This window comes from Lacerta agilis, chromosome Z (genome assembly GCF_009819535.1).
Source record: "Lacerta agilis isolate rLacAgi1 chromosome Z, rLacAgi1.pri, whole genome shotgun sequence".
Classification (NCBI taxonomy): domain Eukaryota; kingdom Metazoa; phylum Chordata; class Lepidosauria; order Squamata; family Lacertidae; genus Lacerta; species Lacerta agilis.
Window position 1 is genome coordinate 22,755,072 of NC_046331.1, and position 144,179 is coordinate 22,899,250.

The following is a 144,179-nucleotide window of genomic DNA, read 5'->3' on the forward strand; positions in this document are numbered from 1 at the left end:
CACTTCCGTACATTACTACTCTCCTGCAAATGAGTCAGGATGAATGCTCAATAAACCAGTCATCAGGAAGCACTCAGTATTGTAATATTGAGATCCCTTGTGGTATTTAGATCCAAGAAGCTCCAAAGAGGATGCTAAAACTTTATTTTATTCTCACTGGGCTGAGGGTGAAGGACTTGGAGAATATCATTCAGGTCTTTATGGTTCAAGAGGGATTTTTGAGCCTGAGCACCCCACTTCCAAACCAAACACATTAGCTCCCACACCCAGGGGCAAAAGAAGGCTAACCGGTACCTGGTGTGAGGTGTCGGGGGTGAGGCAAACTGACCGGCGGCGTCATGAAGCATCGAAAGCAACAAAGAGCAACAAAAAGAAAGCATAAATGTAAAGATTAGGGTGTCAGGGGTGTGTTTTAGGAATAACTGGCACCACGACTGGCTAGTCATGCACCATTTTCTTACACACATACTGTTCTAGTAGACATTGGAGTAGGATAGGAAGACACATTGCACCAACTCAGACCACAGGTCCATCTAGTTCAGTATTAACTCCACAGCCAGGAAAAACTTTATGATGAGAAAAGCTGTTCAACAGGGGAATGGACTCCTTCAGAAGGTGCTGGACACTCCTTCATTGGATATGTTTAAGCACAGGTTGAATGGACAACAGTCATGGATGCTTTAGTTGAAATTCCTGCATTCCAGGTGGTTGGAATAGGCAGGGTCCCTTCCAACTCTTCAATTCTAGGATTCTATGAACCTGGAGTTCATATGTTGTTGGACTATAACTTCCATCCTCCTTAACTATTGGCCCTGTTGGATGGGGCTAATGGGAATTGTAGTCCAGAGTTATCTGGGCTATAATTTCAGACACAGCTATGATTTTTCCAGCCCTGGAGATGCTGGAGATTGAACATGTAACCAATGGTTACATAGCTGTCAACCTTTCCCTTTTTTGCGGGAAATTCCCTTATTATAGCATTGGGAAACAGCAGGGAGGGTTGACAGCTATGGACCATTTACCTGCAATGCATGTGTTCTGCCACTGAGTTATGGAACTCCTGCTCCCCCTTGCCAAAATATGGAAAACAGGAACATACCTGAATACCTTTATAGCTAAAATAGCATAAATATGTGTACAGCTAGCTACTCCCATTGTCTACCAAAATTTGGCAGCACCTGCAACATCATTTCATTGACTTTTATAACTCACCTGTCTTCCAAGGAGCTCAATGTAGCATACATGGCTCTTCCCCTCTCTAGTTTATCCTCACAACACCCCTGTGGGGTAGATTAGGTGTCTGGCCCAAGGTCACCCAGTGAACTTCCTGACCAAGTGGGGATTTGAACTCTGGTTTTCCAGGTCCTAATTCAGCACCCTGACTGCTACACCACAGTGGCTCTCCACTACACCACAAGAATCTCAGACAGTAATCAGGATGCTTATAGACCAATTAAATGAGAGTGTTTGAGCTGTTCCACCTGGTACCATTTCAGTTTGCTGGAAATCTTTGTGAACCTGATACAGGCCACTGTACGTGTTGCATTAATGAAGGGGGGGGCATCTCAGGCCCATCCATGAAATTTGACCCTGTCGACAGGGTAAGCTCCCGTTGCTCGGTCCCAGCTCCTGCCAACCTAGCAGTTCAAAAGCACGCCAAAAAATGCAAGTAGATTAATAGGTACTGCTCTGGTGGGAAGGTAAACGGCTTTTCTGTGCGCAGCTCTGGTGTCTGTGTTCCGTTGTGCAAGAAGTGGCTTAGTCATGCTGGTCACATCACCCGGAAAAACTGTCTGTGGAACGGACAAACGCCAGCTCCCTCGGCCTGTAAAGCGAGATGAGCGCCAGACTTAACTGTCAGGGGTCGCTTTACCTTTACCTTTAGCAAATCTTCAGGACTCTTCCCCAGGCCACACCCTCTCTTCTTAGGCCACATCCCTCACCAGCCCTGCTTCATGCTTAACTCAAGTGCTTTTGGCTAGTGAAAGTGTGGTTTTGAACTGTGAAAATGCTGCTCTTATGAGCTAATTAGGCTGAGAGAGATTGGTCCAGGTCATGCAGTGAGCTTTATGGCCGAAGATGGGTCCCAACTCAGGTCTCTACAGTTCTAGTCTATCTCTCTGACTAATATACAGTCCCTTTGCCCATGTGCTCAGTTGTGAAATGTTGAAAGATATGCCTCAGTGGCACCTTCAAACCTGGAACCAGTCTTGATCCTCCCTCTTCCCTGCCCCTCTCTAACATGCAGCAGCAGACTCATATAGGGAGGGGACACAGTCTATTGGTATTTAAATTTTTTATTTGCAATACTTTAGGTCCAAGTTTCAAACTGCAATTTTTATTTTTATTTTATTTTTACACTCAAGACACTGTCATGCACAATCCATAATTTCAATGTTCTATTGCTTCAACCACAATTGAAAATAACTTAAAATATTGGAAACGAGGGGGGGGGAATCTTTATTTCATTTTATTAGAAAATGGATGCTGATGTCAGAAAGCTGAATCCATGCCATCAGCACATTTACAAAGGAAAGAATGCTTTATTCTTTTCTTTTTAAAAAAGTATCTCTTAATCCAAAGTTACAGAAGAATTTCACTACACAATTTTTCTTTTTTCCTTTAAAGAAATAATATGTTTAAAAGAAAAGAAAAGAATGTACAGCAAAATTTTAAACAGTGGAAATGTAGGTTATTTTCTGTTCATTTTGTTTGTTTGTTTGTTTTTTTGGAAACCCTGAAAATAAACCCCATAGGCAACACTTGTGTCTCTCACACACACAAAAGATCACTCCTGTCAAGCTTGCAATTTTCTTTTTAACCTCAATTTGCCCAGCACAGATTTTCTTTTCTTTTCTTTTTTGCAACCTCAACAGTACAGTCTGATCTAGCTAGGAATTTTTCATATAGACAGAAACAGACTTCCAACCTGGTACTTCACCATGGTAGGATGAACTTAACAGGTTGGTGCTACTATCACAACTCCTCAGCCTGAGCCAACGGACAAGGTTATGTTGTGTTACTTCGAAGTCCCACCAATCAAATGTGCTGTCACTGGATTCAATAGCTCGTCCCCCATACCACACCAAACATGGATTGGTGGGATTTCAGCCCTGCTATTTGTTTTTTTTTTAAGGCTATACATACGTAGCCCTGGACTTACCACTCATATTCTATTAGATCGGAACCATCATATTTCTAGCATGCTTTGTTTGGGTGATAAATAAACAAGTGTAAGTGCTTGATTTTTTTGGGGGGGCTTTAATGAAATCCACAAGTCCCACCCCCTGACCCCCCTTCTTTTACCCATATTATGGCCGCCCCTGTAAAATTCTAAAAACAATAGCTAAGGGAACCATCACAAAAAGCATTTTCATTTACCCTTGTAGAGCCTGACTGAAGAGGTGCTTCACACATTATGGGTTTCCCACATCGGGAAAGTGTGTTTCCTGACCATCTACAGGCTGTTGTTTTGCTTCCTTACATGGACTTATAGCCAAGTGTGCATGTTGCACATCACAATAATAGTTTCCTATGTACCGGTTTTTCCCCCTCTACATCAATGGGGCTTTATTGCAGGAAAAACAGTCCAGATATGTGAAACACCACTGTAAAGTCATGGAGTCACCATTTTAAAATATAGGCACATAACAATCATGCCATCTCTCTCTCTCTCTCTCTCTCTCTCTCTCTCTCTCTCTCTCTCACACACACACACACACACACAGCACAAATGCGCTTGAATGGTACCTCACACAAATTACAGAGTCTTGAACCTCAAGTGACCTTTGAAGTACTGTATTTCCCCTTCTGAAATCCTCTTTCCTGCCCCTGGAGCAGCTATCAGATATTTTAGTTGTTCACCTACCATCGGAATAATAATCTACTCCAGCTCCCAGATATGGGATTTGCAACATATGGTGGTCACTATTTGCCATTATTTCTAGTCTCATTTCACCAAAGTATCCATTCCATCCTCTACAGCTAAAATCAACCCTTATTATTCCACAAGTGTGTCCTTTTGATTTCACTTTTAATCGCTTAATGGTCAAAGCCACCATTGATTTTCACAGTGATGACTCAGATTCCTGTTTTGGCCTCAAACAGTGTGTGCAAGAAAGAGGTGGCCAGCCCTGCCCCTGAGACCTAAAATATATCCATACCAAAAGTTTTAACCAGTCTTACACCAATACATAACTGCCATTGCTTCCCCCAGGGATGCTTGGAATTCACTTTTGGTGTGGGCATTGAAAATTCTTCATTTGAGAGCAATCCCAGACTCCCTCAGATTTTCCCAGCGTTCTTTGTTGAATTAGGATGCAAATATTAAACTTGGCTTAAACATGCAGTGTAGACAATTAAGCTTGACCCTGAACTCCTCAAGCCAATGTCCCATATATAAACTATGGTCAAAGAATCCTGGGATCTGTACTTGTTAAGGGTAATTGGAATTGTAACTCTGTGAGGGGTAAACTACAGGTCCCAGGATTCTTTGGGTGAAGCCATGTACTTTAAGTGATCTACAATATTCTGCTTTGGCCCATTTGCTTGGTCTTCAACTACTGTATCTTGGAATGTGGCATAGCTTTGGAGAATTAGGCCTTCCTAACACCCACTTCCATGTCTTCTGCTGCCACCTGGTAAAATCACTGCTAAGCTTGTTGAGCAAGCTTATAGTCACAGCACCAATGGTTTGCCTGTAACTATAATAAATTCAGGCAAACCAAGCAGCAAATTTTCTGTCATATAAGTCATGTTTTCATTTTAAAAAGATCAGGCCAGTATAATTCTCCTCCGGTTTTCTACACAATGCCAGGATCATTTGCTTGGGAGAGATCTCAGCTCAGGGATTCTCAGAAAGTACAAATGATGGTCTACTGCAGAATTCTTGTGCACTTGAAAGATGGCAGTGATACCAAGCCACAGCTCAAAGGTGCAGCTTTTAAAGCAGACAGTCCAAAGAGAAAGAAAAGAGTAAGCTTGACCATTGTGTTACAGCTTGCTAGATGGTATGACGTTAGCAGCCACTGAGGACTGGGGGAGGAAAGGAGAGAGGCCAAAGGGCAGAAGCAAATCAGCTTAGGAAAGGCAATAAAGGTGAAGAGTTTAAACAAAATAAAATAAAAAAATCCTTCCAGTAGCACCTTAGAGACCAACTAAGTTTGTTCTTGGTATGAGCTTTCGTGTGCATGCACACTTCTTCAGAAGAAGAGTTTGTTCTTCACACAACCATCTTTGAAACTGGTCCACTGGCTGTTTTCTTAAGGTGGTAAAGACCTGAGAGCTACTCGGGGAACGTCAGAGGAGCTTCTCCTCACTCACATACCTTGTTAACAAAAGACCCTGACATCATATTACCTAGATGATTTGAATTAACTTAAAATAATTTATTCTATCCCCAAATGCAAAAACAAACAAGAAGTTGAAGACATTGGGTGGTATACAGTGTTGCGCTGAGCTAAAGTCACTTAGTGGTATACTTGTTCTACCGGTGAAATGTTTTGAGTCTGTGGAGCGTTGTTGCACAGCAGAATGCATAAGAAAGTTGCTGGTAACTTCATGGCACTATGGATTGCGCAATCTGTTGGCCAATGAGTTTTCGCAGCTGCAACATTAAAACTCATCCATCTACCAGAACAAGATCCCTTGCACCAGTGGACAGAGAGAGCTGTATGCAGACCGTTGCCCCTTGCTGCATCCTTCAATGTTCATGCTCACAAATCTTGGGAAATTAAAAACACATAAGAGGCAAAGAGCTGCCTTGAGCATGGCTGTGGGTGGAACGTTCCCCTTTAATTTATCTGCTTTGAAAAAAGCCAGTTTACAATGCTTGAAAGTAAATTCTCTTTCTCAGCTGATTTCCAATGCATTATTGCGCCTGGCCAGGTAAGCCTTGAATAAAACTTAACACAGAACACCAGCAGCTCTAAATGTGGACATTGCTGAAGAAGCAGAGGCAGTTGCATCTAGCACAAAGAGACACCACCAACAAGCAAGTTTAGTCACCCAGTAGTGTAGGATAATTGCGAAGAAAACATTCCTCTAGAAGTTGCAATAGTAATTTTCTGTGAAATCACAGTGACTGGGTACCAATGAGCTTTATGCAGTCCATGTTTTGTTTTCTTTGATGTCAAATTCTCCACCATGCAAAGGATTGCTGAACAGTAGGAAATGTCACAGGCAATGTTTAAATTTAATTGGATGTAAGGAGTATAGAAAGTTGCACTGCACCAGGCCAGCCAGGCCATTATTGCCCAGCCAACCTGGTTTTACTTTCTCTGACTAGCTCTTTCCAAATCCTTTGTGGCTAGAGATTCAACTTCTCTCTCTCTCTCTCTCTCTCTCTCTCTCTCTCTCTCTCTCTCTCTCTCTCTCTCTCTCTTACATTAACACCACAGCCCAGTTATTAATAAATTAAAGGTAGTCCTTCATGTCATTCATCAGTAGCAATAAGAAGATTTTGGCTTCAAGACCTCTGAAAATGTCAAGCTGGAGATTGGAAACTTGAGCAAAATACCAGGTTGGATTCTTATTAAGCATACATTGGCTGTCAAGCACAATCTTTTCTCCCACCTCTTGAACCGAATATGAATATCCCTGATCCAATCTCCTAAGAATGTGCTACTGCAAGAGAGGAGTTCTGCTCCTTTTAGTAAGCAACTTGCCCTCAACTGATTCCAAATCTAGCAAAGGGTAAAGGGACCCCTGACCATTAGGTCCAGTTGCGGACGACTCTGGAGTTGTGGGGCTCATCTTGCTTTACTGTTGAGCACAAATACTAGTTCCATGCAAAGATGCATTTAGCTAGTTATATGGGACCCAGATGAAGATCTCAACACAGCTGGAAACGTGCAGCTACATTGGCTGGGAATGCAGTCCAGTAGCTTTCTGGCCTCTGCAAATCTCCCTTGCTGGATTGGGGCAACCGTGCAAATCTCTTGAGAATACCCAGCAAATAATAAAAATAGTTCAATAGCTTTAGAAGTTATTTATCAGATTATTTTTGTTGTTGCAAAAAACAGTCTTTCTGTGAACAACACCCCCCCCCCAACCACATACACACCAGGGTGTAGGCTAGATTCAAGAAGGAAGGATAAGAGCTATCATTTGATCTCTTCAGAATTTGGAATGTGTTGTACTGTGAAGGGAAACAGAAGAAAATGACTAGGGCAGAGGCTCAATCACTTGTCTTGGAGAAACCCAATTTTATAGACAGGACAAACACTTGAGATCACCTGTATACAATGAGAAGCAGCCAACCGGTAGCCAAAGAGGGAAAATAAACACGTACATATTTACAAGAACAGACCAACACAAACAGGATGATAAGACAACCACAGTCTGACATTACCACCCACTCCTTTGAGCCTGTTGAGGTCCATCAGGCTTTTGCTCAGACATATGTAGGAGACTCAATAAGACACAAAGAGACTCCCCTCCTTTTGCCTTAAAGAATCTGTCCTATGTTTGTCAGAGTTTCCCTGATTATACTGCTAGCATTTTCCTGTACTGGGACCCCTTGAGGTCAAGGATAGATAATGTGCCATTTCCCCATCCCCATATTGTATCATCACAGGGGAGACTGGGCTAATTAGCAATTGTACAATATTAGCTATGCCTGAGTGCCACATAAGTGTTTATTGTTGGGTAATGGTTTGAGGTAATAAGAGCTAATGAGTAGCGGTGTCTCATTCCAGAATGGCTTCTTACAGGCTTGGCCTACACAAAAGAGCAGCTGACGTGGTGCAACTGCTCCTAGACTATGCCATTTGGGGAAGTTGAACTCCTCTGTCTGTCTGTCTGTCTGTCTGTCTCTCTTCACACACACAAAACACACACTCAGACAAAATCACAACTAAGCAAGTTCAGGGAAAAGTCTAGACTTTGGAAGCTGCATCAGAACCATAGAACTGTAGAGCTGGAGGTCAAGGGTCATCTGGTCCAACCCCCTGTCATGAAAGAATCTGAATGCACAAGTCTCTCATCCAATTTGAAACCATACTGGACCCTGCTTAGCTTTGCAAATGTGATAGCAGTTTTATTGCCTTATACTGAAATCAGGCTATTGGTCCATTCTATGACTGGCAGTGGCTCACCAATGTTTCAGGCAGGGGACATCCCTGGTCCTACCTAGAGATGGTGAGGATTGAACCTGGCACTTTCTGCATGCAAAGCAGATGCCACAGAGCTAGAGTCCTTCTCTGATGCCAGATTACCCCTGTTGCAGAGAGTCCTTACTATAGGGGACAATATTCAGTCATGATGATGCAGACCACCTTCAGCAAACTATAGTTGCGCAGTCCACAAACTTGGTGTTTGTGTAGTCCAGCCATCATCACAGAGTTTTCACAGGCTCTGTGTTATCATGTTAGGATTGACATTTCCTCAGGATTTACAAGTGAGGACAGCTTTGCCCATATAGAATGAGCTTCCTCTAAGGTATGATTTAATCACCCTGAGAGATGGTGGCTAAGAGACTGACCTGAGGTGATAGTCAACCAAAGTTTACTCAAAATAAACCCATTGAAATTAATTGTGTCATGTGAAACTGAGCTGAATACCATCCCTGGTTTTTATTCATACCTTCTGATCCTCTGGAATTAATGCCATACAAGAAGGATATCTCGTAACTCCAATGAGCTAGAGGGCCCCAAACGCAGTGGTGCTGACCTACCACATTTTGAGTAATACATGCTATCATCTGAACGGTAGTGGTGGGGGTGGTGCTTTAAGGTGGGTGGTAACAAAGGAGAGGTCTTTCTCTATCAGCCTCACATCTATGGAACACCATAGATGTTTTTTTTTGTTTTGAAGGCTATGGAGACTTGTCTGTTTCAGCAAGTCTTCCAGGCCTGATGTTTGTCAGCTGGGTGATGGTCTGATTCGATTATATCCCCAGTTCTTTTTGGTTTAAATGTTGATTTGTAGCACTAAAAGTTTCAAAGCTGTATACTGTTTTATACTATGCACTGCTTTTCATCTTTTCTTTTTCTTTTTACATTAAGCAGTTTTGGATGGACATCAATCCAGAAAAAGTGACCTGTAAATACTTTAAATTAATCAAATAATAATAATTTTTAAAGTCCAGAGTCTAAGTGTGTCACCTGCATACGGCTATGTTGTCACCATTAAAAATTGTAGAAAATTGATAGCAAAAAAAAATGAAAGACACCACAGCCACTTTATGGAAATGAATAAATCACTCACAGGTTCAGTGCTGCTTGATGTGACAGAGGGAATTTATGTGGAGGTCAGATCACTGTTCCTTATGAGGAGGGGTTAAAGTCTAAGGGCACAATCCACCCTAAAGGTATCCTAGGCAACTTCCGCTTATGCAGGGCTTTCAGAGGTACATTTCATAGGCGCACAAGAAACTGCCTTATGCAGAGTCAGGCCATTGGTCCAGCTACCTCCGCACTGACTGGAAGGAGTTCTCCAGGGCTTCAAACAATAGTCTTTCCCAGCTTTACATGGGAAATGTCAAGGATTGAACCCGGGGCCTTCTGTGGGTATAGCTAATGCTCTACCACTGATCCATGACCCTTCCCCGTGGCTTGTGTCCACAGGGCTTAATTTAAAAATAGATGCTAAAAAGAATTGTGATGAATCACTTAGGGCCAACCCAATGCAGGGTTTGGAGTGCTGTGCTAGGATCAGGGAATGCATGATGATCAATCAATGGATGAACTTGTGCCAACCAAACCAAACAAGAGGGAAGGACCATGTGCATCAACTAGCAATTTGGTGTGGGAAATTTGAGGGGCTAATTTTGACCACTCCTATCCCTCCCCCCCCCCCGGAACAGCTGGATCCCAGTGTATTTTTCTTTTGTTTTTAAAAATGGGGCTACATACTTGTAGCCATGCCTGTTCTGAATGCAGCCTGCTGGATTAGAGAAAGAAGAGAGCTTGATCTGGACAGTTAGGGTAGCAGAATGAATATCTCTTAGAAAGTAAAATGAAATTTTAGGCCTACGAATTGAAACAGACATCTGAAAAGTCTGTGCTAATGCAATTTTGCATGTGCAGGTAATGTTGTTTTATTGGACTGTTTTGTTATCATCCACATTTAGGTGCATGAAGGAGAATGTGGAAAAAATGGACAGGAAAACGAAACATATGCAAATGTATGCAAAGCATTTTCTTTCAATATGGCTAAGAAGGGAGTGAAATCCACTTTGGAAAAAGGGGTGTGTATGTCATATTACTCCTGAAGCTTGAATTACTGGATGTTAGGGAAGCCTGAACTGTGCCATGTCACTGAGCATGCGGCTGATGTGAACTTTAAATGAGCTGCCATCTTCCAAACCACCTGGTTTGGAAAGCCTGAGCCCACTATGGGCTAAGCCAGACACATTTGGACATTTGGGCTTGGCCTAATGATAGGTTTGGCCTAGTGCCATTCCTTCCTGATGTAGCTTCTGCACTTCCCTTCCCCTTCCAAACTTACAAAGTGGCTGAAATATTGAAGACAACTCTCACTATTGCCTTGGCATTGTCTCGGATAGAAGAATTTATGGGATCTACATTTTGTGTGTATTCTGACATCCTAGTAGGAGTAATCAAGATCAATGGGAACTATATCTTCAATGGGTTGTTGCACTTGCAACGTTACTGCAAAAGCTCATGGGAGTGCCCTACCGGCAAGGATCTATGGGTAACATGGGTCTTGGCATCTTCCATGGGACACCATGAGACCTTATATTGAAATGGAACTTAATATAGGCCCAAGTCAAATAGAGCCTAATTTATTTGCAATGACCCCATTCCAAATCAAACCTTCGAGGTTGGGGGAATTGATCTATCATTGCTTGTGGGCTTTAGCGGGAACTCCTAGGTGGCCAGATCACCACAGGAGAACATAAGAAGAGGCCTTCAGATCCCATCTACGTCTAGTCCAGCATCCCATTCTCACAGGGGTCACCCATATGTCTATAGGAAGCCCACGAGCAAGACCCAAGTGCTACAGTATTCTCCCCACCTAGGATTCTTAGCAACTGGCACACTGCCCTCCTGCAACAGTGGAACTGGGTCACAGCCATCATGGCTCGTACCCATTTCTAGTGTGAATTTGACTAAGACCCCTTTTAAATCCATGCACATTGGTGGCTATCACTACATCTCGCAGGAGCACATGTCTATTATTAAATTTGTTATTAAATAATATATAATAAGCACATTCTGTAGTTTTAAGTGTGTGCTGTGTGAAGTACACCCTCTTTGCTTGCACTGAATCTATCAATATTCAGTGTGCCACAACGTGATGGCTATGTTATGCCTCCGAGGTTGGAAGCAGTAATGCTTCCCTGGAAAGTGCTTCTGTGCTTATAGGTATCCCACAGGCACCTGGTTGGCCATTGTGGGAACAGGACACTGCATGAGATGGACCACTGGCTTGATCCAGCTGGAACTCTCCTTATCTTCTTAACACCGAGTGTGACTCAACACTAAGTGTGACCCAATATTAGCTTCTTAAACACCGACCCATGACATTTTGCTGCATGAAGAAGACAAGATGGCAACCACCACCACTCATTCCATGTTCAGAGGCTGGGAGGTGAATTTTTATTCAGGACTGGCAATGGGATAGTGTGCTTGAGGGTAGCGGGCTCGCTTAAGGGACTCAGAAAAGACTGCATGGTAAGACTGCATGATGCAGCCGGCCCACTTTGTCTGCAGGTGGTGTATCATGTGGCCAGCTGCAAAAGAAGAGAAAGGCAGACACCTGGTACTAAGGCCTGCAGGCCAAATTAGGCTAAGAAAGTCTCCTTGTTTTGTCCAGGTGATGCTCACCTGCCCTACACCAGATATCTTACTTGTCAGGTATGGGCTAGCTTAAGAGGTGGCAGGGTTCAAAGAGGATTTACAGGCATTGTCAAACAACTGATCAGCACAGCACTATGGAAAAACAAGCCAGCAGGTGTTGTTGTGATGTCAGGTGATTGGCAGGGGTTGGCCCCACCCACCTGTCAGACTTGGCCCACGAGGTGTGGGGGAGATAAGGTTCCAGTCCTGTTCCCCCACTCCTGCTCTAAATCCAGTGGTATCCAAATATTTCATATTAGGGGGATTTAGATGTTGGTACACAAATATGAGCATGGAGAGTTTGCTTGTGGATACGCACGTGCGCACGCACGCGTGCACACACACGCTCCTTTTCATCCACAATGCATGGTATCTTCTAGACCCTCACAGAATATCATCTATAGGTTCTGGATTGTGGGAACTGAACTTTCCCTTCCTGGATCAACAATGGATTTGGTATTTCAAAAGTAATGCTGCCCTTTTGTTGGAGACTCTGGCAATGGACCCAGTTGGAGAACCTGGCAGGTCAGGGGAAAAGGAAGTTTCTGGAAGGTTTTGGGTAGGAACCAGGGAATAATCTAGATCAATCTTCATCAACCTGATACTTCCTACTACCATCCACACTATCCCCCAGCCAACAGAACTATACAGGCTGGGGTGGGTAGGAGCTGAAGTCATAGGTGGGAATTCAATGTAGTGATATGTCAAAGTCCCTTAGTGGTGCACTGGTTGCCCTAGTGGAATGGCTGTTGTGATAAAGATGGTGCAGGAAGCCAGTATGGTTCTCGTGGCTGATTGCACAACATATTCCTGTAGCCCTGACCCTACCTTTTGCACAAGAAGCTTCTGCTAGCACAACTGTTGTGCTCGTTTCATATTGTGCAACCATTATTCTTGCCCTTAAGCTATCACAACAGCCCTTGTGCTAGAGGTCAGAGACTATCAAACCTTTAACATTGTGGAGGATACCAGTTTGGCAGAGCCTGATCTAAAGAGTAATGTCAGCACCAGGGAGGAATCTTGAAGATGAGGGGTGGAGCCTGACAAAGACTGGAGCTCATGAGGTATTCAGACCTCAGTGCTAATTTGCTGGCAAAACAGTTTTTATTGGATAGATTAGTAAAATAGTGGGTGATTGACACTTTGGCCCATTTCCCAAATTACAGAGTGTCCTTAAGCAGCAATGCATCTTTCTACAGTCAAGTAAAATAAAAAATATATCTAGATATCTAGGCAGATTTAAAATAAAATAAAATAAAATCTACAAAGTTGCCACATTGTTTTCCAGAGGGACCCCGATCCCCAATAGAACAACATCTTAGCATCAGCAGAAAGAGGGTTACCTTCAAAAATGCAGCACTTCTTCAGCACAGTCCCCATGTAACAAAGACAGAAGGCGGCAGCCACTGTTGCTGCCACCAATGGGCAACATTAAGAACAGTTACAACATAGAGAGCGGCACTGAACTAGGACGGAGAATGGCTGAGATGGGATGAAATCCACCCAAAGATGGATACAGCATGTCAAATGGGGCACTGGGGAAATTTAACTTCCAAGAGATGATGACTGTCCCTGCCTCTGAAAAGCGTAAACCTCAAAAATGTAAACCTATTGCCCTCTTCCTCCTTCTCCACTCTTCCTCCTTGGACTGCAAGCAATCTCCCGTCTGCACACACTCCCAGAAACAGCTGGCTTAGCACTGCCCACAGCACTGTTCCTAAAATAAGGAACAAGTGGAAGTAGCTCGCTGTACAGTTACTCTTGCTAACTTCCCAGCAGGTGGATCACTGTTGCTGTTGCTCACTAGGAGGGAGAGATGGTGGGGAGGTCAGCATTGGCTCCACCAATGTGTTTGCACCATGCTGACTTCTCCACCGCCTCACTCCACCCTCTCCTGGAAAACAACAGTGACCCACTTGCAAAGCAGCTTCACCTCCCCCCACCCCCCCCCAGCAAGTCACTTCTGGCAACAAGTAGGACTATCCACAGCCTGGGAAATTCCTGTACTTTTAAGAGCAGCTTGATGCACAGGAATCAGGAGGTGAAGCTTCTCAGAGCACAGAGACAAGCACGATTATCCACTGCTAATTTCAGCAGATTGAGTTACTCTCAGAAATGCAGGGGTGGGGAGGAAAGGCAGTAAAATATCTGGCAACTCTAGAAATAAGGATTCCAAAATAACCTTCTTTCTTTCTTTCTTTTTTGAGAAAAGATAACTAGATCTGCCCAACTCAGGTTGGAGGAAACAGAAAAAACTAACTGTTTAAACAAAAGCTAATACGCTGCTTTAACAAATATTCACAGTCATAGCTAGACTGCAGGGAGTCTAGATGTTCAAGATTCAATCTTCTGCAATTCAGGTCACAGATCACAACAGGCTTGTGGGAAGAGAGAAGAAAGCAACCCTCCCACCAAGCTGTATACTGCTGCATTTCCTGTTCTCTTAACTACTTATATTCAGTCACATTTCCCATTCTGCATGGGCGGTAATGTTCAAGAAGGCCGAACCTTACAGTAGACACAATAGTCTTGTGGAATTCTTCGTTATTATTAGCCCCTTTCCAAAGCCTATTCAGTGGGATTGCTAGATATGCAGTCTGGTGGCTTTCAGTTTTCTAGGGAAAATGACAAATTCCATTAACAGCATCATAATGAGAATGGATTCCCCCTAGACTAGAGACAGGGAACCTGCAGCCCTCCAGATGCACTTGAGCTCCCACTGCCATCAGCCTCATGTCCATTGTGATCAACATGACCGCTGGTCATGAATGATGGGAGTTGTAGTCCAACAACATCTGGAGGCCCACAGATTCCCCATCTTCCTCCTAGATTCAATTACACTAACATTGTAAGAGATTCTTTCCTTCAAGGCAGCACCATCATGGATGGAAGTGATGGCCTGCCTTGTTGCTGTCCTGAAATCAAAGGAAATTTCTCCCAAGTTTGTGTGTGTGGTTAGCACTGGGGTGTTATCTTAAACTGGGGACAGTGAGTTCAGTTCCACCAATCTATGGAGCAGCCTTGGAGTAAGAAGCAGAAAGGTGGCCTTCTGTTCCAGTCCTTTGGAGAGGAGCTGCTCAGCATTATGGAGAAGCGAATGGACACCAGGCAGGAATGGTCCCACTGCCACATACTCACAGCTGCTGTGTTACATAAATCTGGTTTATATGCTTCTATTTATCTGTTTTGCTTTGGGAAGGGGAAACTCACCAACACAAAAGCACCAATATTCACGACACCCTCACCAGGCTGTCCAGGAATGCAATCGCTATCTGTATTCTGTATTTCGAAGCATAAACTCTCAGAGAGGATGCTGAGACTGACCTGCTTCTTGATTTAGTATTAATTTTTCTTTCTTTCTTTCTTTCTTAACCCTCAGGGCCCCTTATATTTCTATGATTCTATGATTCTTTCTTTTTCTTTTGGTTAAGTAAAACAAGCTTCTTCATGATTCTCCTCATCTCATGACAAGCAAACAGACCAGTGGTTTGCAAACAGTCTGGGTCTTTCCCAACAACCAGGGTGAAAAGAGGCCACAAATTCAGCCCCCCTTGCCCCACAAAAACAAAACAAAAATGGGGAGGGCAGGATGTTTGGGCCTATCACTTCTGCCTGGTTGGGTGCTGGTTGGGTTGTGCCATCAGTGCTCTGGAAATGGCCAAAAGAGCACAGAGGCTTCCAGTCCTGCCCCTCTCAATCAGGCTCCCATTCAGAAATAAATTGTGGAATTGTAGAGTGGGAAGAAGATACGTGATAGGTTTCTTTTCCAGGGGAAGGGGCAGAAGGCTGCTGCCTCCCTCCCTCCCACCGTAGACTGTGAGAGTGTCGGTTTCTGCCTGCCCATCCTCCGGCAGAAGAGTCTGAGGCTCTACTTAGTTTTTGTCCAGTCCTGCCGTGGAGGAATTGGGCACACACAACTCAGCGCACTAGCGACTACTGTTCTTTATGGCCTCCTTGGCTGCGATGATCAAGGGAGTCAGGCTGGAGAGCGGCTTGGCCAGTTTTAAAAATGGATGCTGAAAGGAAGAAGAAAACTGTTATTTATCTGACAGGCGGACAGACAGGTGGCTGGCTAGACAAGCAAAAGGTTTGCCGTGCAACCCTCTCTCCTAGGAGGAGTGCTCCTGTTCAGGGTTCTAGTCAGCAACTCCCTGCAAGCAGGACATTCTGCTCCTCTGCCATGCCCACGATGTTATTTTCTTTTCTTTTCCACCAGTCACCACATTCCATCATTACTGAGCATGCTCAGTCCTCACTGGGCTGTTTGGAATTGTTGTGGTGGTTGGGGGTGGTCCCCTTTGGGGTTTTTCTAAAAGTTTTTCTTTGTTTTTCTTCTGCAAACTTAATTATTTGTTTCTGTTTATGTATTGCTTCCTATGAAGTATCTCAAAGCGATTTAGCAGTAAAAAGCATAGGCAAAAAAAGCATATATAAAACCATTTCATAATAAATATATATAAATTTTTAAAACATTATCCACAGCCACCATATTGGTACTTAGCATAAAACAACTTCCCGTGTTCTTGGGTCAGATCATTGGTCCATCAAGCTCAGTACTGTCTATGCTGACTGGCAGCAGCTCTCCAGGGTTTCAGGCAGGCAGCCTCCACTAGGAGATGTCCGGGATTGAACCAGGAACCTTCTGCATGCAATGCAGATGCTCTAACCACTGAGATACAGCCCTTCCCTTTTGTTTCTAAGTGGGTGAGTTTTGGCTAGAATCCTGATGGCACTGTGTTTGTTTTTCATGGAAGTGATACTTCCTGTTGCTCTTTACCCTGCAACCACTTGTGGACTTCAGTGGTCTGCACTTGTCTGGAAAGATTTCATCCTACCAGGCATAATCCACACATGTGATAACTGGCACTTCAATGCATGTGTGAGTGAGGCACTAGAAATCTAACACCGTAAGCAGAACTTTCATATCACCCAGTGCATGCAACGGAACCAGCTACCACATTTAATACAGTATATTGAAGGCCAAATCAGCTAATATCCTTCCACATCTGTAATGGAGAGATGACAATATTTTGCCACTCTGCCCAGCTGATACACCGAGAAGGGGTCTTGTTATCTGGGCAACCCAGGAACTCCATATACACTGTCCAGGCTTGCGCACTGGAGAGGTCACTACATGGTTTGAATTCACCCCTGGAGGCACACTCCACTGTATCTCAAGACAGACAGATGCCAACCACAACGACTTCCAAAGTCACTGGATGTTCATGCATGAGTGTGATTTCTGAATAGGGTGGCTACACATAACACCCAGATGTTTATGCCCAGATAGTGTGGGTGATTGCCACTGCTAAAATTGTATTTTATGCTCTTTCGCCCTGTCAAATATAGGGGAGCAATAGGATATGGAGAGCAAGGGGCTCCTGCAAGCTAGGATCCAGTAAATGAGTGTAGAATAACCAAACAATATGTGTGAACCAGCATTCAGTGTCATCTAGAACCTAAAACCTTACACACACACACACACACCCCGAGGGCATGGCAACTGCTTAAGAACGTAAGAGCTGGATTCCCATTTATTCTAACATCCTGCTCTAATGGTGGCCAGGGCAGATGCCAATGCAAAGCCCAGTAGTAAAACCTGAGTGCAGCAGCACTCTCTCCACTTGTGGTTCCTGGCAACAGGTATTCAGAATGAGGCACACTGGCTCTGACAGTGGAGGTAAAACATAGCCATTGTGGCTGGTAGCCACGGATAGCCCGATGTCCTTTGAATTTGCTGAATCCTTCTTTAAAGCCATCCAAGTTGGTGACTATCACACTACATCTTGCGGGAGCAAATCCCATAATTTTGGTAGCATCCCCACACCGCTCTCATAATGCATGAAAAGTGGGTGTGGCATGTGGGAGGAGCAGAAATCATGCAGGAAGGCCCTGCACCTCCAAGTCAGCACAACACCTTCACAGTGAATACAGAGCTGATGTGGAAACCCACATACAATCCAACTATTTTGACATTTCTGTAGGGGACAGAAAAGAAAACAGAATGTGCCTTTTAATGCTCTCTCCATCCCATAACACATTACCTGCAAGAGCTCTTTCGCAGACCCTCGCCTGTCAACATCCATCTCCAGACAGCGGTTCAGAAAGTCACGGAAAACAGCAGAGAGTCTCTCGGGATTCTGGAGTTCTGGAGTCCCATTTGTAGCTATCAAATACAAGGCCTAAAGGGTAAAACGGTAAGTTGCATTGATTTATCTGAGGCGGCTTTTCTTGTTCCTTCCTTTAGGTATTTATTTGAGGATTTTTATCCCATCTTCCAAAAAACTTGAAACATTTTTCTTTTTCCCTAAACAGCTTTGCAATCACATAAAAAGAAAATGCAATGAAGAAAAAGATATGGGCAATAGAAAACTTTCCATTCTTGCATGTGGATGTGAGCACTACTGTTTAAGCATGATTACACAGTTCTCCAGATTTTGCAATGCAGTCTCAGTACACACAAAAATGCACACACACACACAAATTAACATTTTACATAAAACAGGCTTTAAAATGTGTATTTGTGGACGAATGCCTAGGGAAATGTGTATTTTACGTTAAAAGTGCATTGAAATTTTGTAGTTCAAGTGCAGACTTTTTGTGTTGTGCATTATTTCAACAACGATAAAAAAAACCACCATGCAAAATGGGATGGAAGGAACCTAAGAATAACTTCCACAAAACTGAAATGGAATGGAATTAACCTGCCAACCTCTCTGAGAACAATCCACAATTGAGGTGATACAACTGAGAAGGCTCCCTCTCTTTGTTGCCATCCACCTGGGACCTTAGATGCCTCCAGTGTGCAATCAGCCTGTGACACTTACGTGAGTCCCAATGCAGTCTACAATTTAGGATGGTTTTTTAAAAAAAACAAAAAGCATACTGGACTTTTGATCTTACCCTGAGAGGATTTTCATTGAGATATGGAGGTTCTCCTTCCACCATTTCTATGGCCATGATCCCTAAAGACCAGATGTCCACTTTGGGCCCATATGCCTTTCTTGTCACCACTTCAGGAGCCATCCAGTAGGGGGTACCCACCATTGTGCTCCGTTTACTCTGCTCGGGAGTGATCTGAGCACAGAAGCCGAAGTCAGCTGCAGCAAAGGAAAAGCAAAGATGGTGGGCTACAGAAGCGGTATGAAACCAGCAGAAGAAGCAGACGAAAGAGCAAGTGAGGAAGTTGAGGAAGAGAGGCTGAAGAACACGACAGATTGGAGAACAGAGAGGGAAACGATATAATAATTGTCAAACAAAGACAACATCCACACCGGAAAAAGAAGGATAAAGGAGAAACGCAGCAAAAATTAAGCAAGGATAGCAAGGTGCATTTCAACAAGTGGAACCAGCAGAATCTCCAGCTCATAAGTCAAATGAGGCTTGGCAGGCATCCTCCTTGGACCATGTGCCCCTGGATAGCTCAGTTGGTTAGAGCATGGTGCTAACAATGCCAAAGTTGCAGGTTCGATCACCGTATGAGACAGCTGCATATCCCTGCATTGCAGGGGGTTGGACTCAATGATCTTCAGGGTCCCTCCCAACAATTCTATGATCAGCGGTTGCTGCAAACCCTTCTTCCTTTGCTTACCTTACACTGTTTGAAAGCACTGTGATTGACCACTGGGAAGCCCCACCCACCTTTCAAATTGGCCCACAGCGGTTGGAGAAGATCTGGAGTTGCTCCAGTCCTTCCTGGAGATGCTGAGGAGTGAACCTGAGACCTTTTGCATGTGCTTTGCTGCTGAGCTGTGTCCCCATTTTCACACATGGAACTCAAACCGATATCAATGGAATAGGTAAGCACTGGTAAGCATTTCCCCCACTCAAGTGGATGGGACCTTAAAAATGCTTAATCTCAGTTTCATCGTGCAGCATGCATCTCCACATAAAACTAGGAAAGTAAATGGGTAAGTAATAGCATGGCTAAACAAAATAAAAAATAAAGAAATTCTTTCCAGTAGCACCTTAGAGACCAACTAAGTTTGTTATTGGTATGAGCTTTCATGTGCATGCACACTTCTTCAGATATATGTATCAGATACGTGCATGCACACAGAAGCTCATACCAATAACAAACTTAGTTGGTCTCTAAGGTGCTACTGGAAGGAATTTCTTTATTTTTTATTTTGTTTTTACTACGGCAGACCAACACGGCTACCTACCTGTAACTAGAATAATAGTATGGCTGTGTACCACTGCTGATACTACAATCTCGGGTGACTACAGGAGATTGCATTACAACCTGGGTACAAATCAGCAAAGTTTCACCATCACAACATGGGAAATATCACTTTGGAGCCTCTTCTCCAGCATCCTTTCCCCCACATTCTGATCCATCTTCTTATATTCTTAAGCATATCCAAGGCACATAGGGTTTTTGTCCTACTTGAAGCAGATTCATTGAAATGAATGAACCTAACTTAGTGATGCACATTAATTTCAGTGAGTCTACTCTGAACAGGATTCTGCCCTGTTATGTACTGAGATAAGTCTTAAGGGCTTTTCCACCGCAATCTTAAATGTTTAGTCCTGCGGCCATTTTTGGGGAGCCAAAAACAAAAAACAAAAACAAAAATCCAAATTCATAAGGATTCAGAGAGCAGCAGCATAGAATACAGATTATTTGAAAATTATGAAAAGGAAGAAAAAACTGAGGAGCAAAAAGTGTTACTGGGAGCACCATGCACACACATACACACATTTCTCGACCTAAGTGGGGTAGGAAGAACCCCCTCTTAGAATGTTTTAGAGAGGTTTCTCCCTAACACAATGAGAGAAGCACCAGTCAAATAAACTGTGCTGACATTTAGGGATGGAGGAGAAAACCATCAGACTTGCATTTAAAGCAAATCAACCTAATTTGCCAGTTCCCAGACTTGTGTATCAAAAATGTAGCTATCAATGGGTTCACATGCTCTCCAATTTTTTTGTGATGTGGTGTACTTTGTTGGGAAACTGCATGCAAAATGCACATTAAAATGCAATGTTAAGCATTCTAAACTGCATATCCTAAGTGCTTAAAATGTACATGCAATTCTAGCTGCTTTTTTAATTTTCAAAAAATACATAGGATTGAATGTGCATGTGACTAAGTACATGATTACCTATATAAGTGGCTACACATGGATAATTATGTGGAGATGGGGAGTTAAGCATAACTGGCTCTCCCTCTGATACCCAAACTGGCACCATTTCTCACCTGTTTTTGCACTATTTTTTATTGGAGGGGAGAGAGATATACCACCACTGCACCCTGATAACACACCACAATACCACACCACAATAACTACAGTGGCAAAAGCCTTACAGAGAATACCTACTGAGTTTGACAGATCCATCCATCCCAAGAAGAATGTTGTCACTCTTGATGTCTCTATGGATCACTTGGTTTGAATGCAAGAAATCCAGCGCTTGCAGGCACTGATATTTAGAAAATAGTAAATAAGATACTTTTAAAAGAACATGGTGCAAGTCAAGGATTATTGTCTGACTTTTTAGGAAATGGAGGAGGTGAAGTATATTGCCAAATCATTTGTTTTCATTTCTATAGGAATGGTAAGAGGACAGAGTTTACACTACAAACAGAGCAACTTGCTGCATGGGCACTCACACATTATTTCATCCCAAAGTAGCATATATGTGGTTTCCAGGTGGTCACCCACCCAGATGGGTGTCAAGACCCATACCTGCTTAGCTTCAGCAAGCTGGTGGCCTCTTGAAGCTTCAGACCATACCTTGGTACATTTAGCCCATTGCCCAGCACTGCCACCACTTCCTTCGCTGAATAGAGATCCACTCTTCAATGGCCAAATCATTCTCCCTTCCCAACAACTGTGGGCATATACTTTGGCACTGTCATCTGCTCTGACCCACCACAGTCATCAGGAAATTACAAACCATGGTTTTAAACTCCCCACAGTACCCTAGAGCAATGCTACTTTGGGTATGACTGGCTAGCTCCTCCTACCATTAACTAGCAGACAGGAGTGGAGGAAGCCGCTTCGCCACCTGGGGCGGCAAACCCGGGTGTAGCCACTCCATAGCACGCATGTGCTATGTTGCTACATTCGACACATGCAGAGGCGAGCCAGGGAGGGGCGTCAGCAGCCCAAGAGAAGCCCGTCCCTCCCCTCCACCTGCAGCCTGAGCGGGAAGGAATGAAGCAAAGCGCCGAGCAGCACCACTCGGCGCTTTGCTTAGTTCCTTCCCACTTGGGCTATGGGCAGAGGGGAGGGGCGGGGCTTGGCCCACAGCTCGCCTCTGCCCGCATCCCCAGCAGCAAAGCGTGCGCCGAGCAGGTTTGTGAGCCCTGCACTGCCGCCGAGTGTGTCTTTTTCCAGGCATCCACAGGGCTCGCCTGGGTGTCACGCGGGGGGGGGGGGCGCCCAGAGTGTCACCCCTCCAGCCTGGAACCCAGGGCGCCCTGCCCCCTTCGCCCCCCCTTCCTATGTCACTGCTAGCAGATATACTCATGCCAAAAGGTGGCAACAGCCTGGTTTGTATGTATATATCTCAGCTTAAAAGGTTGAGAAATGCATGGGCTTTGTGCCTTCACACTCCACTGCCCCTCTCCTCTTGGTATGATACAGTAAGAAGACTTCAGTTAACCATAGCTATAGTCAAACCTGGAAACAATGGGTTGTTGGTCCAGCATTTGCTCAGCTCAAGAGTAGGACCATGAACATGACTAACTTATAGCCACTTGTTTTAATAGGCTTACTCTGAGTAGAGCCAAGGTTGCACACAACAGTATGGTTTAAAAGGTTCAGAGCAAGTCAAGGACCTTAAACAGTGGTTCGAAGGAAGTGTAAAATTCTCGCTTGTTCCAAACCTTGTATGCATGGTTTCCTGGCTCAGATGTAATGGAAAGATATGGCTAAAGATTTCTGGATTAACCACAGTGCCTTGAGAATGGAAGAGGGGAGGGACAATGCACATAGGCATAAGGATAGCCCCAGTGCTTTTTGTTTCGGTGACAAACAAATAAATGAAGTGCCGGTACTCAAATCTTGATAAAAGTACCATAGGTCCAAGCACAAAATGGTTGTGACGGGCAGCAAAAAAACAGAGGTGATGGCATTCCATACTGGTGACACTTTGTCACACAGAAAAAGCACTGGATAGTATATATTTCAGCTTCATGAGCCAAGATATGTGCATCCAAAGCAGCCCAACGTGTAAACATAACCGTTGGTTGAAGACCACCATGCTGTCGCAGCATGAAATTACTTACCTCTCTACAGACAGCAGCTATCTGCCCTTCATCCATGCAGGTTTCTGTAACAACGTCAGTCAAAGAGCCACCAGCCAAGTACTCCATTACCACCCAAAGTTCATCACCAACAAGGTAACTGAGACATCAAATTCAAGAAGTCATTAGTAGATGTGGTCTGAATGCTGTGGTCCACAAACAACATTACACCAATAAACCAAAGAAACAGAAGATATGGATAGGTACCAGACAGGAGGGAATGCTTCACCCACTCCGCCCTAACAACTTATTTTTCTTATGGTCCCCACCTCTCCCTTGGGGTTCTGGATTTGGCATACTGGCCAAACTGCCGCATACTGGAAATCTGCCTTCCCTCTCCACTTTGCAGCTGTTCAGCAGAGGTTCAGGCTGCCACCTGCTTCTAATGAAGCACTTGTGGCCTAACAGTTCCCACAAATGTACGGTACTTACACCCAAGAAGCTAGCAAGTATCCTTTGATCACCAGTGATTGATTTACTCATTTGCTGTCTTTCCAAAATGAGCTGTGCCCAAAGTGGCTTACAGCAAACCTTCAAAACCAGTGGGGGCTGGTGCTCATTGGAACTGATAGGGCAGAAGACAGGGAGCAGAAACAGTAGGCAGACCAAGAGCCAATCATAGGTGGAGCCAGTGTGACCTCCTAGACTGGTTGTAAGCAAAGCAATAGGTTGGGGCTGGCCTAGGACAGACCAAGCTTGGTGGGTCAATGCCCCACTTGCCCTAGTGGCCCAGCCTCCTCCACTGATCACATTTTTATCCAAAGCTTCCTAGAAAACATTATCAGAAGGTTACTTGAAGATACTTACCTATCTAAGTAGTTAACTATGTTGGAATTCTTATTTTCCCTCATGACCAGGATTTCATTGATTATTAATTCCTTTTTGGGTTGTTGCTGGAGATTCATTTGCTTTATAGCCACCTGAAATGACATTTTCATGAAACTTAATTTTTGTTTTTGTGAACCCTCCCCTTCAGAAAAACAAACAAACATTTTTTAAAAAAACATGCACAAAATAAATGCAATAGACTGGAGGCAACTAGATAGGTAACTGCTGAGAACAGCACCAAGTTAATTAAGAGGGCAAATTAGGTAATAACTATAATACTTAGCATTTGCATAGCACTTCCTGGTCTCCAAAGTGCTTGACATGCATAATTTAGTTGCAGTTCCTGCAGCAACCTTGTAAGGTTAGCTGGCATTGCTGCAAATGGTGAGGAATCTAAAGTTACTTAGGAAGCTCATGGTAAAAGTGAGAATCAAACCAGGGATTTCATGGGTCACTATACCACCTCTCAGACTTATTGGTTTAAAGACGTTGTGGGGAACCTGTGGCCCTCCAGATGTTGCCAAAATGCAGCTCCCATCCTCCCCGGCCATTGGCTAAGCTTGCTGGGGCTGATAGGAGTTGTAGTTCAGCAACATCTGGATGGGCAAAGCTTTCCCACACCTGGTTTAAATCTAGGCCTGCCTCAGCCACGTACAACCCAGGGGACGAGGGGTGCTCTATATTTAGGTCATGTGAGTGAGGGGAGCCAAGCGCACTCTGCGCCCACCACTTACCTCCCTGTACATTCTGCGCCAAGTTTTTTTTCTCTTAGCCAAGCTGGTATTGAAGCTCAGCTGAGGAGAAAAGTATGGGGACAGTTTGCATGCAGATAATCTGTGAGTAAGAGGAGGGATTCACACACTCCTCAGCTGTGAACTTATCTGGATCTAAAACTTAAGCTTCCCACCACCAAGAATTCATTATAGTGCACAGTAAATGTTGTTGAATATATCTAAGTTGCATCAGTTCTATAATGACATCAAGCAGATTCACATTCTTAGGAAACAGTTATGGAGAGTTTGCTAACACACTTTGCTTCAGAAACCAGTATGCACAGTAAATGGGTTGCTCTGACAGAAGGAGACCTGCCCTGGGAGGAAGACTCTTTCCATAGGAGGGAGGAAGCCGTTGGATCCTACGCAATGGATAAAATGTACAGGAGGTGGAGAAGAATTTTCTGCTATATGGTGTGTATATTCGATTGCAGCACTGTGGTCACAATCGATAGGGTGAAAAGGGGAATTTTTAAAAAGCAAACATACCCATTGCTATCCATGAAATGCTGGGTGAAACAGTGTCTCAGCTGCACTCCCGGGGGTTCCATTTCTTTCTGAAATCACTGGCAATTGAGAGTCCACTATATATCTGGAGGTATCCTGCTCAACTTTATCTAGTGTTCCAGCACTGATAATGTCAATGCAATGTATATCTTGCTGATATCAACAGCCAAACTTGCATCAGTGTTAATGAATCTGGACTGCCCCTTAACCTCTCTTTCTTTCCAAGCTTAAAAACCCTGATCTTTCTACTGGGCTTCACCATAATTGTGAAAAAAGGTGCAAACATTACGCTGACAACTCAACATTAGTCAAACTCAAAGAAGTTCAGAGGCCTCCGCCATTTCTGTGCTTTGACCAATCATTGTATGGGTCACACTTCGGTCGACATGCAGAATGGTACAGAGTGTGACACAAGTGACTCATAACTGCATAGCTTAAGGTTAGACCTTTGACCTTCAGTTTGATTCCCCCTCCCTTAGCTTTAACTCTTGAGGTCAACTAACCTCCATGTTACCTAAATACAAATCCCAGGTATTTAACAGTGATCCTCCTTTAATTAATATTTATAGCAAACTTTGGAAATCAAAGAGTCTGTCCAAGTGTTAGGAACAATTAGCATCACTGGAACTAATATGTATAGAATCTCCATTATGAGACCACCCAGCACCTAAAAAGATAGGTGGGTATTATATTAACTATGACAGGCTTAGCAGCTGGATTTTAGCACCTGCTTCTACAGCAAATGAGCACTGAGGGCAAGTCACATCAACTGCTGCAACTACATATAGTCACAACCAACAGACTGTGTGCCATCACAGAGATTGCCAGATCCATTATGTCTCCTGCTACAGCTACCATAATCAGTACTAAGACCCATCAAGCTTAAGAACAGATGATAAGTCCCAGCTGGATCAGGGTAAAGGCCCATCTCGTCCAGCATCGTGTTTACACAGTTGCTAACCAGGTGCCTATGGGATACCTGCAGGTAGGACCCAAGTGCAGCTGTGGTCTCCATACTCATGATTCCCAAAAAGTGGTATTCAGAGCCATACCACCTCCGCTGCATTCCCCCTATACACAGATTTTGGAAAGCAGTTCTTCCTAACATAACACATTTATGTACGTTATTTTCCACTAATATATGCATTTTTGTACACATTGCTTGCCTGCAGTTCACATTGCTCAGCATTGCAAAATTCAGACTGTGAATATTTCAAAGGGTGCCTACACTTCAGTTCATATACTGTTTCAGAAAATGTGAATGAATTAGGTAAGTTTGCCTTTAAATGTGACCTGAACCCAATTTCTCCCCCATTCTTACTTACAAGTGATGCAGTTCTGCATCAGAGGCAGGCAATAACCCAAAAGTGTGTGCAAGTGTATTACAAACTATATGAGAAAACTGGGTAGAATTTTAAAAGCAGAGAAGAAACAGACACCAACATTGCACATACCTCCTGCCCTGTGGCAACGTCTATCGCTGTATAAACTGTACCTGAAGCTCTATAAGAAAATAGAATGTGTTGTCAAGATATGTGGAGGTGCCAAACAAGAAGAACACGAATAAAAAGGAGCACATACTTATGCCTGCTGGTCACTGCTACAAAGTGTGTTGCCCTGTTTTAGAAGGGATTCTGTCAATTAAGCAGCTGGTAAGTTATTAGATGTTTAACACTGACATTCACTGAACAGTCTTTCTACAATGCCAGAATTTGTTTGGAACTGTGGATATTAATTAGCAAGCAAAATTATTTTAAGAGCATTTCACTTTTTTTCTCCCACAGCCTGGATCCCTCGGTTTAATGCAATGTTTCCATTGGATATGCCATTCATCATTCCAATGTTAATGCTAATGTGCTTTCTGTGACTAATAGGGAAGTTTAATCCAATTTGTTTATTATTATTTTTAAAAAACCCTGTTTACTCATGGTTGTCAGTGCAGAACCAAAATTCAAGTGCAGAGGATTTTGATTTGAGCATTTTATTTAGATAACCTTCTACCTGCTTATATCTAGATGTCATTCTTCAAGCTACAGAAATAAGTCTGGCAGATGTCAGATGTATTTTGAGATTGAATATGAAACGTCAGCCTGATTCTCACACAATGCTAAATGCTGATTTATTAAACTATGATTTGTTAAACCATGAGTTAGCATTACATGTGAACCCTGCCCAGAAGCCCAATATGGGTTGTTTACTATCAACAAACCACAATCTAAAGCCATGGTTTGATGTTGGCTTATGAACCTTGATTTCTTTCAACTATAGCATGGAACTACATTTAAAAACAGCATCCTTCCTTAACCATGGTTTGCTTGCACCCTATCCCACATGCTCAAACTATAGATGCTCACCAGACTTCAAGAATGGCTGGGGGGGGGGGAGAGAGAGCTAATTTTAAAGAAACAAGTCACGCCTTCTTTGATTGTCTGTGGGCTAACTTGTATTAACTTGTGGTTTGTTGAACAAGCCTCGGCTTAAACAAACCTTGGGTTAGTGTTATTTGCAAACAAGTCCAGTTTCTGTGTGATACCTCCTGCGATAAAATATATTACTCATGATGCACACAACAGCAATATTTAATCTTTCCCATACTGTGGAATACTCAAAGATGTTGAGGTGAGATCTGAACCAGGGAATTACTGATGGTTGCTCACATTGGTAGCTCCAGGTGTAAAGATGAGGCAACCAAAATGTAGTCCCTGCCCTATAGAAAATATGCCAGTGATAACTTGTATAACCAAACATACATGAATAAATGGGGAGAAATACTATAATCAAAACTGAGCCCCTGTGCCTTGGCAATACTTACCCCTGGCCAATTTTTTCAAACCTTGTATATTTCTTTTTCGGGTCTCCAACACTTACAATGCTTCCTGAAAATAACCAAGGAAGGTAGTCATTACTGGAAGATAATACCTTTTAAGAGAGAGCGAAGAACGATAAAAGGATAATATAATGTGAAGTTCCTATTAGTGCTGAACTTATATTTTCAGTTGAGGTTGTGTTCAGTCATGTGGGAGAGACACTGGGGTGGGTGGGCAAAATTCACCAGACACTTCCATGGGAGGGCTTTCTTCTTCTTCTTCTTCAAAGGGCCTAAGGTTCCCTGTATCCATACTTTTAACTGACTGGGGCTGGTTGGAGTTGTATGTTAAAAAAAAATCAGAGGGCACCAGATTGTGGAAGTGTAGTCTAGAAGTATTTTTAAAGGGTTAGCAGCACCTGAAAGAAGATTATCTATGGCCACTTTCATTTCAAGGGGGGAGGGGAGCCTATCTGTGTACAAGTGGGGAAGAAGTTAGATAATCTCCAAGCAATGGAATTGGAGAAGGGAAACCCTTCAGATCAGGAAGAGCATGAGAGATTCTGAACTTGGTAACATGCTAATCACACCTTAAAATGCACAAAGCATATTGATTTCATTATTATTATTCAACAAGAAGAAAATGTAATTTCATTGAATAAATAATAATGCGCACAGTTAGTACAACTAATTTAAAGGAGCTGAGAATAAGGGCCGTTCCCCTGTTGCTGACTGCACTTGATGCCAAGTCATGCTAAATGGAAGCACACAGAGAGGAAACACACTGTATCCTTGGACAGGGTGCTGTGCATTGCAGGCGGCAACAGAGATTAACTGCTGCTGTTGACACCTCCACATGTCATAACACTGAAAACGACCTTGGCCATGATATTTAGGTGCTTCTAAAAGCAGAAATAAAAAACTGCCTGAATATTGCAGTAGACAGGGAAGGACAGCAGGTGGCAATTTAAGGAACCATGGAGTTACAACATGACGGGCTATGCTGAAGGAGAATTCATTGTGAAGGGAGAAGAAAGATGCTGAGATCCAGAGTCCTGCAGATAATATGCAATGCTATATACAAGACTGTGCAGTAGATCTGAAGATAATGTTCCTACAACCCAAATACTCTGTGATCAGTTACTAGAGCTGGGCAGAATATTTTGTTGCATTCACAAGGGGGAAAGGCCAGGCAGTTAATAATTATATCTGGTAAACTCTAAAGCTTCATACAGGTGTGTGGGGGGGGGGGTAACAAAGTTGGGTAGCGGTACTTCCCCCTTCCACCCATCCTTTCATGTTATTATTGATATCATCCATTCCAACTAATGTGCCAATTCAGTAGTGAATAGACTTTGCACACACCTGTCCTCTTCTGGTTCTGCTCAACGGCCCAAAGGGCAAGACTACTGGAACAGCTTCTAGCACCCTACTTTTTTCCAACAAGGACCATAGCTCAGTGGCAGAGCAGCCACTTTGCACCCATGAGGTCCCAGATTTAACCCCTGGCAGCATCTCCAGGTAGGGCTAGAAAATACTCCTGCTTGAGTTGCTGCCAGTTAGTGTAGGCAATACTGAGCTAGGTGGGATAATGGTTTTACTTCACATAAGGCAGATTCCTGTGTTCCCAGGAGCTGTGGGTAAGCAGAGGCCTCTTGAGCTTCTGCCTCCAGGAGTTCACTGCTTCAATGCTCAGATCCCCTTTGGAAAGCTAGAGGGTATTGGTACAATACACTGCATGGCAAGGTGGAATAAGGCCTTATACAATGGTACCTCTAGTTACGAGCTTAATTTGTTCCGGAGGTCCGTTCTTAACCTGAAGCTGTACTTAACCTGAGGTACCACTTTAGCCAATGGGGCCTCTTGCTGGTGCTGTGCCAGCGGCACACAATTTCCGTTCTCATCCTGGGGCAAAGTTCTCAACTTGAGGTAACTCTTCCAGGTTAGTGGAGTTTGTAACCTGAAGCGTTTGTAACCTGAGGCTTTTGTAACTCAAGGTACCACTGTATGTGCTACTGGTATCTATTTATTTTTTCCTTAAAAAATAAAGAAGAGTCAATCTGATTTAGAGATCAAACAAAGCCGTGTGGCATCTTTCTGAAGGTGGATGGAGGTCAATCCTGGAGACATTAAAGAAGGAAGAAAATTAGGGGGGGTGGATGCACCACCTGGGTTCCAAACATAAAGCTTCGTTAATTAATTCTTAATTATTTTCCTAATTAGCTCTCAGTCATACAGACAAATGCAGTACATCATGTTTCAGAAGACTGTTTGAAATTCCATTGGATTTTCAATCTCCAGCTCAAAGTTGGCTGGAAGGCAACTACTCAGACACCTTAATCAGGCATACATTACATTCTTGAGTGGGGGGGGGGGAACAGACAATCATGAAACAACCAAAAATCAATCAAGGAAGGAAAGGCTTGGAGATGTGGGGCAGGCAGGCAATTGTTGCTTTGCCTCATTAATAATGCTCATCCATAAGAGTTTTCATCTCATGAGAGATCTCATGTAAAAATAGCTTGCTTGCAAGTCTTGGCTTCAATGAGAGTGACCATTAGCATTTGGAATCAGAAACCTGGGAGGCTCATTCAGGTTATCTAGTCTGGTGGATGAGAAGAACAGAACAGCTATGCTTGATTTGACCCAAAACCCACCCAGTCAAGCATCCTGTCTTAGACAGCAGCCACCTAGATATATTTGGGAGAATAGCAAGGAGGTCATGATATCAATAGGTCATGATATCTCTAGATATGTGTCCTCCCACTAGCTGGTACTTTGAGGTACCCTACCTCTTAACGTGGTGGTTCCACTTGGTTATTATGGCTAGGTATCCATTGATAGATTTCTCCTTAATAAATTTGTGGTCAAGTACCAATAGTGTGAAACCAAGGGCGAAACACTCACTTAATTTCTCTAGGATCTCCTCATCAGTCATCTTGGATTTTTTCCGCTGCCGATCTGTATTTCTATACAAGGTGTTTGAGTTGGAATTCTCAGGTTGAGGGGTTGTAGGTTCTTTCACCGGGGCTGGAGCCGCAACAGGTTCAATGACAGAACGTGTGTAAATCTGAAAGAAACAATGGCGGGAAATACCTTAATTCCATTGTGAACTTGGGGAAATTGAACAATAATGAATTGTCAATGAGCTACATACAAGGAAACACTTTAATTGTCTCCTATGCTTTCACAAATATTATACTGCTTTCTCTCTAAAGGTTTAATTTAAGCTCCTGGCAGGCAGATAATGGATTTCAAGACTTCCATTACACTGTTCAATTTACACATTACACCCTGAACCAAGAGCTCTGCTATGCCTTTTCACACAATGCAGAAAAGCTTGGGATTAAGTGATAAATCTCAGAGCAGAGCTACCTGACTGCCATAGTTTCCTACAAAAGAAAATCCTAAAACTGGGTACTAAACTCAAAGTTGTTCCTCCAAAAGGAATTTTCCTCCATGGCTTGTAATAGCTACTGGCTTTGCCACAGGCAGTGTGTGCTCTGAGCAAAACCAGCTAAAGAGTTAGCACAGAGGCAATCCAATTTCTGTGCCAAGAGGGGTTAAACCTGGAAATTTGCATAGAGAGACTTCTCTGGGGATTGTTTAAAAAAAGCTGTTTCGGGCTATCCGGCTAACAAAATTTCACCAGGTCGCACTTGGTGTGTCTCTGCAGCCATAAGGGCTAGACATTCGTGGAAAGCAGAGATTCCCAAAAGCTTGCATTCTGCATCACCACCAGATTCTGTGCCCCTTTGCCACCCCCATCCCATGCACTCCTGCTGAACAAGGGCAAATACAGTGGTACCCCGGGTTACGTACTTAATCCGTTCCGGGTTACAGTACGTAACCTGAAAAGGACGTAAACTGAACAATTCAGACTGAAAACCTGCGAAAAACGCTCTGCGCATGTGCAAATCATGCGCGTGTCGGGTTGTGCTTCCAGGTTAGTGGAGTTCGTAACCCGAAAAGTACGCAACCCAGAGCATACGTAACCCGAGGTACGACTGTACGCAGACCTGGTCCTACCATACAGACAACAATTTAAACTAAAACTGTTAGCAGCTCACTGATTTTGTATGCTCTGGTCGTGGGGCAATAACAGGTGGCGGCTCATTGTCATCATCATCATCTTCTTCTTCCTCATCCTCCTCTTCAGAAACTGGGGGAGCCAGTGGAGGTTCTGATGCAGTCTTTGTGGTCTGTATGTGCAAAAGATGTATACATAAAATGAGGCTTCAGCTGTTTGCGGGATTACTATCAGAACATGAGGAGGTCTGGCTGTAGGACAAAGGCTGGGGGTCTGCGGTCCGCAAGCCTAATTAGGCCCACCTTATATTTTTATAAAAACAATGGCAAAGGCAAAAAGGAATTCTCATTTTATGAGATGCTTGCAGAATTCATTACAGGGAGCTCATTTTGGCCCGCCACTTCTTCTCAGAGACCGTGCAGCGGACACAATTTCTCTCTTTTTAAATTGTTTTTTTATTGATTTTCATACAATTTAAGAAATTTAATTCAGTTTCAATTCAATACAATATTCCTTAGCATTTCGACTTCCCATCCTTACTTCCATGATGTTTCTGTTTATATCCTCTGTTTACTGCTTTAAATGCAATACTTTTTTCTAAAAAAATATATATTGTACATTACATTCCTTTATCATTCTCATTCCTTTGCTTATATTTCAAGTCCTGCCTATGATTTCATTGGGCTATAGTGTTTCCTCAGATAATCTGAGAAGGGTATCTGCTCTTCTACCAGCATTTCCATACTATTTCTCGACTGCCCATTGCATGGCCTCTGTTGCGTAATTGAGTCCATAAAATTAGGTATCTCAGCATTAAAAAGAATAAGAAGAGGGAAGGCAAGTCCTAGTTCAACCATTCAGCATGGAAAATAAGACATTCATACTGAGAACTCAGTATTGATAGGGATTGCTTTAATTGAACTTTTTTTTGCTGTGATTCAATTTTCATTAAATACACACTGCTATTTCATCAAGCATTTCTATAAGCAAAAAGACATAAGAGAAGCCTGACTGTTGGATTAGTCCAAATGGGGACCATCTATTCCAACATCCTGTTCTTGCAGTGGCCAGCCAGAGGCCTCTATGGAAAACCTGCAAGTGGGACATGAGCACAATGGCATTCCCCTACATTTTTGATTCCCAGAAACTGGTATCCAGAGCCAGCTGCAAATCACATCAAGCCACAAATCTCAGCAGAGACACTATTCCCCCCCCTCAAAAAATGGAGATTCGTTTACGTTCAACAGCAGGTTTTTATACTCACCGAAGGATGGGCTGCGATATATCCATGGGCACTTTTATCTGAAATGTGCAAAAACAAAAGTTCTCAATAGCTTCATTGAGCCTAAATGGGTACATGGCAGTTAGGAGATGACACATGTGTGCCAATGTTGGGCAGGGTCAAGCCCTCCCCTATACTACTCATTTGCTTCCAATCACAACCTCCCTTGCTGCTGCTTAGTTTAAAAAAGAAAAAGGAAATCAAAAGCCTTTTGAGGTCTCTTTTGCATAACCACCCCCTTTCTTGCTTTGCTCTTGCTTCTGTTTTGTGTGTGCATGTGTTGTCTACTCTGGGTCAATGAGGAGATGGTACACACATGAAGGTGATCGATGGTTGGTGAAAGACCCTGTGTGAAAGGCTAGGAAAGGAAGATTTCCCAGGGTGGAAGGCTGGGAGAAGAGAGGGAAGCTCTCAGGTGAGAGCTGGGTGGGCGCACCCACCACTTTCTGTGTGGAACAAGGGTTAAGATCTATGTTTGAGGGAGGAATTTGCATTTTCTCTTTCTCTTTTTATTTTCATAGGACATCACCAAGGACATCACCATCCCATGTCACTTCCCTCTCCCAGATCATGAAAAAGCAAACACAACACTAGCTTTGCTTTTCCAAAGGATCTGGGGGAAAGCAATATCCTGTAGAATTAATTCTAGCCTTGAAAAGCACAGAGAGCTGCAAAAGAGTGTCACGCTTTCAACTTCCTGCTTCAGCTCTATGTACTGTGTGTGCTCAGAGGCTTTGTGGGCAGCAAAATAAGACCTCAAAGGCACCACTGCACCCACAACTGTACACTGGTGATCCCTGGGACACACCCTAGGGTTCTGTCTTGGCGTTAGGCTTCAAAGCTGTATTAAGACTTCTCTAGTGGCACACTCAGCTCCCTGTGCCAAAGTCCCTTAAGGCGACCAGGTGGAGCCATGTGCTGTGCTGTCTTTCTACACTGTCTTCCCTCTTGCTTCTCTGCCCCTCTAAGCTGTTAACATCTTGCTCCCCTTTTGCAGCCCACTTTGCTCCCCCTCTCTCTAGCTATTCTCCCCATTTCTCTCCTGTTTCGTACTGTTGTGTGTCTCTGAGTCCCCCTCTTCCTTCTCCATCCCCAATGGTCATCTCAAGTACAGTTTCATTGTGCTCCCTCTTTCCATGCTTTTCCTGAGGCACTCTTCACCTGCCACGAGGGCATACACACTTTCCCCCTCCTATGTCCTTGTCCTGTGTGTACCACACCAACCTTCCCAAACTGATCTGAAGAGGACTTCTAACTGAATTTGGACTGGTGTGCTTAGGAGATTATATGCCATCTAGAACCTCATCTAGAGAACTGGGAACACAATCCAGCAAATTATTTGACAAACTGTGGTTTGTCTTAACTATGGTTTACTGAAACAAACCGAATCCAAACTGTAGTTTATGAAACTAACTTGTTTTAATAAACCATACTGAAGCATAACCATGGTTTACAATTCAGGCACAACACTAATGAGGTTAATGGGAAGTCCAAGAGGAATGGGAAGGAGGCAGCGCATGAGCCTGAGTCTCACACACACAAAAAAGCATAGCTGAGATTTATATCCATATAAGGCGTGTGGGTCATTCTTCCCTTATCTAGTCTTTTTTATTTTTAAACTTTTTATTGATTTTTATTTTTTTATTTTTGGTTCTGATAGTGTCTTCTCTGCCATCATTGCCTCCTTACCTCCAGATGTAAAGCTCATATATTTCTGGTTGTTTACTGTCTCTTTGGAATCATAGAATTTGAGAACATCCAGAACAGCTTGAGGGTTCTTCTTCTGTTCCAGTTTTGTTATATTGGAGGTCTGCAGCAGCCTAGCCCACTGCTCCGGAATCCCCTGTGAAGAGCAAGTGGAAAGGATGACGATTCAGGGCATTTCATCAGTGTTTATATTCTGCCAGCACAGTTCCTTACCAAGAATCCCACGCTACCTGTAATATTACATTTGGAGCCTTTGATTGATGCCCAAGAGTTTAAAAAGCTAGACACTTTACAGCAGGTGCAATCATTCTCTCATCCTCTATTAAAACAAAGAGCTAAAACCTGGATCCAACTTAAAAAACAACAACACAAAAAGTTATGACTGTGACAGGAAAAAAAGGTGCATGAAGCTCATCGTTAATTCAACTCTTGCTGATCCATGGACCAATGGCGGCAAAGCTTATCTCATTTCCCTGGTGCTTCAGGGAAGAAGACGAAACACTACTCTACACTGGAGGACAACACCGGGTGCTTTAGGAAACTTACACTGGATAGCTCATGCATAACAAGATAAATGCTTTCTACTCAGATGATAACAGCAGGTGCTACCAAGGCCAAAGCTACCTCCTGATGCATTAAATGCCCACTCAAGGATATTTTCCCTAGTTCAAAGGAGGAGCTGCAATTTGGAATCAAAATGGTGGTGCTAAGTTATATAAGGTAGCTGGTACAGTACTTAAAATGCACCCTCTTTCCCCACTCCTTCCCTCTACTGTGTAATAATAATAATAATAATAATAATAATAATAATAATAATAATACTGCAGGAGTTAGGAGCAGTGGCTGCATCCACCGAAGTACAAAATCTAGAAGTTTGTATTGAGGTGTTTTGATTTCCGAGAAACTTGTCTTGGAACATCCAGCATAATTTCCTAAATTCAAGGAGCAACCGTCTCCCCCACCCCTTAACAGCACAATTAACATTGAAGCAGTAACTCACTCAAAGTGCATCAAAGCATCCCTTTATTTTGCCACCCCAGCTTACAGCTACATTCTAACAAAACTGGGTTTTTTTTCTCCCCTTCCTCCTACAAGGTTCTCTGCAAAAATGAGATGTGACATGGGCCTTTGGAGTTTGGGGTTAACGATGAAAAAGTTGGAATAAGCCAAGCAACGAAATCTACTGCACACACATGGAACCTGCCGCTGCAGTGCTATGACATCTCAAAGAAGCACTTGGATGCAAGCTTCTTTTGGGCCTGTGACGCACCTCTGGAAACTTCCCTGTGCACATCTGTGAGCCATAGAGATCTGGCTGCAATGGACGTAAATAAAGAAAGAAAAGAAAGTTAAAACAGAATGTGGGACAACTCAGACGGTGGGAAAGAGGTGAAATCCAATGGGTCGGAATGGGGCAGGGAAGGTCAAGGTTGTGTGTGTGTGGGTAACCCAGTCTAAAACGAGGGAAGTAGCAAACAAAGTAGTAGTCATTGACAGGCTACAGGAAGACAGACTATGAAAAACAGAAGGGGAGGAGGAAATAAATCACAATTAAGTCCAAAGTTTGGAAGCAGCTATTCCCCATTTTAACCAGGTTGTGGGATGTTTGTTGCTCACTGGAAAAATCATACTGCCAAGTGACTAGGTCAAATATTCAGTATTAAAACAGTTGTGGTGGGTACAAAGAGCCTTCTTCCAAGAATTATTTCATGCTTAAGCCCACCTTGGTAATTCTGAAAAGTCTTTGTGTAACATTTACAATGCAATCCCATGCAAACTTGTTTAAAAGTAAGGGCCAGCAAGTCCAGTGGGGTTTATATCCCATTGACAGTGCAATCGTAACCATGTCTACTCAGAAATAAGCCTTACTGAATTCAGTGGGGCTTACTCCCAGGCAAGTGGGATTAGAATTTCAGCCTAAAGTTGTTCAGGACTGCAGCCTCATATGACTTTCCTAGTCACGTTATTAAAAACTGTTTTTCAAAAATAGCCAGGGTACGAATGGACACAAAATGCTGCGAATGGAAAAACCAACCAATTCTGGATTTTTGTTTTGTTTTTGGAGTCTACAAACAGGGTCAAACCAAATTATGCCAAACATAATGCCAGAGAGAAAACTCTTGGCAACATACATATATGCCATATATATATATATATATATATATATATATATATATATATATATATATATATATGCCACTTGATTTTATACAACCTAAATCCATCATTTCCTTTTGGTTTTTAAAATTAGAACCTTTATGAGTTTGAGTTGCAGCCAGTTTTCCTTCTAGACGGGGAATGCAAATCTGTCTCATTAAAAGGCATGCTTTGCAGAATTCTCATTCAAAAATAGTGGAAAACAAAATTTCCCCACCTTATTAATGCACCAACTTTTCACCATAACTATCTATAGGCCTCAGAAGCATGCTTCTTTTGCCTAATCATTTTAAGTTGTTAAATTTAGCGCTCTGTGTCCCAATTTCTGCTATTTGTGGTGGCTCCAAGCGAAACAAAATGGGAATTCAGACATGCATTTGTGACAATCAACATCATGTCATTGGATGCTAATGACTGAAAGCCAGACTTCAAAGCCCATGCAGCAGGTATCCCCAGCTGTGATTTTGGATGCAGCAATGAGTAACACAGGGAATCCATCCAGAACACTGGCTGGCATTATGTATTGGAGTAAAACTGTGCACGCTGGACATTGCGCATGGCACATAACCAACAGATCAGGCACGGCAGCTACTGCAATCCTCTAAAATGAAGAAGGAACATTTGTGCAGATTTTGAACAATCCCCTGACACTTCCAAACTTTTGAGAGATAGAGAAAAAAATGTGAACACTGTGGAAATACTTTTGTTAAGAGGCCTGGTGATGTGGCAGAACCCTTGTCACAATATACTTACCAATATATAAAGGAAATAAGGAAAAGCTCAAGATGTCACAGACCCATAGCTAATTAACTGAACCAGCTGTGGTTATGGAGCTAAGAAGATCTGGTTCTTCAGGGAACAGAAACTCCCATGTGATTCCAAGGATACTTATGTTCCCTTGCTGTGCGAACTGGTCACCAAGAGGAACTAGCTTGATGATCACCATAACTTGGTGCAGTAACTATGACTCCTGAGGGCTATTACCCTCAATAAACAATTTTGTATCAAAAACCTCAACCACTCCCTCTCCCCCCCCCCCCGTTAAAATAAATCTCAATTTCAGGGAATCTTACAAGAAAGACCAGGGAACTAAAACAGACACAATTTAATGCATTGATGCTGTATCATGAAGGCAACTCTTGTTTCTGGATCCCACACTGTCACTCTGGTAAAATTTAGACTGCAGAATCATGGGATGGAAAAGCACATGGGGAACAATCCATAAAAATAGAGGGCCACACTGGGGGCTGGCAATGCTGACTCTGTTCCTTTCCATGTGATCTATCCACCCTACTCGATTTCTTCATCTAAATGTTAACCATAACACCATGGAATCAAGCCACAAGGAAATGTGTTCCCCAATACCACACCTACGTTTTATATGTTAGGGTCTGAGATCTATATCCCTTAGTGAAGCCTTGCCCAACCTGGTGCCTTCCAAGGTTTTAGACTACATCTCCCATCAGGCCCAACCTGCACAGTCATATTGGCCAGGGCTGATGGGAGCTGTGGTCCCAAACATCTCAAGTTAGAGAAGGTCACCTTAGGGCATCAGAAAATAATAGTTTCATTTCTCCTAGTCAAGTGAGAAAGAAAATAAATGCCTGAAGGAAGAAAGAGAATAACCACTCAGTTATGAGGATAAGTAGTTGAAGAAAGCATTGCAACACCCCCCCCCCCCCGTGTTTCCAGAATACCTACTCACAAAGAATATTTTCAATCACTAAGATTTCCTACAGGCTCAAAATGAGGCAAGGTTTTGACACGGATAAAATGGGTATTTCCCAAATCCAGTGACTCTTGAAATACATCTGAAGTGTGGTTTTTTAAAATCTCTTGAAAGATAGATTAATTATATGGGGGAGGAAATTAATTATATGGGAGAAGGGGGTTGGTCATCTACAGAGATCAGGCATTAAATCTAGGGATGGTTGGATCAATCTATTTCTGTTCCATATAAATTTCTCACATGTTTATTCATAACCCCTCTCCACCCTGCTTATTCATTAATCTGTGATTTTTTTAAAAAAAAAGACACACATATTCAGCATAAAATATATATTATTACAAAATATGTATTTTGCATCAATGTATGTATCTCTGAACAAATTTTATGCTAAAATTCACCTTTGTAACATGTTTTGTTTTGCTTGTTGGTTTGCTTTTTGATGTAAAAACTATGTCACAGATTTTGGAAAAGTGCAAAATCAGAAGGATAAGTAGTTGCAATCTACACATCAATCCCTTTGATGAGGATGAAGTCAGCTCACATCGGAATTCACAGAAATCAAATTCCTCAAGCACTCGTCATTAAATCCTTATCAAGTATCTTTCTTGGGATGTTCGAGAAATGTGCAAGAATGAAGTGAAGCTCCATTCCAGCTACAATTAAAAGGTCTCTGGGCTCCTGTGTCCTTCTCAAGTGCTTTAGGCAAAGGGCGAAAAGCCAGAGGATCAATGGGTACAACTGCAGCCTACTATCCCAGTCCAAGAATTAAACAATCCCACAATGCTATTTTGAGTGTTAGCAGAATTCTTTCCTTCTGTGAGGAAGAATGATTGATTAGTGGACAGCAAGGAAGGCATACTTAAGAGGTAAAGGAAGCACGTGGGGAAAGGCGAAATAATCCTACCCTGAAGAGCCATTATAAGGAGAGGTTGTGATGGCACCAAATCCTCTTCTAGCTCCATATATGAGTATTTAAGCTCACATCTTGTTTATCAGAACACCTGGAAGGCAACTACCGGGAGAACAGGCCGCAGCGCAGCATAGAGGGGCAGACCGCAGCGCAGCATAGAAGGGGCAGGCATAAGTGTGAGCCTGGCTCAATGCCGTACAGAGCCTTTCTGCTCATGTCCAGAAATGCCACAAACTCTTCTCTACCTGCAGCATGTTTGGACAGCATATTCAAATTGGCAATCTATGTCATATGCCACAGTTAGGTGGCAAAATGTTAACCAGGGTGCTAGTCTGCATGAAATGTGTGGTTTCTACACCAGCTCATAAGAGAGTTGGATATAAACCTAGAGGCAGTCTGTTGAGACCACAGGTCTGTGTTAAAAAGAGTAGTTATTTATTCCTAAAGTGCTATGGAACTCCTTGCCCATTGACATTGGGCTGGTTCCCCGATTAGGGACACCTGCTGAAAGGCTTGGTTATACATTTTTTAATTGGTTTCTGGGTTTTAGCTATGTTTTATTTGCACAATTGCATTTATAGCCAACTTGGAGAGCTCCTTGATCAACTGGTTTATAAATCATCTAAATAAATAAAACTGTCCCACAGAATACATCCATAGAGCATCTTCAGCTCTTTCCCCAGAGTTTCCATAGTTTGCAGTCCATAACAAGCAACCCATGGAGTCGGGAGAGTTAAGCAACAATTGTTTGCAGTAGAATACTCAAAAGTACACAAGTGTCACCCAAGGAAATCTAGCTACCTTCCTCCTGTGTGGGCAAGGGGATAGCCTAAGCAGACATTACTTGCGTGTAGAGTAAATGTGCACAGGAGGGGAGTGGGATCATGCTTGACAGCCCCCCAATTTCAGTCTGCATCTAGCATAATGTCAGCATAGAGCAGGGGTCTGGAACCCGTGGCCCTCTGGCTGCTGTTGGGGCTCCCAATTCTCAACAGCCCCAACAAAGCATAACCAATGGTCATGGATCATGGGAGTTGAAGCCCAGCAACATTTGGAGGGTTGTAGGTTTCCTGTCACTAGAGCTCATTTGCATCCAAAGTAAGATGTGTGTAAGCTCTGTGAGTGTGATTAGCAACCCTTGCAAGGTTGCCAGGTGCGATTCCACCACCTCCCATACACATGTTCACTCTGCACGCAAGTGAGGTCTGCACAGAACAAATGGCTGCAAAGAAAGCCAATTTAGCCAAGGAAGTTTGCATAAGTTTGCAATGAAGCAAACAGAGGACAAAAAGATGACTTACTGTGAATTCCCCAGTGACTGCATCAAACCCCACATGGATCGTGTGTTCGAAGTCTGAAGGGAGAGAGATTTCAGGACGTTCTTTCTCCTTCTTCTTATTGGCTAGAAGTAAAATGTTAACAAGCACTTATTTTCCTGCGTAATTATTTTTTATGCATTTTACAGTCAGGCTTATTCAAAGCAAAATATGGAAAGTGGGAGGATAGAATTTAATCCAGAAGGACCCTTGACTGCAAAATCTGGATAATGAAACAGCACCATAACAGTGCAATCCTATACCTGTTTGTTCAAAATTAAGTCCTAGGGGGGCTTGCTTTGGTAAATGTCCACAAAAATGCAACTTTACAGAACACTGCTCCTGTAAGCTAAGGGCATGTGCATTACTTGATAATGTATCATTTAAACCCAAAAGGTATGAACAGCCTCCATGGGGTTATCAGGGGCGATTGCCAGGAATATATCACATGAAGTACCGGTAAGTGAAGTTAACTCTTTATTAGAAGAAACAAGGTCAGCTCAAGAGTGCCAGGTCTAATGAGCACAGCAATTCTTCTTGGTACAGCTTGCCCCTATGAGGCACTTGTGGGGGCTGAAGGTACCTAAATCTCCTCCCCCGGGTCCTTCCCAAGCACCTGTGCACCACTCTCTGCTTCCCCTGCTTCATACCTCTTCTGGTCCTGGGAGACCAGGAGGGGGAGACACCCTGGCTTCTTCACCAGCCCACCAACTCATCCCTGCCTCTTGGCCTCCCTCTGCTCCTGCTTCCACCTTTGCTTCTGATTCTGGACTTCTCTCTGCCACAGCCTCTTCCTGCTCTCTAAATCCTGTTACTTCTTCAACTTTCAACACCTCTCAAACTTCTCCCTCTGACCCTTCATCATCATCATCCCATCACCAATCTCTGGGCTCTGAGCTTTCTATCCTTGGGTGTTTCCCTGTGAGTTTCCCCATTGGTGCCTCCCTCTGCGTCCAGCCAATCCATGACAAACTAGAAATAGTCCTGTGCATCAGTTCAGGACTAGAAAACCCGCGACCTTCCAGGTGTCATCAAACTTCAACTTCCACCACCATCCTGTTTCACAGTGGCTGATGGGAACTGGAGTCCAACAACATTGGTGTGTGGGGGTGTGCATAGGTTCCCCATCTCTGCATTTAGTGGATCAAGTTGTGAGGCAATATGATACAGAGAAATACTGGTTTTGCCAATAAGCAAATTTAACCAATAACTTAGTTGAGCAGTTGACTAAAGCTTGTATTAATAGACATTTCTTTAATTCCTTTGCAGACTTTTTGTTGCATAAAAGAGTGAATGAAATGTAGACTTCACAGAGGCACAATTGTTAAGGACTTCAGACAAAGCCCTCATGCAATCAGGGTGATGAAGAGAGTGGTTAATATACCTTTATACAACAGGGTGGAACCCACCACCTTTAAAGAAGTGGAGATGTACCCACTCCTCAAAAGCCTAGGCAGCCTTGCAGCATCTAATTCCTTCAGGTAGAAAGAAAGTAAACACAAAGACATGGAATTGTATCCAATGCTAGTCTTGCTCAGAAGAGAACCATGAAATTAACCAACATGGCTAACTTAGGTCCATTAATTTCAGTGGGTCTGTTCTAAGTAGAACTTAGTTGGATACCACTGATGCCTTGTGCAGGCAACTCCTAATTTATACAGTGGTTACCTTCCAAGGCACTGTGCATTTAAGTGAAATCACATATATTTGAAACATCATTGAGAAAGCCTGTAAACACCCCGTTCCACCCCACCCCCACCCCATTCCACTCCTTTTCATGACATTTTTGGGCCACTGCCAAGTTTGGAGTGATGTGCGTATAAATGCATGTAAATGGGGAGTTGCCTGTACAGAATCAGACCATTGGTCCACCTAGTCCTAGGCTGCTAATGCTGAATGGCAGCTACTCTCCAACATTTCAGACAGGAATCCTTCCCAGCCTTACCCAGAAATGCCAAGGGTTGATCTTTTTCACATAAGGCAGGTGCTCTAAAGCTGAGCTACAGCTCTTTCCCCTTAACTGTTGTGATGTTCATTTAAAAAACTGCTGGACGATGGGACATAACTCAGTGGCAGAACCCGAGGCTTCGTGTGCAAAAGGTCCCAGATTCAATCCCTAACAACTCCAGGTTGGTTTGGAATAGATTTCTGTGAAACTCTGAAGAGCTGCAACCAATAGCCATTGTCAACAAGACCGAGCTAAGTGGACTCTGTTTAAGGCAGCTTCCTCAGGGCTGGATCCAGACTTAGTCATGCTTTGTGAAGGACAGTAGTTCCCAAACCTTTTCAGCCCCTCCCTTGGGTTCCATAAACTCATCCCCAGTGACCCCAGCCCTACCTTATAAAAAGCAATATTCAGAATAGCAGTTTGTGCAACCCACTAAATAATATAATAACCTAGTAAGATTCAAAACAGTAACAAATAATTGCACATTTATTCAAAATCCAATGAAAACTACTTAGTTGAATTAACTCAACAAAACTGACGAGTTTTATCCAAGGATACCAGCTTTTCAAAATATGATAGTCATTTATACTCAGAGACATCCAGGTCACCCCTCTTCTCACCTGGGAGGGTGATACCACCTACTTAAGTTCCTGGCGTGCTGCTGCCAGTCAGAATAGACAATATCCAAGAATAAATGGCCTGACAGTTTGGATCTGTGTACGGCAGATACAAATGTCTCCAGGAGCAAACTGGAATGCTCACATGTACTCAAAAACACTGTGCATGAACTAATCCCAAATGTTAAATTCATCCTTATTAATTTAATTGCTAAACCCTTACTAAACAATTATCTGGCAAAATTTCTGCCCAGGATTCCAACCTTCACAGTTATATCAATTGGTAAATGGTTTTCCTGCAGCAGTTGTTAGAGGCAGCAACGATATACTATCTCAGCATGCCAGAGCAACTCCTTCCAGACCCCATGCTTCTCCCCAGTCTCCCAGCCCTTTTTAAGATCTATAATATGTTCACACTTTAATTTTCAACTAAGAGATGGCCTGCAACAAGTTTTCCTATCTTTTCAGTGTGCATCACTCTGAACAGCAGATAACAAAATGGTCTTGGCCTCTCATTACTCTCCAGCCATTGTGGCAGAAATTAGGTTTAAGGGGTCATTGAGTAAAGTTTAAAAGAACAGTCAAATCTATATAAATGGGTGGTGAAATGTTGTTACATAATATAAGAGGGAACTGGCCACTGCCTCCCTTTAGATATCAATTAAGTGCTCATGCTTCAGTAAGGGAAACTGGCACACACCTCTTCTCAATTGAGGCTTCATCTTCACTACACTTTAAACCAATATCACCCCACATTCAACAGCCATTGCTTCCCTGAAAGAATCCTGAGAATTGTAGTTTGTTAAACTGCTGAGAGTCATTAGAAGACCACTTACAGAGATACAATTCCCAAAATGGTTGAACAATCAATCCAGCTTCCTCAGGAAATCTAAGAATTGTAGGCCTGTGAGGGGAATAGGGGCCTCATCCTGCAAGTGTCCTTCCTTCATCAAACTATGGAGAGGGAGCCAACCTCATGAGGAGAGACTATAGCTCAGTAGAAAAAAACATATACTTTGCATACAGAAGGATCCACGTTCAAACACCAGAATTTCCAGCTAAAAAGATTCCAGACAATAGGAAACCCTGTAGAGGCACTTATCCTCAGAGCAAACATTACAAGCATAAAAGGATCAACATGCCTGTCTCACAGGGTTGTTGCGGGGGTGAAGAAGGTAGGGGAGAAGCAGTGAGGGGCTCCTTGAGCTCCATGGAGGAAAGGTGGGTATAAATAATTATTAAACCAATAAATTAATTAAAACAGTAACTCAAAACATCAGTAGAACAAATCACGGAAGAAAAGCATTGCCAAGATATTACTAAAAGCTATCAATCAACAAATGCTTGATGAAAAAAATAGGTCTTAAGACTGGCATCAAAAAACAATTAAGGTTTATGCCTGTTGCACTTCAGAGAAGAGCAGATTCCAAAAGCTGAATACAACAACTGAGAAAACCCTCGCCTTGCATTGCAGGGGGTTGAATTCTAGGCTATGATCTGGCCTGGGCTTTCCTATATCCCACCATAGCCAACACCCTATTTTCTGATGGCAAGAAGGATTTCACTGCAAAGATAGTTACTGTACTATGAGCCATCAGCTCCCTATGTGCTCAGTTCCAAGAAAGACAAATGAAGAGGCTATTTGAAACCCAGACCTCTTCTTCTAACTCTAAATTTGCATGCACCAAACAATTCCAGCAAAAATTAAACAGCACCTCTTTCCGAACAACGGCTAAACCCATAAGTCTCTGGCAATTTTAATTGCCCTTTTTATTAAGAAGCAATGTAGCTGAACAATCAAGAAAAGCAGACATGAAACCAACAGAATAGGAGAGGGCTGGAAGCCCTTTGCATTGCTGATACATTACTTTTATCCCCTCCTGGAAAGATGGAACGGAGCCGAGCTTTCTTGTTCTTCTCTTCTGGAGCCATGGGGAGAGGTTTGGAGCCGTGGTTCACTGCTGAAGAATCGCGGTTGTTGCTGTTCATTCTCAGTGGAGGGGCTGGAGGTTTCTCTTCAGCATCCAGACTATCTGACATCTTCAGCAGCCCTCACAACCTCCTGGTTAGAAAGGAAGAAAGAGGTTCTGGTGGTGAGAGCAAGAAGGATAAGTGACAGAGTAGGGCCAGGAAAAAACAAAAAAGTTGGAAGAAGCTTGGAGAAATCTGATTTTAATCCCACACCAGGTACCCTTGATGCCGCACCACTGACAAACCCAACTGTAACCGTTCTGAGCAGCAGAACCCTGCAGATGAGGCAGTAACTGCAAGCACTTTCTCTTCTTCTGGCTGCTCAAGTAGGCAAACAAGAATCATTATCAGCTTTCAAGGACACATTCCAGGCAATGCAAAAAAAAAAAAATCAATTCAATATGAGTTTATTATTCTACCCAAAGGTCATGACGAACCCAGAGCAACATTACCAATAAAACAATACCGATCATACATGGATGTTGGCTCATATTCTGGATGTATGGTTGCAAATTAAACCTCCGAATCATCACAGCAATTTATAGATATTTTAGCCAACTTATTTTTCCTGATTCTTTTTCTTTTCCCTTTCCTTCCTTCTTCTTCCCCCCAGCCAGTACATAGAAGGCCACTCTGAATGTGACAAAGTTATTATTGTCACTCAAAAGAAGCTGCACTGTTTCTGCCAGGGTGTACCTGCTTGCTTGTGTGAACAGGTTTCAGAAAGCGATCTCTGGGATCTCTAGTCTAAAACATCTCAACACACTGTTTTCCAGAGTTGGTTATCACCAAATTCCATATAGCACAGCACAGGAAACACTCAATATGCATAGTAGCAATTGTTAGAATATACTTGTGCAGTCCGCTCTTGCCTTAATTGCTGGCTACTCAGATTCTGTATGAAGAAGAGCTGCTGATATTCCTGATGGTAGAGAGCATAAGCTTCCGAACAAAATTATTCTGCAGTTTCCAAAACTTTAATCAGAGACAGAGATTTCAACACCATAGAGCATTTGAGCAAGCACTTTGCTACCTTCAGGGCAGGGTCCAATCAGCTGCCCTCCCTTGTTGTAACAGAACTTTATCAATGACCCTATGGTCTTCTGTGCTTCGACTTTCACTGTCTCTGTATGAAGCTTCCAAGAGAGTGTTTCATTAAAGAGCACACCCAGGCCTAGGGGCAATTATAGAAAAGCAAATTATGATACCTTGAGCTCTCCTTTTAATACAGTATATCATAACTGACTAGAAAACATCTAGAAATGTCTTTACATTCTTTCCTGGAACCTGATAGGTTGGGAATAATAAAAAAAGATGGATAAGGAGGCTGAAGGCAGCAAAGTTAAGAGAGGGGAGAGAAGGAGTGGGTGAGCAGGCAGGCAAGGAAGGGGTCAGTGGCAGGGAGGCTGTGGGGTGTGCCCGGAATTTTTCCTCACAAAACGTTGGGAGGGTTTCAACTAAGGCTGAGCTCCATCTGCAATCTCTGCTGAGCAGGGCATGAGGTCCCAAGGGCTTACAGGTGCTCACTCAGGGCCGTGTTTTCACTGAGAACCCCAACATGACAGAGGTGGAAGTGCCTTTTAAGAAATTACACATATTTACTCTTCAGTTTAGATGGAACGGGTGCAGACCTCATAGCACTGTGAACTCAAACGCAGCTTGTTCCTCACAGCAGCCAAGCACTGTGGACAAAGCGACCCTAAAGCACCACCACCCCTTTGTTCCTGCTTCCCAGCCAGCTCTGACAGCTGCAGCCCTTTCTTGTTCCCAGAAACCCCTGCTCCAAACAACAACTCCCCATCCATCTGCTATCCCAAGCCTAGTTTTGAAAGGAACACTTTTCTTGTGAGCACAGCCTGCCCCTTCCCCCTTTTTTCAATCCTAAACCATAGTAAGCATGGCAACTCTTTTGCGCAGGCCCCGTGATTTATCTGGAATAGGCCATCAACACCCTTTGTCATGGTAACGTCCTCCATCCCAGGTGAGGCCTTGGCCTGGAAAGGAAGCTTAGCTTGTATTTTCTTCCCTCCAATACTCCTAATATTATCTACATACTGCCCTATATTATTTTCTGCTAAACAGTAACAGACTCTGGTACCCTTGCTATAACAATATGTCTGGAAGAGACTTGGTCTCAAGCTTCGCCACCAACACCCTGCTTCCACCTTTCGGCCAGCCAGCTGTTCAGAAATTTAGAAAGGGCTGAAGAAGTGGGGGCTTGACTTTGTTTATGTCACTTGAATTGACAGGGAGAGTTTGGAGAGCACATTTTGGGATTCAAAATATAATTTTCCACATCAAAACAAAACTGAAGTAAGAACCTTACTCTTCTGTATAAACACCTACTTTCCCCCTACTAATAATCTGTCACTAACCACCATGATTTGGTCATATTTAACATTCCTACTGGAACAAATCAATCATAAATTCCCCACAGCATTTACACTGTGTGGGGATTTTAATGCCCAAATTGGAGGAACTGCGTAGGGTCTCTTGCTACCTTTAGGCTTAGACTTTGAATATATATTTCTTTTTTAATTTTTTAAAAAAGATTTTCTTGATTTACAAAGTATGTGCAATATCTCTCTCGTATTTTTTTTACAAGTCAGTAACATTTTTACAAGTCAGATTCGTTTGTTGAGACATTAGGAAGAAAAGGGGGAAAGAGGTGGACAGGATGAGGAGATGGGTGGGGTGGGGGTGATGATGTTTCTATTTTACTTAATATATGTAGGGTTTGGTGTCAGCGGTTTGCGCAGGTTCTCTGTTGTTCGCTCATTTTTACTTTGGGCAAAAAATATAATGCACAGGGCCTGAAATTGTTGGAATTTGTATTCCAACATGATTTATATATCCTTCATGGGAGTCCTGAAGCCATTTCTAAGAGTCAGTATACTTAATTTGAACAAATAGGGGTAGCTCAGTCAGTAGAGCATGAGGCTCTTAATTTCAAGATTGTGGGTTCAAGTCCCATGTTGGGGGGAAAGATTCCTGCATTGCTGGGGGTTGGATTAAATCCAACTTTACAATTCTATGATTCTATAAAACATGGTGGAAGTGATATTGATCACATTGTAGTGTCTCCATTACAGGTATTTGCTTTTGTGAACACTTTTGAAGTGTCAGAACGAACAGAAAGCAACCGCTTTCCAATATCAGTGACCCTAGGTCCTCTAACAGAATGCATACCTACAACCGAATCTGCAAGAGTCAACGGAGAAATCAATGGTGTAAAAAATGGTCTCACAGATTGAGCAGCAATATTCATGTGACACTATATAGTCTGAGGAGTTTGTGTCAACCTTTTTTGAACAAACCTCCAAATCTTGTTGATGCCTTCTTCCAGCAGATTCTCACAGAACTCAAGTTCTATTTGATAACTTCTATAATTAATAACTACACACAATCTATGCAACTTGGCTGGTTTGATGGTCTATGCAAAGTGGTTAAGAAAATTATGACTAAGACTAATTAGGAATTCTCGTAAGTATCCATCAGAGGAATCCATGGAATGTTTCACCAAATGTAGGTTGGAATACAAGAATCTGTTCAAAAACAAGAAATATACTGAATATACAAGCTGAATTGGACAATCACGTGTACCAGCAGCATGTAAGGATTTCACATGTGTAGCAGCACCAGTGAGGGGGTGCAACCAGGGAAGAGTCACAAGGCCCAGGTTGAGAGATTTGGAGAGTCACATCCAGAACTAGTTTTGCCCTTATGCAGTCATATTAAACACACATCTCAGTATGATTTTAATTATGCCAAAGGTTTCAGTAATTAGACATTCTGGAGATAGTTATCCAATAATAGAAATTTCAGCAAGTGCCTTCTTGTTTTACCCTTTAAATGCCTGGTTAAAACCTTTCTGTGCAACTAAGATTATGCAGGAAATTAAATGAAACATATTTCTGTGATAATTAGTTGATGACCTCTGGTTTTATTTTATTTTTAATTGTTTGTTTTTATTGTACATAGATATTGTTGTAAACCACTTATTTTTTATGCTATGGAGGAATATATTTTTATGAACAGAAAGGGTTCACTTGGCCATCAAGCTCACTGGTTGGGACTGGTGGAAATTGTAGTCCATTCCTGGGTATAGCTGCTGTCACATGCCAACAGCTTCTAGGAGCCACAGATGAGAGCTGAGTGCAAGGTGGGGACCAAAGGTAGACAAACTACCCCAGGAAGAGCATGACATGTCCCCCAACAGAGGTACTACCCCTCCCCTAACACACACACCCATTATAATAGCCATGTAACAACTGCAGTTTGCAAATGAGATGTCTTCAGACCTGGCACACAATATATAGCTTTGTGACCCACAAAAGTATTTATACTTTCCTCAAAGAACATTAGCTGAGCTATGTGGTAATGGCCAGGGTAATCTCATTAGTGTCCTTGTATCTTTAGACCACCTATAAAACCATTTCAATCTGCCAAAGAGAGCATTCACCCTCTGAGATATTGGTATTAAGAGATCACCAAACCCTCACAATGTGCTTTTTACATGCCGTGAAAAGAAAAGAGATCCCTTGGGCCACACAGTGAGCACCTAAGTATTTGTAGACAACATGAGGCAAAGGATCTGGCACATTTTCTGATTCGCTGCCCACTTTAGAAAGTGAGATATATTCACCCTAAATACTGTATCCTGATTGAAATACCAGTTTTGAAGAAGCCCAGAAATTTAGAAAGAGAAATTAATCCAAGATATCCTGATGAAATGCATATATGTATTTAATGTATACATCTATGTCTGCCAGGAAACAGCACATTTCTTGACCTCCTAATAATACAAAGAGAATTTAAAGAGGCCCAGATATGTGCAATTTCCTTTAGCTATAGATGTGTACATAACACATATCCACACTTCCTCTTGTTCCACTGCTTTCCCCTGGGGGAAATTGCTCTTGGGTGCTCAATCGGAGAAAATGGCAATTTGGGTTTTCCCTGGATTGCCAATTGCTCTGATCTATTTGTTAAAGAGCAGGTTTTTCCCTTGGAAAGGAGTGGGACAAGGGGAAACCACTCTGACCCATGCCAAGAAAGTGGAAACCCTGCCAGACCCATGCTTCCTAGTCATGGCACACGCAAAAGTGTGGATGAACCTGTAGTGTCGTTAATAACTGGAGGCGAGAATCAGGTACAACATCTCTTTATTTCAGAAACAGGGAAGAGCCAGCCAGGAATGGAGAAAACTGGGGTTTATATAATAACAGTCATCTAGTAGGAAGAAGATACATTTTGGCGGGAACCAATGGCACGGATTCCCTCCTGTGGAAACCAATCCGGCAGAGGATCCAAATCCTGCTCCCTGAATCGGCAAATGATTGCTGTTCCCGCTGTAACTTGTACATTCAAATAAGGTCTGTAATACAACACAATACTCTATATTAAACATCTTGACTGTGTTATTGCTTAATACACAACACACACACACCCCACGCTTAGCGGTAATGACACACGAAGTCTTTCAGGAACTGTGGCTTCCTGCGATTTCTACTCGATCGTCTCACCTCCGGTGAGACGACATGAGGAATTGGAGGCTGAGGAGTCTCCTCGGGAGTACTGGCTACCGCTGTCCCTGCTAACAATCCCCCCAGCTCATTATCTTCCGCCAACTCCGTATTTCCAGCGGGTAGTGCACTATCCGACTGCCCTGGTGGGTCATTAACCCATGTAGGCGTCTCCACCTGGCTCGGGGACGGCAACTCCCCATTTAATGCAGGGCTGTTAGGTCCCTCAGCATCACTCCTGCTGGGTATCCTGCGTCTCAGCTGATCCACATGCCTACGCCAGACCTGCCCTTGTGACAACGTGACATGATATGACACGGGACCAGTGGCCTGCGAAATGACTCCCAGAACCCAAATCGGACCTCTGGCATAATTTCTCACCCACACGAGATCCTCTGGATTCGAGTGTCTCGTTCTGTCTCCTTTGGGTTGGGGTGGGTTCCATGCGGAACGCGAGGGCATCCTATCTGGATGTACATGAACCCATACATAACTGTTCAATTTGCTAAAGTTACTGGAAGTCTTAGATGAAAAGGGATATATACCTCTTCTTGTTTTGAATATGATTATATATAATTTTGGCACTTTTAAAATCACTTTAGTCTTTATAGAAATCTTTGCTGCTTGAAGAAATTGGGACGACCTTTCATCAATGCAATAAATTATCTGCCTATGGAACATTTCAGTATCTCCCAGTGAGCAAGTCAACTGGGTTACTGTTTCCATTTGTAAACAAAGTCACTTTGCTAAACTAGCCCTCCCAGGGGATTTTAGTCTACAAAGACCTCTATTAATGCTTTCTGGCCCAATTTGCCTATGATGTCATTGTTTCCCAAGGTCTTGAAAGGAGCGCTCTTATTTTATTTTGCAAAGATGCTTCAAGCTCTGTGTCAGAACCAATACAAAGTGCCATTCTTCCTTCGAAACCAAGACAAGATAATCTAAAACACTTAACATTTAGGCTTCAATCCTGTACCCAGTTACCTAGCAGTTAAGCTTCATAGAATTCGGAGGGACTTACTTCTGAACAGGCATGTATAATATTGTGTTAGAAACTTCTTACAAATTTTGCAGAGGTGAAGGGAGAAAAGGACCAAGGAAGCTGGGGGCAAATAAGCTGCGATCACGTAACAGACAGCATACTATGAACACTGGTGAAAGGGAAAGTTGTTCTCCGTGTATATCTCAAAGGGTTTCCATTGTTTGGAATAAGAATGCTGGATCAGATGGACCTTTGGTAGGAATTGCTCCAGTGTAGAATGGAGTGGCAGAATCTCCCCCAAAATATACCATTCTATGCCATTCAGTACTTCAAGCTTCACTCACATTTATAGCAATATCACTGCTTCCCTAATAAAAGTCTTTGCATCCATTCATCCCCCCCCCCCCCCGACTTCTTTTTCCTTGGGAAATAACCCTGAACCATTGCTCTGATGCAGCAAGAGCCTTCTTATGTTATCAGTCTGGCTCATGTCTCTCTGTGTTCAGTCTTAAGAACTTAAGTAGAGGCCTGCTGCATCAGGACAAAGGCCCATCTAAGTCTAGCATCCTGTTCTCACAGTGGCCAACCAGATGCCTGTGGGAAACCCACAAGCAGGACCCGAGCACAACAGCACTCTCCTCACCTGCAACCCCCAGCAACCAGTATGCAGGTATGTAGAGCGTAGCCATCACAGCTAGTTGATTCTGCTTTCCCCACCTATTGCTTTTTTTTTTACTTGTTTTGGGTTTCAAACAATACTGTATTTAAGGCAGACACGCAACGCATCAGCAGCTACAAGGGACCTTTCCCCAGTCTTCAGGCAGCTCTATTTATTTTATGCAATTGCCCATTTTTACAGTGGCCCTTCTCCTGTGCTTTAGAACATCAAGCTAGCATGCAGAAATCAGCTTTTACCACAGTTTTCAATCTTTCACCAAGAAGAGTTCCAGGTGGTCCATATCTGTGTTTCAGGATGCTGTTAGAGGCTGAAAAGCAGGACTTGCCAAACTAAAAAGGCAAGCCTGCTATGTTGTGGTAAATTAAGAAAGTCAGCACAACCTTGAGTTTCCTTGATTTCAACAGTTTTGACGTCAATATTAACAATTAAAGCTGTTGGCTTGTTAAGAATCTGGGGCTATTGCCCCTTATTGCAGTAACACATGCTAGCATGCAAACTGTTGTGCTTCTGCCTGCATACCATATTCATGCCAAAGGAAATAAACTAGAGGAAGAAATAATTGTTAATCATCTATACAGACAGTGAATGCAGTTATCTGTGTTCCAGTCCTTAGGCAGTCAAAACAGCACCACCCACACAAAAGATTGAGATGTGAACGGGACAAAGGGTACCCAAAGGCTTGTGAAAGTACAAAAATATTCCCTGGGAAAAAATCCTAAACATGGGGGGGGGGGGGAGAGAAACAGCTTAATGCAGACTGAGCATGCTCAGTGGCCACAGAATGCAGATTGGCTGTTGGTGGCAAGAGACACCCAGGAAGACAGCATAGCTGGCTGGCAGGCTGGCAGCCCCCAAACCAGAGCGCTTCATGCTGCAACGTTTTGTTGAAGGTCCCACTTGTTAGTTACAAAGAAGACCCATCGATAAACTTCCTTGACGTTTGTAAAATAATCTTTTGGCTAAGAGTGGGATGAAAGTGCTTCAGAACAAATAAACCAAATAAATAAAGGTTGACCAAGTAATAACAAAAAGAAACGTCCCTGTCCCTGAGGGGATTACAATCTGCAATTCACAACAGGGCAGGCAATAGAGAGAGAGAAGACGGAGGGAGGGTGGTTAGCTCCACATACATAGGCTTGTCATTGACTTGACAAGGCTTATCACTGGTTCCCTCTTTAGGTTCATCCACACTTACCCTTGCCCCATGTTTTCTTCTGCTTGCCCTCTGATTTCTAGTCATGGGTCCAAGAGGGTCTTTATTTACCCTGGGGAAACCTACTGCTTATCGCCGAATTGTTGTTGTTGTTGTTCAGTCGTTCAGTCATGTCCGACTCTTCGTGACCCCATGGACCAGAGCACGCCAGGCACGCCTATCCTTCACTGCCTCCCACAGTTTGGCCAAACTCATGTTAGTAGCTTTGAGAACACTGTCCAACCATCTCATCCTCTGCCGTCCCCTTCTCCTTGTGCCCTCCATCTTTCCCAACACCAGGGTCTTTTCTAGGGAGTCTTCTCTTCTCATGAGGTGGCCAAAGTACTGGAGCCTCAACTTCAGGATCTGTCCTTCTAGTGAGCACTCAGGGCCAATTTCCTTGAGAATGGATAGGTTTGATCTTCTTGCAGTCCATGGGACTCTCAAGAGTTGCCAAATTGTAACAAATGCCAATTGAGTTTTCTGTGGATCACCATTTGTTCTGATTCAGCAGTAAACTAAAGTTGGACTTTATGTTTGTAAGAAAAGTGTCCTTTAATTCTTTCTGCTCTGCGATGCCTTAAATGCTACCAGCAGAAAGACAGACAACTGCACAATTACCACAATGTTCCTCTGCATGTTGGGATTTGTAGTCCTAGTTTACGAAGAACCTCATTCTGCGATGGCAGCTTATGCAACTCAGATGAATCGAAGTCTTTTGCTTTGGATAATTCTCTCTGTAAAGTTTACGCAAATGGGATGTTTTGCCGTTCTTTATATTGTCAGCCTCAGCTTTCAGAGTAGCATGTGTAACAGTTTAGGCAAGTCTAGGTATTTTTTTATTTCTATATATACAGTATATATTCTTGTTCTTTCATTATTGTTAAGCTACTTGTGCTTTATGAATGTGCAAGTTGGTTTGAGAAATCTTTTTTGTTTAAAATGATGAAATAATAACAAAATGTAATATAATATGGACGATCATGTCTGAACAAATTAAAGACTTTCAATGTGTCAGGGAGCTACATTGCCCATTGGTCCCGAGCGTGTGTGCAACAAATGTACACTCAGATCCAATTAAGAAGCTATACTTGTATACTTGTGTATAGAGTGATTGCCTGAGCAGGAAGAAAGTCTGCATCAAGTAGCCAAACTGCTGATGTCTCATGTGCTAACTACCGGTAGACTCTGACATCTGTGTGTAGAGCATAAATGTCTGCAGGGAGAAATCCTTTGTGTGAATTGCAGAAAACTCATTCTCTGAAAATGCTCATGCCATATACATGTTCACTAGAAGGTGGTGTTCGTTGCCATCCATGACATTAGGGGTATGGGTCTTACATGTGAGTAGGACTGCTTCCAGACAGTCACTGTTTCCATGTGGGATTCCATCACATACTGACAAATCTGGGTTGAGCAATTATAGTAGTTTATGAGTTCTTGCAGAGCAAAGCAACTTCCACAGAGGATCAGCCTTTTTTATAGAAGAAGAAGAAGAAGAAGAAGAAGAAGAAGAAGAAGAAGAAGAAGAAGAAGAAGAGAGGAAGAAGAAGAACAGTGATGGGGGGAAAGTGATAGAAGATTTGGGATAACACTTGCTTTGATGCAACATCATCTAACCTCCCGGCAAGCAAATCACATAACAGGTCACAGTAACCTGCTGCCTACATTCCTCAGATGAAAACAGGTACTTTCTTCAAGAAAATCTCCCATTCTCAAACCAAGAAACACTTCACAAGCCCTCTCCTTCTACTGTATACAAATGCAGTACTGATTTATTCTAGAAAAGCCTGGTCCTCCACTGATTTAAAAGCTGTTGTGTTTGCAAAATGCTTCCTAAGCCTCTGTATACTTTTACATGAATTGCTATCAGCAGGTTATTAGGAATTAGTAAATAGTCCCATTTTGGTTTCCCTCAGTTTCTCATTTTTCCAAGCTTAAGTTCACCTCTCCACATTTCGACATCAGTTGGTGATTTATTTATTTTTAAGTCCTATGAAAATCTATCAGCATATTAATTTCTCCTTGCACATCTTTGTATGCCCATTTTAAAAAGTACTTCCCTCTTATACATTCATCTTTGCATATGTTCACTATTATATGCATTTTATGCCCACTTTGCCCCAGTGTGTACATTATTGAACACATTACTTAGCTGGAGAACTGCACTGAGAATTTGTGAGAAGTGTGAAAGGGTGGTTGTTTTTCAGCTTACATGTTGTTACAGAAACTGTAAATTGGGTAAGTTTGCCTTTAAATGCTTGAAATATACTAGGTTCTCTTTGAATTAATTTTGATTGCACTTGGGCACAGAGCTTTGGAACTATCGCTTTACTTTGGACAATAAAAGTTGCTCATCAAGTTTGCTTCTGTGTGTGCAAGCAATGTGCAGTGGCTCCCATTTGGGTTATGTTTATTTGTCTGAAAAGCACAGGTCACCCTCAAGTGAGCCACAGGACATTTAATCATGGACATAAATGTTCAGAGTATGCACTGTGCAGTCCAGACACATAAGAGCCACCACACAACAAAACATGCAATCATCAAGTAATTACAGTGTCTCACGGGCCAAATTGACTCAGAATACCACAAATTCATGGTTTGCAAGTACAGCAGGATATGACAATTGTTTGGACCTTGCTGCGTCTTCTTATCTTCTGGGTGGCTCCTCCAAAAAAAGTTCAGTTTTGTATGTAGTTTATTTGCCTTGGTCTGCCAGAAGAAAGCATATCACCACAAAATACAAAATAAGAATATATCTATTAGCCCCAGAATGAATCTGGGGAATGACCAGAGCAAATTAATCTGGGGAGAACAAGTGGTGAATGAAGAGGAGAACAATCTGGGGAGAACAAGTGGTGAATGAAGTGGAGATGGACCCATGCTTACCTGGGTGGGGCATGGCGGGACAGTGGCAAGGTCAGGGCCGCATCGTTGCACCAGCAGAAGCTCCACAGCTGCAGACTTGATGCTCCCATCAGTGGAACTGCATTGCCCTGACCTCATTCCTGCCCTGCCCCAGCTTTTTCTAGAGGCCCCTCCGGTGTGGTGGTGGTAATTTTTTTTTTCTCCAGATGTATTCTTCAGCATGTCATTGATGCAATAATTGTGCATTAGTTTTGGGGACAGGTAGTGAATTGAGTCTCAGTTAGGGGTAGGGATTATCTGTATACAGACAAGGTTTTGACCATCTGAGCTGGGTTAGCTTGGCAGGGTTTATGGTTAGGAACACAGATATTTTACTTACTTACTTTAAAAATGCTTATGTATCTCTGTATCATAAAGATCTAACACAGCAATACAAAAAAATAATACCAAACAATAAACTAATAAGATGTTAAAAACAAGGAAAAGGCAAAAAGAAATTAAAAACAAACTTTAACAGACCATTGTGGGGGGTGTATTTTTATTGGCTGCATGGGCCTGATGGAATAGAAGTTTTCAGCAGGCATTAAAAAACTGGGCCAATGGAATTGAAGACTTGGCCTCTCATTGTTATCAAACAAGCCTCACCAACTCAGTGAATGACCAAAGTCGCTCTTGCAGATGATCACAGTGATTGAGCTGGTATATAAAAGGATTCAGACCCTGAGGTATCCTAGACCCAAGTCGTTCAGGCCTTTGTAAATCAATACAATAACTTTGAACCTAGCTCTGCAGCAGGTGGGTAGCCAGTGCAGCCTTTTAAACTCTGGTGCTGCATGTTCTCAATCAGAAGCTCCCATCAGCAATGTGGCTGCAGCATTCTGCACTGGCAGGAGCTTCCAAACCATTATAGGTGGGGAAAGTCTACTTGGGTGAAGAGTGCCCTTTAAAAAGTTTCTCTGTAAAGTGTTTGTGCTTCAACCTAAGTTTTGTGCCTCACGTGTGAAACCATTAAGCATTAAACCCCCATAGGATGCTATTAAATAAACATACAGATTTGTCCTACAATTGCTCCCTTGTACTTTGAACCTCTGGGTGGGGAGTGAGTGGACACTGGGCAGCCTTCACAGAAATATAATACCTTGCTGCTGTCTAATTATAGACCTCCCCTGGATGCAAGGGAGGTTTATCTATTAACACACCTAGACTATTGGTCACATTACCCAGACCCAATCTTCAATGGGGGTGTCTGCCACAATGTGTGTGGTTTTTTTGGGGGGGTTTTTTTTAAGTGACATGTACGTGTATTAGTGGGAGTAACACAAAAACCGCATTGCACTGTGGAGACTTGTTGTCAAAAAATGTGTATATTACTCCAGACTCCCCCAGAAGAAGAAGAAGAAGAAGAAGAAGAAGAAGAAGAAGAAGAAGAAGAAGAAGAAATTCACACTAAAATGCTGGCAATTTTTCATTACGGTTGTTGTTGTTGTTGTTGTTACAGATTGTTGTGGAAACATGTTGAACTGAATTTAAGATGGGGAGAATGAGAAACTTAAGAGAACTGAAATTGACACTTTAGATGGGATTCTAATATCCCAGGAGCTTCCACTGGGGGCTCACCTTCCGTCCTTTTGGAAAGTCTGTAGCTGGCTATAAGTTACATTCCTATTCCTGTGCCTGTTCTCCCTGGCATGATGTGTTTGGGAAAATCTAGGCCATCCGTCTGCCTCCCAGCCCTCAAAATGTCTAGAAAATAGATTTGTTAACGCTTAGAACTCCGTAGCTTGAGCAAGTATGAGCTCAGTCCCCAGTGCATGGGGTGGAGAATTCTTTAGCAATATTTTATTTTAGCTCAAACATTTTGATATCAAAATAATAAAACCCATTTAATTGGTTGCACTGCATCGCCTCTGGCTGTCAGCCTGCCACACCTACACTGAAACTTAAACACTCTGTTGTGCTATACGTTGTCTGTCAATAAATTGTTTTGTTTCATAGGAGAAAGTGAGGCACTTTCTAGGGGGAAAGAAATACAAGTATTAATGTTCAAGTATTAATAATTAAGTGTCCATGTGGAATGGCGGGCAGTGCATTGCTACTCACTTTTGTCATTTTTTTTGCAGAATACATAACTGGGAATTCTTTGACAGTGCAGTGATTGATAGACCCTATTCAGCATGGCTTCCTAACAATGTGGAGCAGAATCAACTCCAAGAAGAGGAGAAAAAGTGTGGGTGGGTGGGTGGGTGGGAGGCATCTTCTTCTTCTTCTTCTTTGGCGATCACTTGTAGCCAAGTAAGATTGTCTTCCATAAACACGGTTTTAACAATGAGTCCATAAGTGACTATGGAAGCCAGTTATGGATCCACACGAGACATAATAGAGCCTGAGCAGTACTCTATATTTCTTGGCTGTAGTTGATATTGTAGATAGATAGCCAGTGTGGTTAGAGTGCTGGGCTGTGAGCTGGGAGGCCACAGTTTGAATCCCCACTCAGTCATGAAGCTCGCTGGGTGACCTTGGGTCAGCCACTGCCTCTCTCAGCCTAACCTACCTCACAGGAACGTTGTGAGTATAAAACAAGGAGGGGGAGAACAACATATACCACCTTGAGCTCCTCAGAGAAACAGGTGGTATATAAATGAAATAAATAAATAATTTATATACTGTTATTCATTATCAAATTAATGGGTGGATTGCAAAATGTATAAAAATAGTACATATTAAAACAACAACCCAAAACACCAGTACAGTCAAACCTCGGTTGTTGAACGTAATCTGTTCTGGAAGCGCGTTTGGCTTCTGAAACGTTCGACAACCAAGGCATGGCTTCTGATTGTTTGAAAGAGCTTCTTGCACTCAAGCGGAAGCCACGTTGGACATTCGGCTTCCAAAAAACTGGAGCATTTACATCCAGGTTCTCGGCGTCTGGGAGCCAGAACGTTCAAAAACGGAGCTGTACGAGAACCGAGGTTTGGCTGTACAACAACAACAACAATTAAAAGATATAAAGAAGGCTAGCTACGCACTAAAATCAGCAAATGCTTGATGGAAAATATAGGTATTTGTTAGGCACAATTAAGGATGGTGCCTGTGATACTTCAATTGGAAATGAAGGAAAATCCTCAGGCTTGGTACCAGCACCTGGCACTCTCAGGCAACTGCCAGGGCCACAACACCCTGCCAGGACCCACCAGCATTGCATCTGCCATGCAGCCACCACCACCTACCCAATGGGTGGCTACAAAGTGCATTTTACATGCTCTACAATGCCCCCCAGAATGTCAGGTGCTTTTAAATTGTGGGGAATTTTAAAGGGGGGCATGTAGCTGTTGCTGCCATCAGGTGAGCCCATGGCCAGGGAAGTTGATAGATGGACAAGGTGGTCCATGGAGCGCACTTTGCTGAAGGTCCTCCATAAATATGGGGCCAGACTTGGTTCAATCCATACCAAGGAGGCCAAATGACAACATGAAAAGCACCTAATCTGTCCCTTCATGAAGGGCCAGGCTAAGACATTTTTCTGCCAAAGGCAGAAAAGGTAAGATGGCATCATCGCCCCCCTATTCCACACACAGAAGCACATCTTTGAGTGCTTCAGAGGTTCTTTTCCCAAAGTAGGAACAGTTTCCAAGAGATGCCCAAGAATGAAATCTGAGAATGACTGCCAAATCTCTACCTGAAAAGTATGCAACAGGTAATAGGAAATGCCCAGGTTTTAGTTGAGTAGCCAGGTCTCTGAACCATGGGGGACAACTAACAGCACTCCTTCAGATTATTTCAGTTATGAAGATGGGATAAAAGGACTGAGGCAGTCTTTAAACTATCCTCGACCCAGGGCTTTGTATACTAACCTGGTCCAGTAACATATGAGCATTCAGTGCAGATGTTTCAGCAGAAGTGTCTCATGACACCAGATGTCTACCTGCATCAGCAGTCTAGTTGCTGCATTCTGCACTAGTTGGAGCTTCCGGGCCAGGCCCATGGGCAGCCCCACATAAAGTGCATTGCAGTAGCCTACTTTCGATGTTATGAATGTGTGGACTACAGTGGCCTGATCTGCTACTTGAGGTCTCCTCCTAATGGTAGCACCAGCCCTGTCTTCATGGCTGGTTAGCTTCCAGATAACGAAGCAAAGCATAACAGAGCTTCAGCTGACCCAAGAAGGGACAGTATCTTTACTACCGCAACCCAGCTGGTCTGTCTTTTCCCAGTCAACTTGCTTTGAGGAAAGTGAACCTCATCACAAAAGGAAATGGAGATGTATCAACAGGGATGCTGCATACATACTGTGTACCCATCCCATAGAGAAAATATGTAGGGAGCAGGTGTGTGAATGACCCACCCTCCTGGAATCAATATGGGAATTATGTATTGTTATGAGCTTATGGGTGCTAGACCTCTAAATTCCTGGATAAAGTAAGTGTTAGAATTTAATCAAGGCAGGCTTGCCTCCTGAGTGATTAGGAGAACAAAGAAGAGGTAATGGGCCATTTCAAGAACAAAGGAAAAGGGGCTCTATGTGAGATGGCAATAATTGCTCACACATCTAACAGTGGGAGCCATTTGCAGACCGATGCACCGTACCCCCATTGCCCCTTGAGACACGCCGGATTGGCCAAAGCTGGCCAGCCTTCCCAGCGCCGCAGACTGTTGGGGGTTCCTGCCAACCCCCCTATTCAAACATGCCAATCCGCATTGTCATTGGGAGCAGGGCCAGGTGAGCAGACCGCGAAGGAGTAGACTCCACTCCATGGATATTTAAGCAGGGCAGAGCCAGCGCCAGGTGCACAGTCGGCTCTGGAGCTACACACACCTAACCCACCCTTTGATTTCATGCTTCTATTACAATTTTCTTCCCAGGTTCATGGGTGTTGCTACGGTCTTATGATGGCTGCTGTTGAAGAGCCAGGAAGGAATTTTCCCTGCTCTGCAGGTTTCACCTTCCCCATAAAAATTGTCACAACTTTGGCGGTTTTAGGCCTTGGGCAGAATCCTTTAATCTTTCATTCTTATAGGGGGTGTGATGTGGTGACTCACCCCTCCTGTGGCGGCGATTTCAGGGTTCCCCGTTAAAGGGGTTTGTGTGAAGGGAATCGCTAGCCATACGCTGAAAGGTTGTCAGTGAACTTCCTAAGTTGCGTGGAGAAGAGTGGGGAGAGGCTGTGTAAACATGTGTTTTACAGTGCCCCCTCTGATCCAATTAACCCTGCTGTCCTTCAGTCCCCCAGCTGGGTGGCTGAGAGGGATACATGCCCAATGCCTAAGCCAAGGTTTCCTACATCTGAAACTGTTAATAAAGTTGTGGCCATTTTAAATCCCATAACAAACTGTCATATGTGATTCATTGCTTTCAGGCTGTCTCCTGGGGGGCGGGGGTCTCTGCCTGGGCACGCAAATGGGTGGGGCCCCTCCTCCCTCCTCCAGCTGTTAGAATGACAAAGTTGGAGTTGGAGAGTTTGCTGCAATACGACTTGGAACAGTGGTTCCCTGGGGGTCTGTGGAACTCACCCAGGGGGTCTGTGGCCCCATCCTTTGCCTCCTGCCCAACTAAATTTTTGTCATTTTTGCATGGCAATATCACAAATTTTATGGTCCTTTTTAAGCGCTGTGTGATTTTTCAATATATTGGCCAAAATCAGTTTTTGAAATCGCACCACAGTAACAATTTTGGACTCGGCAATACGCAGCAATATATCGCTCCTGTTGCGAGGGAGAGCACACAGCAGCCAATTTCAAGGCACTTGCCAATATCGCACGCCGATCTCAACCAATAGCACTGCTGATCTGATTTGCCTTCCCTCACGATGAGGGAGACCAGGGCAGCTGATAATGCTGCAGCCTTCCCTCACAGTGATGGAAAACAGGGCACTGCCTCCCCCTCACACTGGTGGAGAACAGGACAGCTGATCGCCCTCCTTTCAAGGCACCGTGGCACCACCTTCCCCTGGCACTGAGGTGGAGCAGCTTTTCTCAGGAAAGCAGCAGCCACAGTGGACATGTATATTTGCTGGCTGCCACCGCTGGCTGCCCCAATGACGGTGGCTTAACGCACCCTCCATCCCCATCCCCTCCCACTCAAACCTTTTGGTGGAGGTGATTCCGCTTCCTCCCCCCCCCCTTCCCACCTATCCAATCTCCATGACTGCTGCTTCCTTCATCCCTACACCTGATCTCCAATTTCAGATACCATGATATATCGGAATATCGTTATGTCTAGCTGCTGATGTATCACGACGTTGAAAACTAGCTCAGTCCTAGTCTGTTCTTCAGTATACCTAAAATTGCTTTGCAGATGTAATGTAACTATAGCAGTTACCTCTGCAAAGTAATTTAAGGTATACTGAAGAACAGTTATCCACATTTTCAAAAGTAGGGGGTCCATGGCATGGCTTTCGAAAAATAATGGGTCCTCAGTAATTAGCTAATTGGGAACCACTGACCTAGAGAGAAAAGCTGCATGCTGGAAAGGCAGAGAGAGGGGGCCATGGCTCATTTCTGCTTGAATCCAAGGCTGTGTCTATGGGAGAAGCAAGACCCTTTTGGGGTGTTGATGCTGTGATTCCCCCCCCCCCGCCGCCGCCATCGTAGGCTCAGGTTGTATATATGTGTCAATAAACCATATAACCTAAAGACACCACAAGTCTCTGCTGTGCCTCATTCCCAAAAGGATACACGAACCCTGGGTAAGCGCCTGGAACCCCTGGAATCTCTCACCACTCAGAGATAGGGGCAACGTGCAACAGCATTGTGCTTTGACTGGACGTTTCCTGCACGAACCTGGTTGCAGGCAAACAAAATTGCCGCCTGACCACTGGTGCACAAAGCCATCTGGTCAATCAACACATTATTTTGCCAACACAAAAGAAAGCAAGGTAGTTTCCTATTACCTCCATCCAGCCTAATAGCTGGAAAGGGGCTTTGGCCAGAGGCTATGAAATTACATCAGTTGCATTTTCTTGATGTAGTTTAGAAGCAATTGCTTTGGGTTTCACCGTGACCCAAACCTCTTCAACTAGCGTCGCTTATACCAGCTCTGAATGAGATGCCATGATGTAACCTGAGAAGGGGTATACAAAGAAATACCGCATTTTTCCGTGTATAAGACAATGCTTTTTGCTATTAAAAAAAAAATTAAGCAAAAATTGGGTGCCATCTTATACACAGATAGTGAATGCAGAGGGGGGACGTGTGATTAATGGCAGCAGCAAGCAGGAGATTGGCAGTGGCGATTGGGCGGGTGATTGGCAGCTGCAGCAAGGTCTACTGGTGATTGGCTGTGGCTGCGGCAATTGGGCAGGTGACTGGCGGCTGTGGCGAGGCGGGCAGGCGACTGGCAGCTGCAGCAAGTGGGTGGGTGGGCTGTTGGTGGTGGTGAGCAGGCAGACAATTGGCGGCTGTGGCGAGATGTACGATCGGCAGTGGCTATGGCAAGCGATTGGCAGTGGTGGGCAGGCGGGTGAGCAATTGGCGGAAGTGACCTCCTCCACCTATAGCTGTCAGCCTTCCCTTTTTGTGGCAAATTCCCCTATAGTACTAGTAGGGGAATTTCCCGCAAAAAAGGGAAGGTTGACAGCTATGCCTCCACCCCTCAAAAAAGCTCAACGGCTTAATTTATTAATTTTGGGTTAAAAAAATAGGGGTGGTCTTATACATGGGGGCATCTTATACATGGAAAAATACGGTAGGTTCTTGCAGAAAAATAAAAGATGCAGGCTAGGAGACATAAATCCTATTTGTTTTATTAGACAGCATTTGCAAAATATTTGAAAATGTGGTCCCCTAACCCTGTGGAGGTTACCATTAGAGATGAAACAAAATTTCAGGACCTTATCATTGTAAATGGCCTATTGACTATGCATTGGCCTGGCCTTCTTTTTCAGCCCCATTTTTACCATACTATTCAAGTGAGAGCCTTTGCAATTCAGTGAATGGATAATCTGCTACCTGTGTGCTTCCAACAAAGGTTTAACCTGACAGAGTCTTGCAAAGATGTAATTTCATCTCCAGGATCCCATGAATCTCTCTTTGCAAAGACTTTAGCAACACGACCCCTCAGTATGTCTCTTGCCCTTCAAATCCCTTGCAGGAAATGCATGATCTTTAAAACAAAAACAAAATACATGTAAAATACACACACACACACACAGTCCTAGCCTGGCTCATAAAGCATTGATCAAAATTCAGGATGAAGGGAGACAAAAAGAACAAAAATGAAATAGAGGATGACTGCATCAAGATAAAAATAACCTTGTCCAGGAAGGGAAAACAGAAGAAGATTTCTTCTATGGCAGTTGGGGTTGTAGAAACATTATTGGTTTTTTGCAGAACAGGTCAAAATAGTGTACATTTAGTTATGCTGGAGGAGATATGTAAAACACTTGTCAAGCAAACTGAAGAAAGAAACAGGTTTCATCTAATATTAGGTTGTACATAGCCTCTTTCCAAGCACAACAAAACTACAAAACCTAATGAGTTGAAGCTTTAGAATATTTCCATACCAAAACATGAGGTCAGGCCAGGGGCTGATCTACTATGAAACTAATAAAGCTTAGGTTTAAGGGCCCCTAATCCTGAAGGGGCCCCAGAAGCAGCTTTCGTCCACATTGCTTAATTTGGGGGGGGGTATAGTTGACCCAATTTGAGTCACACAACTCAAATTGATTATTTTTTGTTGTATATATTTCAACAATCCCAAAGTTTGAGAGTCGGTAGAACAGATGTTGTAGAGGTGTGATGATCTATTGTGGGACAACCCCATTGCAGAAGATAGCATTGGTTACCCAGACCTCATTGCTGGTTGCAAAGGGGGCCCCACGACAGTTCAAGCTTCAGGGCCCCAAAAATGTAGGTCTGCCACTGTGTCAGGCTATGATCTGGGTACATGACCATTAAAGATCAAGAAGCTTCCATTGCCTTCAGAGGCAGCCCTACCACAAAGCACCCTTGGGTAGCAAATATAGGGTGCCCTTAAGAGTGGCAGAATTAGACGCAGTCCAGTCTGACAACATGATCAAGTTGGCCATGCATCTTACTTTAAGGAGGTGAGTCCTCCATTTGAAGGGCTGTTTGGGGACCATCCTCTGTTGGAAGGAGTCCTCTATCTGGAGAGATATCTGATCCAAGTCCAGTTTAAAGATAAAAGAACCCTAAGAAAGGAGAACAGCAGGGGCTTTCCATAGGCTGTTCATTTGGTTGGTCCCTGCAAGGTCAGGATACTTAAGAACAAAGGACACTGCCTCATGCTGAAGCAGACCTTTGGTTCATCAAGCTCAGTACTGTATTGCATTCATTCATTCAATCAAATTGTCTTGCATTGGCTGTCAGCGGTTCTCTAGGATTTCAGAAAAGGATATTCCCAACCCTACTGGGAGATGCCAGGGACTGAACCTGAGCCCTTCTGCAAAGCAGATGTTCTACCATGGACGAAACAAAATAGGAAATTCTTTCCAGTAGCACCTTAGAGACCAACTGAGTTTGTTCTTGGTATGAGCTTTCGTGTGCATGCACACTTCTTCAGATACACAGTGGTCTCTAAGGTGCTACTGGAAAGAATTTCCTATTTTGTTTCGACTATGGCAGACCAACACGGCTACCCACCTGTAACTGGTTCTACCATGGAGTTTTAGCTCTTACATTCTTAAGTTGCCTATCCACAGTTAGCACCTGGAGAACAGACTCGATAGGCACACAGGTGGTCCCAATCTTTCCCAGTATGGTGAGATGCATTGTATTTCTTTTTTAAATTAAAACAATTATGTCTAGGTTTGAATCTGTACATGCAAATTAACTGGTGAACATTTTATGCAAATCCGTGTCCTCTTTTGTTCTTTGTTTTCATAGGAGGCAACACATATGAAAACATATGCACTGTGCAAGCCCCAGTGAGATGAGCAACCACACCCTTGCACAGTTTCAGTTCATTCCAATAGGTCTAAGATTTTTGGTGGGTCATTCTCATATGATCAAGTCAACAGCATCTTCCACTTATTCAAAATGGGCCAACTCATAGATCTGGTGACCTCAGCATGATAGCCTTCAGGGGAGCACCAGGCTGCCAATGAGCAGCCAATAAGGTTGGCATTTATGGAGGTACTGATTGTATGACCTGGTAGCCCTATGCAGGACTGGTGGAGATAAGACCACTGCAATCTGCATGATTCCAACAGCAATGCAACACAGAATAGTTAGGTCTTTCCTAAGGGCATGCAGAAAGGTAGCATGGGTTACCGTAATTTCTAATCACAGAATCATAGAGTTGGAAGAGACCACAAGGGCCATCCAGTCCAACCCCCTGCCAAGCAGGAAACACCATCAAAGCATTCCTGACAGATGGCTGTCAAGCCTCTGCTTAAAGACCTCCAAAGAAGGAGACTCCACCACACTCCTTGGTAGCAAATTCCACTGCCAAACAGCTCTCACTGTCAGGAAGTTCTTCCTAATGTTTAGGTGGAATCTTCTTTCTTGTAGTTTGAATCCATTGCCCCGTGTCCGCTTCTCTGGAGCAGCAGAAAACAACCTTTCACCCTCCTCTAATGCTACTCTTTCTCTCCCTATACCCATAAGTAGCACCAGGGTAGCCTAAGAATGTTTTTGCATTTTTAAGGGCATCTTGAGTCTAAAATTTCAAATTTCCGCTGTGACTGTGCCTTCTTTACTTTTTCTAATAAAAAAAAAACAAATTAAAGAAAACCAACAAATCCCATTTCTTTTAGTTACACAACATTAAAAGGAAATACAGATGAAAGTGTTCTGGTTGAAAATCCATTCATTTCGCAAACATTCATTTCTCATTCTTTTCAGCTGCAGCCCTGGTGGAACAGCTTGTACAGGTCAGAGGAAGGTGCAAGGAGGTGGGGCGGGGGGGGGGGTTAGTATCATTTCCTTTGTATGACCCTCTTGTGCATTTCATTCAATGTATGAAGCCTTTCTCTATATGCCTCCACCATGTGAAATTCAAAGGATATCCGCTAGCAGCAAAGCATTTTTGGCTATGGCACCAATCTTAAAAAATGGCACCCTCGTCCCTCAGGGAGGCCCAATAGGCATAAATACTTTGTTCTTCTGGAATGGCCATGAGCCTGATAGATTTGATGCATTCTTGCCTTTCTGTGAGGTGGATCTTTGCTCCCGCCCTTTACCTGGTTCTTTCGGATGGTGGGTGCTTTAGTTCCTATTGTTTTTGTAATGTGCAATTTTAAGCAGAATTCAAATGTTCCTCAATCGCTTTGTATTTCTGTTTGTTTGAAATTCCTTGCTATGAGCTGCTTAATGCTTATTTTGTTTATTTGTTCATTTTTAGAAAAGTAGGACAGATGTCTCTAAAACCAACCTCAAAAGCTTGCTGTGAGGATAAGAGGGGTAGAAGGAGGACAACAGCATATGCCACCCTGAGCTCATTGGGGGAAAGGATACAATAAAAAAATGTAGTAAAATAAATAAAGGGTTTGGTTTTATTTTAAAGGAGGATATACAGTACTAAGAGATCTTGCTTTCACACACAGTACAACGCAGGAGAAGTTACTGGAGAAAGAGTACAGCATATGTATGGACTTCATTGTGGGAATACGTTTTTTGTTTCTCCCGCGCGGGATAGCCGCTGCACCGATCTTTCCGCGCTAACGCGCAGAAGGAGAAAAAGATCCAGCCGGAGTTAGAGCCGGGATCCCTCTGTGCTCCCAAAAGCGCGCCAGGAAGCCTCCTGCTAACAGCTGCAAGGCTGGTTTCCCGCCCGGAAAAGCTCGCTATTGCTAAGTTGTGATTGGTTTATGCTGAGTTGGTGACGCTGTATGATTTGTCAATAAATAGCCCCTGCCTCAGTTTGAGGGAAGGGAGAGCTCGCTCGCATTCAGTGAGTGCACTTCAACAACCGACTGCAGTCTCATTTATTTTGGCCTCGTTTCTGCTTCTTCGGCCGCACCTTTTACTTTTCCTTGCTGCCTATCGCTATCCTCTTCAGACCTTCTGCAACTCCTAAAACTCCTCACGACCTTCAAGAACCCTCATAACCAGTGGGAGCAGGCTCTCCAGAGACTGGTTATCCCGACACTTCATGACCAACTACTATGTATTTTCCGTGGAATCAAGGAAGAATTTGAAAGTTTTCCCATCGGAAGTGCTGGAGATGTAAAGGGGTTTTATCATATGTGGTGGGCTTGTAAAAGGGTAAAAGAGTATTGGGATATGATATATAATGAATTGGAAAAAAAAATGTTTGAAAGTACATTTCCAAAAAAAACCAGAGTCCTTCTTGTTGGGGATAATTCAAAGGAAAATTCCCAGGTGTCAAAAACAAACAAAAAAGCTATTTATGTATGCTACTACTGTGAGCCATGTTTTGTTAGCGCCAAAATGGAAAACCAGCAAGGTCCCAACCAAAGAAGAATGGCAACTTAAACTGATGGAATATGCGCAGCTTGCAGACTTAACTTATAGAATAAGAGAACAAGAAGAATGCACATTTAAAGAAGACTGGGAAATGTTTACTGAATATATAAGTGAAAATTGTGTTGTTTTTTAAAAAAATGCTGGTAGCATTAAGATAAATTCAACAGTGTAAATAAGTTTTGATGGACGTAACAATGGATTACTGAATGGTTTAGTTCAAGTAAAATATGTAGGGATATATAGTATGCAAAATGAACCACGGAAGGAGAAGAAGGGAAGTCATTGATTCAAGGTTGTTTAAATGAATATTTTGAAATGTAATTTAGAAAATTTAATAAAAAAATATTATTTTTTTAAAAAAGGTTTTCACATGGGTTTTTGGCAAAGCACAGATTTGTATGCTACCTAAACCTGAAAAATTGTGGCCAGTCTTAAATATTGGTTTGTTTGGACCTGCCCTAAGGTAAAATACTTCAGGGGGGGGGGAATTATAATGAAATGAAATGAAGAAAGTGTTGAAAAACTTACTAAAAAAAACCAGAGACCTTTTTGCTTGGAATAGTGGGTCAGGAAATTCCCAGGAAATATATTACTTTTTTTTCTGTATGCCACGACAGCTGCCAGAATTTTATTGGCCAATAATTGGAAGACAGAAGAGATACCAACAATAGATAAATGGCAAATGAAGGTTATGGACTTTATGGAGCTCGCCGAAATGACTGCCTAATTCTGGTGATTAAAACTTGTTACTTGACTAAGTTGTTTCCTGAATTCTGTCAGAAAGAGATGGCTAAATTATCTTTAAATAAGGTGTTGTTGTTTTTTAAATCCATTGGTTTTAAGTACCTGAACACAGTGCTTTATTTGGTTATATCCGGGCGAATCTATTCATGTTTAAGTCCCACTGAAATAAAAGTTAGTGATTACAGGCTTTTCATGCTGATTTAAATAAGAATAAGCTTGACTCCTTTTGTCTGATTCTAGTGCATTAATTAGATGGGATTAATTAGCCCAAACAACCACCACACCAATGCAGTTTTAGAATAAAATTGAAATATCAGATTAATTTGGAAATGGGATGGTAATGAATTTAAGAATGCATGTGAAATTGGCAGGACCAGAAACAGACCAATCTGTCCATCCCTATTCAGTGTCAGACTTCTTCTGAGCATGGAGCTTCCATTTAGCAGTCATAGGAAGAGTCTGGCTGCCGGATCAGCCCAGTGGCCCATCTAGTCTAGCACCCTTTTCCTCCAGTGCCCAACCAGGTGCAATTGATACTCAGAGACATGCTGAATGTCTGAATTGCTGTCTGCAAATGTGACCTGAAGGCTGGCAACATCAACACCAACCCTGTCAGACTGCATTACCTGGAGATGGGCAGCTGAGTTGTGCATCCATAGCAGTGACCAGAGGAATGACCACTGGGAGGAGCACAGGCAAAATAAATGCCCTGTGCATCTGCAGCAGCACAACTGGACATCATCATCTGCCCCAGCTGCAACAAAACATGTCTCTCTAGCATCAGTCTCTACCATCACAGCAGGGGCTGCAACCTTCCAATAGCTTGACCTCGCCCCCAAAGGCGTACACCTTCATTGTCTCCAGAGGCAGACGATGCCAACAAGAGGACCTTTGTCTCTGACAGTGGGGGTGAAACACAGCCATTGTTATTTTTAGGCATTGAAAGCCCTATCCTCCATAAGACTGCACTGTAAAGTACTGTATTTACGTGAATCTAATGTACCATCAAATCTAATGTACACCTCAGTTTTCAAAACCTTGAAACAAAAAAAGTATTTGCTGGCAAATGTAAATGTGCCATCAAATCTAATGCACACCCTAATTTTCGCAGTGTAATTTGGCCAAAAAAGGTGTGCATTACATTTGAGTAAATGCAGTACATCTTCACATCATACAGTCCTCTATTGTTCTCAGCAAATAAATGCTAATAGGGTGCGGGTGGGGTAGATGAATGCTTAGAAAATCAGCATTCTCTTTCCACACCATTATCTTTTTCCTTTTTCCTTTTTGGTGGGGGTGTTACCATGTCTGGGACATAATGCTCTCCAAGCTCTCAAGTATGAGCAGAAAAGAGACGTGGTTCCAAACTGAGAAAATTGCTGTCTCTTTCTCACTCTAGTTCAGCCTCATTACCATAGCAACAGACAGCTTGAACACCTGATCAGGTCACAGTAACCAAGTCTCCTTTGCTGCATATCTTAAAGGATGTACTGTGCCTCCTTGCTAGCATTACTCATTTGTACATTTGTTTTCCCCAGGGCCAGCCCAAGACATTTTGGCACCTGAGGCAAACCACAAAATGACACCCCCTCCCCACTAGGGAAGAAGGGGTGAGAGGATCCACCACATTAGGAACAGGCGGTGGGGTGGGTGGGTAAAGTTCTGCATTGGGATCTGTTGCCCCTGTGGATCTTGCTGCCTGAGGTGGCCACCTCACATTGCCTCATGGGTGGGCTAGCTCTGATTCCCCCCCCCCCCATTCAGAATGTTTTTCTCCACAAGGAATCAAGGCAGGGACAGGGAAAGCCCTACCGTTAGGTAAGGTGAGACAATCAGCTCAAGGAGCAAATGCTCGGAGGGCAGCAATAGCAACAGCCCTTCCCTACCTGAGCCATTGCCCTTGGTTGCCACATGGTCTCTCTCTGGGTCCCCCCCAATCTGATCTGCTGCCTCAGAGCTGTGATGGAAGATACTACCCAGTCACCAGTACTGAATCAAGATTCAACTGCCAAAAATGTTATGATGTTAAAAGAAGACTGGGAAAATGTGAAGAATTCAAAGAAACTAAAGCTGACAGATTTATCCATCCATGGCAAACAGGATTGCACCCGTAACATGTCATCAAAGCCTTGATCTAGGATAGATCTATTTGCGAAACCTTTGAACTGCCATTGATACAAATCAAGAACCCAACCTGTACTGTAACAAGGTTGGTCCTGTCCCAATCACAATGTGATATCAAAGGTCTTGTCAAGCTGAAGTCCTTGGCATCGCCCCTAGTCTCAATACCCTAATATAACTAAGTTTCAGTATGCGCCACTAAAAATAATAACATGTTCCTCCCTTCTTTACCCTGTCTTCCTGACTCTTCCATTCCTTCCAACATTGTCACACTCGGGTCTACTCCTTTAATGTAGCCTGGCAAGGGCATATCCTCTCATTCTTCATAAAGCATCATGTAAGAGCATTAGAAGTGTCTGCTGGATCAGGTCAATGTCCTATCTTGCCAACCTTCAAGCAGGATTCAAGCTCAAGAGCACTCTCCCCTGCTGTGGTTTCCAGCAACTGGTATTCAGTGGAGGTATAGCATAGCCATCACTGCTAATAACTTTTGATAACTCTCCTCCATGAATTTGTGTAATCCTCTTTTAAAACCATCTAGGCTGGCGACCATCACTGCCTCCTCTGAGAGTGAGCTCTGTAGTTTATATAGTGCAATCTATGTACATAGATAGTTAAACACTAATTATCAAAATTGTTAAAATAATATTAAATCATGTAATCATTTCTTTTCAATACGGAAAACTCTCTCTCTCTCTCTCCCTCTCTCTCTCTCTCTCGCTCACACACACACACACACACACACACACACACACACACCAGTATGGCAGATGGCAAGCCAGATTTCCATGTTGCAGAGGTTTGGTAAGGGCAGCTGGCCAGGCAGAATGGCTTCATGACAGCATCTGCTTCTCCCTGGCTAGCATATTAAAGCAGGTTCAGAAACCCAATACTTCTGGTGGTGGTGGTGGTGAAAAATGTGACCCCAACATTATTGCTGATTGGGCATTAGCAGCCAGTGAAGTTTTTATAAAGCAGCTTCTGGGTTGGAGCAGCCTAATGAGTAGAGCACTTACTGTTCCATAGCTGTTCTTATCCACCCAGACTTAAATATAAGAACACAAGAAGAGCGTTCTGGAACAGGCCAATGGCTCATCTAGTCGAGAATCCTGTTCTCGCATTGGCCAACGAAATGCCCATGGGATATCCACAGGTTGTGCAATTATGATATATACTTAAATAAGATAAATCTATCTTTTGTGCACACAAATGCAATGTCCCAGGGGATCCACTTGAATTTGTGAGGTTCTGTTTGGTGGAGGGGAAGCACAGACTTGGGAGGAGCAAAGGCGAGTGAAGGCACTAACCTAAGCAAAATGTCTGGACCAGGAGGCTGTGTGTGCTTTCCTCACTGGATAAACCTTCCCGCCCCCCACCAACATGTTGAGTATGTGACTGACTGCTTGGCTGATCATGTGAAAGTGTGGCTGTGTGTCATGCCTGCTTATATGTCCCCTGCCCTTCTGCTCTGGCAGCAACAGCTCAACGCACTGGCTTCATCCCTGTCTGGTCACATCTGTAATCTTGGCAGTACTTTTTAAAAGGAACTGAGGGGTACCCCACAAAGGCATGCAGAGAATAATGTGCAAGCTTAATTCACTTCAATACTGAGTCCAGAGCACCAAAGGTTGTGGCCTGGTTTTGGCATCAAGTTTGAAAATAAAGGTTTTCACAGCTATCCATACCCAGGACATTCATAGTAGTCCACATCAAGTAGTTCATAGCCCTTATCAGGCCGATCACTTGCCATTCCTGGTGACACTGGTGTCCAAGTCCCAGCCAATCAAGGATGGGGAACTTGCAGCACTCCAGATGTTGCTAGACTAGATTTAGTTACTTGGTTAAGTTTATTAAATTTATGAATTGCCTCCCACAACAGAAAGTCATAAAGCAATTTCAAGAAGAAAATACAGTGATACTAGTAAAAAATAAATACACAACCATATTAAAAAACATAATCAGGGTAAAAACATCCAGTCACTGAGGCAGCCCAAATATATGGGGAAACAAAAATGGATTGCCTGGCACTGAAACAATGACAAATTGGGTGCCAAGTGGAGCATAGCATTCCATAGATGTGGAGCTCCTGCATAAATGGTGGACACCACTCTCCAACCCAGGGGTAGGTAACCTAAGGTCTGGGGGCCAGATGCAGCCCAATAACCTTCTCAATCCGGCCCGCAGACGGTCCAGGAATCACCGTGTTTTTACATGAGTAGAATGTGTCCTTTTATTTAAAATGCATCTCTGGGTTATTTGTGGGACACAGGAATTCGTTCATTTCCACACCCCACACCCCCCAAAAATATAGTCTGGCCCACCACATGGTCTGAGGGATGGTGGACCGGCCCCCTACTGAAAAAGGTTGCTGACCCCTGCTCTAACCTTCCTTAGAGGAGGCATGTATGACAATCTTATGGAGCAGGCAATTTAATATGGGGAAAGGCAATCTGTTACCTATAGGGGTCCCAAGCTGTACAATGCTTAAAAAGCAAAACTGGCAATTTGAATCTGTCTCAAAGACAAGCTAGCCGACAGCTCAGTCAGGCGGGAACCCATGCTATATATTCATGCCTTCTTCTCTGAGTTAACAAGTGAGCTGCCATGTTCGGCACTAGCTGTGGTTACTGAATGGTCTTCAAAGGCTGCCCCACATACAATGCATTGCAGTGGTCTAACCACCATCCCTGACCACTTTGGGTCCAACAGCGTTTGGATGGTCACAAGTTCCCCATCCCTGGTACAGATGTCCTTGTAACAGCCCTCAGGAGCACCTGATCACCAGGAGTGACAGCAGATCAGGAAGTGGGCTAGTGGTCAGGAGGGGCAGCCTGATCACATTATTTCTGAATGAAGATGAAAGCCAGAGCAGCTTTCATGGAAGAGTACACCACCATGTCTATCTGAGAGTGGACTAGTGTGTGCGCGCAGTAGTCATGGGGAAAGCAATGTGTGTCGGCTCCCAGACCTTCTCAAATTGCTGGTGTCCATCTATTGGTTAAATCAATTATTGAACACAGTCAACAACTTATTAACAGAGATATCACAGAAGTCATTAATAAGAAAATCAAACATTGCTGTTAACATCCACATTTTAATCCTTTGAAACAGCACAGAATAAATCTATGCACATTATCAGCAATGTTTGATTTTATTTAAGGTGAATTCCAACTTGTTATCTCTCTATTAATAAATGGTGGACTGTATTCAAACATTGATGGCTTTGTTGTTTGGTGCTACAGGTTTGTAAATTAGACAAGTGTCTCTGTGCTTTTCGGCTCTCCAACTGCTGTGTGCAGCATTTAGCTTTCATAGCTGATGGAAAACTGGTGTCTCCAGTGACGGCATACGAAAACTTCCACTTCCCTAAGTGGAAGCTGGGGAGTGCTGTACAGATGTAATTAATTTGGGGTGGAGGAGAGAGAGATGAATTATCTGGTCCAGGAATCAGAAGAAAGTTTGGTGCACAAAGAGGGGAAGAGAAGAACTCAGCAGCCATTTTAAGCGAGTGCACACTGAATGCACAGGGTGTGGACAGGATCTTGGGGAACCTCTGGCCCTCCATATGCTGCTGCGCTACAACATGCATCATTCCTGAATATTGCCCATGTTGACTGGGGATGATGGAAGGTGTAGTCCAAAATAAGGGGAGGGCACTTAGTTGACGAAGATGTTTACTGCAATAAAACAGAACTTGTGTTCCTCCAGACAGAGCCAGCTCAGCTATTAGGCAGGGTGAGGTCACTGCTTCAAGTGGCAGAAGTTCCCCATCAGGTACGCCTATTAGTGCCCTGCCTGCCCTGCCACCTCCACCATTGGCACAGAAGCGGCACCACACTCAGTGCAAATTTTGGGCAAGATGATGCCCCAAATTGGCACAATCTTGCCCAAAATTTGGGCTATTGGTGGTATTGCTTCTCTGTCAGTGGCAGATGCAACAGAGCATGTGGTGGCAGCAGAGCAGGCAGGACCAGGAGCAGTTAGGTAGTGGTGGTGGTGGCAGCGGCAGGGCAAAGCAGCACTTCCTGTTTTGCACTACCCCTGCCTCCTGGTGTTGCTGAACTACAAGTTGCATGATTTCTGACTAATGGTGGTACTGACATGGGTGGACAGGAATTGGAATCCAACAACATCAGGAGGCACACAGGTTCCTCACCCCTGTTCTACAGTGTGCTAAGATGCTGGCTTTTACAGCTGGGTCAGAAACAGCTTATCAGGGCAATGATGGACTCTTCCATAGGCATATCAGTGAGGCAGGACCAGCGGCCCACAGCAAGCAAACTCACAGTCCAGTTATGCAACAGCTCTACGTGAAGAAAAACAGCAACCAGTGAGTACTGGGGTAATTTGCAGAGGAACTGCTATGAACAGTAAGAAAAACAGGTAACCAAGGGGGTAGAAAATTGATTTAATGTTGACCAGTCAAGAACCATAGGACTGTCATGCATTATGCTCAGGTTTGCCTGTCTTAAGAACAGACACTGACATCAGACACTCCTACTGGTGCATGAATATTTTAACAACTGGAATGCTGCCTGCATGCTCATCTGATCCTTTAATGAACAGGCATTAAGTATGCCTCAGGCTAACATATTGGTTAAATCTGACAGATGTGGCCACAATTCGTTATGCCTATTATCGGTGAGGCCCATAGTTCTGTTGGCTTTCCCTTTGGGCTATCAGGAGTACAATTTGGGAAGAATCTGATCACATCTATGCTGGGTGTATGTGTGTGAAAGCATGTACAATTTTTGCTATTGGTTTATTTACTTAGCTTGTAAATAGCTTGTTTCAGATGCAAGAAGTTGTCTGAAACCATTGCCAACATAATAACTGACTGCGCTGAATCAAACCAAGGGACCATCCACTCCAGCACACTATTCCCAGAAGTGGCACTACCTAGCTGTTTTTGTGGTAGTTACATCACAGAAAAATGGAGACAGCCACTTCCCACTGCTTGGCCCTAGCACATGATGATCACAAGTGTACTGCCTCTGAATTTAGTGGATGCACCAACTCATCATTGCTGTTGACAGTCATTAAGCAACATGTAATATGCAAGCAAGCCAGTCCCAGGACTAAATATCCAAGCACGTGACCTATAGTAAACCAGTCAAGTTACTCTGGGTTTCTAAGGTAGGAGTGGGCTGCCAGATCCAGATAGGTGGTTACCTACCTGCCAATCACCTGATGGCACAATGGTGTCATATTTAATTTTGGTCACATGGTTTGAAATTAAACCACACAAACAGAGGCACTTTGTGAGCCCCAACAACCATGATAGTGATTGCAAAAGCAAACCCCATGGGAGCTGCATTTTTACCTGTCCCACACCTTATAATATATATGATGTCAGTTATAAGGTAGGGGGGCTTGGCCAAAATGGCCTTGCGAGTGAAATGAGGAGGCCAGGTGTGCCTAATGAGGCCCATGAGTTAGAGGTTCCCCATCGCTGGTCTAAAGACTTTTGCTGGATCTTCTTTATAGTTCTTCAGAAACATCTACAGAAGGTATCAGTTGGTGGTCCAGCATGGCCTATTACTAATATTATTAATTACATCAAATCAAAACTTTATTGCGGTCCAAAGACCCACAAAACAATTTCAAAACTAGTTACAGTTAAAACGACCAGACAGACAGGTGGAAGAAACCAAGGCAGTCATTTTGTTTTATCTAGGGAATAATGATCTTTGTTTCTTATAACCTCTGAAAGATTAATTACATTGATTAGTCCATTTTTTACTTTTTTTTTGCCCTGAGCATCCCAAAAGAACTTAGGCTAAAAAGCAATGAATAACAACCAAGTTAACCCCCCCCCAGAAAACACAGCTGTGCAAGTAAAAGGCAGGACTAACAGACCCTACCCCACTAAAAGAGGGCACAGTGCCACACTTCAAATTATGGCCCAAAAGCCTGAAGACTTTGTTGGCACTTTAATAATAATAATTAGTAGTAGTAGTAGTAGTAGTAGTAGTAGTAGTAGTAGTAGTACTCTGCCCATCTGGCTGGATTTCCCCAGCCACTCTGGGCAGCTTCCAGCAAAAATCAAATACATTAAAATATCACACATTAAAAGCTTCCCTAAACAGGTCTGCCTTCAGATGTCCTCTAAATGTCTGGTACGGTAGTTGTCTATCTCTTTGACATCTGAAGGGAGGGAGACATATAAAAGACATATAAAAGAAGGCACCATGCTTGTCTCCCCCTGGGAGAGCATTCCACAGGCAAGAATGGTCAGGGATATGATGGTGGGAGATGAAGACCTACAACATGTCAAGAGAATAATGTTGGGTCCCTGCTGGCAGAAAACAGGCCCTCCCTTCAGCTCCAAATACAGCAGGGACCAGATATCTGAGACTTCCAAAGTTCTAATCACCTTACACTGTATCCAGAACAAAATTCTAAGAGCCAAAATGATACACATTGGCACAGTATTTGAAGTTTAAAACAGGACCCTTTATTTGATGTAGGAATATCTGTAAAGATATCCCCCAAGCCACTGCTGGCTATTGCCAATTGCGGCTTATAGGGCAAGAGGCAGAGAAACCAACAGTAGGTGGAGTCAGAGCAAATGACAGGCACAGCCAATTAATTTAAGTTTTGTCCCCATCTTCCTCCCTGCTGAGTTCTACAAGAGACACACTGAGCTAAGGAGGCGGAAGCTGACAGGCAGGGGCACTCTCTGGACTGGATGTAAGTAATAAGAGGCAGGCAGGTGGCACACCCACGTCCACAGGTCTGCTTATTTAAAATCAAAAAGTTTTGCCTGCTTAATGAAATCATAATTGTGAGGTTTCCATTAATGTCTTCTTCACTTCTTGTAGGCAGATTAGCACAGACGCCATAAAGCTCTGCTACTGATTAGACAAAGTTGGGATCTTCCCCACTATCTGCTTAATTGTTAACAGAAGGTATTAGAGGAAAACCATCAATGGTACCATGTTCTTTGTGTGTAGGATGGGTCCAAGACACTTTGCTGCCTGAGGCAAAAGATAAGGTGGTGTCCCTCCGCATTCCGCATACAGAAGCTAACACACTGGCAGCTGAATCTTACCTCAGTGTTGGCAATGGGAGAGCATCCTCCACTACACTTGGGGGCAGCAGATCAGCTTAGGGAGTCCTGTGGAAGCCATGTAGGACACTGCTTTGTCTACTCCCCACCCCTAAAAATATTCCATATAAAGCATAATTACCCATACTGTGCCTAATGGTAGGGCCAGCCCTGTCTGTGTGTGAAAAGATAAAATGAAAATGATATCAAGCTAAAGAGAAGAGTTGTTGCCTTCCTAATGGCACTAGCTAAGGCACAAGCTTGTTTTTTATATATTTATTAAGACAAATATAAAAGACTGTTGGAGAATCCTGGCTGTTTCAATCATTTTTATTTGATATGTCATGGCTAATAAAAACAAAACAGGAAGCTGGTACAGTTAGGCTGGACTTATTATTATTTCATTTGCTGGGTTGACTGCCAGTCTTCTAATTGTTTTTTTTTAATTGATTTATGCTTAATTAATTTAATGTTATTTCTCATCTCATTTGTTATTAAATGCTCGTCTTCCTTGCTTCATATTGTAACAACCGGTGGTTGTAAGCAATAAATCTAAACTGATCTGATAACTGTATAAATAAAGGCCAAGCTATATGTTACATAGGATATTTGGGATTGGCACTAATGTCTTTGTTTTCAATTAAGGGTAGCTGTGGGAAATTCCAAACAGATCTGCAAAACTAGTGGTGGGGGTGTCACATGCTTTCCTCCCAATCCTTGTCCCCCACCTTGCTTGGGGGCAAATAGATATACCTTTGTGGCTCAGAAATATCCACTGATCTAGCACAGAACAGAACAGCCATCCAGTTCTGACAATTGTACGAATTACAAGTGGGGTAGAAAAGGCAGCCATGAGTAATGTTTCCAAAATTCTCACCTGAAGGCATCCCTGGAGACTGGACTTCCAAATTACCCAGTCTTGTTTCTAAACTGAGATTGACATATCAAGATTTTTTCATTGTTCCTTTTAAAAAAAAAAATAATCCAAATTTTGTACAAAACACTCTGCATGTTTGACACAGCTTTGCATTCAGTCATGACATTTACCGCCTCTCCATCACCAATGCACACAGATGCATTGGCAAAGCACACACACACAAAAACCCCAAGTTTGATGTTGTACATGTGGTTGGACCAAGATTCTTTCATGTGTTTTGTCACATGTGCAGCAGTGCATATGTGCACCAATGAAACACTGCATGAAATGTGTGATTACTTTGTGATTGCTTCCCCCCCCCCCCGCTTGTCCAGTTTACACTGAACACTAAGCCAAGCTATGGCTTAGGGAGAACAAACCAGAGTACATACAAATCACTTCTCCCTGAATCTGATACTGCCATGCTGCCCAGAACTAAACCATAATTTCTCTTATTTATTTGACTTAATCCAAACCAAATTTCCTGATATGTCTTGCTCCCAATAAACCTTGAGTTGTAATAACCAAGATTTAATATTGGCTTGCTGCTTGGGGTTTGTTTGGGGGAGACAAAATATGAGCTTGCATTCCCATGTCGCATTAGCCAAACCACAGGTAGCATGAGAGAAGCAGGACGAGCAGAGTAGCCACAATATTCACTCTGGATATTGCTCCTTCCCATTAAACTATGGTTTGGCTTAATGCTATGTGCAAACCAGACCATAGTTTCATAAATGCATATGTGGACATCATTAATGTGGTGGTGAGGAGATGTGAATAAACAGAAGGAAGTGAAAGCTGCAGCAAATGATGCAAACTTCATTTCCATAATTAATTTTTGAAACTCCTCTACTTAATCTAGAATTCAAAAAGGCTGGAATGCAGGGGGAAATCAACCAGAGGCATGGAAAGAAATGGAAGAGGGGAAACCTCATCTCTCAACAAGTCATGCTAATTTGATGTTTTGGTCAAAAAAGGTATGAATCATGCACTGTTTATCAACCCAAGCTGCCCAGGCTATTCATTAAAAAACAATATCACACCCTTCACCCCGGTATGGTCCCCCTTCATCTCACACACACAGCCCAACAAGACAATGACAAAAATCTACCAACAGCATACAAATCAATATGGCTAACCTGACCAAAAAAACCGACCCACCCCACTCACACAGGAGACCAAAGAACACCACAGCCAACCACAAAAGAACAATCACGCCCCACGCCAACCCCGACCTCTTTCACCACTAAAGGAGCACAAGCGAACAACAGAGAACCTGCACAGACAACGCTGACACCAAACCCTACACATATTAAGTAAAACAGAAACACCGTCACCCTACCCCACCCATCTCCCCATCCCACCCACCTCTTTTCCCCTTCTCTCCCTAATGTCTCAACAACAACCAATTTGTAAAAATGTTATATGGGAAAAAATGAGAGACACATTGCATTACCTTTGTAAATCTTTAATAAAAATATTTTTTTAAAAAACAAAACAATATCACAAGTGAGAACTTCAGGTTTCCATCCCTCAATTTCACTCCACTGGCTGGAGTGTCGAACTAGAATCCAGAAAACCAGGGTTCGAATCCCCACTCAACCATGAACGAAGCTCAATGGGTGACCTTGGGCCAGTTACCATCTCTCAGGCCAACCTACCTAACAGGGTTGTGGTTAAATGAGGAAGAGGGGAGAACACCAGCTTGAGCTCCATGGAGGAAAAAGGTGGGATATACCGGTAAATGCAATAAATAATAATAATAATAAATACATTAGCCATTTTCACACATGCACTCAAAGACATGAAAGGGGAGAGTGGCATCACATTAGTTCTCGCTGTTCCTGATGTTCACATGCCCATTTGAAGCGTGCAAACAGAACTGACACCCTTGCTAGCTGCATGTGTGTCTGTGACAGGGGACCATGCAAAATGCAAACTCAGACTACAGATGTGAATAGGCTCTGCTTTAATAGTTGACTGAAGGCACCTGATCCCTTTTTAAAGCCGACCCAATTCTACTTTTCCCACCTTCTCACAACATATTATGAACACCAAAGGTAGCCTACACTACACCAAAATTCAAGAGGTGTGTAAGCTTCAGCGATCAAGTGTCAGACATGCAAACATAATATGACACCCAGAATAGAACCCCAGTGTTTCATTTCTATGAAATTCCTGGAAGCTTGACCAGTGAGGATACACATCAGGGTGCCTTTTGCTGCGGCAAGAAAACAGATGGCAAATAAGGAAGATCACTGCAGAGCACAGCGGGAAATAAAAATGGGGAGGGAGAGAGAGAGAAAACAACAGTGCAGGATCTGGGCTGGGGGCAGCATCCATGTCAGAACCCAGACACAACAAAGGTATTTGTGGCTAGGAAAAGCTGCAGCCAAGGAAGTCCAATCTGTTCGCGTCTCCCCTGTACTTCAGTGGTCACAATGAGGAAGCTTTGAGGCACCACACATGCCAGACAGCTGACTCTCATGCAAGCAGAACAAGAGAGCAGCATCTCCAAGGGAAGAGGCACAGCTCAGTGCATGGGCGTAACCAGGATTTATGTGGGGGGGGGGCAGGACACCCACCTGTCATCATCCGCTGTCTGGCTCTGTCTAGCAGATTCTGAATGAAGTGTCTCAACAACTGCTGTTTTAAATTACTCTCTTTTGACCCCAAGTACTCAGAAAAAATCTGTCAAAATCTTCAGTCATTTGAAATTTAGGAAGTTAAAATGAAAAAGTTTAACACTAGGGAGTACCTTTCATGCAGTTAATAAGTATATTTTGCAAAACTACAAGGAACACGCCTTTTTCATCTTTTTTTTTTTAAAAAAAAAATTAGATTAAATAAAGTGTTTGTGGATTTGCTGAAAATCTTTTTAGAACGTCCATCTCAAATTCTTCCTTTTTCCCCAATGCAGTTTTTCTGTACACACTCAGTAAGCATAGCCCATTGAGAGACTCCCCTGTCATCACTGACCTTAGCCAAGTCTTTACTCTCCACAAGGTACTACTGATGGACTGCTCTATGGTACCAAAAGTGGTGCATGGCTGAACAAGAGAGATGAGCAGAGCCTTGAGGTAAGGTATCGCTCAGTTGGGTTGCCAGTTGCATTGCTAGAATGTGACACAACATTATCCAGGTGACCTCAGCAAGCATTTCAATTTCAAATATTCTGATTACTTCTACTGTTAGTTAGGTTTTTTATTTATTTGATTGGGGGCAGATGACCCCTGCCCCCTGGCTACACCCATAGATCACTGGTAGATCACGAGTTTTTCATGCAGAAGATCTCTGCCATCGCCAGTTAAAAAATTGATAGCAGGCAATGCAGAAGACCTCTGCTTCGGAACCTGGTGAACTGCGGTCAGCCATTATAAACAACCCTAGGCTAGATGGTATAAGGCAGCCTCGTTTGCTAGCCCCCAAACCTCTTGGGCATGGGTGATCAGTTGAATTGTGCATGGAAAATATTGTTAGGTTCTGTTGGTGTCATGAAAGCCCTCAAGGGGTAATATATCCCTCCAGGCACAGGCACCAGGGAAAGCCTATGATGGTTTAAGGATACTACTGCTGAAATCCAAAGTTCTCCCAGCCCAGATGTGGGAGAGGGTCCTTGGCTCAGTGGTACGGCATATGCTTCCATTCCCAGTTCAACCCTGGCCATCTTCAGTTAGAAGGACCAAGTAGGTGACACAAAATTCCTCTTCTAAGATTTTCCCTGGATTTCCTCTACAGCCAACCAGGACAAGCAATGCTTTGCACACTGAATCCCATTTGACTATAATACTTCACTTGCTTGAGATTCCTAGTCTTCACAAAGAGCTACCAGGATTCCTTTGCTGTAGCCAAGCAGGGAAATAGAAAATGATGAGAGCCTCAGCAGGATCAAGAAAGAAGTACTGCATTGACCAGTGATGCGTATTTTCGGGGGGGGGGGGATTGAATTGGAAAAATTCCTAGAAAAAACTTCCTATCAGAAAAATTGCACTGGGTGATTTGCATCAGAAAATGTTCTGATCCCTAGAGTGATCTATTTTAGCATATTTATCTTACTTATTTAAAAAAAAACCACACCCCAATAAACCTATATTTGCCAAAGCCCATGTGTCGGACTACAACTCCCATCAGACCAAGCCAGCTAGTGGGAGTTGTAGTCCAAAGTATCTAGAGAACACCTGGCTGGGGGAGACTGTACTAAACAAAGCTTTAAGAAAAAGCACTCTGTGTTAATTTTCGCCGTATTTCACCAGAAATATCTGAGAGAGAAAATTAAAGCACATTTAACATGGTTAAAATGTTGTATTGTGTAGAAAACGTTATTGCAAAATATGTAATGACAATGGCATGTACGTCACTTAACATTACTGTATAGTCGTGCCTTGGTTTTCAAACAGCTTAGTTCTCAAACATTTTGGCTCCCAAACGCCGCAAACCCAGAAGTGAGCGTTCCGGTTTGCAAACTATTTTTGGAAGCCAAACATCCGACGTGGCTTCTGATTGGCTGCAGAAGCTTCCTGCAGCCAGTCAGAAGCCGCACCTTGGTTTCAGAACGTTTTGGAAGTTGTACGGACTTCTGAATCGGATTACGTTCGAGAACCAAGGTACGACTGTAATTACATTTAAGGGCGGGAGGGAACAGAGGCACTGAAAACTGCTGACAAACAAATACAGGCTGAAAACCTAAAGAACGGTGCATGGTATATTCATTGCAAGTAATGAACTTATGTAAAGGAAAATTTTCTTCACAGAAATAAAGTGCTGGGGAAATCTCCATCCCCTCATCACATGCCCCGATAGACGGAGGGTGAGCATTGGAAATTGTTTCTGTTGGAAGTAGCAGAGGAGGTTGGAGCAACAGAAGTATAAAGTCAGTCGCAGACAGGGCTCTGAGCCAAAGCCTCAGACCCAGGGGGACTGGATACAGTAAACAGAACCAGGCGGGTAAATGGCTAAGCAGTAAGGATGGGCAAACATGTCTCTTTCAGGGCATGAACACATTAAGGTGGTTGCTGCCTCCTGCTATGTTTCAAGTCACACTTTATGTTGCCGGACATATTATTATTCACCTGATTTATTTCCCATGCCTGCAGTCCTCTCACAGCTGTTATTCAGTGAAGCCATCACCTGTGCATATACAAACCTCAGCTTAATGAGAGATTACATTTTCAAACTGGATGGAGGCTGGTTTGAGGGAAAGCACATGAAACAGCAGTATTTCTCAAGAAGCTACAGAATACAGATGGATTGTGACAGGGTGTATGGGAGTGGGGCAGGTAAGCCCCGCCCTGCATAATCAATCACTTGACAGGGCACATCCACATCATTTGAGGGCTTGTCCCCCTCAAATCTTTTATTTGGGGAGGAGCAAAGGCATCTTAGCATCTAGGAGTTGGCTTCCGAGGATTGTGACTACCGGTAATTAATGCTATGCATTTTGGGCTTCAAACACCAGTTGTGGGAGTGCACTGGAACCGGAGTAAATGGGAATGTGTGCCCAGCCTCACTTTCTCTGTTTCTCATTCTTCCAGTGTTGGCCACATTCACACCATACTCTTAAAGCACTGTGATGCCACTTTAAATACTCATGGCTTCCTCCCAAAGAATGCCGGAAGCTGTAATTTGCTAAGGGTGCTGAGAGTTGATAGAAGACCTGTTTCCTTCCCAGTGGTTTCCTTCTCAGACTGATTTCACAATTAATCCCTCTTCATGGGGAACTCTGGAAATTGTAGCTCTGGGGGTGGAAAAGAGGTTTCTTAACAACTCTCAGCACTCTTAACAAAAACTATAGTTCCCATGATTTTTTTTGTGGTATTATAGCTTTTTTAATGGATGGTGTGAATGTGGCCCTTGTTCAGTTCTTTACATTTCTATATCAGTTAGTGGAGTGTTTTTCTTTAAGACCTCATGAAAATTCATCATCATTTCAGTGCAAATTTCTCCTAACAGAACAGATTCTGGTATGTAGTTTTGTCTGATATACTTTTTTTTTTTTTTTTGGAAAGCAAAATAGCCACCTCACACCACCTCATAAAAGGTAAGTAATTACTGTTTGAAGAGCAAATGTTCATAGAACTGCAGACTAATATGCATATTTAAGTTCTGGACTGGGGCAGTAGCCCAGGAAGCGCAAACCAATTAAGTTCACTTAATTGTGGAGTGAACGATACCTTTAAGGATCTCTAGCAGCAAAAAATACATAGCATAAAAACAAAAGCAACATCTAAAAGCCCTGGCAAAACAGATACTTCACCAGACCATGAACTTCTGTAGGAAAAGAACTCCAGAGATGTGAGGTCAAACCAGAAAGCACCCTGTCTCTGGTCACCACCTGCCTTTCTTCAGCTGGATTGGGACCACATAGCAAGAATTTGTAAAGCACATGGTTTTACCCAAAGACTTATAGGAACTGTGGCTCTGTGAGGAGGAAGCTGGAGATCCCAGGATTCTTGGGGGACACCATGACTGGTATAAATATGCTTTGAATGTATGGTGTGGATCAGCAGGTTCATGTAGAATATATATAAAATACCACTACCATTGAACACCAAAAACCCAACAGCAAATTGTAACTTCAGACATGGATGAATAGCAGCACTCAATTATTGCTGTTCTACTTTAAGCTGCAAGTGATGCGGCAACTCTGGGTTGTGTCCAATACTATTCCTACTTAGAGACCCATTGAAAATAATGGACATGCCTTCTTTCTGATACAGCTTGATTCTAAAGTCAGTAATTAATGCAGAGCTGGGATGGCTTAATACCAAGAGAAAAGGTTTCCCTGTAGCCTCTGTTATGAAGAAATTCACCCAAAGAAGGTGCAACAGAATTTGTCAGTCACCTGAAACAGGCACTCTCTTTTGTTTGATGATACCCCACTATTATTGCTGCAACTATGCAAAGGGAACTGTCCACCCAAACTTAGAGGAACTGTCCACCCTTGTTATTGAGCACTTGTCAGTCCTATTCCATTCACAGGCATTGAACTATCCAAATTTTCACTTTCTAGAGATGGCAGCAAATGGTTGGAGTACCTGAGGTCTGCAATGGCCGAAGTACCGTATATACGTGAGTATAAGCCGACTTTTTCAGCCCATTTTTTGGGCTGAAAAAGCCGCCCTCGGCTTATACTCAGGTGAAGCGGGCGGCTGCAAAGGGACAAGCGGCAAGAAAGGGATCCTTTCTTGCTGCTTGTCTCCCCTGCCCTGCCGATCCCCCATCTGTGCCTGCTCTCTGATCCCTCCTCCTGTGCCTGCTCTGCGCGAGGATCGCCTCCTCCTCCTCCTCCCGTCCCTTCTCCCCGAAGGGGAACACAGGTAGCGACGGGGCAGCGGGAGCAGGAGGAGGACAAGTATCGAGCAGGCGCGCGAGCCGGCTCAGCCCCAGAGAGCCTGTTGCTTTTGCCCCCATCCCATCTCCGCCATAAAAACTGCCCACCCCTGAAACTACCCACCCCTGAAACCTTCCCAGAATCTGCTCCCTTAATTCCTCCCTGAATATGCCCCCTCCCCCTGAGCCCTCCCTGTAAAGAGACCTTTCTTTCCAAGCCTTCCCTCTTAACCCCTGCCCATCCCAGCTCTGCCCACTGTAGAAACTGCGCTGAGACTCTATGATCCTGTGCCTGCTCTACCCCTGCCCATCCCAGCTCTGCCCACTGTAGAAACTGCGCTGAGACTCTATGATCCTGTGCCTGCTCTACCCCTGTCCATCCCAGCTCTGCCCACTGTAGAAACTGCGCTGAGACTCTATGATCCTGTGCCTGCTCTACCCCTGCCCATCCCAGCTCTGCCCACTGTAGAAACTGCGCTGAGACTCTATGATCCTGTGCCTGCTCTACCCCTGCCCATCCCAGCTCTGCCCACTGTAGAAACTGCCCACCCTGAAACTATCAACCCCTGAAACCTTCCCAGAATCTGCTCCCTTAATTCCTCCCTGAATATGCCCCCTCCCCTGAGCCCTCCCTGTAAAGAGACCCTTTCTTTCCAAGCCTTCCCTCTTAACCCCTGCCCATCCCAGCTCTGCCCACCCTAGAAACTGCCCACCCTGAAACTTTCCCAGAATATGCCCCCTTGCCTCTCATGCCCTCCCTAAATATGCCCCACCCACCCTGAAACCTTCCCAGAATCTGCCCCCTTCCCCCTTAATCCATTCCAGAATCCCCCCTTAATTCCTCCCTGAATATGCCCCTCCCCCTGAGCCCTCCCTGTAAAGAGACCCTTTCTTTCCAAGCCTTCCCTCTTAACCCCTGCCCATCCCAGCTCTGCCCACCCTAGAAACTGCCCACCCTGAAACTTTCCCAGAATATGCCCCCTTGCCTCTCATGCCCTCCCTAAATATGCCCCACCCACCCTGAAACCTTCCCAGAATCTGCCCCCTTCCCCCTTAATCCATTCCAGAATCCCCCCTTAATTCCTCCCTGAATATGCCCCTCCCCCTGAGCCCTCCCTGTAAAGAGACCCTTTCTTTCCAAGCCTTCCCTCTTAACCCCTGCCCATCCCAGCTCTGCCCACCCTAGAAACTGCCCCCATCCCAGCTCTGGCCCCCCAAGAAACAGCCCACCCTGAAACTTTCCCAGAATATGCCCCCTTGCCTCTCATGCCCTCCCTAAATATGCCCCACCCACCCTGAAACCTTCCCAGAATCTGCCCCCTTCCCCCTTAATCCATTCCAGAATATTCCCCTTGCCCCCTGAAATGTACCCACAATATGCCCCCTTACCCCCTGAGCCCTCCCTGTAAGAGACCCTTTCTTTCCAAGCCTTTTATTGGTATTTATTTTTATTTTTGAAATTTACCAGTAGCTGCTGCATTTCCCACCCTCGGCTTATACTTAGGTCAATAAGTTTTCCCAGTTTTTTGTGGTCAAATTAGGTGCCTCGGCTTATATTTGCGTCGGCTTATACTCACGTATATACGGTAGACAATCCTAATTGCAGAGTTCTTGCAATTACATAGTTCCTGCCTTTCATATCCTTTTGTAAATAATAATAGCAGTGGGTTTCAGGGTCATTATTTTTGTTTGTTATTACAGCATGCATTTTTGTGTTTTTCTGTTGTAAACCACCTTGTGATCTTCCAATGAAGGGTGGTACAGAAATTTAATAAATAAAATTGCTAGTCCCTGCAAAGTTGGTGTGTTCTTAGAATGGAAAACCTACCTTGCAACCAAGCTAGAACTAGACCCAGACCTGACAATCAACGATTCACACCTTGCAACACACATGCTGAGCTGCGTAGCTGTAGAAGGTGTTCTACAGTCCTCTCCACTTCTGCGGAGTTCCTTCAGAACCTTATGTATACACAGATCAACCTTCCCCAGGATCCAACACACTGCTCTTTCCTTTGTCTTTCTTTCGGTGTCTCATCACACTGCATAGTTAAACTATGGTAAATGTAATAGTGGCCACCAACACGGAGGGCCTTAAAGGAGGATTGAGAAATTCATGGAGGAGACAGTTGTCAATGGCTACTAGCCATGATGGTTATGCTGTCCCTTCAGAGCTAAATACTAGTGCCTGGGAATCACAAGTGAAGAAAGAGCTGTTGTGCTTGGGCTCTGCTTGTAGGCTTCACATAGTCATCTGATTGGTCACTGTGGGAACAGTATACTGAGCAAGATGGGGCCCCTTTGGCCTGATCCATCAGGATGCTTTCTTATACCGCTATTTCACTAAACCTCTCACTGTACACCACCCTTCCACCTTGTTCCTTTCTCTATGAACATCACCAACTGACTGTTTCCCTTCCTCTTTTGCCTCCTCTCTCAAGCTTCCCATTTCCCACTCAGGCAGCTCTCATGCCTCCCCTCTGCCCATCTTCCTCACTGGCATAGCAAACCCATCTTCCTCCTTAGCATCAATCTGCCACCCATGATCCCTCTCCTTTCTCCCAGCAATCCCCTCTCCCACCAGCTGTGCCTCTGGAAAATCTAGAAATAAACTGCTGAATGTTAATTTATGATCAAGGAGGAGTCATGGGGGACCACTTGATTTCATTCCCCACCAGGGCCCAGCATTTTCTATTATCTTTCCCTACAGCAGATAGCTGCTTCACCCACCCCTCAAGACTTTCTCCCTCTCTCTCTGCCCCCCTGCTGCCACGACTGTAACAGCCAGCCATGTTGACACCATCCCCGCATCTCCCTACTTCCCCGCCCCAGTGAAAGATTCAAACAATCAGATCTATGTCTGGTCTTTGACCTGCTGAACCGAAACCTCACTCAACCTTGGCAGCCCTGCCTAGGGGTGCAGAATTTTGACAAGCTCCAAACCAAAAAAAATTATGATCAACAAGAAATGCAGAATAAAACATACCAAACCCCAACATTATTTCCTCAGTATTAAAAAGAAGAAGTGATACACATCTTGACAAAACAAGGGAAAGGAAGAGCCATCCTCAGGCACATGAAAGGTGTTAAAAACCTTACATGAAGACAAAATGCCAGTGCCCAGAGAGTTCCATCCCAGGGAGAGACACTGAAAATAAACCTCTTGACCATGAACCTTTTTTTTTTTTTTTTTTTGGTAGAGAGAGGGGAGATAGGGGCCATTTTAAATGGATAACAAGATCAGCATTCAGCTGCTGAGGCCCACTGAGTCACACATGCTTAACTATACTAGAGACAATCCCATTTTTGCACCTCTGCTTTTTAAAATAATTTTCACCGTCATCTTCTTATTGCTGCTTAACAAAGATACACTCGTTGTCTTCCATTCTGGTGCCCAAATACAAACAGATCCTAAAACCTGACATGAAACAGAAGGAGCAAAGAGAGCAGTAGGGAGTAGGACAGTGCATGGTGACAGTTCCTTACTTGGATAACATAGCCATACATACAAGTCTGGGACAAAGGGAGGAAGCCTAGCAGCAGAAACAACCAGCATTTCAAGATCACAGACTAATGCCTTATGGCGGAACAGCCTTACATTGTATTAGCCCCCAAAGCCCCCTTTCAATACAAAAGAAAATACAGAAATGTCTTGAATGCATTGGCCAGGAAGATACACACACACACACACACACACACACACACAGTACTACAATAAGGCCAAGTCTCTCTCGTGCATCTGAATAACAACCAGAGCCTGTATTGTTCCCTTTCAATGGGAAGCCCATCAAGGCAGCTCCTGCTGCTGACATTGGTGTTGACACTTCAGTCAGCGGCAAGAACAGATTTCTGCATTTGCAATCGGAAGCCCCCCTTCCCATTTCCCCTCCATCCCCTCAAGGGTTAAACTGATAGAAGATGTCAGTCCCCAGATTTTCTGACATTACTGTTATTTAAAAAAAAAACACACAACTATTTACAAATCAGAGAGGAAGGGGGGCAGGTAGATGCAAGATGCTTTGAAGACAAGGAATAAGACCCCTTCCCCAAAGCCCAGGTTTGCACACCGCTATAAAACAAAAAAAAACAAAGCATGCATTTTCTGGGGTCGTCTTTTCCCCCCGCATTGGAGAGGGAGAAGCTCCTTGATTGCAAAAGCAGAAGAATGCGTGGCTCAGGTGTCTTGCAAACCAAAGGGCCACAGGCCAGCCCTGTTCCCAGTGTAACAGCAGCAAAGGGGAAAAAAACGAGGTTGAGGAAGCATTACCTGCAGTCTGTCCTGTCATGCTGTATCCAGACTGTCGGCCTCTTAGGGTCTGGTATTGTCATCGAAAGCAATACCCTTTGCAGGAAAGAAAGAAAGAAAGAAAGAAAGAAAGAAAGAAAGAAAGAAAGGGGAGTGGGTAAGGAGGGAAAGGAAGGCACACTCCTGGCTTAGTCCATTAAAAGGCTTCCCTTTCTCCCCATAGAGCAGCTTCTGACCTCCAATCCTAACATTAGTAGCTTGGATGCTTCACTGCCTCAGTGCTGTTCCCTAGCACATGTCGTCACCAGGCTCCTGCCGCCCTGATAGGCTGAGAGGGAGCAGATAATAATACTACTAATAGCACTGGCAGGGCAGGGGAAGACAAATCTTATGTTTCAGAGACAAGCAGCTTTGGAAATATGAGGAGGGCGGCCTCATTCAGAAACTTGAATCCAGCCCCCACGCCAGTGGCCTTTGCCCTTTTCCCTCTGCTGGCTTTAGATTAAAGCCTATGCAAACTTTAAAAATGTTGTGCTTACCCAAGCACATTCCTTATGACCATATGAATGGAAAGGGTATTTTTATTTTTATTATTATTATCATCATCATCATCATCACCATCATCACCATCATCAGTATTAAAACAACAACAACAACAACAACAACAACAACAACAACAACAACTAGAGCAACTCACACTCAGGGTCATAAAAGAATTTTAAAACACACACAATTTAAACTAGTGGCAACATAAAACACACTCTAGCCAGGCATGTCTCACATTAATAATATGGGATGGTTCAAAATAAAGAACAGCACTCATTTAAAAACTTGCCCAGCATCTTTGTGTATTAGAACTTGATTTTTTTAAAAAAAAAAGTCTTAAAGGCCTGTTTGAAAGCAGATAACAACAAAATATTCTTAATCCAAAGATTTTCAAAGAAGCCCTAATAGAAATAGACTGAAATAGAGGAGCAGATTTTTATTTTATTTTCACACACACACACTAATTGCACTTTGGGACTGCTGCTCACACATGTGATTGGATTGCAACCCTGACAACACAAATGGGTTTCTTAAAAGCTACCTTTTAAAAAACTATGGTAAGATAGCAAAACTGTTGGTTGCTTTTTAATATTATTATTACGGGGGAAGGAGCCAGTATTTCTTGGCTGTCTGGCATTGCTCAAAGCAAGAGAATAGATAACTGTAAAAAACATTTAAAGCAGGGGTCAGCAACCTTTTTCAGCCGTGGGCCGATCCACCATCCCTCAGACCATGTGGTGGGCTGGACTGTATTTTGAAAAAATAATAATGAACGTATTCCTATGCCCCGCAAATAACTCAGAGATGCATTTTAAATAAAAGCACACATTCTACTCATGTAAAAACACCAGGCAGGCCCCACAAATAACCCAGAGATGCATTTTAAATAAAAGGACACATTCTTCTCCTGTAAAAACATGCTGATTCCTGGATTGTCCACGGGCTGAGAAGCCGATTGGGCCACATCCGGCTCACCGGCCTTAGGCTGCCTACCCCTGATTTAAAGGCTGACATATTGGGGTTGTTAAAGAGACAAATTACATGTGTTAATCTCATGTGCTGCTTAAGGAAGCCACTTCACTTGGCTGAATGGTAAAACTGGGTTAGCATTCACCAGAAGGTAAAGAGAGGAAGGCGGATGCCAAAGCGAGGGATTCCTGCAACCAAGTTACCATCACTAATAAGGCCCTCACATGCATAGTTTTCTGATTTGTACAGTATGTCTATGACCAATGTGTCAGGGGTAATGTGTTTACATGAGATGAAGTTACAGGTAGCTACACTATTACCTTCAGCCAAGCTGAGGACCCATCCCAGCCAAAAAGGACAGCTTCCACTCTAAGAAACTGACACACTTTTACATTAGAACATCCAAAATCTTGTCATCATATTCATTTTTCATCAATTGCATGATCTGGCAGAAAGCACAGAAGAAATCCAGCTAAGCATTGTACTGTGTGTTGGCTTTGAGTCCCGCCCCCCTCCCCCCGCCCGCCCAATCAAATATCCATATGATCATTCTGGTGTCACTGCAAGAAATGGTGCTCTGAGATTTCCAAGTGTGTTTCCTTGGGAGTATCACTGGAAAGAGATTAAATCACATATAGATGCTCTACAGGGGAAAGAATTGGGCACTTCCACAACAATGTACATACCACAGCTCCTCCATGGAGATTTCATGGCTGACTGTAGCTCACCGTAGCCTAGTATGGAATGACAACATTGTATGATGTGCTGCTGTTCCTATCCAACATTCTGTCTGGGCAGGGCCAGGCAGCCCATGAGGCAAGTTGAGGCAACTGCCTCAGGTGGCAGGTTCCACAGGGGCAGCGGATCCCAACAGAGAGCTTTATTCTTGTTCCTGATGTCAGATCTTCACTCACTCCTTCCATTCTTGGTGGGAAAGAGACACCATTTTGTGGTTCACTCAGATGCTAACGTGTCTTGGGATGGCCCTGTGTTTGGGTCTCCTGCATGGTGAGGCAATCCCCCACTTGCTTTGGTAGAAAGAGCTCATCAGCATCTCACATTAAACCTAACTATCAGCCTAGTGGACGAAAGAGAGTCAGTGTGGTATAGTGGTTAGAATGATGGACCTGGGACACTAGGGTTCAAATCCCCACTAAGCCATAAAGCTCACTAGGTGACCTTGGACCTGTCACTGCCTCTCAGCTAACCTAAGGTAAAGGTAAAGGTACCCCTGAACCGTTAGGTCCAGTTGCGGACGACTCTGGGGTTGCACGCTCATCTCGCTCTATAGGCTGAGGGAGCCGGCGTTTGTCCGCAGACAGCTTCTGGGTCATGTGGCCAGCATGACTAAGCTGCTTCTGGTGAACCAGAGCAGCACACGGAAACACTGTTTACATTTCTGCTGGAGTGGTACCTATTTATCTACTTGCACTGCATGCTTTCAAACTGCTAGGTGGGCAGGAGCTGGGACCGAACAACGGGAGCTCACCCCGTCATGGGGATTCAAACTGCCGACCTTCCGATTGGCAAGCCCTAGGCTCTGTGGTTTAGACCACAGCACCACCCGCTAACCTACTTCACTTTATGTGGAAATGGGAAGTGGGGAGGGAGGGAAGCCACCTTGAGCTGCTTGGAAGATGTAAATCTAATAATAAGTAAATGAAAGGTTTTAAAATTTTGGTTGCCCAGTTTCACATACACTTAAAGGGGGGTTCAAAGTTTGAGTTAGGGAAATAGTCAGCCATCACAGCTTGATCTAGAGTCAACCAGATGAGCAGCAGGAGTACACAAAAAAGAAATGAGATGTTGGAGGTGGAAAACTGGAAGACTAAGGAGGAATCTGCCTGTCAATCAAAAGATTCCAAAATAGCAATTCATTAGTTCCCAGAAGGCATCAATTGACAGCTCATGGCATTAAGAGATCCCTTCTGTTGTTTAATTTTACACAGGCTGCTCATGAATAGCAACATTCTCTGATAAACAATCTCCCCATTGCCCCCTGAGCAGTTAGCTGTGAGCCCCAGGGAGAAGTGGGAATTTGTGATACCAGCTGGGTTAAAGATTATGACATCAGAGCAGCCAAGCCAATGGCAAGATATTGGGTCTGGGTGCAAATGCTGGGTGTGAATGCTGCTATGAGCAGACTAGCTCACAATGAGAATGAGTCTTGTGAGAGAAGCAGAAAGCAGTCAGATGGAGAGATGGTGAGAATTCGGGGGGGGGGAGACATCACTCAGAGCCCAACATCCAAACAAGCCCTTTCAAGAACACCAGTAAGTCATTTTCTGTCATTGTGTGAACATCAGCTTTCATCAAAATGTGAACATCAGGAAAGTGCTTGCCATTCTCAAAATAACTACGAAGATAATTTCAAAGAGATTGATGAAAGTTGTACAGTGCATTGAAAGTTTGCCCTGCAACAATGAGGATTAGAAACTTTGCTCTTTTATCAGTGGTTTGGATTTCAATTCACATCAGTCCCAGCCAGCACAGCTATATGAAGGTGGGGTTTATGGAACCACAGCCATGCTGTCTAGGGCTGATGGGAGCTGGGAGTCTGAGATTACTAGATTGGCCTGACCTGTTCATGTTTAAAACAGGAGATAAATATTTACTTATTATTTAGTTCTTTACAACAAAAATGGCGTGGGGGTGAGGGGAGATACACCCTCTCTGTGCCCCATGCTTTCTACAGCAGTCAGTTGTTTGAAACACTTTCCTCTTGACTCAGCATTTTTCTCTCCACTGCTCTTTTTGCAGGGCTGGCTCAAGACATTTTGCTGCCTGAGGCAGAACTGCAAATGGTGCCTCTGACACACACACACACACACACAGAGAGAGAGAGAGAGAGAGAGAGAGAGAGAGAGAGAGAGAGAGAGAGAGATATCAAGCTCAGAAGTCAAGGGCAGAGTACCCAAGATAGGAAACCTGAAGCAAAGGATCCAAGCAGCATTTTTCATCCTCATAATCTGTTTAACTCTATACCACCTTTTGGCCAAGACCCCCAAAGCTGTGAACTAATTAATACAAGAGAAAATATAATAGCATTGGTTGGCATCCATCTGTCTCAGGGGACAATGGAGGAGTGTGCCTTTGGAGGTGAGGTCGAACTGTTCGAAGTTACAGTGCCTGCTGTGGCTGTAGAGACCAATACTAGGAGCCACAGGTGAGAGCTGGGTACACGGTGGAGACCAAAGGTGGACAGAACATAATGTTATGGAATTGCATCTTGCCTTTTAAATATTATTGCAATGTTTTATTTATTGGTTTTTAAAAACATGTGGTGCATAAACTGGGTGGTGAAGGTACCATTGCTCAGTGGTAGAATATATGCTTTGCACACAGAAGGTTGCAACTTAAATTCTAGAACCCCCTCGGATCACAACTGATGGGTAAGACTTTCACCTGAGACTCTGGAGAGCTAGTAGGAGCACGTCATGCCCCCCACCAGAAGTGCTACCTCTCCCCTAGCATCCCATACACCCCAGAGGTGGGATATTATTGTAATAAACAAATAAATAAATAAATAAATAGTGGACCTGAGGGCAGGACCTATTTCATTACTGAACTTTGCAACCTGTTCTGTGAGCCTTGAATTTTTTTAGGGTGGGGGTGGGAGGTGGAGGTGGTTGAAGATAAGGGTTTAAAAAAAGATCATCCAAATAGATAACTAAGTAAGCAATTCTCTCCCTGACATCCAAGGAGCTTTGCTGTCATCAGAACCGACAGTCAATAGACTAGCTACAGGTAGGTAGCCGTGTTGGTCTGCCATAGTCAAAACAAAATAAAAAAGTTTGTTCTTGGTATGCGCTTTCGTGTGCATGCACACTTCTTCAGATACTAGTTAAATATAATGTCGTATAACACATGCTCACAATATGGAAAAAGTTCAAAATATCAAAAAAAAGATCAAATATAGAAAATCTTATTTTAAAAACACAGTGGAATAACAGAACATAATGTTATGGAATTGCATCTTGCCTTTTAAATATTATTGCAATATTTTATTTATTGCTTTTTAAAAACATGTGGTGCATAAACTGGGTGGTGAAGGTACCATTGCTCAGTGGTAGAATATATGCTTTGCACACAGAAGGTTGCAACATAAATTCTAGAACCCCCTCGGATCACAACTGATGGGTAAGACTTCCACCTGAGACTCTGGAGAGCTATATTTCCCTGTTAGACAAGTTTGTACTGACCTAGAGATGGAACAGAGGTCTGCCCTGCTGTAAGGCAACTTCACAAGCTCCTGTTGCAATGATTTGGTTTTAGCAACATCTGAATTTCTTAACACAAAACGCCTCCACACTTTGTCTCTCACCACCACCACCACCCCACTTAAATCCAGGACAGTACACTTTACTTCCACGCAATTCTGGACCATCAGCAATTTAAATCGCTCACAACAGCAACACCACAAGGCTATTTTTGCCCTTGCTATTTGTCATGGCTGGGACGCTAGGACGTTTCAAGAGGGAGAGCATAAAAAAGAGAGCAAGGAGCGCAAGGGAAACTCAAAATTAAAGTTTTTGGACCACTTCGACTATGATGTCATGGTTTCCCAGCTGCACTCTGATTGGCCAGCGTGGCTCGAGCATCTGCTGAGAGCTAAGGGCTGGTTAGCTGCCGGAGGTTCAGACCTTTCAGAGCAGGTTTGGATCAGGGCTGGTTGTCCTGACAACCTGGGGAGTGTCAGCAGCTCCTCCTGGTAACCAAATAACGAAGCTGCTGTCGTCCCCTTTCAACCCCCCCCCCCATGGGTGAGATCTTTCATCAGAAGAGATCGTTCGTATTGTCTGAATAGGAAACGCGCAAGCAGAAAATGTTGGAGAACGCCTTGTCGTTCGCTCGCTTGCTTGCTCGCGGACGACGCACGCACGCACCCCCTGCTTAGTGCTGGGTAGATCAGGAAACACCTAACAACAGATAACTATGGAAACCCGTATCGGGCAGCCTGACAGCTTTGCATGTGTGGTAGGGATGCTCATCTGAGGGAGATCCTCTGGCTCTTTTGGAAACTCCAAGCATAAGACCGTTTGGAAACTCCTCAGTACCGATCCAAGCTACCTGTGTATGGTCCTCTCCTGCCACCATCACTACCACCACCACCAGCAATAAAATAAAATAAAATAAAATAATTTTAATGGTTAGTAAAAACCAACATCTTCAGTGGTATTTGTCTCAGACCAGAGACTGGTGAAAGCAGGGAATGATGGTGAGGGAAAAGAAAAAACCTCTAAAGGCTTTGATGGGGTTTTCCAGTTCTCCGATCCATTTGTTGTTTGAATGTTAGCAGGACTGGAGTGTTTATTTTTCAGTTATGCTGACTTTTTTAAAAGAAAAAGAGAAGACACATTAAGGAAATTGTCAGAAAGCAGGAGCAAAATGAATAGTATACGATTAATTAGTTAATAGAAACATATGTTTTTGATGTCCCTACTTATCATATGTAATGATCCTGGAAAATCACCCTGGCCCTGGAAAATTACTGTTCCTATTTTTGCATAGGGTGAGGAAGCTTGCTAAAATTTTGGTATTTGGTGTTGCTTGATCTGTTGTTCTTCCAGGTCGATCTCCTTCCCCATGAGCTCTAGAATGGAGTGGGTGCAACTGCACTCTAAGGCATATGCACTTCAGTGTCAGGGGCGTCGCTGGGGAGGGGCGGTGGGGGCGGTACGCCCCCAGTGACAGGGTGAGCAGCGGCGGGTGGGGGTGACAAGCGGCGGCCCCTCCCGCCACTCCCACGCGCCACTGCGCCCTCCGTCACCCCAGGAGCAGCAGCACACGGATGGGGTGCTGCCGCCGCTTTTTTTCGGCGGGGGGGGGGGCCGACCAGCGAGGGGGGGTCACGCTTCTCACCCCCTCCTCGCTGGTCACCACCCCCTGCCGAAAAAAAGCCTCGGAAAGGGGGAAATCCCCCCTTTCTGCATACACGTGCGTCGTGCCCCTCCCCCAGGGGGGTGCCTCTGCGCTGCCGCCGCCCCCAGCAGCGCAGAGGCTAGCGACGCCACTGCATGCAGATGAACTCTAAGGCTTGATGCTGCGTGCATCCTGCAGCTGCTGAGAAATACTGTTGCATGTCACCCCAATGTCTAAGTGGTGTAAAATTCCAGAGGTTCCAGGTGCTTGCCCAAGATTCAGTTTCCTTGGAATGAAGGACAATGTGGTGTCTTTGTGACATATGGTTTATTTGCACACATACAATGAAGGGGCTCACAGCGTTAACTCCCCAGATGGTATTGCTTTCCCCAAAGTCACAGCATAGGATTCCAGCAGAAATCAAGCATGTCTCTCACTCTCAGGCCTCTGCCTGCTTCTAGCTCAGTTCTCACACAACTCCACTCCCTCTTGTTTTTGTCTTTGGCACTACTAGCCAGGTGAGGGAGGGGGGCCCCTACTTATTTGCTCTCTGGCACAGAGCAACCTCCTTTGTTATACTAAAAACCATACTTAGGTGGCAACTAAGCCCCTTGCCTGGCTAATTCAACAAAGGAATCCTTTAGATTTTAACCCTTGCTGGATTAAAAACTCCAAAAATTAGAAGGGACTCATACAGATTAGCGCCCCCCCCATCTCAGAATAATATTTTGAACTCCTGACAACATATTGTCATAACCCTGGTGCTTAGTAGTGACCTGGACACAGACTCAGAGGCTATGGGGCTTGTGGTGCCAACAGAAACTACTGAACTATTGAGTCCAGTATGTCAGAAATCTAGAGGACTGGGATGCCATAGACCTCTGAGCTTATCCCCAAGTACAGGGGCAGCATACCTGCCTCCAAGAACCTCACACTACCCAGGTCAATGGGCTCCACACATGAATCCCTGGCCCTGCAGATACAATAGAATGCTAGGACCATAGAGGTTCTGGGTGTCAGTGTATAAAAGGCTTTAGTGTGGTCTCAGGTGTACTGGTCATGAATGTTATATTCTGCCTCCACTGCTTGATGCAGTATAGCTCTGAATACCAGTTGCTGAGACTTACAAGTGGGAAGAGTGCTGTTGCACTCAGACTCAGGTCCTGCTTGCACTGACTGGCCACTGTGAGAAATGGATGTTGGAACGAGATGGGCCTTTGGCCTGATCCAGTATGGGTCTCCTATGTTGCTGGAGCAAGTTGCTCAGTAGGAACTTGCCTCCCTCCACCAAACCCCAGAGGTTCCTCCACAGGACCGGAACAGGATACATATTATAGAACAATATGGGGAAGGGCTGTGGCTCATTGGCTGAAGGGCAGCATAGGCATTGCATTAAGAATGTCCCATGTTTTATTCCTGGGGGTTTTCAGTTAGGACTGGGAAAGACTTGTGCCTGAACCCCCACCCCCCGGCAATCCCATATATGTTTACTCAGAAGGAGGTCCCATTAAATTCAATGCCAGATAAGTGAGCATAGCATTGCAGTTCTACACGCTTGCCTGCCCCTCCCCATTTCAGACTATGGTCATCTGGCCCTTTTTTTGGCAGCTCAACTATATTTCAAAGTAATGATATGTAAATATGAATATTAACACATTTCAATTAAGCACCAGCCCATCAGACTGTGTTTAATGGACATCTGAATATACTGCTATTATACTTCATTAAGTGGCTCCTGAATGCCAGTTAACTAATTTAATACTTTATCACTAACCAATAATAAGTTAGTGTAGGTGTTCCCCCACCAAGCCAGCCACAGCACAGTTGTGGGAGGTGGACATGGTTCAATTTTCATTTGGGACAGGAAGAGATGAGGTGCTGCCTCTTTAAAAAGCTAGTCCTCAGGACTTTGCTTCTTTAGCAAACATAAATAAAATAAAACAAACGCAACATTAAAAAAACAAACAGAAGAGGGGCTGCCATTATTCTGGGTCCATGGGTCCATTTGCAAACAGGAGAGACGATAATGGACATCTCACACACACAGCTCTGCAACCAAGCATGTACCACAAGTTGTTCAATTGCCTACAACAGAATACCTATTTGGCTCCACGCATCACTGGCATGTGGCCCCTGGAAGGTTACTCAGAAGGCCCTCAGTCTAAAAAAGATTCCCCATCCCTTAACCTGCCCAAGCTGGGCTCTCCTTGAGTTCTTATTACGCCGAGGCTGGGTTGGCAGCTAAGCTTGTGGAGCAGTATCTCTGCTTCTGCCAATTTGCCACTCTAATCTGGCTAATGAATGGGCAGCTTTAGGCCAAGGGGGTCACCCAGAGAATCACATCTGTCTTGGTTACTGTAACTTCATCTCACTTTGCAAACAACATCCAAATGGCTCTCTTTGCCAAGTTGCGACATTTGAGTGGGTTACTGGCAGGTGTAGGTTCTCCCTGTGAATGGCTGATCGGCAGATGGCTCCCATTGTGAGAAAGTCCTTCATCTGAATTAAAAGTGAGAGTGTAATCCAGAAGGGCATGCTACAGTACCTCTTCTCTGCTTGAACCCACACAACCTTACAGATTTCCCCCTCCATCACTGAACCCATGATGCATAAGCAATGCCAGTATTCATGTCTGCTCTTTCGGCAACATCCTCAACCCAGAAGCCCTTATCTCAAATCCCAGATAGGCAGGGGCAAGTGAATATGAATTGAGTGTCTTTGAACACGTACAGAGAGTCTTCAAAAGACACTCAATTCATATTCACTTGTCAGAGGGCAGGCTGCTGCCATTTAAAACTAGTTTACATGGAGGCCAACATCAGAAAGCTAGTGAGAGATGAAGAGTGATGGGAAGCCATTCCTTTCTTCTGGCTATGATCCTCACCCTGAGGAACTCCAGCCCCTGAGCCTATGTTTCCTCAAAATACCATACAGAATGGCAGCAGGGTTCTAGCAGCCAAGAAGGACTTCAGATGGATGTGGCAAATGGTGGTAAGTTTAATTTGGTCCTACTGACAATTTAACTGAGCATCACTGGCTCAGGTAGATTATGCAGAACTTCAGAGCAGCCCCTCTGCCAGTTGCTCTAACTTATCAGGAATATGCAAGCAACTGGAAAGCATGGAGTGGCAGAGTGGGGGAGAAAAAGGCAAATGTCACTTTTGTGCTTCACAAAATGACCATATAAAAGGGAAGCATGAGGCCATTAAACCCAGGGACTAAAATTCCCTACCTGCACCAGTGAACAAGAACCACCTAGTCCAGTGGTTCCACATGGACCACTTGAAAATTGCCAAAGGGCTTGGTGGGCCACTTAGTGATTTTTCTGTCTGTTGTAGCAATTGTAATGCACTGTGCTAGATGCTATGCTGTATGGTTTTAAATTGCATTTAAATTGCTTCTTTTATTATATATATTGGTATACTCTTGTATTGCAATTTGCATACATAGAATTCAAATTGTAATACAATGAAATGAAATAAACGAAATAAGCAATAAATATTCAATTAAAAATCAATATGAATATTTAATGCCACATGCTGTGAACCACCGGAATTAAGCTCACTGACAACTGGTGGTCCACAGATCACAGTGTTAGAACTCCTAATAATAATAATAATAATAATAATAATAATAATAATAATAATTTATTATTTACACCCCGCCCATCTGGCTGGGCTTCCCCAGCCACTCTGGGCAGCTTCCAACAAAATATTAAAATATAATAATCAATCAAACATTAAAGGCTTCCCTAAACAGGACTGCCTCAGGTGTCTTCTAAAAGTCTGGTAGTTGTTGTTCTCTTTGACATCTGGTGGGAGGGCGTTCCACAGGGTGGGTGCCACTACCGAGAAGGCCCTCTGCTCTATAGCTGCTCTATACAGAAATGTAAAGCAGTGACTGGGGAACAAGAGAAACTGCATAGGAAAGGATGCATTAGTCATTTTCACTGACAAATCAAACCTACAGGATTTAGCTAGTTTTCTAGTTGCCAGAGCAAGCTGATTACCATATGATCAACCGTCGGCATGTTCTAGGGCAGATTTCTTCAACCTTGCCCCCCCCCCCCATATATAGTTATACTACAACTCCCATCATCCTTGATCATTGGCTTAGAAGATAGCTAGGGATGAGGGTAGTTGTAGTCCAACAATATCCGAGCACCCAAAGTTGAACAACACTGATTCAGAGTAACAAAAAAGGACAAAGGACACCATATTGAAGCATTGAACTAATTTATAAATAGGTAGGGTCCAGCTTTACACATTTCTGTGTTGACACATATATTATAAAAGGTATTGATATGAAATACTGTAATAGATTGTTTTAACCATTCAGTGACCACTGTTCCTCTCTCTGTGGTCCTATTTACTGGAGTGTCAAAGGCAGAAGTAAATATTTGAACTTGCTTGAGTAACAGGCTCCAGCAGTGGAAAACAAGGAGCTCTAAAAAATTCTGCATGGGTGTAGCCAGGGAGGTGCAGGCCCCCCTCCCTAAATCAAGTAAATAAATAAGAATACTTAATTAACTAACCAACTGCATCACAGATAATTTGGTTCTGCCCCCCCCCCCCATAAAGCCTTATCCCCCTAAAATAAATTCTGGCTACGCCCATGGGACTCTCTGTGTTAAAAAGAATAAAAATCACATGCCAATTTGAGTTCAAATCAGTCCCAAGAAAAAGCTACATCCTAAATCTTGGGGAAAGGGTAAGCAGCTTCCTTGGAAAATGGAAGGGACTGTCAGAATCCATTACCCCCCACATGTTTCCTCCTTCATTGGTAGCTCTGGGAGAAGAAGCTGCTAAGTGATTTCTCAACCTGATGTAGTATTTTGAAGTGCTGGCCACCCAGTCCCTTTGCTGGAGAGGTTTGCTTGTACATTTTGTTCACATCTTTAATTGTGTCACACAGCGATATTGATGCCTTCCAGAGCTTGCCCCGTTCCTGCAAACTCATGGTCCCCTGAAGATTCTCAGAGGCTTTCCCCAGCTGTACAAAATAGGTTTTCATTGCAAAGGGATAAAAATGATTGGACTGCTTTGACAGGTATCAACTGCCAAGCACCTTGCAGCCAGACTCCCAGCTGGAAGGGAAATGCTTTAAGGCTGCCAGCTCACCAACTAACCTTGCCCGTCAGTGCCTCAAGCACAACGTACACCCCAGACAGTAACCAAGCCCTTGTATTTATGAGTTTATGATTTATGCTGTGGCACTAAATGTACCCTCTGGTTAACAGAGTGACACAATCGCAAAAAGCACAAAGATCCCTGCCTCAGGGAGCTGATAGACCTCTGTTGACTCGGACTTTTTACACAATAGCAAGTTAAGAAGCTGTGAAATTGTTTCTCACCAACTATATTTCAAGTCACCTGATGCATATTACCCGTTTGGTTTCCCTGCACCTGCAGCTCCCTAGGCTCCGGTTCATAGAGGCAGCCCTGCTTCTAAATACCAGTTGCAGGAGACTACAGAAGGGGAGACTGCTCTTGTGCTAGGGCTTTGTTCGTAAGTTTCCCAAAGGCATCTGGGAGACAACTGTGAGAAGAGGTTCCTGGACTAGATGGGCTATTGGCCTGATCCAGCAGGACTCTTCTCATGTTCAGGCTACACAGTTCCGTGCATGCAGCCTGTTTTGGAAATGGATGCTCCCTGAAACTAATCCACAATATCAACTCAATGGGTTTGCCAAAGGGCCCCTTTTCATCTTCAGTGTATGTGGTAGTGGTTTGTTCCAACATGGTCCTTTTCCCATGCCTCCTGGGAGCATCAGAAGCCCTAAGGTTCCATGCCATATGGCATAACTGCCTCTCCATGCCAGCATCACTCTCCTGCAAAACTGGAGCAACACTTGCCTTGGAAAGGAGCTGCTCTGTTATTGCAGTTACAGGTAGGTAGCCATGTTGGTCTGCCATAGTCGAAACAAAATAAAAAAAAAATTCTTTCCAGTCTCTAAGGTGCTACTGGAAAGAATTTTTTCTGTTATTGCAGTGCAAAAGGTGGGGGGCCTAAGTGTGTGGGACAAATGCACCCTCCAAGTCCTCTATCTGGCCCTTGGGAGTCTCCTCAAACTATCTCCCTAGGCCTTACCCACTCCTGCTGGCCCTGTTTTGAACCCACCTTGATTGATTTTGCCTGGCTGGAATGTGCCCTTGAACTCTGATGATACACCTTGCTTGCCTGGCTTCAGACCGTCCAAGTGTCCTTATTTTCCACGGACAGTCCCAGGTTTACAGGAGCTGTCCTGGTTTCTGTTTTGACCCTTGAAAGTCCTGTTTTTCCTTACAACATCCCTATTTTCATTGGAGAAATGATGGAGGGTATGGAGATATGCGACCCCCGAGCCAAGGATATAAGTAACTATACAGCTTTTAGAAGATGTCTGAAGGCAGCCCTGCATGGGGAGGTTTTTAATGCTTGATGTTTTATTATGTTTTTATATATGTTGGAAGCCACCCAGAGTGGCTGGGGAACCCAGTCAGATGGGTGAGGTGGTAGTAGTAGTAGTAGTAGTAGTAGTAGTAGTATTGAATTGGACATCCCTATTTTCTTCAGAGAAATGTTGGAGGGTATGACAGAGAGAGATGTGTGTGCATAGAAACTAGTCTACAGTACAAAAGGGGAAAAAATACGTTCATTGCTATGCCCACTTTTGCCTCTGGTCCTGCCCATTACTGGTATGTGGCCCCAAGAAGGCTGCCCAGGAGGGAATGAGACCCTCAGGCTGAAAAAGATTCCTAACCCCTGTGCTATGTTTTCAAGTGTTGCATGTAGCAAAATCTATGAAAATAATTATAACAACTGATCAGGCTATCGATAAAACCTGACAGTACCTCATACTTTTTAAATAATTGATCACAAGGTAAGGAGCCAGTGGACAAAACACAGGCAGCAGAAGCATTAGGAGAGGAAAACAACTCATAATCGTGTTTATATGCCAGTGCTAAAAGCCTCCTGGCCAAAAATGGTGAATATGCAGAGTGTGTGACTTATTATATAAGAACATAGATATTGTGGGCACATTGGAGACACAGCAGAATGGCCTGGAGACCTTTTGGAGAAGATTGAAGGAGTTGGGTAACCTGGTGAAGAGACATTTAAGTGGTGACATGATACTTAAATATTTGAACAGATAGTCACACAGTTGATGGGGCACTTTTTGTTTGTTTGTTTGTTCCAGAGCAGCCTTTTGGCTCCACCAGGCCACCCCCTCCTTCAGTGCTTTTGCCTGGCTGGAACAAGTCCTTGAACTGCAAAAATGAAAGCTCTGACTTTTGAGCAGCTGGGATGTAACCCAAGGCACAAATGTAAATGGTCACATCCATTGCTTTCATTACTTTTGCATCTGGCCCTGCCTACCACTTGTATGCGGCCTCTGCAAGGTTGCCCAAGAGGGCATGGGGCCTTTGGGCTAAAAAATGTTCCCTGCCCCACTGCATGGGAAAGGTAAGGATGGACTCAGGATGGGTGAGCAGAAGGCTGTTCGTTCCAAAAATGAGTGGCATCCCTTTGAGCATTCAACTCAAAACTTTAAAAAAAGAAATGGATGGGGTGTGAGAGAACAGTGGCAATAAAAGTTTGAAACACTGCCACATGTGGAGAGGTCGGCACCATTATTATTTTTTTTAAAAAACTATTCTTAAAAACAAGCTGTCATTCTTTAAATTGACCCCACCATGACTACAAACTGTGTTCTTCCTAAGCAAAATATGAAAGCTTCATGCCCCCTTAATTAGGACTCTAGAGGCCAAATCTTCCATTATTTTAATTCCCTTGCAGATGAATCCTTAAGGAGCAAGGACCCTGTTTTGTTTTGTTTTTTTGTTCATTTAACATGGGTAATGAATGAGGTCATAAAGTTCCATAAAATCCCAGCTGGACATTCCTGATTTATAATGCCACGGCTGTTTCAAGCAGGATCTCAGTGCCTGTTTCTTCAGCTCACATTCACTAGAAGCCGTGTATCAACATATCCTTTCAAAATATTGCTTAGTGACTGTCTTGAAGATTGGATATTATTCATGCCTACCTGCAGCATAACTAGGTCCTGGCAACAGAAGCTTCTGCTTGAACCTAGCACAAAATATTAGGTGAGGAAATGAGATAGTTCAGTCACTAGAGCATGAGACTCTTAATTTCAGATTTGTGGGTTCAAGCCCCATGTTGGGTGAAAGATTCCTGCATTGCAGGGGGTTGCATTAGATGATCCTTGTGGTCCATTCCAACTCTACAACCCTATGATTCTAAGAAATATAATATTTCTTTTGTTCAAGGGCTTAGTCAGGCATAGGCAGAGTAGCCCTCCTGCTGCTTCTCACTGGCCTTCTGCCTGCAGCCGAACACAGCGAAGCAAACTTAGGCTGTTACGCTATGCATTTAAAGCACACACACACACACACACACACACACACACAAATCATGGGAACTGTTGCCTATTAAGGGTGCTGGGGGTTATAGTTCTGTGAGTGGTAAACTACAGTTCCCAGGATTTGGGCAAGCTTTTTATATATGGCATGTACACAGACTTAACCACCAAATCGTGTTTGGGCATGAAGGGGGTGGGGGTGGGGAAACAGAGGCAGCAACACATAGCTGTCATTTTGCTGATAAACAAATACACTCTGATCATCAAGTAATTGGAATATTAGCAGCTATATATCCTGTGGGAGGAGCGTGCACCAGCCATGCTAGAGCAGCAAGCTAGCTTAGGGGCTGCAGGGCAGACCACATGGGACACCTCTCTAGCCACAGAATTTGCCACCTGAAGCAGCTTTTGTGTCATGGTAAGGCTAGCCCTGAGGATGTGGCTCCAAAGGAACAACCAGGAACTTAAAGTGGGCTCCCACCCGTTCCTTTGCAAACAAGGCTCATTGACAGTGCTGAAAACTACCCATTGGGAACTCCTTAGTAGAGCTGAGGAAGCTCAGGACTTTGCAAGCGTGGACAATCAGCTGATCATAAAGCCCTGCAATTCACAAGCACCAATGATCATGGCAGCACATGGAAGGGCACCAGCAGCTGAATGACAGCGCATGCAAAGCCTGCTACCTTTGACTGCAGCAGTTTGATTTCAAAGGAAAACAGATCACCTGACATCACTATGACATTGCATAGAGGCTCCACTCACCAGTCAGAGTTGGCCACAAGGGTGGAGGAGGTCTTGGATTCCATTCCTCACCCCTGATCTGCAGAGTCATTCCTAAACTGCCCCTGGTGCCACCTCTATGCAGAGGGGTGAAGAACCAGGATACTGCCCTCCCCACACAGGTAGAAATGACTAATTACAAAACTGCTGCCTACAAAGCAAAACCTCCTGACCTTGTGGATGGAGATGGAAGCTAAATGCTTACGGAAGCTAAATGTTGAAAACAGAGGAGCAACTCTAGGCATTAAGACCTCTGGGAAACAGACATCTCACAAAACCATGCATCTGGTCGCCTGTGAAGGGCTGCTAGGGATTGTCCCACATTTGCCGGAGGTAAAATGTTTGCTTTGGCTGTATTCTGCTAATTCTGCTGTGTGACGAGGCTATTTCCCTTGATGCTGCTTGTAGCTGTTCTATGGTAGGTTTGATTTTCACTGTGAAACTTTCTCTTTTGTTGGGGGGCAGGCACTGAAATCTCTGAGAAAAAGCTCAGCCTTCCATATGTTTTCATGCATGCTGATGACTGATTCCCCACTTTACACATCCCAGTTGCCTGGCAACTAAGCCTTTGGCCCTTGCCAGTTCATTGCCTACTAGCACTGCCTGGCAAGACATGCACCCTGATTAAGCTCTAGTTGCACCTTGTTATGTACCATGACTTGTGGCAGAAGGTGACTGTGGATGTGCATTTGGGTGCAAGATATCCGCTCCACTTCCTCGTGGGGAGGAGTTGCGGTGGACCGCAGAGCCGCTCTCCCCACTTCCTGTGGGCGGGGGACTTTGTCCCTCGCTGCTCAGGGAGTTCCCGGCTGCGTCAGCAGACAACCGGCCAATCAGCCGGCTGGGGGCGTGGCCGGGGACTCCCTTTCAAAAGGAGAGGCGCGTGCCGAGAGACTTCCTTTCCCCTCCAAGCTTAAGTGTAGTCCGTTAAAGGAATCCGGGGGTGTGGGATCTTGTCTGAAGCCCGGGGCGGGGCTAGGGCCGTGCCACGACCCCATTGGAACCCAAGGGGACTCGAGTTGGTCTGAATCGACGGGGCTCCCCTTATCAGTGGTTTACCCTTACTTGACTCCCTGCTCTGCGGGCAGGAGTCAGATATAGTCAGGTCCACTCAATGCCTAAGCCAATACCGCTCGCATGCTGTAACCAATAAAGTTGTGGCCAAAAAAATTTCCCAATCACATTAACCTTATATTCTGTGTCCTGGTGTCTTTATTTCATTCCCGGGAGGGCGGCTTTGGGGTCTCGACACGCAACTGAATGTACACACCACAGTATAAAACTAATGCTATGGGGATGGATGGCATCTGCATGCAGATGTTTTACACCCACATGGCTACACCTTCACATTTGGATATCTATTCCCATCCCTCTCCTGATCCAACTATAGCTTCACTTGACTGATGCAAAGGAAGTAGGGCTGGCCCAAAACATTTTGCTGCCAGAGGCAAAGGACAAGTTAGAACATATTCCCCCATTCCATATACAGATGCTGACTAGACTGGTAGTTGAATGTTACTTCAACACTGGCAATGGGATAGCATCTTCTATAGCACCAGAGAGCAGCAGGCTAGTCCAGGAGAATGTTGCCTCCCCCCACCCCCAGCATCTGCCACCTGAGGCACTTGCCTTATCGCATCTAATGGTAGGGCAAGTTCTGAAAATCAATATGTGCATTACAGGCAAGGCCAGCCTATAAGTTTCTTAAGTAGGTGGTTACTGAACAACTTCAAGCACTCTTAGATGAGACTGATTTTATAGGTCAATTTCAGTCAGGGTTCAGGCCAGGTTTTGGCACTGAGACCACCTTGGTCACTCTGTATGGTGTCCAATGTCAGGAAAAGGACAAGAAAGTGTGTGCTCATTGATTCTTCTTAATCTTTTGGCAGCTTTTGATACCATTGATCATAGCATTCTTCTGGGGAAACTGTGAGAGTAGGGTGCATTGTTTTGTGATGTTTCCACTGCAACTTGGATCGTCATCTCCAGGAAGTTGCGCTTGGGGGATGCTGCTGTGTCCCATAGAACCTCCAATGTGAAGTTCCGCAAGGATTGGTTTTATCTCCCATGCTGTTTAACATCTACATGAAACTGCTGAGTGGGGTCATCAAGAGTTTTGAAGTGCATTGTCATCAATATGCTGACGACACACAGCTCTACTTATCCTTTACAGCTCAGTCAACTGTGGCAGTGGATAAGCTGGATCAGTGCCTGGCCTTGGTAATGGACTCAATAAGAGTCAACAAACTGAAGCTCAATCCAGATAAGACAGACACTGTTAGTGGGTTGTTCCGCTGCCTGGGTGAGTGGAATACATCCAACTTTGGTTGGGGTTACACTCCCCTTGAAGGAACAGGTACACAGCTTGGGGATACTCTTGGAACTCACACTACCACTGGCAGCAAAGGTGGTTTCAGTGGCATGGAGTGCCTTCTACCAGCTTGGGCTGATGGCTAAGCTACAACCCTATCTACAGTAGATGGTGATAGCCAGGTTCCAGTTGTCTATGCTGGGTAACCAGCTTAGACTACTGAAATGCATTGTACATTGGAGAGTACATTCTCTGAAGAATGTGGCATGGACATTTAACTCCAGTTCTAACCCGACTACCGATTTGCTTCTGGGCCTAATTCAGTGTGTTGACCTTTGAAACCTTATACAGCTTGGAATCCCCATACTTAAAGGACCACCTCCCCATATGAAACTGTCTGGGCCCATCATCTGAGGACCTTTTCTGCAAGGAAGTTCAGAGGATAGCGATAAGAAAGCAGTCCTTTGCAGTAGCTCCCCATTTATGGGATGATGCCAATAGTACAAAGTCACTCCTGGACTATCTTACTGGGAAGCAATGTACAAACTGAGTAAGTCTAAACCTAAACCTTTATTTCATAGTGGTCTCCTTAGCAACAACGATTTTAGAAGGTTACAACGGAACATGATTCCCTCCACCCAGATTTTTCCGCTATATTCCCATAGTGCAGGCAAGTTCAACAGGTAGATCGTGATCTGCTGGTAGATCACTGGACGTCTGCTGTAGATCACCGACTCCCCACTAAGAAGCCAAACAAAGCTCAACAACTTTGACCTGAACCGCAAAAAGCTCAACAACCTTTACCTAAACTCCTAAAAAATGGGCCCTCAAAAATGGGGTAGATCAATGCCAGTTTTTCTGTGAGTACATCACAATCTCCTGGGAGTTGGCCACCCCTGCGTGGTTATGAGCATGGCTGAAGATGGCAATCTCATTAATGCCATTTACAAACCTTGACTCCTGTTTTCACTTCTCAATAGTATGTATCCTTGCACCCCTCCCTGGCATTGTTGCAGTGATATTTCCTGGTGCAGGTTGCTGCAAAATGCACTTTTCCATCAATTTATTTTGCTGGGGCCCATCCTATTGAAGGAAACAACAGAAACAGAAACAAAATTGGAATGTTTTTGCCTACAAAGCAGTGCAAGGTAGTCAAGTGGCCTCCTTTACAGAGGATAGTCCTCTATTTGACAGTGTCCAGTGTTTAAAGATGGGCTTGCCATACGTCAGGAAAATTCCTGACATGTCCTGCTTCTCAGGTGTAAAAAATGGTGTCAGGGGGAAATTTTGCCAAATCCGCAAAATGTCAGGGAAAACCCGATGTATGGCAATGTGATGGAAAAAGCAGCAGAAACAGCTCCAAAAGCTTAAAATCACTATTTTGTGGGGAGGTTTTACTTTTTGAAATATGGTAACCCTATTGAAGGGAGAAGTTGATGCCACCTCTACAAAGTTAGTATCTGGACAGCAGACTGAGTGGGAACTCAGTCTTGGTAAGATGTATAGCACTTCTGTATAAATTATACTAATTATTTCCAAATGTATGCATATATTTAGCATGTGCAGATTTAATGCAAATCTCTGTCTCTGGTGACATATTTTGCTCTTCTCTTTTGACAATGCATTTGTGGTTGCTTGTTTAGCATTGCTCTTTTTGCCCTTCCGAGGGAATAACCTTTTCCTCCACCCTGATAGAAATCCCCCAAAAGAAAAACGGCCAGATCCAAAACTAATCCCTTGCTTCCTACTTCCACACTTACTGTGCAGTATCTCTTAAACATGGCAGCAGGCAGGCAGGTGTCTTTTTGCAGTATCACTTGCTATCACTGCTCACTTGGAAACAGTAATTAATTGGTTTGCATTTTTATTTCTTTATTTTTTTGCTGTTACCTTTTCAGTTCATGGATGGTCTTTGCCAAGCACTTATGCAACGTAGCAGTGAACCTTTCTGTTCCCTGGAGTGCCAAGTTTGGCACGGGGATCTTTTGAACACAGCAGACAGAGGTGTACCGAGCCGCTTGGCTGCCGGGGGTGGCAAGCCAAGCAGCACACCCCTGGGGGTGGGGACTCACTCCGTAGCGTATGCATCATGATGTCATGACGCATGTGCTACGGAGGGCAGCCCTGGCGGACTGCCCATGTCCGCACATGCGCAGTCCTGCGGGCTGCTGCGGACATGCACAGTCCGCCCAGACTCCCAAGCTGCCACCCGGCACCCCTTCCATGCAGCGGCTGCTTGCACAGAAGGGCTGCCGGGCAGCGGCTTGGGAGTTGCACTAGCGGGGGGTGGGGGTGGCGTAGAGTGTCACCCTCCCTAGGCTGGAACCCGGGGCAAACCGCCCCCAACGCCCCGCCCTCGCTACACCACTTACAGCAGATGCAATTCTGCCCTCGGGTAATACTAAACATTCTGGATCTGTCCTGTGTTCAATCCAAGGGCAGATTCCTGTTATCCTTCTCAGCATTTCACCCCTGGTCACCTCTCATCAAGTAATGGCTAGTAACTGGAAGTGGCATCATGGCATTCTGAATGCTCTCTATTTCAGCATCTTGACTTTTATCCATCATTTTTAAGTTTTAGGATTTTGTAAAATGTCGTGGCAATTAAGTAAAATGAGAGAGAGATGTTCTCTCTTTAGCCATTATACTTTAATTTTTTTGTCCTTCACTTTTTATTTGTTATAGTTATAGCAAGGAACATACATAAAACACCCACCCACACAACTGGTCGTAAGGCAAACACAAGACAAAATGTTACCCAGTGCCATAAAATCAACAATTGAAAAAGAAAAGCAGCCATTGACTCCTGAATTATTATTTCCCAAACAGATGAACCCAATAACAATGATATGTATTTTTTTCTGGCAGAGAGGGAAATGGTGAGAGATGCATTCAGCCAAATAACAACACATGAAATTATGCAAATAAGCAGTTTGCTTTAACTGCCATGCACACTGAAAGAACATGCATGTTGAAAGAGAGGCATGAGGTCTTACACCAGATACATACCAGAGGCATGTTTGACAATTATGTGAACAGGTCCTATGTGTTCTACAGCTCAGCAGGGCCCAGGCACACCTAAGAGCATTGTTTGTTTGTTTGTTTGTTTGTTTGTTTGTTTCATTTATATGCAACCTTCCCAAGCGCCAAGGGTTCAAGGCAGCTTATGTGGTTCTCCTCTCATTTAATCATCACAATGACTCTCAAACAATGCAACTTTTTAAAACAGGGGAATTGCTCCATCCCCTTGATCATTTTGGTCCTTTTGACACATTTGTCACTGCAATGAGGTTCAAATGACATGTTAATCGGAAGATCATTAACAGGCTCTCCCAATGTTGCGCTCTCTCTCTCTCTCTCTCTCTATATATATATATACATACATATAAGTTAACCAAAATGCAGTTATTTGGGGGTTGCCAAAGTACTTTGGGGTACTCTCTCTCTCTCTCTCTCTCTCTCTCTCTCTCTCTCTCTCTCTCTCTATCTATATATATATATATATATATATATATATATATACATATAAGTTAACCAAAATGCAGTTATATGGGGGTTGCAAAAGTACACAATGGTGAGATACCACACAGTGGAAGTTTCTCCTGGTACCAATCACCAGATGGAAGCAGATAGTTTAATATTGCAAAAGATAAGGCTCAGTAAAGGCTCAGTAACCACACTGGCTCTCAATTAGGGTTGCCATGTTTTTTAAAAGAAAAAACCAGGAGACAACAGAAGATTCAAAGATTGTGGAGCTTTTTTTTAAAGGAAACCACCCAAATTGACTTGCCTAAGATCCAGAATAAAGTGCCGCCTTTCAGGAATTCCCCCCAGATGTCAATTCCGCCTTTGAATTCCCAGTAATGTCCAGGAAAATCTGGACATATGACAGCCCTATCTCAATGTCACTCTGCCAACTGCAGCTAGACAAGAAAAATGAGATGGATCCCTGTCTTCCACATGCCTCACATTTTCCCTCTGGGAGGTTTTGTGGATTTGGGTCAGAAGGGTGAGACAAATAAATGGGCAGTGGGGACACCAGTCAGAAGGGGCCCATTGAAGACATCTTTCCCACAGGCCCTCCAAAACCTGGATCCAACCATGGATTCACAGCCATGGATCTTCTCCTTCTACTTTGGCCTAGAGACCAAGGCCAAAACATAGCAATCAAAGCAGGACTCCTCTTTGTGAATGTTTTTCTCCTTGTAAAACCCACCAGGGGTTATTTTCTCCTGTTTTCACACAACTGGAAAGGTCTGCCTGGCTAGGTCTGGCAGGCAAGGAGAGGCTGACCTGACTCCTCAGCCCTAAAAAGAACAGCCGAAATGAGAGCCTCCAGGCCAGGCCTCCTGTGGCAGGCAGAGGCACAAATGATTCTGGAGAATTAATATGTAATCTGCACCTCAAGGAGGGCCAGAGGATAATGAGCAGAACAAGCATAAAAAAAAATCTGTGTTTGGCTCCCTGCTGTTGCATATTTGTTGGAAGATTAACTGCATTTGCTCGAGTCAGAACTGTCTGATGGAATAACTCAGCCCAGTTTCAACCTACAGTATTTTCCTCAATCCCCATTTGTACTCTTTTCGAATAAATCCAATGGTGCTGTTTATTCTGCAGCTATCCACGGGCCCCAGTGCAATGGAGTGCACACAGACAGCAGTTAGGGCTCCAAACCCATAGTCCTGTGGTTGGGGGGAATCCAGTAAATCATGCCAATCATCTGTTCTCAGAGGGAGCAGGAAGAACTAAACTCAGCCATCCCTGATAGCTGATGTGCATTCACTGCCTTTTTAAACACACTCCATGGAGCCCTGACAGCTAGATTAGAGAAAGTACCCCATGGGCAGCATTTGCTTGCAAAGGTTCCTCGTGAATATGCTCCCTTGAAAGCCATTGTGGTGTGTTGTTTAGGGTTCTGGATAGACTTGCCAGGTCAGGAGCATTCCAGACCCTGAGATTTAAGGGTCCAAACTTGAGACCTGGGAGTGGCCCCAGATGATGTAATGGGGGCGGGCAGTGGCACAGGAAGGGGACGGAGGGATCAGTTCACCCCGGGTGCCACTCTGGGAGGGGTGACAAGATGGTCCCTGCCTCCCCCCAGCTTTTTGGGCTGCCGCTCTCTCACGCCGTACATATGAGCGTCTGTATGGGATGCTGCTTGCCTGGCATCTGTACAGGCTGCCGCACATGCACACTCCATACAGGCTGCTCGTGTGGCAGCCTGTACAGTCACTGTGCAAGCAGCAGCCCATACAGCCGCCATATGCAAGCGGCAGCCCATACGGATGCATTGGGGTGGGTGGGGTGCATAAGAGCGTTGAGAACAGCCTTGTTTGATCCCATTCAGGTTTCCCACAGGCACCAGTTTGGCTTTTCTATTGATATCATCGGTCTCTCAGCACCTAAATTTGGGTCATTGCTGGATTCTGTGGTCATGATGTAACAACTAAAATGCCAGAGCCTGACTATTAGAATCCCCAGTTAAATGCACACACACACACACACACACATGCCCCCAGCAACTTCCCCAGATAAACAGATGGCAAGCTGCTTTTAAGGAGGCAGGACTCAGTGCATCCCTGGGGTCACCGTCCTGGCATCCCTGGGTGCAATAGAGCCCTTGAGAAATAGCCAATGGAAGCCTCTGAGCCACCTTGCTTCTTTCATCTCTCAGGATTCCAAATGTACCCATGGTGGTGTACATGGTGTGGGTCTGTAGAAGGATGGCTGATCAACCAGCAGCCACTTCCTTTTACAGGGGCAGCTGGAGCTGCATCCAATAAAGCTCAGATGGCCAAATCTGTCCCTGTGGCTCCTTCTGCCAGTTCAATAGGGCAGGACTGGCATGCAGTTCCTGACACACCATTTTTACGTCCCGGATTTCCCTTTGGACCATTTGAGATGCTCTCTCAAAGATGCTAACTGAAGAAGTCGCTCTCAAACCTTCGGCATGCCTTGCAGATAACGCCACATGGAACTGTGCCTGCAATTTGCAAAAATGAAGCCTGTGTAGGGAAATACTCCTCATCTCTTTGGCACAGAGGATGCTTCCAGCAAACCTATCTACTGAGAAAGAGCTCACGATGACATAAATGGCAACTCAGGCAGTAGATGCTGACAGCAGAAGGAACCACGTCCACCCTGATTACAATTTTCATACCTTTTAAGCATCTCTTCAGAGATTAGCATCTCATAGGCAGCCATTTGGTCTTCCTCAACTTGAGTTTTAGAAGGTGAAATTATTTCTGACGTTCCAGCCCTCTGCATCCTTGTAGATTATTTCACTCCTCTTGAAAGCTGAAGCCTTCACTGCTGTGCCTTTATAAATCTATATTAGGCATTAACATCACAACCCAGAGCTCAGAATTTTTTCTTCTCCTCTGGCTTTACTATTCAGGTGGAATGTGTTCTATCTGCAACAGTGGAGTACTGGTAGCCAAAATCCTGGCTTTTAAATTGTTGGGGCATTTGGAAGGGGAGGAGGGAATTACACCACACTGGGAGTAAATTAGGGCACATTGACAGGATGTTGGTAATGATCACCATATTTACTAAGGTTTTGCTAAGGATTCAGACATACCTTTTATTTTGCATTCATGATTATTTTTGGGCTCATGGTGGTATCAGGATGGTTATATGCAATCCTGCCTTCAGTACTGTTTGCAACTGGAAAAGTTATGTGGTGGTCATACTGCTTTGTTTCCAATCACTGCACGACTCATAATTCCCTGCCAAAAACCTGTAACTTTTTGTACAATGAATGTTCCAATTTTTGGGGGGGGGGTCTTTCTATTGTTTAAACAGTCAGGACTTCCCTTTAACAATTCTGGGGCCTGTGATTAGTTAGCTGAGTTGCTAGGAGACTCCTGTTTCCCTCACAGAGCACCAATTCCCATAGTGGTTTGATAATCCCTCTTCCTAGGGAACTGTGGAAATTGTAGTTCTCTGAAGGGTCCCCTAACAACTCTCAGCATCCTTAATGAACTACAGCACCCATAATTCTTTTGGGGGAAAGCCATGACTGTTTGATGTGGTGTCCTAGCACTTTAAATGTATGACCTGAATGTGGCTGAATCCCTTCCTAGTCTTATTGTATCTTTTTAGAAATGATTTAGAAATGATGCACCAGGCAGAAAGGCTATCAGTTTAACCACCAATGTCTTGAACATTACTCGAAGGCAGAAATTATCGTTGAAGGGTCATTTAAAGAATCCTACCCCCTTACCCAGATGTATACAACAGGAAACCATCACTGCAGAACCACAACAGCAAATGAGAAATAAATTCCATGAAGCTATTTGGAGTTTGAAAAGGTAAGCAGTGAGTTAAAACACACAGCATCAACTAAACCTAATATAGTAACAGTGTCCTGGCCTCAGCATCTTGGCTCATAGATCATTTAATTGCAGTGTTCTGCTCAACAAGGGTTGCCAATGGATAATTTTCATGTAGTGTTAAAACTATCCAGCTCATTTTGTCTGCATACCTTTCAGGGCCAGGCAGAGATCTGAGCTAACATAAAAGATACCTGAGATCAATGCCTGGGACAGGCACTTCTTCATTAGTGAAGAAGCTCTGGGTCTCCAAGGATGAAGGACACTCTTCCCCAGACCATGTTGCTCTGCCAAAGAGGATGCAGAGAAGATACACTTCCAGTCTTTGCCCATGGCTCATGATGCCAACTATCCTGCTCATCTCCACCACATCAGGTCCAGAGAAAGCAGCAGGAGACATCAAAGTCCCACTGGAGTACATGTGGGACTGAAGCAAAACAGAAGCAAAGCATTCATCCTTTTAACTCCCCTCCCCCTAAAAAGTGAATATATCTCTACCCACAATTCAAAACAAAACAGTAGGGCCTCTTTATAAAATTCTCAGCTTTGTGAACCAACCTCAGTATTGGTATAAAATATGCAGTTCGTGTTTATCTCTCTCCAGAAGGTCTACATAATTACAGATAATAGTAATTGACTTTAAATAAAGCTAAACATTTTTTGCAGTTAATTCAGAAAACAATACCACTACAGTAGAGCAATCCATTTTCAATAGGAAACATACTTATTCACCAACACTTTATGTTGAACAGCATTATTCTAATTTTGGATATAATTTAAGGATCCTTCCCCTTAGGTATTGCTACTGCAACATAAGCAAATAAAAACATTTAAATCACAGTCGCACCAAATATCTCAAAAATTACTACAGTAGTGTCCACATTACCAGCATAATACTATAAAGACCCTGTATGGTTTTTAGCAACTTATACGGAATAACATACCCTTCTACACCTGAAATATGCAGCTAACAATTTACACAAGAGAGCATCTTCAGCACATCAACCTGCCCATTCATTGAGAAAGACCAATCAGGCCCTTCTGCACATGTGCATCTTGCATCAACCATAGAATCATCAAATTGTAGAATTGGAAGGCCCAATTATCCCAAAGGGTAATCTAGTTCAACTCCCTGCAATGCAGAGCAAGGTTTTTCTCCGTTCTTGCACTTCACCATAGGAATTCCCTCCTGCCTCAAATGTAACAGGTACCACCCTTAATTGTGTTTTTGGTGTCTGTCTAAGACCATCAACTGTTTGTTGATTTCAATAATTAGTGTTTAGTAATAGGTTTTAAAATATATTTTTATTCATTGTTTGTTGCATTGTTTTGAGTTACAGCACACACACACACACACACACACACACCATTTTAACTCCCCATTTTATCACCAGAACAACCCTGCAAGGTAAGTTAAGCTGATAGTCACTAGTCCAAGGCCACCCAATGAGCTTAATGCCTATCTGGAGATTTGAACCCTGGTATCCCAGTGTTGGACAGTGTTATCGAAGCGACTGGCATGAGATTGGCCAAACTGCGGGAGGCAGTGGAGGATAGGGGTGCCTGGCGTGCTCTGGTCCATGGGGTCACGAAGAGTCGGACACAACTGAACAACTGAACAACAACAAAATCCCAAGTAGTAGGCCAATACTCTAACCATTACACAACTCTATCTATCTATCTATCCTGACTTCAACTCTTGCTTTGCTGGGCTTGGCTTGGATATTCCCTGCTACAAAGGAAAATGGGTCTCCTGACATCATAGTGACATAAGCTGATTGACAAGTGGGCATACCCTGCCCACCTATCAAAATGGCACACCATGGGTGGAGGAAGCTGGTTTCCTTCCCCTGAAATAAACAAAGCCAACACTTTGTTTGTATTATACTTTGTTTATATTATAAAGTTCACAGGAGCACAGGAAACTGTCTAGTACTGAGGAATATTGATCCACCCAGCATCTCTCCAACGTTTCAAATGGGAGGCGTTTGCAGCTCTACTTGGAGATGGTGGAAATTGAACCAACGACCTGAATATACAACAGGTTTTTAAGATGTTGAAAAATGTATGTAGGTTGTGTATGTTTTGTCGGAAATATGTGTATGTATTATAATTTGAAACATTAAAATAAAGCATTTTTATTTAAAAAAAAGAAAAAGAATATACAACAGATTCTCAAACCACCGAGTAGCATTCCTTAATGGCCCTTAGTCAGCCTCAATTTTTTTTTATAAGTTGCTGGCACACTTAGCCGCTAAGCATGTTTACTCAGAAGAAAATCTCACAGACTTTGATAGAACTTACCGGTACTCCTTAATAAGCATGCCCAAGGTTGCAGTTGTAATCTCGCCTCTAGCGCCCACTGTGCGCTGGCCAAGGTGCTGAAACCAGTTTTCCCAACACAAGTTCGATACTCAGCTCCATTGCCTGCCAGGCCAGCCTGCTGAGCACGGCTTAATCCACCCGCAGTGGGAACTGCAAGTAGTTCTCAAGCTAGACCTTTCTGAATTAAAGCTTGCACGGGAGGGAAATGAGCAAAGTGACCTCCCACCTTGTAGTTACTTGGTTCGTTACACAGCACTGTTGCTGAGTGTACAATATCTGAAGTTTAGTGCCTTCTGTTCAGTTTGCTAGATGGGCTTTATGTTCTGCTGTCTTGAGTCATGGAACCTTTAGAGCTGGACGGGATCTGGAGGATCATCTAGTTTAGCCCCCTGCAGTGCAGGAATATACTGCTGTCCTTAGGGGATCCAACCTGCACCTTGATGTTATTAGCACAACACTCTAACTAACCCCTTTGATTCAGTGAGAAGTAGGTACAGGAAAGAGTTATAAAAATGACCCCATGGGTGCTTTCCTGCTGGGTGGGTGGAGAGCTTTTCTAGGAAGGACCTTTCTGAGCAAAAGCTGCTATTTTATTTATTGTTATTCAGTACACGTTATCCTGCCTCTCACCAAGGTGCTTAGGGTAGCATCAAGTTTCTCTCCCCTCAACTCCTTTTAATTCTCACATAATTCCCATCCTGAGAGCAAAAGAAAATGTGATTGCATGTCCTCTGATGCTAATCCTAGGAGAAATAGGATATGTACTGATGTGTGAGAGTGACTCACCTGGTGCCTCCCTTATGGCTGTCCTTTTATTCTCCCAGCCCTCTTTTAAAAAGTAAAATAAAATATGATTTTAATATCTTAAACAAAACTACTGTTTATGTGTTGTGATTTTTTTATTAACAGTCATCTGGTTTATTTTTCTCTGTGCTGGAAATGCTCAGACTGTGTGTTGTTTATCATACCATATTTAATTGTATTTTGTCATTTTGTTTTGGGATGGGGGTAGTACTTCTGGTAGGGGATACACTGAGCTCCTTTTTGCAGTAGTTTGCCCACCTTTGGTCCTCATCCTGCACTCAGCTCTCATCTGTGGCTCCTGGAAGGCTGTCAGCATGCAACAGCAGCCACACCCCAGTAATGGCTTCTACTGGCCAGCTAAACTAGTTGAGAGTAGCCAATGCAACTCAAACCCTCAGTGAGTTAGGGTCTTCCCCTGCATGCAGACAGGCTCTGGTGGATTGAGTGGACAAGACCAATGGTGGATCCAATGGTCAAGAAGGCAGTTTCTGCACATGCTGTAGAGGGAAGTGAGGGGCAGGTGGGGCTCGTCAACCTGGGAAGGTAGCCCATCTAGGGGAAAGAATCCTAAACCTCCACTGCCTTGTGGGATTTCTTCCAAGAAAAGGAAAGGCTCAGGAGGTAAACGCTACAGAAATCTGGAGCGGAGTCCCAAAAATGGCTGGTGCCTGGCGTAAGTATCAAACTTGTGTTTCACCCTCACCAGTTTGCCTTCTAGGAATGAGTGCTGCAGTAGTAAATTATGTGATTGGCCACACTCCAACAGCACCCATTTTCTGGCCAGCCATGCCCTCACAGTCACCATTTTGTGAATGAGCCCTAAACACTTTTCCAATACCAAAGGAGATTGGGGACCCCAGATGGATTAGGCTAAAACAGAAAAAGCAATTCAAGCGTGAGGAGGAAAGCAGAGGACCTACTCACCAAATTTCCCAGGTTTCCCACTTTTTCCCAGGAGCACTAGCTACTACAAGCAAATATGTTTATTTAATCTAACCTAACAGTAAAATGATTGCCATAACGTATGGCCAAAGTATTTTCAGTAGCTATTTGTAGTGGACTGGGTTCAAATGTTGGCTCACTTTGTGAATTTCACATCATGATAATTGCCTCGTAGGGTGTGTGTGTGTGTGTGTGTGTGTGCGAGGTTAAAAAGATTAGAATATTAAAAATGCTAAAGAACTGAAGCAAATGCAATTGCTTCCTGCCTCTCAATTGTCTTCCAGCATAATAAGCTTCTAGCCTTTGTAAATATGCCAAATAAAAAGGGATTATTTGCCTGCAATTATCCTGGCTTTCTGGCTGCAAAAGGTCCTCTTCGCAACAAATTTGATTTCATTTCTGCAAATTTATTCAGCGGCTTAATTTCAGCCCCTCTTTATCTAACCTTATTTTGCAGATTCCATGCCTGCAATCCTACGGATGGTAAGCCAGGCAAGGCCTCTCTCCAGTTCAGCAGACAATGGAGTTGATTAGCACTCTACATGACTCAGTGGATGACCTTTGCTGCATTTAATTACATCAGCAATGCTCATTTCAATGCATCCACAAATGCCACGTTGAAAACTACAGCTACACCCAATAGCCATGATTGAGATAGGGAGAAAAGCAGTGTTTGACGTGGCAAAAATTCCAAAGACCCTTTATAAATATTTCCCAGCTATTAAGAACAATTAAAAAAAAAATCAGTCCTGAACCTAAAAGATTCCCTCCCTGTCCCTTCTAAGGCATTGTCATGACCACAATGCTCCTGGATTTGATCCGGTGGGTAAAGTGTGCTTTCAGGGGTGGGGTTGTGGCAGCCATAAACTTCTACTGACACTGGCAAAGAAGGAGGGTACGCCATCAAACCCCCTCCTGTGCAGCTTTGAACTGCCATCAAGGAGTGGCAGGAACTACCCCATGTTTCTCTGGCATGCTCATTGTCACCAACTCTGGTACAGATCTGATCTGGGAGGGGAGTACTTTTTAACAAGACAGAACATCACTGACATCATCTGTAACTTTAGGAACTGCAACTTCCAGAACTTGTGCTTTGAGCTTGCATTTCCCTTCTCCCTCCCCATTCCTTTTCCCTCGTGTCATGTCTTTTTAGATTGTTAGCCTGAGGATAGGAACTGTATCTGCATCAGGCGGCAGAAGCTGAGGGCTGCCAACAGTACCACGTCCTTGTCTGTTCTCTGTTGGAAGGCAGAAGAAGGAGTGCCCTGTATCTCCTAACCTAACCAGCACCCCTCAGGTGTGCAGGACTTTTTTCAGGGCAGACTACTGCTTTTGTCTCCAATCGGTGCATGTGTCATAAGTTTCTGACTGGAATTGTGTATTGTTTCATACTGCATATGTTTTGAGGCTGGGTTTGTTTGTTTCTATCTTGCTTTTATTGTGCTATGGTGCCAGACTGCACCTCTAAAAATGTGGTAACACTGGGGAAACATCACAGAACAACTAATAAAGTGAAATGATGTGGTGACAGTCCATTATAAATCCACCACTGATACATTTCTAATTAATACACCAATGATATACGGCAGAAAAGGACCCACCAAACATCCACATGCACACACAGTCTGGAGGGGGCTTTGGTCTGTCCAGGTGTTATCTACTTCTGACTGGCAGCAGCATCTCTCCAGTGAGAGACAGTGTTGTATAGTGGTTAGAGTGTTGGACAATGACCTGGGAGACCAGAGTTCAAATCCTACTTGGCTATGAAGCTCACTGGGTGACCTTGAGCCAGTCACATCACATCAACCTAACCTACCTCACAGGGTTGTTTTGAGAGAGAGAAGATGAGGAGGAGAACTATGTATGCCACTTTGAGCTCCCTGGAGAAAAGGTGGGATATAAATGAAATAAAAAATAAAAACAAAAACCGGTATCTTTTCCTTTCAAACTGGAACTGGAGCCCCAATTTAAAAAGGGGGGGGGCAGAAGATAAATGAATAAATGAACCTTTATGATTTGCCTGTTATTTCTATTTTAGTACTGCTCCTATTTCTGGGGTAGTTTATTATTATTCTGTTTCTTTGTGTTTATCAGTGTTTAGAAGCCACCCTAAGACGCATTCTGAGGCCACCTTGCAGCACAGAACCAAACATATGAAAAATCCAGTAACAATTGTATTTGGAAAAAGAACACTATTATATGTGCTAGTTTCCAACATTATCTTTATCCTTGTTGAAAACTCATCTCAAATGGGGCTAAGAGAAACCTGGCTCTAGGCTAGATGTCAACTCTTCATGATAAAGGGAAGACTTTAAAGGTTAGATGGTGGATTTTAACTTGCGGGGAGGAATAATTTCAGTGAACTGGGGTTGATCTGCAAGGATTAAAAAAGAATTGTATGAACTAACATCAATATGTGCCTTGAACACTGCTTTTTCTTCTCACGATTAATATGACTACAACCATCTGTGAGTGTTTGGTCTTAAAATAATAATCCTGCCACACTTCATCCATAGCTACAATGCTTAACCAAGGGCAATATTTCATATTTCGTTTATTTATATTGTAAAACTTAATATGCCACTTGATGATGATGATGATGATTATTATTATTAATGATTATTAGTATTTTAAAACCCTCTAGGATGTTTAAGAAAACATATTGATGTGTATTTCAACCAGTGTTTCATATACCATGGAAAATTAATTCTGCTAACAAACATATACTCAGTCTAGGGCTATTATGGAGGCTTGACCTTTTTAGGCATTTCACATGTTCTGTGTTCTGTTCCTAGGGGAGTTATACGGTAATCTTACTACTGGAAAAGCTCTTCATCGATGTCACAAGTCTTGAACATTGTTTCACTTATTATAAGGAGGTCATTTATTATTAGGGTAAGGGCAAGCAATGTAACAATTCCACTATTCCCTTGTTTGTTTGTTTGTTTGTTTGTTTGTTTGTTTTGCAACAATAAAAGGGAAAGTAAATGCCACAATGAAACCTGCATTCAAGCCCTTTCAAAATTAGAAATACCTAAAAGAGCACAGTTGAAGTGCGAAGCTACCATTCATTTCAGTTGATGCTGCTGCCAACAAGTGAATGGTTAAGGATTCCAAATCACAGCTGTTATGTACTAAGCTTGGATCCTAGAACAATAGGCAGGTAGATTCTAGAATCAACAACTGATTGGCCTGCAGTAGCAGCCCAATCAGCTCCAGAGGGAACAGAAATCAACTTATCAGATGGGACTCTTTGTGTAAATAATGTATAAAAAGCCTGAGGTTTGGGGGAAATTCATTCACTGTTTACAATCTGCAATAAAGAGCATGAAATCAATACGCAACCCGAGTATTTCACTGGCGATGGAGGTGGGATCCCGCTGAGCTGTCTGCCATGCATCACACCACAGCTCCGCCCACTGGCAACACTACTGCATTGCATCACGCATCCAGGCTACAGCGCCGGACCCAGGACCCAGGATGGCAACAACTTTGCGCCATTCAGCCCAGCCTCAGGACACTGGGAAGGATACACCATCCATTTCCAGTTCCTCCTGGAGGCAAAGGACGTCACCGACGCAGCCAAGAAGAGGACAGCATTCTTCACCGTCTGCGTAGAAGAAACGTTCAAGATTGCCCAAGCCCTGCTCGCATCTGAAAATATTGTGACTGTTCCCTACGACCGATAATGGAACGGCTGATGGGGCACTTCTCGCCACAGCCCTCGGTGGTAGCTTGTCGCAACACCTTCTATGCAAAGTGGCAGGCCCCCAGAGAAACCATAACCGGGTATGTGACCTCCCTCCGCCAAGCCGCCTGGCTCTGCAACTTCACAGAGCTGGAGAACATGCTCTGCGACTGCCTTGTGGGTGGCCTGAGGGACAAGAAGCTGCAGCTCTATGCCAAAAAGGATCTGATGTTCCAGGTTGCCCTAGAGGAGGCACTGGCAACCAAAGCTGCCAAGAGGTCAGCGCAAGGATTCCGGCCGAACTCGTCGTCCCAACCGAGGGTCCTACCACGAGGACCTCCTGATGACTCAGGAAGTCTGACAGGGAGGACGTGCACTGAGTTACAGCAGCATACACAGCCACACTTCCACCACAACAGCCTCGGCCATGAGCGGAGGACTTGCCGTTCCACAATGCAGAAAAGCGGGGACACATTGCCCAGGTGTACCGTACCCAGCCCGCCTGATGTCCCCGCATCAGATGCTGACCAAGAGTCCCAGGCCCCACAGTCCGACACACCAAGGCAACTGACGAGATCACGGACTGTGAGGTATACCAGTTGCCTCATTCCAATGTGGGGGGAAAAAATACATTGAGGTACAGATAGGGGGAGCCCTGTTCCACAGTGGAGCTTGATAAAGGTTCAACTCTGTCCATAATCTCGGCACGGACATTAAGGAAGTGTGTCCCAATGGAGGCACCAAGCTTAGGCCGGCCCCATTCACCCTCTGGGACTTTCAAAAAATGCAGGTGCCCATGATGGAGGCGGGAACCTTCATGTACAATATTGTGGAGCAGCGGTTAGACTTGATCAGGTCCAAGGGGCCCTACATCTAGCTTTACTGGGGGTTGGTGTGGTTTGGACCACTGGCGTCGGGCCATCACCATAGTGATCCGCACCAGCTCCCACATGGACGCAATATGCAGAAAGTTTCTGGTAGTTTTCGACGGAGTTGTTGGGATCATATACTCTGCCCCCCCCATCGGCCTACAAACGAGACCCCACTGTAGGGCCCCGTCCCATCATCCTGAAACCCCGCATAGACAAGGAATTGGACCAGCTCGTGGAGCAAGGATTGCTGGAGCCAGTGCCTAACGCCCCCTGGGAAACCCCGATCATCACGCCCATCAAGCCCAACGGCTCAGTCCGCATCTGCAAAGACAACAAATGTATCATAAACAAGGCAGAGGTTAGAAAGGTTGCTTTCTCTTTGATATATATATATATATATATATATATATTGGGATGAACCACGACAAACTGGCAAATGCCAGTGAGAAACTATTGATCCATAAGATGCAAGTTGCAGAAGCACTGCTTGCAATATCTTTTCCATGAAACACCAGAGTTCTGTTTTTGATTTTTATGCCTGGAAGAAATGAAGGTCTCCAATCAACAAGGAGAGTACTGTTGTTGGTGTGCTTCAATGGCTTTTTCCATTTGGCCCCTGTAAAAGAACTGAAATGCCCCTCCAATTTCATCTACTGGGATTAGTACCAGAACTTGTAAGCACTAAGTCCCTATGCCACCCTTCCCAAAGGAAACAACAAAGCAGCACAACAATATTATTAAAGGATTAAAAATTAAAAACATTTTAAAACAGTCATATAACCTCAGGTTGCTTCATCCTGCTGCATAGCAACAGGGAAAAAAATTCTGCCTGAGGTGAAGGACACCCTTCCATCTACAGAAACTGACTGGACAGAAAATGAATTTGTTTTCCAATACTGGCAATGAGGCAGGGTCCTCCATGACACCTAAAAGAGCAGACTGGTTATCGGGGGGGGGGTTAGAATGGGCCATGTAGCACTCACACAGCTCTGTCCTCTAAACAGAGTCTACAGCTAGATGGCTCAGGAGGTTACCACTGTTGCCCCCACCCTATGCTGCAACAACTGCTGCCTGAGGCAGTTGCTTCCCTCTTCCTAAAAATAGAACAGAACCTGCATAGAATCACAGAGGTGGAAGGGACCCAAGGGTCATCTAGTCCAACCCCTGCAATGCAGGAATCTCAGCAAAAGCATCCATGACAGGTGGTCATCCATCCTCTGTTTCAAAACCTCCAAGGAAGGAGAGTCCACCATCTTTTGGGAGTCTGTTCCACTGCCGAACGGCTCTTACTGTCAAAGTCCCCACCCCCAAAAAATGTTCAGTCGAAATCTCCTTTCTTGTAACTTGAAGCTATTGGTTGGAGTCCTATCCTCCAGAGCAGGAGAAAACAAGGTTGCTTCATCTTCCAAGTGACAGCCCTTGAGATATTTGAATTTGGCTATCATGTCTTCTCTCATTCTCCTCTTTTCCAGGCTAAACATCCCCAGCTCCTTCAACCGTTCCTCATAAAGCTTGCTTTCCATGATCTTGATCATCTTGGTTGCCCTTCTTTGCACATGTTCCAGCTTGTCAACATCCTTAAGTTGTGGTGCTCAGAACTAGACACAGAATTCCAGGTGCGGTCTGACCAAGGCAGAATAGAATGGTACTATTACTTTCCTTGAGCTGGACACTATAATTCTGTTGATGCAGCCTAGAATAGTGTTAGCTTTTTTTTGCTGTTGCATCACACTGTTGCATATGTTGGCTCTGAAGTCTCAATTCAATCCATCTTTATTGTGGTCAAAGACCAGATAGCAAAGTTAACAACAGCAACATATGCCACATCCTCAGCCCTGAAAGCTATCAACAACAATTAGCAACAAATAGTGCAGTGGGGCTGTGTCACTTACTTGACCTCCCTCCAGCTGAGCCACTGCTGCTTGCTGGGCAGAGAACAGGAGGAGAGGGGCAGGAAAAAGGTTGTTGTGGTGCAAACATGCCAGCAGAGCCAATCCAAACCCCTGCTAGCACCATGTTTGCACCATATCCACCTTGCCTTCCTCTTGCACCCTCCCCCTTTCTGCCCCAGTAAAGGTAAAGGTAAAGGGACCCCTGACCATTAGGTCCAGTCGTGTCCGACTCTGGGGTTGCGGCACTCATCTCACGTTAATAGCTGAGGGAGCCAGTGTACAGCTTCCAGGTCATGTGGCCAGCATGACAAAGCCGCTTCTGGTGAAACAGAGCAGCGCACGGAAATGCCATTTACCTTCCCGCCAGAGTGGTGTCAGTATTGTAATGTGTCATTCTCACATTGCATAATGTTGCGGGTTGCCTTTAATTACAGTGGTGCCTCGCAAGACGAAATTAATTCGTTCTGCGAGTGCTGTTGTCTAGCAAAAAGTTTGTCTTGCGAAGCACCAAGGGGGAAGAGCGGTTTGACAGGGGGGGGGGGATCGCGAAAATTTTTCGTCTTGCGAGGCAAGCCCATAGGAAAATTCATCTTGCGAGTCAGCCTTTCGCTAGCGAATGCCTTTCGTCTAGCGAGTTTTTCGTCTAGCGAGGCATTCATCTAGTGAGGTACCACTGTACTTAATTGATGCATGAGTATGGGAACTGTTTAAATGTCTCCTCCCTCCCTCTCCTTTTTACCCCTCTGCTGAAGAAGATGGATGTGAGAGTTGTCTTGTTGTTTTGTTATTTGCTTTATAAATAAAACCTTAGATGTTACTTTCCAACCACAGTTGCTTTTGCTGCATTTTGCTGTAAAAGACTGAGTTTGCTATCTGCAAAATGGGCTTTTAATGCTCACAAGTGGTACCTATTTATCTACTTGCACTTTGACGTGCTTTAGAACTGCTAGGTGGGCAGGAACTGGGACCAAGCAACGAGAGCTCACCCTGTCATGGGGATTTGAACTGCCGACCTTCTGAACACCAAGCCCTAGGGCCTGTGGTTTAACCCACAGCGCCACCCGCGTCCAGTAGGCAGCAGCAAATCAGCCAGTAGGGAAAACAGCTGAGTGGCCCAGATCCACTTTGTCATCCAATACGGACAACATTCCTGTTTGTACACATACCAATACAAAAAGTTTAAACCATGAAGCTATATCAAGTTGTTGTGTGTGTCCCGTTCTCTCCCCCCCCCCCCCCCCGCCGCCGCCCCCCTGAGGCTCTGTGCTTGCATTAGCAAAAATAAGAGCTTAATGTTCCGGGAAAGCCATGTCTCTGCCTATATAGCAGAGACTACGGAGATGCATTTTGATTCCTCTGACAAGGCTGACTTCCAAGGCTCATTTGTCTAGAGTGGAGGTGAATACAGTGGCACACAAACAACTAAACCCAGTGCTGTGTCTTCCAATGTTACCGCTATTGTGTTCTCATTCCTCAGAGCAAACCTATGGTCCAGTTCAGTGCTTCACAGATTGTGAGTTCAAACTGTTCCTGGATGGTGGTTGCACATCAAAGGGCATTTCCTTCCTTCCTTCCTTCCTTCCTTCCTTCCTTCCTTCCTTCCTTCCTTCCTTCCTTCCTTCCTTCTGACAATGCACCCTCACTGTTGTGTAGTGCCATGCAGTGACAGGCTCCTTTCTCCTTCTATATCAGGGTTGGGGAACCTGTGGCTAACATCTCTTGCTGAACTCCAGTTCCCATCAGTCCCAAGCAGCAGGGCCAATAGCCAGCAAAAATAGGAGGTGCAGTCCAGCAAAATGTGGAAGGAGACAGTTGTTGCCCCCCTCCCACAGTTCCATGGCATGCTTCAGTTCTACAGTAAACCTGCAACTGACACCCATTTAACTTGTGCACATGCAGCTTTACGTGTGTGGCAAATATTTTTTAAAATAAAAGGGGGAGGTAAGGAAGTGGGTTTCTGGGGAAAATGACATGCTGGGATAGCTCAGTCAGTACAGCATGAGATTCTAAATCTCAGGGTTTTGAGTTCGAGCCCATGTTGGGCAGAAGATTCCTGTACTGCAGGGGGTTGGACTAGATGAACCTTGTGGTCTCTTCCAACTCTACAGTATATACTAGTAGTTCTATGATTCTATTATCCTAATTCCACCCACCATTGAACCCAATGGGATTTGATTAGGTGCGAGCCCCAGAACTAATCCCCATGTAAGCTTCAGGCTTACCATACTCAAATATGTACTGCCCACATACATTGACAATGAAATGGAAGTTAAACTTGTTCAGTGGTAACTACGGGTGTGATATTCTTGCATTTGGTATTGCTAGAGGGGAGAAGTAGGGCTTGAAAGGTGGTGGAAGATGACAGGGGGGCCCCACTTCAAAGCATTTCAAAGTGCTGTTCTAATAATAGCTTGAATGACTGATGCTTTGGGCCAGCTGGTTAAGTTTGGGATCTCTGAGCATCTACTGTATATACATTAATCCTACTTTAATTGCTCTGCCAGTGCTCAACAAATGGCTATGCAGGTGTTCACACAAAGCCGCTGAATTTTAAAATGGAACCTCTTTGGCTATTTTCATGCTCCTTTCCCCTTCATTTTTCATAATGCTCAAGCACATGAGTCTCCTGGAAAGAATATTGCTGAGCAAAGTCCTTTTCAGAAATTCACCTCTACACATTAGGCATTTGCTTGAAGGCTACACATTAGCCCTTGCCCCTCCCAGAGCATCAATTGCTGATGAATCCTGATTACATGGAGTGCCTGCATGTAAGATGAAGATGATGATGATGATGATGATGATGATGATGATGATGATGATGATGTTTAGATGCCTCTTTGCAAATGTTGGTGCTCAACACATAAACATCAGGAGAAGGGGTGATGGGGTATGCAAAGCTAACAAGTGCAGTCCCACTCTGTCTCCATGTGCAGATTTGCATGGAAGCAGATTTCTGAATAAGGCTCTTGACTATAGAAGTAATGCAGAACACATATTTCAAATTGATCATGGTGACTTTGCCATAGAGTTATAGAACTTGGGGGGTTGTAAGAACTTCTTAGTGATTGCCTCCATTCAGTGGTGGAGCTTCATGCTCCGGCACTGGGGGGCGGAGAGCAGGCAGGGTAGGGCTGGTGCGCATCCCAGGGGCATGGTGCACCGCCTGCAAGACGTGGAATGTGCCCTGGGGGCATGGCACACCACCTGCGGGGGCGTGGTGCCCAGTGTGGGCAGGGAGGCAGCCACGATGGCACCCCCAGGATCGCGCTGCCTGGGGCGGTGCGCTCCCCCCACCACTCCTCTTCCTTCGCTAGTGCCTCCATTGTACCTTGACTGTCACAATGACAATGGCCAGTGCGTCTGGGAAATGTAGTTTAAAGGGCATCTGATATAAACCCAAAGACAAGGGTGGGGGACCCCAGCCTATGGGCCTGCAACCTGCAGCAGGATTTCATCAAGCCCTCGTGGAGTCCTTCAGCCAACTACCTGTTCAGAAGGAAGCAGATGAAAGGGAAATGTGCTTCAGCGTGAGAAAGGTGCAACTGCAGCTTCATCCTCTGCAGAGAGGTAGACGTGTTCCTTGCAAATGTGCAAAAAGCGGCCATGCTTCTCTAGCATGAATGTTAAGCCAGGCATTTGCATTATAACATGAAGTCAGCTTGGGGAGTGGGGTCATAGCTCAGAACATATGTTTTGCACAAAGAAGGTTGCAGTTCTGATACATGGCACCCTCCAACCAGGACCCGCAAAAAAGGAGGGGTGTCTTCTGGGGCTACAGCCCCATGTGAGTCACGTGACCTGCGTGAGATTGCAGCCCCAAAAGACATGCTTTTTCAGTACCCCAAAACACACACAAAAGTTTCGGGGCAAGATCATGGCATGAGATCACGCATGGTCGTGGGGCCTAAAATGGCCATTGTGCTCTCACATGAAAAACGGGATGTTTACTGGGACAGTTGAGGGGTTGACATGGTTAAAGGATCATGGAGCAAGTGATGAGAAAGAACTTTGCCTAAGCCCTTTGATGGACACTACCAGTTACTAAGTGGTGACTTGGCTACAAGACACCTGGCGCCTTCATTATAACCTTTAAGCACTTAGCAAAAAAATTCTTTAACCAGGCCTTGGGCTGATTGACATCCAATGCTCTTTTAAAATGTGTGTGTGTGTGTGTGTGTTATTGGGTTGTTGTTGTGTTGTGTTTGTATTTTGTGCTTTTATGTTGTGCTTTTATCCTGTGAACCGCCCTGAGACTTGCAGATATAGGGCAGTTTATAAATTTAATAAATAATAATAATACCGTATTTACCGGCGTATAAGACGACTGGGCGTATAAGACGACCCCCAACTTTTCCAGTTAAAATATAGATTTGAGATACTCGACCACAGATTTTCCAACCGGCGTATAAGACGACCCCCAACTTTTGAGATGATTTTCCTGGATTAAAAAGTAGTCTTATACGCCAGAATATACTGTAATAGTAATAATAAAGCTAACAAATCTGACCTGGAAGCTTCTGCACTCCTGGCCTGCTATTTACCCATATAAGCAATCAGGAATCACACCCATACAGCTTCCTGTGGAAGAGTGATACTTGTCTCATGGGATTAGGTGAGGGATAGTTTATTATCTAATTTGGAGAAGTGCCTTTTCTTCTATGGCTTGGCTTTGGTTGAGAGAGAGAGAGAGAAAGAGAGAGAGTTTACCAACTAATATACTGCTAAACTTAGAATAAGCAGTGTTGACAGCAGTGCCTTGAAAAGAGGGGTGCTGTTGTTGCGACAAGAGAATATACAGCATTTTTGGATGCAGGGTGTGAGTTGACAAATTTCCTGGTTAACAAGAGTTAGGCAGAGAATAGCAACCTTCAGAGAGTGAAGGGAGGGAGCATGTGAATTTTATATGAGTGGATTGCTAATCAGAAGGGATATTTTTCAAAGGGTTTCTGGATCACGGTCAAGGGCTGACATAGTGTGGGGAGTAGTTTCTACCAGGAAAATAATTCTGGCTTCTTGTGATAGTTTTATTCCCTGACATCTACTAGTGCATCTCTTAACATGCACTTTATGCAAGAGAGTAAAAAAGCTGTTTCCTCACTCCCTGTGAGCTAATATGGAGTTCAACACATTTTCGGGCTACTGTGGGAACATTAGTACTTCCCATAGCAAGCATTTAATGTTTAGGTGCCATATACTGATATATACAATACATGTATATTTAAAAGCTGCTGTGCACATGATTATGGCAATATACAGGTGTTTAGAAATGCCTGTACAGTGCCCACCCTTTGGGATGTACCCAGTGCAGTGAAGTAGACCCACTGAAATTAAAAGGACCTGATTTGTCATGTCCACTAATTGCCCTGGATGCACTCTTAGTATAACTAACACTGAGTCAATCCATTATACAGTAGCTGCAGAAACCATTCCCACAGCAAATGTTCCTTTTGGAGCTGCCGTTATTCTCTTGATATAGGCAACTGCCCACATTCAGTCAGAAATCACTGGTCCATCTATCTCAGTATTGTCTGTACTGGCTCTGCAGGGTCTCGGGCAGAAGACATCCCCAACTCTACCTGGAGATCCCAGAGATTTCCGCAGGAACTTCCATGTGCAAAACAGATGCTTTACCACTGTGCTATAGCTCATACTTCTCTCATATCTTCTAGTAGTTCATCTTGATATGCAGACCTTGAGCCAGTATGGATGGTGGGGTGGTCACACCCACCTGATCTCTAGTCTAGATGCTGGGAGGCGGGTGGGTGCAATACACTGGTGCGCCAATGTGTTTGCACTTCACCAGCCTTGCAACCCCTTCACCCAGCCCCCTCTATGTCCCAGTATGAAGCAGCAACATGGGAAACCAGAGTGAGGTGAGTGCCACTGCTCCACTCCACCATTCACTGCTGCCTTGAGCTGATGCAGATATGTGAATAAGCTCACCATAATGGGGGTTTACAAGCACCAAGCGCCTGGCCTGGTTTGTGGCTTCTTCTTCCCACACTCAGTTGTAGAAGCATGGCTGTAGTGAGCTCAGCAGTCATACCTTGGCTCTCGCTGGACAAAGAACTCACACTCAAGTTATGGTTTCTGCCAAAAACTTTAATGCTCACATCAGCATGGTACACAGACAAGTTAAAGAGTTAAAAGGTAGAGCAGTGGATTGCATGGCTAGGCAAGCTAAGACATTGATCCAACAGTTGACATGCCCCTTGAACTGAGTAGGGTGGGCAAACGAATGGGCACTCCTCCTGGTGGGCTGGGCCTGAGCCACCTGTTCTGCCAGCACTTGAGTCTCTGTGTTCTAGCAGATAGGCTGTGACAGCTTTGAACCAGACTTGTTTTCTGATGCCTCCTCTGTAGGTGGAGGCTCATCAAGAAGAGTGGATGGCAGGGGCAGGTCTAGCAAAGGAGGTGAAATGCAGGGGCGGGGGATCCTACAGTGCTGGCACTGACTTCCTCTGACAGCCTGCTGGGTCCCTTTGCCCAGATCAGACTTGCAACAAATGGCCTCCTCCTCAGACACTTCCCAGGGCAGAGATTTGGCCCATCCCAACTCGCTAGGTCATTTCCATGGTTCATCAACCTTCAACTCTTTAAGCTCCTCCACCTCCTTGTCCTGATCCAGCCAGCCCTTCCAGGATGTCTCCATGGGACTCACGACAGGTAGCATCTTCCTTGCATGCAGAAGGCCCCAGATTCAAACACTGGCATCTCCAGGTAGAGTTGGGAAGGAATCCTGGGTGAAATCTTGATGGGACACTGCCAGTCAGAATAGATAGTACTGAGCTTGATGGAACAATAGATCCAACTCAGTGTAAGGCATCCCTATGTTCCAGCATACCTACCAGTGGCTTGGCTCTGTCATGTCACATAGGAACTCATTTTAAGAAATATTCAGCATGTGAACCATGTGAAGGTGACCAAATTGTGTCTAAGCTGGGCCTTATGCTAAACAAAACAGCCTTGGATTTCCTAATAGCTAATATCCCAGAATGTCACTTGAGCTCCCCCACCCTTTAAAAAATGATTGTGGAGGAAGTTGAGGGTCCTTTTAGCAATTTCTATTTAAACTAAATGATTAGTGAGCACACTAGGTGCTCTGCTGGTTCCATTAAAGACCAATGTCTTTGGCAAAGTCAACATCTGTCACTGTGATGCATTGTTTTGATTCCAATTTGTTCCCTGAATCCTTCGAAGTCTCACGGTGGTGAAGTGACTCAAGGGCAACTGCCCAGCTTTCAGACTGAAAATGCGGGAGCAATGAAGTGATCTGGCCCTGCTGGGTTCTGTGTGTACCACTTGGCTGAAATCTGGGAATTAAGGGGGTGAACATGGGTGCAGTGTAGGACTGGACCTTGAGGTCTGAGTCCAAAGCCCCAGGAAGACACACACCCCCAAATGACCACCCGGAGGTGGCAAAGCAGCAACACCAAAAAGACCTGAACCAACATGAGCACCACCAAACCCACCTGGGCTGACTAGCTTAGGACCCAGCAGATCCAAAGCCACCACTGCCCAGCCATCACCGATACCCCACGAGCTTCCCACTTGATACCGCAGGCAAAAGAACCACTCCCCAACCACCAGTGGCACTTTGCTGGAGAGCTCCCTGTGCACCAGCTCAATCCCTCCTCATTATGATGGTGATGGTTATTTTCTAAATAAGAACGCTTGCTGCTCCAGATCATGCAAGTAAAATCAACTCTGTAAAGTACGTCATCTTAAACATATCCTGTTTATCTATCTACCGGTAAATGATGTGCATGGTTCTCCTCTCCTCATTTTATCATCACCCAGCGACTTTCATGGCTGAGTGGGGATCTGAACCTGGTCTACCAGGTCCTAGTCCAGCACTCTAACCATTACACCACACTGGCTCAGGAATTTAGAAACAAACTTCGCCATCTGTGAATCCAATGACCAGATTCATGTGGCTCGCAAATGCTTATTATCCACCAGCCACTGCTCATTTTTCTCCACTTGTGCTCCACTACACTTGCAAAAGGTAACTTCCAACGAGTACAAGGGAGGTAGCTCCTTTCCCTCCTCTTTTCCTTTTCGCCAGACTTGATTATGAAACCCGTTTCTCTCGCTCTGTGTAAGTACCATACATGCTCATTACCTAAATTAGAAATTAATAAAAAAGCCTAAACCACCACAACAAATGCTTTAATAAACTGGGGGAGCTTACACAGATAGGCAGCAGAAAGCTTTGCCTCAAGGCAATGTGTGACCCACGTCTCTATTCTCATGCTAATGCGCAGAAGTCTTCCTAAACACCATCTGCTCCTCGCAAGGTCTCAGCCTTGGGCACAGAGAATCAGTTGGCTTTATTAATGCTAGGCCATCCAGAACATTAGTGACACATTGCTTGTTTTCCATGGTAATAGGAGTTCTAATTGTCACGAACGTATAGGGATTGTCGCATTCAATAATGCACCAGAATAAGGTGATAGCTCCCAAGTGGTTGCTGCCCAGTACACAAAGGAACCATCTTGCAGGCCTTGATTCATTTGAGGAAAACCTGTCAAAGGACCTTCTTGATGCTTTGTCTCCCCCACTTCTCTTCCACCCACTCCACTCCCAAAATCAATTTGCTTCCTCTGAAGGTTATTTCACTATAAGCATAAAAATCTATTGGCTAGCATGTGTTTTAGCTTCCCAAGGGGCCTTCTGTACGGCACGTAAGGCAGAGAGACAGATATTTGTATACAGACTCAAATAAGCTGATGCCATTGTAAACTAAAAAGCTTCTAAAATATCTCATGGTGCCATAAGAACACATTTATTCTTCTTTATTCGTGACCTTTACAGAGAGCAAGGCAGGGGCTGTGTGAACTTGCACCTGCTTCCTGATCTTTCTGTGGCAGACACAGAGCTGGCACCAGTGCTATTTCCAGCGAAAGCTCACCAGTTTCCAGTGAGATCTTGTGTGCTTCGCAAGATCTTGTGTGGTTTCAGCAAGATCTCATCAGAAATTGGTGCTGATGCTAGTGCTGCTTCTCTGCCACCCTTGCAATGGCTGGGCCAGCCCTGTTCTATGCATAGCTGTCAACTTTCCCCCTTTTTGCGGGAAATTCCCTTATTCCAGCACCGTTTCCCATTGCAAAAAAAGGGAAAGTTGACAGCTATGGCCGTTTCCCAATGCAAAAAAAAGGAAGGTTGACAGCTCTGGTTCTATGGCTTTTGATACCATAGACAGTGGTATCCTGCCACATCCCCAGTGCTATCAAATATCTATATGAAGCTGCTGGGAGTGGTCACTTGAAATTTGGGGGTGAGGTACACTGACGACACTCAGCTCTGTTGACAGCTGGCACAGCCATTAGACGGGATGAGGCCAACTCCTCAGGTGGCAGAATCCCCAGTGGCATCCTCCCTATGGGTGCCCTCTCTGCCCTGCTAGCTGTACAAGTATCATCCATGGGAAGAGGAATTCTAATTGGTACAGTAACCCCTTTTCATAAAGGGAACCAATGTATGCATGCTGGTATGCCCATAGGGTTCCTTCACACAGCCATCAAGCATAGAATGGATGGGGCTCTGTGTCTACATTGGCAGAGGGGGGTCTGGCTAACTGGTTCAACCCCTTGCCTCTCACCCCACCTGAATCCCTTTGAAAGAACACACAAAGGGATTCAGGGGAATACCCCTTCCCTGCCCCTATTCCCAAGCAAGACATTTACTTGAGCTGGTTTGCTAGTTACCAAGTCTGCTCTCCCAAGAATGAATGAACAGATCAGAGCAGAATGAATAGAGTGGAGGGATTGGTCAAAGTTCTTGTCCAGCCATGAACTCATTGGTTGATCTTACTTTAGTCAGGCTAACCTAACTGACAGGTTTGTTGTGAGATGAAGTAGTGAAGAGAAGAATGATGTATACATTCCCCTGAGCTCCATGGAGTATGGGCAGGATAAAGTGGTAGGTAAGAATTAGTTTTAAAATACAGTGGTACCTTGGATTATGAGGTACTACTTCCAGGTTAGTGTTTGTAACCTGAGGTACTACTGTAATAAGCATTTGCACACAACCACCATCCAGGTGAGCCAAATCTGCATAGCACCAAGAACACAAGAAGGATAAGGCCAGTGGCTCATCTAGTCCAGCATCCTGTTCTCACAATGGCCAACCAGATGCCTTTGGGAAACCTGCATGCAGGACCCGAGCACAAGAGCACTCTCCCTTCAGGTGGCTTCCAGCAACTGGAATTCAGAACCATTGGTACCTCCAACTGTGGAGGCAGAGTGCCACCATCATGGCTAGTAACCATCTGTAGCCCATGAATTTGTCTAATCCTCTTTTAAAGCCATCCAAGCTGGGGGCCGTCACTGCCTCCTGTGGCAGTGAGTTCCATAGTTTAACTATGTGCCGCGTGAATAAGAACCGGTAGTTGCTTATATCTCGCTTATATCCTTTTATCTGTCTTCCAGGCTGTGCGCATGTGAGCAGCTGATTTAGCAAAGCCTAATTTTAAGCAGTACAGCAAAAATGCCTCAAGCTGGGGGTATCCTTCCTCTCCATTTCCTCACCCTTGTCTTTTTTTCATGTTTTACAGCTGCAGTGTAGAGGAGGCATAGCACACCCTGCCCCCATCTAGGTACTGTCAAGTGCTGAGACTTACAAGATTTTACACAGGGAAAGGAGGAGGGAGGATACCAGTGGGGTGTGTGTGTGTGTGTTTGAAGCCTTTTACTATAGCCTTTGATCAAGAAGGCAGAGATGTGACATTAACTTACTTATTACATTTTTATTCCAATCCTCCTCCAAAGATGTCAGGTTCACAATACTACTCCCTCCCATTCTGTACTCACAACAACCCTGTGAGGTAGGCAGGGATGAAGTTCACATTTAAATTGCAGCCAGTTCACATTTAAAGGCAAACCTTTAAATGAGTATGCAATTTCTGAAACAGTACCCAAACCAAAGCATAGTCTTCAAAATTCACAGTTCTCCAGATTTTGCAGTGTAGGTGTCCAGCCAAGTTATGTATACCAAAACACAGATAAGAGGACAGAGTGTGCATACATTTTTGAAAATAACAATCAAAAATGCATTATATTAGAGGACATTGCTTTTTTAAAAATGTTTGTACTAAGAGAAATTTGCATCAAAATGCTGATGAATTCTTACAAGGATTTTTGTTTTTCTTCTTTTTGTTTCCTTAAAAAAACCAAAAACTGATACGGAAATGTGAAGAAGTGAACTTAAAGATTGGGAAAATGTGAAACTTAAAACGGACAGATTCACCCATCCTTAGGAATAAGTTAGGCTGAGAAGGAAGAACTGGACGAAGGTCGCCCACTGAATTTTATGACCATGTAAGAATTTATGCACCTGGGACTCCCTGGTTCCATACCTAAACTTCCCAATATGTTTGTTTGCTTGCTTGCTTATTTATGGAAGTATTTCTGTCCCACCATATGATAAAATATCAGGATGGTGTACTCCATCAAACACCATTAAAACAATACAGATCGTCGTTAAAGTGACTGGCAAATTAAATAAATGAATAAACAGCTGCCACTTGGGTCTCTGTAACACGAGGGACAAAAACAAAGTCCCACTGGGTGGTCTCTGTGATCTCGGCTGGGATATAAGGTATCCCAGACCCAAATTATTCAGGGCTTTGTATGTCAACACACAAACCTTTATTTTGGCCCAATAGCATATGGTCAGCCAGCACAGATTGCATTGGCCTCCCATCATTCCTGACCAGTGCAGATGTTTTAGCTGAGCTATCGCACACTGTCAGCTGTTTGCCTCCACCAGCAGTTAAGTCACTGCATTTCTGCACTAGCTGGAGTTTCCAGACCAGGGGCAGGGGAAAGACCACATAGAGCACCTTGCAGTAATCCAGCCTTGAGGTCACCAATTCATGGACTACAGTGTCCAGGCTATCCTAGTTCAGATACAACCAGATGAAGCTGGCAAAAGCCAATTCTCTTTCCATTGCACCACAATCACTTTCAAAATATGCTTGAAAACAGAGATATCCATGACCTTTACTCCTTTCCAAGGAACACTACACACCTTACTCCAAACTCATTGTGCATTTATGTTTTCCGTAAATCCCATGTTTTATTCCTTCAATTTTCAGGGAAGGTGCAACAAATAATAAAACAGACAGGAAGAATAATCAACAAAGAAGCATTTACAATTTGAGCTTCTGCAGCCTGCTCATATCAGACTTAGCTGGGGAACTTGTGTTTTGCAGAAAAACAGACTAAGCAGCTTGAAGATAAATGGCCAAGCTGGTTTCAGTTTTAGAACTGCCAGCTGTGGGAATTGCTACTCCGGGTCCCATGTGTCCTACTTCACAGAGTGCAATCCTCTACTTGAAAGTAGCATCTATTTCAGGGATGAGGAAGCTGTAGCCTTCCACCTGCTGCCTGAAACTCAGGAGAGCTGCTGCCAGTCAATGCAGACAATACTGAGTTAGATGGACCAAAGGTCTGACTTGCTCTAAGGCAGCTCCCTATATTCTCCATTGTCTACAGAGCCCCCTACAGGATTCTTCCCCATTGGTGTGACTCAGAATGTGGGCTTAGCATAGAGGTATAGATGATGCTTGGCCCTACAGGTGTAGCAGATCTGTGATAGTCTCATCGTTAATAAAACCAAGTGCCTCAAGATCAGGCTTCCATTTTCAAAACACATTCCATGGGCATCTCCAGGCATCCTTTTTATTGTGCTTTCCGGATGATTTGCGCTCATGATGGTATCAGGGCAGATATACGTGATTTTGCTTTCACTACTGTTCGTGCTTGCAAAAGTTTCAGGGTAGATATACAGCTTCATTTCCAGTAGGTGCATGGCCCATAGCTTCCTGCTGAAATCCTGTAGCTTTATATTTCACAAATGTTTCCAGGGAGGGAGTTCTCCTGCTTTTGACCCCTGCTCCTCTCCAGCCTTCTTTTTTGTCTCTTCTCTGCCACCTTCAGAGTGCTGGGGCTCCCCACACCACCTCCAGTCACCTCAAGCAGTTGTCTCAGTGGCAGAGGGGTCTGCACACCAGTTTATCTTTTGCCTAAGGTGGCAAAATGTCCTGGTCCGGCCCTGTTGGAGCAGCATGATATGCCTGGACAGCAAAGGGAGAGAAAAAATACTAATTTGGAAGGAGTCTATGCTTTTTTTAAAAAAAGCATGTACTGTATATTCTGGCGTATAAGACTACTTTTTAATCCTGGAAAATCTTCTCAAAAGTCGGGGGTCGTCTTATACACCAGGTTGAGAATCTGCGGTCGAGTATATCCAAACTCTATATTTTAACTGGAAAAGTTGGGGGTTGTCTTATACGCCCAGTCGTCTTATACACCGGAAAATACGGTACCTATGTGGGGTTTCTAGCAGCTCACTTGGGCTAGAAGTTACCTATGAAATTTGCGTCTGTACATATGCACACATGTATTATTGATTTTATAATAAAATGATATGGATCAGTTTCAACAAAACCCTGTGTTTTGCCGGAGTAAATTAGTGTCATTTTATTAAACAATAATGCTGTTTGTTCCTAAATCAACACAAGAGCTAGTTGTGGCTGTCTGGGGTAGTTGAGGAAAGAGAGTTGCTGGCTTGGCTAGCAATTGTGTGTGTGGTGTGTGTGTGTGTGTGTGTGGAGAGAGAGAGAGAGAGAGAGAGAGAGAGAGAAACAAGGCACCTCTTCATACAAAGCACAGCTAAACTCCATTAGCAGAACTTCATACATCTGAAAGAGAATGGGCCTCTTCATTCCAAGGGTGAATATTGCTAGATGTAAAGAGCAGATCACTGAATCCTTAGAACATTTTACTACTACTACTACTACTACTACTACTATTATTTGCATGTCGTCCTAATGGTTCTCCTGCATCACAAACTGAGCTAGAAAACCTTCACTGTGCCTGTGAGCAAGCGGAGTTAATCGTATCCTTCCTCTGTGCATCCATCACAGCACCTGTCGTGTTATGGAAGACACATGACACTTCATTATAGACGTTAGCCACCCTCTGCATCAAATGAGCCGCAAGGCCACTCGCCCACAGAACGTCACTAAAAATCCAATCAACGATCACCTGGTTTTTTTTAAATACATTGTCATGCAAAGGTCAAGGTTCACCAGCCTGTCAGAAAAGGTTTCATTAGTAAAATATGAATTGCCCTGTAATCACACTGTTAACTGAAAAGAAACCAGGGCTCGTTAAAAATGGGGTTGGATGGAAGCCGGACGCAACATGGAAACCCAGTTGCTGTAAAAGTGAGAGAGAGAGGTCCCCCTCACCTTCTTCCACTTTCCAGAACAAAATAACATGAATTTACACATTCTAGTGAACTCAGCACTCAAGACAGCAGAGGCTGCTCCATTAGGGTAAATGGGGTACCACTCCATCAGTCTCAGTCTGCCCCCAACCAGCCCCCACCCGCCTGCCTTCTTACAACCAATCCAGGGCATGGTGATGGCTGTCAGCTGCCTCCACCTCCAAACTAGGGATCGCTTGGCATTACTTAAGTTACAGGAGGAATGCCTTAATAGTAGCTTTGACAATGGAATCAAGTGCCTGGGAGAGTTATGGTCGCTCCCTCAGTCTTTAAGCAGGGGCTTGGATTAGAGGCGAAACCTGTAAGGCCTCTTTCAACTGTATAATTATAAGATTTATTTAATTCTGTGTCTAGGGTGGCTGTCTACCAGCTCCATCTGGTATGCCAGCTGAGACCCTACCTGCCCACAGACTGTCTCACCAGAGTGGTGCATGCCCTGGTTATCTCCCGCCTGGACTACTGCAATGCGCTCTATGTGGGGCTACCTTTGAAGGTGACTCAGAAATTACAACTAATCCTGAATGCGGCTGTCAGACTGGCGACTGGGAGCAACCGCTGGGATCATATAACACCAGACCTAAAAGATCTACATTGGCTCCCAGTATGTTTCCAAGCACAATTCAGAGTGTTGGTGCTGACCTTTAAAGCCCTAAACGCCCTTGGCGCTGTATACCTGAAGGAGTGTCTTCACCCGCAGTGTTCATCCAAGACATTGAGGTCCAGTTCCAAGGGCCTTCTGGAGATTCCCTCACTGTGAGAAGTAAAGTTACCGGGAACCAGGCAAAGGGCCTTCTTGGTAGTGGAGCCTGCCTGTCGAACACCCTCCCATCAGATGTCAAGGAGATAAATAACTATCTGACTTTTAGAAGACATCTGAAGGCAGCCATGTATAGGGAAGCTTTTAATGTTTGATACCTCACTGTGTTTTTATATTTTGTTGGAAGCCGCCCAGAGTGACTGGGGAAACCCAGTCAGATGGCTGGGATACAAATATAACAACAACTTCTGTCCAAAGGTGCACTTGAGCCTTAGAGCAAATAATGCATTGGCCCACTAATGTCAGCCAAGCCTCATCTTTCTACTTCCAACAGGGCTAGAGAGTAGTACTGCCTGTCAGCTTCCTCTTCCTCCTTAGTCTCAGTATTGCCCCTGTACAACTAAGAACAGACTCAGATTACTTGGCTCTGGCTCCCTGCGTATCCTTATTCCTTCCAGATAAAGTACTCAAATTTGTATTATGGTTTCTTCCAAAAACTTTTAATGCTCAGATCAGTATAGAAAGCAAGGCAAGAGGTTAAGGCACAGCAGACCATAACTAGGCCAAAATTAACAGGGCCCAAACTTACAAAATGTATTTCAATAGTGAGAATGTCAGGTTCCACACCTAGTCATGAAGAACTAGGTGCACAAATACAAGATGGGGGACACCTGGTTTCTAGTAGAAGATGTCAAAAGGATCTAGTTGATCCTAATAAAGGTGTTACCCTACTGTGGCATTTCAATGAAGGGCACATCCTA

At 44.1% G+C, this 144,179-nt stretch overlaps 1 protein-coding gene across 4 annotated transcripts; it reads right to left on the minus strand.

Annotated features, from left to right (window-relative positions):
• Positions 1–15,376: 15,376 nt before the first annotated feature.
• PAK3 (p21 (RAC1) activated kinase 3) lies at positions 15,377–91,969 on the minus strand. Of its 4 annotated transcripts, XM_033137341.1 has the most exons (17): positions 91,910–91,969; positions 91,695–91,769; positions 45,537–45,730; positions 41,089–41,189; positions 36,262–36,306; positions 34,974–35,127; positions 33,267–33,304; positions 32,043–32,174; positions 30,880–31,042; positions 27,979–28,042; positions 26,621–26,669; positions 23,866–23,978; positions 23,041–23,158; positions 21,128–21,227; positions 18,708–18,904; positions 17,849–17,986; positions 15,377–15,820 (listed from the first exon to the last, which is right to left on the minus strand). In XM_033137341.1, the coding sequence occupies exons 3-17, from the start codon at positions 45,706–45,708 to the stop codon at positions 15,731–15,733; spliced, it is 1,674 nt and encodes a 557-aa protein (XP_032993232.1). In that variant the 5' UTR covers positions 45,709–45,730; positions 91,695–91,769; positions 91,910–91,969; the 3' UTR covers positions 15,377–15,730. The 4 variants fall into 4 exon arrangements, with proteins under 4 accessions (XP_032993232.1, XP_032993231.1, XP_032993233.1 ...); XM_033137340.1 differs by lacking the exon at positions 91,910–91,969 and having other exon boundaries at positions 91,695–91,786; XM_033137342.1 differs by lacking the exons at positions 36,262–36,306; positions 91,910–91,969 and having other exon boundaries at positions 91,695–91,786.
• Between the last annotated feature and the right edge of the window lie 52,210 nt (positions 91,970–144,179).

Excerpts from the sequence above, each read along its gene's own strand:
- PAK3 (XM_033137341.1), bottom strand. The coding sequence starts at position 45,708 with ATGTCAGATAGTCTGGATGCTGAAGAGAAACCTCCAGCCCCTCCACTG. Across the intron at positions 41,190-45,536 it reads CTTTCCAGGAGGGGATAAAA|CCAATAAGAAGAAGGAGAAA; the intron begins GTAATGTATCAG and ends TTTTACTTCTAG. Across the intron at positions 31,043-32,042 it reads GACCAGAGCATACAAAATCA|ATTTACACACGTTCTGTCAT; the intron begins GTGAGCTGCTAA and ends TGTTTCTTTCAG.